Here is a 121896-nt window from a genome sequence, read left to right as displayed (position 1 = left end):
GCTGGCTCCTATCCTACAAATACATTTTCATAAAAAACAAAATAACATTCCCTTTTTGACATCTTTGAAAGGAGCAACAAATCGTAACAAACCTATTATCCTGATTAGGTTTTACCAGTGAAAAAGAAGCCATTACAACATCAGCTCATTAGCGGGAAGAACAATCTCCCCATACAGACAAGCATGTCCCTCGGTCATTGGTTAACAGGACTTCTTCAGAAATGGGAGATGCTGAGAAGGAATTATTGTTTAACATCTTAATCCCAGTTTATTTTTAGCCTTGGGTCTGAATTCCCCAAAGCTGGCTGCTAATGCTTCAGCGCTGCTGCACATGAGCAGCTGGTGCCTGGAAAGTCGCCTGCCTGATGCCCAGCAGTCAGCTCTCACGTTGCACTGCGATGCTTTCCACAAACAAAAAGAGAACAGGATTTGTTTTCAATACTCCAAGGTTCTTCTGAAATGCTGATAAAAAAGGATTTGCACGTACCCGGAAAGGTATGGTAGTGACACCAAAATGAACAACATTGGTCTTCTTTCAAGTTTGTTTCTTCAAGACAAGCAGTCACTCATCACTGGTGCATCCCAGTGGAAAAGCTGCAAAAATCTTGCCCTGCCAAGATTGCACGTTGTTAAGTAAAAAGACATAAAAATATTGTATTTGCTAACGTCTTTTCTTCTCACATTTGTGTCAGAATTTGAACTTTTTTTTTAAAGTGCTGCACAATTAAAAAAAAGAAACAAACCCCAGATGTACATTTTCCACTTCTAAAACTGACTAAGAGCATCCACAAGAAAGTACTAGGTTCAGTCACCTCTCCGAAAATTGCATTATCATCAGGAAAATGCATTGTCAGATGGGCTCAAGTAACTCATTTGGAGGCAGCAGTTGCCCCAGCACATGAAGCTTTGGTATCCACGAACACACTCTGACCGGAGCGCTCACCATCTCCCAGCAGCTCACTGCCGTCAGAGCCACTCTCGGACTAAACACTTTGCAGGGCTCTGTTGCGAACAGCACCAGGGAATCGTTTAAGATAAAAAGGGGGAAAAGGAAAGTTTTACGTGAGACCAAATCCTCACCTCAGTTCACTGCAATTCTGCTCTCAAGTGGGCCAGCACCTAGGAACTCCCCAGCATGGGGGTAGCAAGAAGAGGAGGAGGCACCAGGGAACAGAAATTCCTCCACATCAGTACAGAGACAGGTTCCCCACATCAGCAAACCTGTCTGATCCACCAGTGTGACCTCCCAGGTAGGGTTTCTAGTGTTGGCTTCTGAGGGTCCCTACTAAAGAAATAAAGATTTTGCCAAGGGCAGAAAAATCTCATGTGTGAGCTCTCCAAGGGCAACCACCCATCAACTTTGTGCCTGCATCTCAGAGCATTCACTGAAGGCAGTAAAGAGGCATTTACACACTACTTTGGAAATCTGAGCGTTATAATAAGTAATCTACATTAAAAATGTAACACTGGGATCTACATTTCAAATTTCAAAGTGTGCTTGTCTTAGTAACAAACCCAGGTAGCTGACTACAATTTGGCCCCACTCCCATCAAGGCACTTTGCTATTAACTTCAGCAGGGGCAGAGAAATCCTTGCACAGTTAAGGCCCTGACACAGAACTCTTGCTGCTTCTTTAAACAGTAGCCGCACTGCATCATGTTATCTCCCTAAGTAGCTATCCCACTTTAGCTTCCTCAGAGGTCAGCTATTCACCTCTGCTAAGCACATCCGGTAGAGAAAGAAAATTCCTTAATCCTGTTTTGTGTGCTTGCTTTCATATGCACAGCCACAATTCTCCCACATCCAGCCTACGCCATACAGGAAAAAATCCTTGCTTGCCACTACTGCTGTCTTGGCTGTGCAACAGACAGGTGGGGAACTTTGCTGTAACTGGTTCTTAATTCCTATGTGCTATGGCAGAGGTACATAAAATTAACAGATATCAATATTTAAAATGCAAAGCAAGAAACTGCAGGTATTTGCATGTCTACTGAATTATTTCAGGACTGCAATTACTACCTGAGTTCACGGACTCAGAGAAATACAGGAATGAAGAATGTGATTTAAAAACGCCTAAAATTATGTGCCTGTGCATTTACTCAATGAGCTTATTATTTCACTTTGGTGTATTTACTTAAGCCTCCCAGATGAGAATTCTCTCAAAGCTTATCGCAGGATGGATGTTTTCTTCTTGCCTTTGGGCTGACCTGCCCCTCCACAGAAGAGTCTTCCCACAGTCCTAGCACATGCTTACAAAAACAAACCTCTCTACTTTTAGCTCCTTTTAAATGAGGCTTAGCTTCCTGGAAGCCTTGTCCTAGGACAAGGGGTAATGGGATCAAGCTGGAACACAAGAGGTTCCACTTAAATTTGAGAAGAAACTTCTTCTCAGTAAGGGTGACAGACACTGGAACAGGCTGCCCAGGGGGGTTGTGGAGTCTCCTTCGCTGGAGACATTCAAAACCCGCCTGGACATGTTCCTGTCTGATCTCACCTAGGCGTTCCTGCTCCAGCAGGGGGATTGGACTAGATGATCTTTTGAGGTCCCTTCCAATCCCAAACATACTGTGATACTGTGAAGGAGAAGAAAAAAAGAGGCAGCCCCATGATGCTTCCATGCTGTCCATATGCAACCATTAAGGGGAAAGAAAAACCAACCAAACAGAACCCTACCTGTGGTGTGTGATATGAGACCACGAGTATTCACAACTGCACCACCTGGTTTTGTGCTCCACAAGGCTGTCTGGGTGATCGTGGGGCCAGGCAGGTCCTGGCTCGGCTGCCTGGCAAGTTCACCACTGTTTGCCTTTGGAAAACCTGACCAGCCAGAGAGGCTGTTGTAAATAAGAGGCAGATATTTAGGTCACTCCAGGAAAAATGCATAACCACAGCTCCTACCCCAGCACGTTCACAGGTTCTCACAACTGTCAAGTCGAAGCAAGTTCAACTCCCATTCAGAAATACACTGGTGTTGAAGAGGCTTTGTCTGCACCTCCCTTACACAGGCTTACAGAAGAGTGACTACATTTCTTCCCCAAGGTTAAAGGAGAAAGTTGCCTCTGATAAAAGAGACTTAGTTTGCTACACCTGAAAATGAAGTGCAGCAATCCAATCCAAAGTAATTTATCACAGTGTCAATCTTTTTTTCAATATACAAGAATAGTTCTGGATTGATTTTGTTTCTATACAGAAGAAACCCCCTAGACCTACTTTCTTGAATGACATCCTTTGTTTTTTCTTGGACAGAGTACCGACATATAAAACTTAATACTATATGAACAACTTCAACAGAATATTTAGTAAAAGGGAGTAAAAAGTTTAATACTTTTTTTAAAAAGGCAATATCAGAAAGTGCATTAGGAGTAAAATCCAGGTCTTTCCAGTTGTCCAGTCCGCGATATCGCTTACTCATTTTCTCCCGTAACAAAGAGGTGCACATTTTTCTTGGACTGTAGCATTTGAGCTGTGCGATCAATGCCAACCACTGCAGCCAATTTCTGAGCATCATATTTGGAGTAGAGCACAGTACACGTCCAAGTAGCATCCGCTGCACTGTCTGTGGCCTTCATCATATTACAAATCTCACTGTAGAAGTGGGAGTAGGTTGGTAACTCATAGAAAATGAGGTTCCTAATGCCTTTTATAGTATACCTGCAGCAGAAAAAAAAAACAAAAGTAACTCTGTTGCCGATTTTTACAAAGTGTGAATGTTAAAACATCAATCCTACCTCACTACTTCTAATTTCCATCAACTTCAATGCCCAAGAGCTGTAGCTCAGCTCTATAAACCCTGTGTCACGAAGACAAAACTTAACACAGATGTGGATTAAGGGCAGGGGGGGATGGCGGGTCTAATGCTGCCAGGCACTGTGACTTCCTCTGAAGTACAGAACACCACCAAATTCTGCACTATTCAGCCCCTTGGAGTCAGATTTTAAGACAGTGAAGCTTGATCAGGCTGAGCCTCATGAAACTTTTAATGTTTGCCAAAACATTTTCTGATAATAATAAAAAAATTGTGCCACTAGGAAGTTCTAAACAGCTCCAAGTCAGGATGTAGCAAATTTTCCAGGTGGCCTCAGCTTGCTATACTGTGTTACTGAACCAATTACATACCCTCTTCCAGAATTGTATGTAATTATTGTGGCACTGATGAACACAAATAAAAGGCACAATGAATCCCATTTTGCAAGGCTATATCATCCTGTCCTGACATCAGTGGAACTTGGCAGCCCTCACCTTCTCAAATAAAGCCCTGTGCATATCAAAGTGTCAGAGTCTCTGCAAGAGACTGCTGATAATGCGCAAAAATTTTAAAGCAAACTGAAAAGCTCTTACTTCAGTCAAATAAATCCTCAGAAAGATCCAAGAGATTCAAAAAGCAATATAGCCCATCCACAACTAAGGTCAGACTTCCAGAACAGCACACATGCAACTCAAAGGAAAACTTGGTCCACAATTCACCTTTTGTAAAAGTGGAAGCGCTCAGTGAACAATAAAAACTGCTTCTCTCCTTTGAGAAAGAGCCGTCTTGCTCTGCAGACACCAGCCTTTTTAGTGTACTCACAAATGTGAGTAAAGTTCAGATCCTCTTTCTTGAAGTAATTTCGAAGGCGCACATAGTCGAAATATGACGGAACGTAAATGAGCGTGTGTGACATGATGGCATCGCGGTACTCAGGCAAGACTTTGTCGATGAAAAACTGAAACCTGGGTCAAGAAAAGATATACGTTTTAACCAGAGTTAACATTTAGCTTTCCAATACTGATATGACCTCAAACAGGAATATTATCAGATGCAACAGACTACAGAAGATTTTGACTGCATTTTTCCTTATTTAACTTCATAGGATTTTTACATGTGTAGAAGATAAAAGGCAAAGCCTTGGTGCTAGGCAGTCATGGTAGAGATTGGTATTCCTTTGCCAGACTTCATTCTCCTTTAGCAAGAAGTTCAGTGTTCCCCTCCACTTGTGCAGAGCCCAGCCTGCATCTGAAAACTAAGGAAGGCGAACATCTGTGGCATAATCGTATTGTGCTCTGCAGGAAACAGCCTGCTCAACTAAACCTAAAATCGCAATCATTAGGACAGAGCAAAATAGTCTGAAACGGAGTACCTTGTATCTATTACAGAAGTTGAACTTTCAGCTTCTAGCCTCTGAAAAACATGAGGAAGCTGGACCACGACGTGGCTAATGGAGCCAATGATGGGGACATTGCGGACGGCCACCTGCGAGGAGAGAGCAGGATGTTCAGGGAAGCAGCACATCAAAGCCGTGCTCCAGGAGCTTCAGCTCCTAACTCACATCTTCAAGCAGCGCACAAGGCTGTTTTTAAGAAAGCTCAATACAAAACTACATACACGTATACACACGCCAGATCTGTTAAATCTCTATGACCACTGTGTATGCCCTGACCTCCATGTATTTGAGATTAACAACTAAGGTTTTTACTTTTCCTGTTTCTTTCAAAGTAATAGCCGTTTGTGCTTTTTATACAGTTAAGAGGAAAAAGAAAAAAAAGGAAGCAGGCAAACCCTCCATTTAACAACAAAATAAACAAAGCAAGATAACTTGTGTGTGTCAAATTAAGGAAAAACAGCATCTGTTTTCTGATGTGAACCAGCTACACACGAAAGAAAAGGATCAAATAAGTAGTGCCGCAAGAGGGGCCTTCATGTCTTTGGCACAGCATCAGAAATTGTCATTCAGCATCATGAAGATTTAGACTGAAACACTTGGGCGGTGGAAATTACTGGCACACAGTCTTTCTACAACCGAGCTATGGAATTTTTCGACACGCTGGGTTTTCTGTTCCTCTCCCCTCCCTTATGTCAGCACTTAAAAGGCGGCTTTCAGCTCCTACGTGAACTCACCTGCCCCGCGTAATTGCAGCAGTGTTTGTTGAAGACAGAGTTGATCTGGGGATCCTGCAGAGCGCTGAACAGCAGCGTCTGGCGGTAGAACCTGGACCAGTTATTGAGATTCAGCATTCGCACTCGGGAAAAGTCGACCCCGTGAGAATCCAGAGGCAGCAGGTTAATGTGCTTCATCAGGTGCTACACGGAGAGATGGAAACGCATCGTTACTGACTGACACCCCTGCACCCAGACTGCACGAACCTAACTGCAGTGAGAAAGTGGACGGGGATGAGCAAGACAGCACAGAATATAAAACAGCAGTGATCTCCCAGAACGTGACTGTCTGGAAGTTATTAAGCACAGCAAGAGTAATTTACTTGATTTCCTGCCACAGAACTGAAAGCTACCATCTCTTTAGTCAGCAGTAACCTTTGCTTCCAGACTTCTCCCAAGGGGCAAGTATAATGGATTTGTTTGCATTAGAGCCAATGTGCCCAAGGTTTCTGAGCTAAAAGAAGTTCAAGTGCAGTTCCCATCCATTCTGGGACAGTCCGGGTGCATGTGAAGAAATTCACCTCATTTCAGCCTCACCGACTGATGCTTAGGACTGGCATCCCTGCCGCTGCATGGCAGGCCATCGCACCCAAAGGAAAATATAGCAAAAAGGCTCCAGGACTGATTCCTTGGGTACTGTGTAGGCTGACATGCCATTCCTGGGACTCCTCGGGAAATAAGACACATTCTGGGCTCATTCAAAATGTACAGTAACATCAGTGTCAAAATGCATGGTCCAGGTACCTCAAAAGTGTTTCTATGTGGAAAAAGCCCCAAAATCTTTCAACCCTGAAAACTTTTATTAACTAAAAGCCAACAAGCATGGGTACGACTGCATGCGAGCCACAATCCCAGAGCAGTATTTTCATTACACGTACAGGAAAATCTTCATGCTGTTCAGCTTTGGACATGACTAATGGTTAGTGTCCCCACGGTCAGCGGAGACAGGCACCAAGTCCTATTGCTTTCTGGAGGAACCTGAATTAGGCTGTACGGATTCCTCACACGGCTGCAGTCTGACTGAGACACTGGGCAGCCTGACAGCTGGCATATTTTCTCCCAGATGTGATTAAAGGAATCATCATTATCTCATCCTGCAAGATAATTAAAACTGTCCAAAAAACCTTTGATGAAATTTGCCATTAAGGCACCAAATACTAAGACTTATAGAGAACAAGTGCTGAATTCTACCCAAAAGCTGTAGAAAGAATATCTTCGGTATAAGGAAAATATCAGGGTGGAAGGAAGATAAGGAACAAGCCTACATGTCTGGAATCAAGTCAGTAAAAAAATAGCAATACAAAACTAAGTTATCAGACTAGCAAGACACACCACAACACAACAATGAATACGTTCAGAAAACGCACCAGAACATGTTCCCAATTCTGCATCAGGTAAATATCTGCTTGATCAATTATGAGAATTTCTACTGATGATAGAAAATCAAAATCTCTCTTCTTCTCCCCTTCTGCACCAATAACAGTCCTCATACCCAGGGGAGAGGCAATGATGATATCCGATGAGTAAAACGGTGCGTACAGTCTCATACTCTTTTGAAGAATCGCAACCCCTGTCCAACAAAAACCAACAGCATTTTCTTAGTTAAGGTCAATTATCAACTATATTCTTCCAGCAGGCTCTGTCATAGTAACTCCCCACATCTCCCCGCCCTTCACACATACTAATGATTATAGCTGGACAAAACCAATCTGTCTCAAACTCTTCCTTCCATGAAAAGGGCTTACCTACCCCCAGTTTGACAAGCATTTGGCAGATTTTCATGAAGTCTGGCAAACTCTTTCAGTAGTACTTTCTTCCAGATTTTTCATAGCCTAGACATTTTTTAACTGAAACACATTTTTTTGTTATGTTCTGCTAAAAAGGGGGATGTATTTCTGCAGGCTGAAGAACTTAAGGAAAAAAAAAAAGCAGAAATGATTAACTATTCTCTTCTCCCTAAATCCTAGACTTTGGTCTCTGCCATTAGATACCACAGTAACTGTTACCTTAATCCGTCATGAAAAATTCAGTGAGGACCTCTTGACAATAAAGTGCCTTTATTTACAAGGCCACGACAGTTACTCCGAGAACACAAAGGAAAAGGTTGTGTGATGATGACTAAAAGCATAACCAGCCTTGTGGTGGACATGCCAAACTAGTTTATGCACCACTTCTCATGTTAAAGAAAAAAAATAAGTAAGGAATTGAAGGCATTTGTTACCTATGTCGTAACTATGTGGCAACATTGCCAGGACTCTGTTTTCTGATCTTAAAAATCCTGGTCAAGCCACCTGCTACTATCTGCCCAACAAAGGTGTCTCTTCAACTTCTCTCCCTCGCTGTCTGAATCCAGCTCTCATGGGCACAGACGAAGACACTTGCAAGAATTTCACACAGGTATCAACAGGGACCCCTCCTGCTATCTATTTTAACCCAATGATAAAAATGGAAAGAAAAAGAAAGGCACAACTGGTTGAGTTTCCAGGAAGAAGGTATCACTTATCACAGTGTACACACAGTTTAACACCACCAAGTCTTTTTTCTGTTTAAAAATGTGAAGGGGTGGTTTTAGTAAGGCATAACAAGCGTGTTTTAAATTAGATCTTTGTGCAGAAGTAGCAGGGTGTGAGGCACAGTAAGAAAGAGTAATTATTCTGCTTCTATGATTTGCTTCTGCAAGTAACAGCATTGAAAGTATTTCTTCGCACCTAGTACGTGGGTCAAACAGATTGTGATATGGGAAAGGATAGAAAGGAAAATTATTATGCTACTGAAAGTAAGATGCTCTTAGCCACAGAGATACTGAGGAAGGGAGAAAGACTTGAGGGGAACCTGTTCACATCTTCCACTGTATCATCAAATCTCTTGGGACGCCAATTTATCTTTCAAGGGGCAATAATTTCAAAAGCCTCTGATCTGTCAAGTTAAGTTAGAAAAACTGCTCACTCACCATGGCAGCTGCAGAAACTAAGCCACTAGTTAATTCTCTGCATACTGAGTTAAAAAACCATCATGAGATTACAATGTTACGAAATAGTCTCGAATTTGCTGCTTCTCCAACAGTCCTAGTTGCTGGCTACTCCTTTGCTTTTATAAATACCACAGGCACTGTAGAAAACTGCTTTGATTGGTGCTAAGATTTATTTTTGTTCCAACCACTACTGATTACAAGAAACACCGTGAATAGGCTAATTAAACCAAAGAGACTTCTTTTTTAATAACATGAAAGACTTTCCTGCATAATCAAGGCCATCCTCTTTAAAATGAGGTGTGGGCAGTCCTGCTACAATAAAGCAATAATTGCATTTTAAGTGCTTCTGAACTTGATGTGAAAATCATTACTTTTGCATTTTATCTTCCTTTTTAAGTTCTGACAAGGCAAAAAAGATTTTCAGAAAAATCCAAGTTGCCAGTGCAAAGCCAGCACGAATATCACAGAGCCTAGAGTCTCACCAGAAACTTCCAGCACTGATAGCTCCCAGACACTTAGGAAGAACTTGCTACTTCTCAGTTCTTTACAACCTAAACATCATCCGTTCAGTAGGTCATTACCAATTCTGAAGTGGTCATCAATGTTGCCAGCAAAGACGGCTTCATAATCTTCAGGTCTTTTCAGGTTGGGAGGCTTCTCTTCTGGGTCAGAACCAAATTCCCCTTTGAAACGCTTTTTGTTACTTACATCTATTTTTCTTTTGTCATTCACTTCAAGAAGACTGATCAAAATATGCACAATTCGCAAAGCGCATTCCCTGAAGGGCACTATCATCAGTACCTGTGTAGATCAACAGTTACAACACATAAAATATGAACACTCATAGTTAACTGCATGTTAAGAATTTTTCTTTACTTAGATCTGCCCCCGTGGGGCAGACCAACAATCAGAACAAACCAATTCTGACACAGAGCAAAGAGGGAAGATGCGCTGTGGCACAGTGTGCTCATGAGCAGGCACTGGCCAGCAGCTCAGTTTGGTTCCCCATCTAAACCCAGAGTGTGATGACACGGGAACTGAAAATTAAACATGTTCTGTTCTTCCTACCCCTGCAAGCAAGCAAGAGCTCCCACAATACACAAACAAGGCCAACAGCTGGCTCCTGGGTGGGTGGCAATAGCCTCTGCACAGCACTCTGAAATAACCAGGAAAACAACACCAAATCCCAGCTCTGAAACTCTTCTGGTAGTTGGCACCACCAGAGACAGGATAGCCCTAGTTGAATCCCTCCGATTATCAACTCGAGGATGCTGAGAAGCCTTGGTCTGAGGCCATGCTCACTGACTATGATGGGCGGCCTTGACAATGGGACTGGGATTCCCCGAGGTCTCCCAGGTACAGAAAGATCCTTCCATGCAGGCAAGTCCTTACCAGAGCTTAAGGACAAAAAAAAATTCTGGGACATCCCACACTGGGTGACATCCAACACTACCTGCATTAACACTGCAGATCGATGTGGAGGCACCTTTCTGTACAGGTAGGTTTAGAAATGGAAGCAGAAAAAGGTGACATGTCAGTTTGTGGTGATAGGGGGACAACAAAAAAGAAAAGAGCAGTCAGACTCATGGCTCAGCACAGAACCAGGCTGCATGACAAGCCCCTGCTCACTGCTGCTCCCGGGGGACCTGCCCTGCCCACGGCAGACGACTTCCAGACATGATAAAGCATGTGGGAAGAGTTCAGGGAGGGCTACAAAGATGATGAGGGGTCTGGAGCACCTTTCTTATGAGGAGAGACAGAGAGCTGGGTCTGTTCAGCCTGGAGAAGAGAAGGCTGAGAGGGGATCTTATTTTATGTTTATAAATATCACAAGGGAGGGTGTCAAGACAATGGACTAGACTCTTTTCAGTGGTGCCCAACCATAGGATGAGGGGCAATGGGCACAGGCTGACACAGCGGGTTCCATCTAAACATGAGGAGAAACTACTTTACTTTGAGGGTGCCAGAGCACTGGAACAGGCTGCCCAGAGAGGTTGTGGAGTCTCCTTCTCTGGAGCCATTCCAGACCTGCCTGCACACATTCCTGGGTGATCTGCTCTGGGTGAACCTGCTATAGCAGGTGGGTTGGACTAGATGATCTCCAGGGGTCCCTTCCAACCCCAAACATTCTGTGATTCTATGAAAGACCCAGGAACACGTCACCTGTGGGCAGTGACAGAAATACTTCTGGATAAACTACCAGGAGGTTCACACATCCTGACCAGCCACCCAGCGTGGCGATGTGGGAATCCCACTAAGGAAGCTCTTGTACCTTGGGTCTAGTGAGCCCCTGATCCCTGTAGTCATCGCTGTCAGTCCCCGGCTTTTGGTCTCTCCGCTTGGCATTGTTGCTGAGCACCTGGGCATTTGCCTTCAGAACGTGGTTCAAGGCATGCAAGCAGTAAACCTGCCGGATTTCTTCTCCATTTGTTAAAGCATTTCTTTCTGGATAGAACAAGTCCCGGTATGTATTCATGATGCAGAAGAGCTCTCTTTGTAATGGGGTAAAAAAGGGATCATTTGGTTTGTTTGTGGAGGACAGGAACTGCTTATTCACTTTTGGCCAAGTGGATTCTAAAGGCTTGTGGAGATAAAGCTGTTTCACATCAATTTCTTTGTCTGCTTTCAATGTTTTATGTTTCTCCAAAGTGGAAGAAAAAGTTAGTTGACCCAGCCTTGGCCACTGAAAAAAAAAAAACCAACCCAAAATGAGTCATATGTACCAAGCTTAGTATACTTAAAAGCACATCACCACAGCTGCAGCCTAATCAAGTTAATGAAATTTGAGAGATTATCTTTTCATCGCACAAGTTGAAACCTTCTTTTCAATACGTGATATCTTCCTTAGAGCCTACCAGGGTAAATAAACTTGTGGTCAGTAGATCTGGAGGTATTTTGCAGTGATGTCTCTATAACTGTCCTCATTTTACAGATAAAATTACCGAAGAAGAGGAAGGAAGTCACTGCTGTCTAACCCATTTAGCACGTAAGTGGCACAAACCTGGGACAAGATGAGAATCCTGGACTCTATGCTTATAAATCAGCTGCACTGAGGTATGTACTTTGTTTAAAGATTAAAACAAAACCCCACTAGGGACTAATCCAAGTTGCAAATTAGTTGCTAAATACAATCTTGTTGGAGTCTCTGATTTCAAGGGCAAAAGCTACCAGTGTAGTAGGGAAAAACTCTAAGCCTTCTGCTATGCAAGTTGTCCCTATCTATCTCCGTAAAGTAGCTACACCAAGTTAGGCAAAGATACATCACACACTGTTTCAGGTGGCACCAGTATTTTTGGCCACCATATTAAAAAAAAAATAAAAAATCACAGCTTTCTCTCTGACTAACCATTGGATATCTTCCAATGAATGTCACCCAGCATATGGCTGACCAGAATGCAAGGCAACCCTCCAAAACAAAATCAGCTGTGAAAAAGTTAGGAAGCAAAGGTTTGTCTAAAAATGAATATTTTGAAAAACAATATTCTCTCTCAAGCAATGAAGTGGTTTTCTGCTATTGTAATTCACCTATTATTTCCAGTATTAACAATATGAGTATTAAATTCCCCCTTACCAGCTGTTAACTGCACAGAGACACAGGCATCTCATGGCCACCTCACCACTGAGCTGCAGAGCACAGCCCTGGCATCCTGCTGTACCACTCAGAAACCAGTCCTAGTTCTACCCTGTGTCAAGAGTACTAGACCTGTGGTTTCAGGACTGCAGATCCAACTCTAAAGCTACAGTTTTCAGATGTGTCACCACATGCCTACTTAACAGCGGACTTTGCATTTCAGCTCTTGCTCAGCACTAGGTGAAGAAAACACTTCAGCAACAACATATTGATAAAATAGTGACAATTCTGGTTCAACAGCTAATAATAACAATTATGAAACTACTTCACTTATATTAAAAAAGAGCTATTCCGATCCAGGCATCTTTAGGAAGTCTGGATGGCTACAGAACACTGTTACCTTGCTCTGACTCGAAGTTTTAGGAAGCGTAGATATTTTTTCTACTTCTTTTTCTTGGAGTTCTTTGTCCATGTGTTGTTTAAATGGATCTGTTTATAACAACAACAAAAAAATATCCTGAGAACTATTTTAGCTAATACTGGAATCAAGTTTCAGGTTTGCAAATGAGACAAACAGTTTCCATGCTGGTCAGAATCAGTTAAAAGGAGTTATTTCAAAGCACTTGGAGATGAGAGAAAGGATGTCAAATTCTCTCAAGAACACCGAGAACAGATTTGACAGATTGCTTTTAAAAAAAAGAAGCAGCAGCACTTATGGAAGTACTAGAACTTTCAATCACAAAACAAATGTTGGACAGGAAAGGAATACATAGCAGAAAACACTGTGGCAATTTTCTGCCTTAAGCTCTGACACATCCATCCCTTGCAGGTGAAACCAGCTGTCAACAGTAAAGACTGAAGTGAACTTACTGCCCTTCTTAAATTTATAAGCAGTTCTGCCCAGGGCTTTGCATCTTTGGCCGGTGATATGAATACAGTTTGTCAAAAAGCAGAGAAAGATTAGGTGGGTTTTGGGGAAATGAGGCAAAGGTTGCCTGAAGTGAGAAAAAGTCTCATTTATCTAACCGCCACTTCTTTTAGGAAAGGACAGAGAGGAAATAAACTGTAAAACCATATTATATTCAATGACATTGCCATGCACAAATCACATGCAAAGCTTATTTTGAAAACTAAGCCCTGTACATTGCTTGCAGCACAGCAGCACCCACTGCATAAAGAAAACTAATTAGAGAACACTAGTGCTTGCCAAAGGATATCTATCCTGCATACAAGTTAGTCAGGCAAAAGTTGGGACATTTGCTAATTACGACACTGCGAGAGCATCTTCCCAGCAATGCAAATGAACACGATACCACTGAACTGTAATACAAGTTCTCTCTTGAGTTTTACTTATTCCAATCTTTGTCAAAGTAGATGCAATAATATGAAGCACTGTCAAGATTCTATTGACCCCAGCACCAGAGTAAACATCCATCCCCTTTCTGCTATCTTGTTTTCTTATAAATAGCCTATAAACACTTCTTATAAATAGAGCCTATAAAGCCACTTCCGAGCTACAGGAACCCACTGAAAAGTAGCACATCATTTACAGGTTGAACAAAGCTGTTAGGGTACTTAGCACGCAGTTGGAGAGCTACAGTTCTCATCAGAATGCAACACCAACAGCATCACATTCTCGTGGTAACAAGAATGAGCTGTTTCTTCTATCACATGGCCCTTTGATGCTTCCACGCATTTCATGTGTCAGCTAGGCTGTCTCCCAGATCTAATGTCAGCTGCTGCTCCAAAATGACAAGCCAGGATCACTAGGGATGCTACAAACTTATTTTTCTTTCCCAAACGATGCCATCTGATATTAAAACCACAGAGCACAAAATATGAATAGTTCTGCCAAGTGCCAGCGTGCGGCATATCCCTGGAAGATCACACACTCAGGCACGCAGTTACTTGTACTACACATGGTGGGACGACTCCAGCACTGGGTGCGATCTGAGCTCCATCAGCGCGCTGCGGCATTGAGATCCTGGGCTGCACCCTTCAAAGATACCACACAGATGCTCCACTGGTGCCTCATGCCTTCCTGATCTTGGTGCAGTCAGACCCCTGTGCATAACCTTCAAAATGCAGAGAGCACCGAGCATTTGTCTAAATTACTGCAGCTGCTTCAAGCTTCCCAGAATCTCACCTCTAACTCCACTGAGTTGTGAAGGATGCCCTCACAGGTCAGCTTTGTGATTACCTCTTGTGCTGTCTGTGCCAAGAATATCTTCCACAGTCAAGTGCTGGCATCCAGGGCCCTTCATATTACTTTTTAAACTACTATTAAACCAACAGAACAAGACAGCCCCCTCCATGCGCATTTACGGTTCCTGATATTTCAAGCTTTATTGGTCATAACAGAAATGAGGCACAAATCCCAGCGCACAGGGGCTACAGAGAACAAATGGTTCAGCTACGTGTCTGCATTGGCGTTAAGTGTCCCTTAGGTAACCAGCTCACATGCGGGCAATACAATGAATAATGTAGCGGAAAAATGCAGAAGCTATATAGCATATCATTAGAGTGTTTGACAATTTACACATGTTTACGGGTACTCCTCTAGAGGCAGATCACTACACACAAACATACTGTGTTTTACCTTCTGAAAAGGCTTGTGAAGAATTGCTGTCTCTCTGATCTGCACTGCAATCTCCACTCTCCTCTTCCATGAAATTGGTTTCCAAGCTAAATTCAGATTCGTGTTTCACATCAGTAAACTCCTCACTTACTCCACGACTTGTGTCACAAGAGGTGTCTGCGCCATCAGCCTGCTCCTGACCCAGCGGCTGCTCTGCTGTGTCTGTAGCTGTGACTTGTGAGAGAGAGAAATGGGTTATATTCTCCTGGAAAAGTTACTGTCTGTAGCTAGCTCTTGCTAGCTAAGTGGTTCCCTCTGAGTTACCATTTTTTTTTCTCCCAATTCTCTACACATAAGATAAAAGTGGGCTTTGTATTCTACAGTAAAGACAACTTCTGGCTAGCATGTCAAATGTTACGTAATACAAAACATGTGTTACCCCAGAGCAAATTAGAGAAACAACCTATTTGAGGAATCTAAGTTTTAGTTTCCAAAGACCCCAAATAATGGAAAATAAGAAAAAGTTGCCTCCTCTCTCCCAGAATTTCTTTGCAGACTTCATGAATGAGGATGCCTCGTCATAAGAGAGGAGGTTTCCTTCCGATCTACATATTCTTTCCTCTTGCTGCGAGGCAAACCTTCCCCTCCTCTCGGTGGCAGCAGCCAAGCCAGATGCTGTGTGCGAGAACAGCTTGCGTCTCCCATGAGTGGGTGAGAACCCCTGGTGTGCTGCTCCATGTGGATTTCCTCTGTGCTGCCGCACAAACAACATCTGAGGAAGCAGCAGCAGGCTGTCTGCCGGAAAATGAGCACAGCTACCCTCTCCCCTGCTAAATCCTTCAGCAGCTGCTGCTCCCACCCACACAGAGGCAACAGTCTCCAAGCCAGAAGAGCACCCAGCCAACAAGCCAGTCTGCACCAGGATCCTGGCTAAAAATACAAGTTATTTGAACCTTCTAACTGAAACAACATTTACCAAAGCATGGGAAAAGACAAACTACCTTCTTCCCGACCTGGTACATCATTCTTATCTTCTTCACCTCCATCTCCTTCTCCGGTTTCCTGGGACCCTTCGCTGTCCATTTCTGTCTCACTTTCCTCAGCTTCTTCTGACTCACTTTCATCTTCCTCTTCCTCACTCTCAGACTCAGGAGAGGTCTTCAGGGTAGCCAGGAGCTTATGATACACAGAGACCTGGTCCACTTCAGTCTCTGAATCACTTTCTGCACTCGATTTATCAGAATTCTCAGACTGAAAGTGAAAACATGAGTGTAACAGCAACAACAACAACACTCTATAACAACACTCTATTCAGCAGCAGGTAAATACCCTCATCTCGACTTCCCATGTTATATTTTCCCTCTCCCATCCTACCCTTAAGCAGATGCAATGGAATTTTTAAAAAATCACCATTTTATGCAAATAGTTATGTCTGGCCTCCTTCTTTCAGATTTTAAAAGCACCTTGGCAGACTTAGGGTGAAGTGCCTTGTTCTGCAGTGATCTGACTTAGAGCATCATGAAATTTGGTAGTTTCAGTCTCAGCTGAGTGAGAACATTTGATCTCCACAGACAAGGCATTTATTGAACTGGCACTCGATTTTCCTAAGAAAACCACACACAGAGCAAGAATTGTAGAAGGGCGCACATACAAGGGATAGAGCACACTGAAAATGTTTCTGGCTTTCAAGAAGGTAAATGAAATAGCCATCAGTTGACAAGAGTCCACTGGGGAGTCAGTCAGGTTTGGCTCAGCTGTAAAGCTCAAAGCTTCAAACAAGCCAGACTCGGAGCCAGTTCTGCCCTGGGCTCACACAAACCAACAACAGTGTGACAGGTTATAGCCAGAATTATAGTGAAACCAGGAGTACAAGCACAGCACCATTTCCTTCTTTCTTAGTTCCTTTCAACTCAAAAAGGGAAAATTAGTAAATATTATATTAATGCACAAAATTGCTAATGGAAACAAATGAAGCAGAATAATTAATTTTTCCAGACTGAAACTTTGAAGTCTTTTATTGATCTGACGATAATGGAGGTTACCAAATCCTGACTCGAAGAAAAGCACTGGCAACCTGAAGCAGAAAAATGAACATTAACGTATTTCTTCATTCAATAGAGAATGGAACATCTCTTAACTCGTGCAACACTAAGTTTTATAATTTTTTATAATTTTAATAATTAACATTATTAAAACAGCGTGAAGTGCAATTTACTTTTCACTGTGACTAAGCAATATGCAAAAAACCTCAAGAACAGCTATATTATTTCCTGCTGCTTCTGCCCTCTCATGGTATTATAGTTTTGAGTGAAACGCTGTGGAGAACAACTCAGAGCCACACAAAAATCACATTCATTTTTTTTTCCTCCTGAATGCAGGTTTTCTAAACGGAACAACTGGATCAGCCAGAATAACTTGGTAATGTGAAATGCTAAGTGTTTCACTTCACTGAGCTACACAAAGGTGAAAGTAAGGAAGAAATAAAAGTATATTACCAGTTCACAGATTTGAGTTGCTTCTGGTCTTCCAGAAACCCTGAAAAGAAAGCACTGAAAATTCTTACTCTGTCAATGATGTTATACCAAGGATGAAACAGATGATGGGGAGAAGGAACTGATGAGTCATGTGAGTCTTAGAGAAGTTAAAGGAAAGCTTAAAACCAAAGCATCACATACTTCTTCCTAAGAAAATAGACTTAGCACTTACCTTGTGAGGTAACCCCCTCAGGTGACGCTGTACTCTGTATGCGAAACTGAAGTGCTCAAGCACTATAACTGAGCAAGAAGTTAAATGTTTTAAAGTAAAATCTGGCTTTAGTTAGAATATGAGGTGTTAAAAGGAATCTAACTACAAGGGTTGCTTGTGCAAAGGTAACCAGAGCACGATCCTGCCTCTAGCACTAAATATTAATCTGCGAAGTGGGAAGAAGGACACATAATCCAGGAAAAACAGCATTAATTAACCGCTGTTGGGACTACAATTCTGCAGACAAGACACCGTACGAGCTGGGCTTAAGCTAACCTCAGCTCCTTCAAAGAGATGCAGAGCCTTGAGCAGGTGAGAGCGTCACTGCACAGGGTGAGGCACAGACCAGAGCTCTGCCTTCCACCCCAGCGATACCCGCCAGGAGGGTCCCAGGGTACACACAAATAACAGACCTTAGCACTATTTCCCTGCTATGAAAGGCACGTAATGTTAAACTGAACAAGTGACCTGACGGTGCCTTCCTTGCACGTTTCGAAGAGTTTACAGCAGCCCCAAGTCACAGAGCGTTCGGACTAAGCAGCTCACTCCTCGCGAGTGTACAGGGGCGTCCAGAAGGAGGGTGCCCTTTTTGGCAGAGGGGCACTCCGCACCAACCACGGGTCTCGCCACAGATCTGCAGTGCTGCACTTGCACGGCCTCGGCCAGACCAGAGCGAGCTGTGGAAGGAACAGGAGCTCAGACACGCCGTGGGACGGACCCAGGGCCAGAACAGGAGCCCAGCTGACACCCCCCGGCTCTGCCACTGCTCGAGAAGACTTTACGACATTCGTTACAAGCAAATCTGAGCTCGGATTTTCTGCTTTCCTCGGTTCTTTCGAGATTTCAGGCTCGGGGGCGGCAGCCGCAGCTCCCCTTCGCCCCTCGGGCACTACGAGAGAGCGCACCCCTTGTGCAGGCCGGGCGTCGGGCCTGGAGCCCCGGAGCAGCCGCGGTTCCCCGGCTGCCGCGGGGAAGGCACGGCCTGCCGAGGGGCTCGGGGCTCCCGCCCGCCGCGACACTCACTTGTCGTAGAACGGGTGCTCCTCCCCGAACTCCCGCAGGTGCTTCTTCTGCCGCTTGGTCAGGCTGCGCAGCAGCTCCCGCCCGCCCCGCCGCTTCCCCATGCCGCCGCCACCGCCGCCCGCCCACGTGGGGCGCTCCACGCCGCTTTACGGCACGCTCGTAGCGCCGCTGTCGCGCTGCCGTGCGGCAGGACCGCGCCGGGCCCGGCTCCCAGCGCCCCCGGCGGTGTCCGCACCCGGCGGTGTCCGCATCCCGGCGCTTCCCGGTGATGCCCGGGCAGCGCGTCGCGCCTCCGGCAGGTGGTTTCAGCCGCGTCTGGGGAAGGCGGGGCTGTGGGTCATGGCTGGAAGCTGCAGCCCGCGATGTTCTCGGCAAACCCGAGGTCTGCAGAGCGCCCCGCTCCGCCGCTCCCGTTCCCCGAGCTCCCGGCGCTGCTGCGCCCTCGGGCTCCCCGTAAATCCCCGCAGGACAAAGGGGCTGTGGCCACAGTCCCACGCTGCGGGTGGGTGCCAAGGAAGTACAGATGTGGGGGGTCGCAGAAGGGATTTTGCCTTTCCCTTTGCTCTACATTGACTACAACTGGAAGCTATTTTATATTCTTGGGATAGTATTTTTCTTGCATACATTTGGGGCATCAGCGCAAGCCAGAACTCCACGTAAGGGCTCCGATTTCTGCTCTAGAAAGTCACTAAGAGGAAGCTCTGAGCTTTATTCACATTAATAATTTTTAATTCTCACAGCATTATAGATAAATGCAATGTTCAGATCCAGAAGCAGCAATAACCTAAATGCAATCTAACCTACCCATAGACTGATCCTCTGCATTTGAAGGGGAACTCAGCAAATGGCACAGTCAGGTACTGGCACCAGAGCACCTTCCCAAACTGCCCCCTGATCTGCAGCACTTTGACCAAAAGCTACACATTTTTTCTCGGAAACCCTCTACAATAAGGCTAGAGGAGGAAGAGGAGGCTCAACAGAAGTCACAGAATGGCTGAGGTTGGAAGAAACCTCTGGGGATCATCTAGTCCAGAGGTGTCCCTTCAAAGGGACAACTTTCGTTTCAGGACTGTAAAAATGTAATTTCAGGACTGTATAAATAGTTCTAAAATTACATTCAGCCCTTTGAAGGCAACCACGAGGCTGGTGTGACCCCTGATGAAAATGAGTTTGACACACCTGATCTAGTCCAACCCACCTGCTAAAGCAGGTTCACCCAGAGTAGATTGCACATGAATGCATCCAGGCAGGTTTTGAATGGCTCCAGAGGACACTCCACAACCTCTCGGTGCAACCTGTTCCAGGGCTCTGGCACTGTCAGTGTAAAGAAGTTTCTTCTTGTGTTTAGATGGAACCTGCTGTGTTCCAGCCTGTTTCCGTTGCCCCTCATCCCATCATTGGGCACCACTGAAAAGCGGCTGGTCCATCCTCTTGACACCCTCCCTTGAGATATTTATAAACATTGATGAGATCCCCTCTCAGCTTCTCTTCTCCAGGCTGAACAGACCCAGCTGCCTCAGTCTCTCCTCAGAAGAAAGATGCTCCAGACCCCTCATCATCTTTGCAGCTTCCTGCTGGAGGCTCTCTCCAAAGCTTTTCCACAACTCTGTTCTAAATGAAACACAACCGCTAATCACTCCCTTGACTTCAAAATTTTAAACCAAGTTTCTCACTGAACTAGCATTTGTGATGTTACATCACATGATTTACACTGGAGCTTCTAGTTGCAAGCATGATAACACATCAGTCATAGCAGCAGTATCTTTTTTACAGATTCCCTATGCACCAGCAATAATACTGGAAAGAAAACCAGGGCAAAAAGCCTGAATTATTTGTAATCTGCTCTGCTGACCTAATTCTGTCACCAGCCATGACTAAACCCTGTCAGCAAAAGTCTGCTGCTGCTACCTGTGTATCTTAAGCACTTTCATCTGCATGACATGTTCCAGAGACACACAGTTTATAAAAGCTGCTTCCTTTATTTTAGAGAACTCTGCTCATCTAAACATAATGCATTCCTCATTGTTACCTCACTGCCGCCTTTCTTCTGTCTCATCAGTGCAGCAACTCTCTTTTATGCTCTTCTTCAGCCCTAATTTTCTACATCTACTTTTGCCTTTTCCCTTGTGAGATATCATTTTTTCATTTTAGTGTATGTTTTTAATATGAATGAATGTATTACTCACATTCTTTTCCTATCCAAATGCACAAACTGAGACCTAATCTTGAAATCATTTTACCATATATGACTTGGGCAGTGGAAGTTACACTATGGACTGTAGTGTATAGCTTATGAAGTTGAGTGTGGATTTGTTTACTATATGCTGTTTTGTAGCATATAATAAAAAGATGCATAACTCTCAAGAGAGTGGCTTGAAGCAATGAAAAGGGCAAGAGAGGAGTTAATGTCTTCCTTCATCTCACTCTATCCTTGCTTAATCTTCTCTGTTGCCTGTTTTTATACATCCTTTCCTGGTAACAGCTGGCACCTCTGCAAACGCATAGTACCTTGATGTTGCCTTGATGTGCTATTTGCATAAATGTAGAGAATAACAAAAAAGTAAATAACAGTGCAAATAAAGAAGCAGAGGCAGGACCAAATACAGTGTTTGGCAGCTGCTGACTTAAAATACAAAATGCAATTTTTAACACCAGAAAACCCCAAACTTTCTACTTACAGGCAACTTAACAAAACTGAAAGTTCCCTGCACAAGAACATGAGTACCTTTGGAGCTGGCCATTTCAGCAGGCCAGTTCAGCTGCAGGACTTTCAGGATGTGGCATGACTTTTTTGGTGAAAGAATTATGCTGTTATCTTCTAAAGTGATAATCACCATTCAAAGCTAACTGGAGGTGGTGCGCTGACCTACTGAAAGAGCAGAGCACGGCCATATTTAAGGCGACAGACTTTTAAAACTTCTTTATCCCTCTTTTTCTAACATTAATGATCAACAAAAAGTTATTAAGACAAATATTTTTTACTTACCTATGCAAGTTGTTTGTTTATTCTTAAGCAAAACTAATTAAGCAAAGAACAGAACTAATGGGTACTTTTGTATTAAACATCTGTTCTCAAGTAGCCATATTTCTTCTAATGTTCTTACTCTGCAGATGGAAACTAAGTTTAGAAGCTGCTTTGCCACGGTGTGTGGTTTTTTTGTCTGTTTTTTGCCAGCACAAGCTGTATTTTGAGGGACGGTATTGAAAATCAAGTTGCAATTCTTTTGACAAGAAAATGGCTGGAATGTTTACTGATGCAGTAACTCCTTACACTATAGTTACTATATTGTTAATGTAAAACCCACTAAAATTAACTTAATGTTCTTTAAAGAACTACCAAGCTTATACACTGAAAAAATATGGAATATGGAGAATAAGATGTCATCTTTATTGTAAAGTCTCAAAATTTTAGTATGGCTTGGGAAGCAGGGGGAATAATTTAGGAAGATCCAAGGTACACTAACCACATAAGTTGCCTGAATCCACGTGCTGCCTATAGCACCATTAACTTAAAAAAACCCCAAACCCACAAACATTTACGTAGAAGCACATTAATGCAGTAGATAGCTCAAATGACAATTTGGTATATAAGTGCATTTCAGCTTGTATGCCAGAAATGGAAAACTGAATGTGAAAGAAGGGGAGGAAGATACAGCCAGCCCTAAACCTTCTGTGGGCACCAAGAAAAATGGATACATTCTTTTCAGCACTTCAAACTAGTTCTGCAGTACATTCATGCCCAGCTTGTTGAAAAGAGTTGGGAGGGAGTGTAAGGCAACCCTAGGTACCCTGCACTGGGGACAGGTTATTAAATGTTTGAAAGTGCAGTAGAGGTATAGACTGAATGAGAGGCTAACGAAAGAGGAGAGAAGAGGAGAGAAGAGGAGAGAAGAGGAGAGAAGAGGAGAGAAGAGGAGAGAAGAGGAGAGAAGAGGAGAGAAGAGGAGAGAAGAGGAGAGAAGAGGAGAGAAGAGGAGAGAAGAGGAGAGAAGAGGAGAGAAGAGGAGAGAAGAGGAGAGAAGAGGAGAGAAGAGGAGAGAAGAGGAGAGAAGAGGAGAGAAGAGGAGAGAAGAGGAGAGAAGAGGAGAGAAGAGGAGAGAAGAGGAGAGAAGAGGAGAGAAGAGGAGAGAAGAGGAGAGAAGAGGAGAGAAGAGGAGAGAAGAGGAGAGAAGAGGAGAGAAGAGGAGAGAAGAGGAGAGAAGAGGAGAGAAGAGGAGAGAAGAGGAGAGAAGAGGAGAGAAGAGGAGAGAAGAGGAGAGAAGAGGAGAGAAGAGGAGAGAAGAGGAGAGAAGAGGAGAGAAGAGGAGAGAAGAGGAGAGAAGAGGAGAGAAGAGGAGAGAAGAGGAGAGAAGAGGAGAGAAGAGGAGAGAAGAGGAGAGAAGAGGAGAGAAGAGGAGAGAAGAGGAGAGAAGAGGAGAGAAGAGGAGAGAAGAGGAGAGAAGAGGAGAGAAGAGGAGAGAAGAGGAGAGAAGAAGAGGAGAGAAGAGGAGAGAAGAGGAGAGAAGAGGAGAGAAACCTGCATTATGACTTTCTCTGCTTTTGAGTGGGTGCCAATGTTAGGGAAGAATTGGACAGTTGAAAATTGATCCTGTTTAAAAGACTGGAATTCATTTTTCTGCCAAGGAGTTACTGAACAAATCTATGTACAGGACATTGGTTTTATTTTTTACATTCCCTCTTAGATAATACCAAATGAATGTTTTGGTCTGCAAGTTTCATCACTGCATTTGATTTCTGATGGCAAACTAAACCTTCTGCTCTTTAATTTCCCAGCAGCAGGACCACTCCAGGCTAAAGCAGCCTTAATCAGTTCTGGGTATCAGAAGTTTCTGCAGGTGTTTGGATTCTTGTTAGTGTTACTCAGTTATGATGTCACTGCGTCTCCATTATATAGATATTTTAACTTTCTCTGAGCAAAAAGTGAAACTTTTGTACTCTAATAACGGCTTCAAGAAAAAATCCTATGAATATTTCCATAACTAACATTAAAAAATCCTATTATTTTGAACTGGAAACCTAATACTGAAGCAAAACACAGTTAATATTTACATTGCAGGATGGAATAAAAGATAAGTGATAATAATAAACTGATGTACAAAACACCTTGCATCAGCAGATGTGATACAGATTGTGTGCTTTTTCATACTATCAAGTGGCATTTTATTTAAGTAGAAAGAAGAAGACATATACTGTTTATCAATTATATTTTTTGTAATTCAATAAATAGCATTTTGTGAGAAAGGTACTTTTGTTAAGAAAACCAGGAATTTTTTGATTGAATGGTGGGGTAGTGACTTCTTTTTCAGAAGGAAGCAAAACCCCAAATGTCATAAGGCTGTCCTGTTACCATGCAGATGTAGAAAAACATTATGGAACAGAAACACTACAAGTGTGGTATGCACCTACCTAAACAAATAAATTTCTTGTATTAAAAGGGTTTTTAAAACATTCTTACTGTAAATGACACGCTTCTGATTCCTGTATCTCAAAGAAACCAGGTCAGTTGATGTACTGAGTATATGTGGGCATACAGTGGTACATGCATTCCCTGGTGCACTGATACGCTGTCATATGCTCAGATCCTCCGAGTGCCTTAGTGATTTATCGTGCTTGGTTTATGCACGACTGTCAGAAATGTAACTTCCACTTTTCACCATGCCAATAGCCAAGGGTGAATACTGCTTTTTGTGGAAAAAAAGCCCTGAACTTGAAAAGACCACAGCAAACTAGTAAGAGCAAAACCCGAAGATGAACTGTTTAAACAGGAGCAAGAAACCTCCCCAGCTTCTATGATAGGAAAGATATTTTTAAAAGCCAGTTGTGATATTTTTGTGGCTGAAAAAGTGTGGAAACTAGAGGAAGGGTGGCAAAAACCAGAGGAAGAGTGGCATTTCCTAATGGTGCTTGCTAAGAAAAGCCACCAGCATGTAGGTTGCCTTCCCAAATTTCTACTTCGAAGGGACAAATACTAGACTCTGCCTGGTTTAGTGCAGTTTGATCTACAACAATAGCAGACTTGAAGCAGTTTTACCTGCAGCTTTCTATTACGCAAAGAGCAAAACTTTCTCATGTCACAGCTGCCTGGGTAAATGACTTTTCCTTGGACTGGCTTTATTCCCAGTGCTCCCTGGAATAACAGATAGATAGTAATTAATTTCCTGGCACATGAAATGTGGAGACTGGCAGGAAAGGCTTCTAAAGTAGGAAGGTTGCTGTATAGTCATATTAAAGCTAACAAGACAATTAAGTTGTGGTGGTGGTATGATTAACTGTAGAAACCAAAACTGAAGTAACATTGCAGTAACCCCATGCATTTATAAGAAAAGGAAATACATGCTTTAGGGCACTTTGATGAAATGCTGACAATAAATTCAGAGCACATCTTTAAATACTTTACTAAACAAGACAGAAATAACTGTTTCCAGCTTTTTTTTTTTTTTGTACTGAAAGATGTGTTCATATGGCAAATGAACCCTGGGTATCTTGGAAATGATAATTTAGACTGTTTAAAAGATCTTTTATCCGTAAGTGATAGGGACTCTGCCACAACTGCCTTTGAGCAGAGCCTTCCTGACAATTTTTAAATGGTTAAATGGCTCAAAGAAAAGTAATGTAAGTGAATGTTCTGGATTTAGTTTTAGATTATTCTACAAGCCTGAAAATTTTATAAACAGCTTTTATACATTATTTACATAATATACTGGCCTGTACATTTTTTTACATTTAAAATAGGCTGGCAGCTGCTAGTCACCAAATATTTGTGGAAGGAAATCCACCTCCAGCTTATTGGCAGTCACCAAGGATTTTAAAGATTGAATGGACTTGAAAACTTGTCTGTCTTCAGTGCCAATATTTAGCACAGTTCCTATTTAGATTGAGACAATCTAACCACTGATAGAATGAAGAAGTTCACTGTCATATCTGGCAACTGTTTTCATGATACTTTTCTTATTATTTGCCACCACTCCATGCATTTCTGTAACAGCTATACATGGCATGTATTTTCTATGACCCTTGGGAAAGTATTTTCTCATAGTGGCAGATAATGCTGGACATCTACCCATACAAGCCTGAGGATGGTCATAAAGCAGTCTTCTAATAGTTAGGAACTGTACTCAGAAAAGCACCATTTTGTTTGTGATATGGCAGATAGTTTGGGCTGTCTGCCTTAGCCTTTAAGTAAGGGAAACCTTTATGAAACATTTGCTCAATAGTCAGTCTGTGTTCTTGAGTATTTTCAGTCCTTTCTATTAAAGGTGTTCTCAAGTGCTCAGCTCCAGCAGGCTAGAATACACCCATGTACCACACAGGTGGAAGGAACTTGATTGGATTTCAGACTAGAGGTGTCTATCCTTGAATGCCACACACAGATTACAAGGAAACCTGAACTCAGGGGAGAGAAAGCAAAGGTACTTAGATTGAAGGGTTATTCTTGCCTAAGCTCATAAATAGCAAAATTCCATCTAGAAAGACAGAGCATTAGCTTAATCAAACATTTAAAATCTCCTCTGAATGACTGACTTGGGTTAAACTTGTTTGCTAGTTGGGACTAATGAATTATCGGACAGGCACGGGAGAGCAGCAGGATTAAGACTGCATGTCTGGATTACAGGGTACAACTGCAGGCTACTGGATATTGAAAGTCAGGCTTAGCAACCGAATGCTGTCAAGTCTTCTCATTTCATCTTTCCTTTATTATAAAAGGCAGTGATATTGAACTGATCCTAAGGATTTAGTTTAGTCCTATGTTTGAAAACCTCTCCCTCTCTCTAGTTTGCACATACAGTGATACTGACTGTGGTTTGACTCTTTCAGATTCAAACTGGAGTTCTAGGAAGCTAGGAATGCTTCACTGTGACACACAGAACATCCCATGTGGCATATGATGCCTTTATTTCAGGACATGAAACTGGCAATTTTGCTGTATGAAGGACAAAGTGGGCACTTCAGGCAGATTACAAGTCTGTTTAAGTGTCATTTATGCTTTGGAAGCCTTACTCATAAGAACACAACACAGCATGCTGAAATACTGAGGTTTATAAATAGCATCAAACATGGCATTTCTATTAACTTCCTCTAAAATTCAACTAAAACTTTTCCGATTGAAAATCAGATGAGATGGTCAGTAGGTGGAAAGATGACTTGAGGCAACACCTAAAGCAATGACTGGAATGTTGCTGTTGGCATTGATAAACATGATCCAGCCTCTCTGGTTGTCTTGTCCCACTTGGCTATTCCTTCCGTAAATTCTTTTAATAGCAGTCAAATAAAAGCTATTCCCTTAATACCGAAGCAGATTCATGCAACTCTGCCCTCCCTGTTAACCTAGAAAAAGTAGAAGTGCTTAATGCAATCTGAAGGTAAAGTTGATAATGGCTTTGCACCTAGTATTGTCTCCTTTGATTCACAGTGAACTAATGCTCAAAGGACATTAAAAATCACACAAACATGAAATTGATTTTGCAAGTATTTCAGAATTCAGAAGCCATTTAGTATCAAAAGGAGATTGAAAATTTTTACATATATTTTTATATAAACAAATTATACCTTTCTACAAACTACTGGAGATGACCATAGTTCTTGATCACAGACTACAGTCAAACTTCTTCATTTTATACCTGTTCAGTCTATATGTACTGGAGTTATGATCAAGAATAACTCAATGAAACAAGAGTTTATATAATTACCGTATAAGAGAACTTTTATTTAACAGTAGACTGTCTCTGTAAATTAGGTTGATAGGAGAAACTAATTTCAGCACTAATGCAGCCAAGTACCTGGTGAGTTCATGACTTGACTTCAGTTTCTTCTACTTGAGGTAATGTATCCCAAACTGGTTCCCGAATGTGTTCAGGTATTTTCTCTATCTTAGTCTAAAAAGAAAGCAAAGTAACCATTTATTATACCAACTAGTTAACATCTGACTACTTTGCTTTATTTAGTCTGGTTTGAGATATTGGTCAGATTGAAAATGCCACCTAGTGGCGATTTCAAGTAATACAGCCTCTTTACCGTTTAATACTTCAGAAAATGTTGCTTCCAAACTGCACTCATTTCCTGTGCGGACTTTCTAAAGACTTCAGTAGTTACTGGTAGCTGCATCAGGACTTAATCTCATAACAGTTAATAACGTGAGATGGAAACTTACCTTTTTTACTTCCATGGCGACACCTTCAGGTAAATTTCGTTGAACATACTCCAAGTAAACTGCAGCAGTACTGCTTGTTAGGTGTTTTAACTGAAACAGAAGTAATGTGTTGGTTTGTTGTTGTTTGTTTTGTTTTTAATGAATTATTATTATTAATACTTCAAACAAAATACAAGGAAAAAAAACAAAGAATTTGCCTTCGCTTCTCTAGTTCTTGCTATGGGACCAAACATTTTACTGGAAGGCAGCCTTTCTATATTGAACAGAGGCAGCTGAGCTCTACACAACCCTCACGGAAGTATAAAGTAGTTATTTCACTCCACAGAACTGTGCATACTCTCTGTGATCACATGCCTTGATTATGATGAACAGGTGGATCCTAACACTGCAGGTTATCAGATGAAATTAATTGCAGGTTATGAAAGAATCACCAACTTTTGCATACTTTGGTATAAAGCTCGGTATAAATCCTGGGCAGCATTTATACTGCACTGATGTCTGGGGACTTAAAGCAAAGTCCTATTTTGCTGAGCACCATGCAAACATACAGTAAGACACCCAGAAGCCACAAAATGCTGGCATTAAGCCTTTTTTCTAAGAAAGTCAACCACAGCTGCATTCTAAACTATACAGAAGTCTGTGTCATCAGCCACAAAGCTAGTGGTTTGTATATGCTTCCTTTCTTGTATTCCCCCATGCAGTTCTAGTTTGCCACGATGTTGCACAGGGCAAAAGTATATGCATGTTTAAAAACATCAGACAAACTCACAAAGAACAGAAACGTTAGTGACTGGTAATGACAACAATTTAACTGCATCTTTCCCCCTTCGTGAAAAAACTCCTATCGTGCTGATTCTTGGAAATCAAGAGCATAAAACATATAAAGATAACCCTCAGTTCTACTGTATTTTAAATCATTCATTCAGCTGTTAGGATGATGGTCAAAATCAGCCTTTTAATGAAAAAATTATGTAGACTGTGCATTCAGAATAATTTGTGCTGCATTTAATGTACCTAGGTCAGATGGTTTCTGCTATTCCAACTGCTTTCCTCCCCAGCCCAAGTAAATATGAAGTTCATGTTCACTCCTGAACTAACATCTATTGACACCTTCAAATTGTGCGCCTAGAACATATGTTTCTTTTTTACATCTTTCTTACCTCCAAACACAAGTAATGTGTTCTCATTTCATACTGAACTCTGTGTTTCTTGTAAATGTGTACAGACTTTAAAAGTGTCAATCGTTCTATCGTCTTTGGAGGGTTATATCTGAACAAAGCACAAGAAGAAAATTTAATTTTACCTAAAAAGACACTAATATAAATTATCTGAAAGATGATACAGAAATCTCTGTTCTTATTTGACATCAGCACATCTACAAAGAAGTATTAAACACTTGTATAGTTTGGTATTAACCCACATAAGGCGTGGCTAATACTTGGGTATTAACCAGCATTAGTTCAGGGAAGCTAGAGCACTGACAACTATGCTGTCAATATCCTTCATGCAGTTAAAATGCACTTTTCCTATGGCAGTGCTGAGTGTAGAACTGCTGCTGCTTTCTCATCACTGTGCTGCCATGTAAGAAGTGTTAGATTTATAATCTGAGAAAAAATGTCAGATTACACAGATTTCTTCCGAAAAAGAGAAAATACTTCTAAGCATAGAACCTGATTTACAATAGGCAACATAAGAAGCATCTGACACCACATCACTCTAGAGATCAGTTACTTACACTTTCTCAACAGAGATGCCAAGTTCTTTAGCTGCAAGCACTGCAAAATATTCATAGCTCTCCAACACAGCTTTATCATGAGACTTAACTAAAAGGGACAATCTCTTGTACAGTGTTTCTGGTTCATCTGAAACAGACACCTGCATTTTTAAAGAAAGGACAAGAGTTACCACTCCATGTTCTCCTTAATTAATAAATGCACTGCATATTTTCTTAGCCTGTGTGCCCTCTTTGTAAAGCCTCTTTGTAAAGAGGGGAAAAAAACCACACACTGTTAGCTGTACATTTTAGTTTGTCTGCAAAAGGCTTACAATATTACCTGGACTGACAGTTCTCACTCTTATCAGGGAAGGCAAAAATGTGAAGAGATACCTAACTTTTGAACATTTAGGTAAAATTTCTTCATCAGAAAATGAAAGGGAATGCCAGATAAATCTAAAAAGGACAACACTAGCAAGAATGAAACTCATTGTTAAAGTCTGAAGCAGCAATACTTGTATTTTAAACAGCAGAGTCAGAATCCCTGAAATTCTCAGACTTTGCTAGGGTATAGACGGTAACTAGAACATTGTGGACAGTAACCAAAACTCTCACTTTACTATGTCAGTTATAAGGCTACTTTATACAGTGTAGGCTTCCCCAGGCATATTATCCTTTCTGTTTGCCCAGGTACAAGTTCATAGCTTTCAGTTACAAATTTATGACTTTCAATTAGAGCTTCGACTCCTGATTTCCTGGGTTCACTGCTCATCTGAAAAACCCCCACGTGTCCAGGAAGCACCTATTTACCGACAGGTCTACTCCCAGGCAGTTTAACACAGTAAATTCAGTAGCTACCAGATATGGCAGGATGGCTGGATATGCAGGGTAGATCTAACACTGCCTGTAAGACTTTGGCTTGCTTGCATGTATTATACAGATCAAATATGCATTTCTGAAGCCCTAGTCAAAATCAAAGTCAAAAGGCATCTGGATTCTAAAGGCAAGGTATCATAAAATCATACAATCATTTCAGTTGGAAGAGACCCTCAGGATCATCGAGTCCAACCATAACTGAACTCTAGCACTACACCATGTCCCTAAGAACCTCATCTAAATGCCTTTGAAACACCTCCAGGGATGGTGACTCCATCCCATGCCTTCATGAACTTCCCACCTCAACAGCCCTGGACTCCCAGCTTCCAAGCCAGGGATCAAGGCCTTAGCCTGCCTAAGCTGTTGCAGGCTCTGGACTGAACGTGGCCAAAGAGCTGATGCTTCTTGGAGTTACAGCTGCACAAGGAGGAGGAAAGTGACTAAGAGACAACTATGAGCTATAGAAATCCTATGAAAAAGAGAAAAAAAAAAATCTCAAAGACCAAATATCTAAATAGTTTCTTTCTCTATGGCAATTTTGACATCATTAAGAGAGAATTTAAAAAATCTGCAATACATGAATTCAAGTTTTTCTGTACATTCTCTTTGTTACTAAGACAATATACAAAATACCCTTCTATGAACACTTACCAAAGGATTAGTCTTAGGCTCCTGTGTATCAACATGGGATCCAGACAGCCGTACTCCTATCAAGTTGGAGCTTCTAGAAATGTGGTAGTGGGGAAAGCATAAAATAAGTTTCTAAAGTTTGATTTTAATTTTTAGGGTATGTGGAGAAGAAGTGGAAAGAAGGAGGGCCTTTTATACTTACGGAAGGAAACACTGCTTTTGCATAATTCTGCTCGCATAATTGACAGGAAAAACTGATCCCTGTATAAAACAAACAGGTTACAGGGTTTTCTCCTCCAGACCAGAAAGTAACCAGGAAATACAGGTTTATTAAAGGTTAATTTTTTGTGCACCAGAGCATAACACATTTCTAGGCGTTGAACTGCCTAATTAGAAAATTTGGTCTATTGGAAAACGCAGGAAAACAGAAGCATGGAAAAGTATTTTAACATACAATAGCACCTAAAAAAAAGAGAACACATTAAGAAAACAACAGTACGCACTTATTAACAATAAGGTAACTGAAGAGTAATCATAAAGCGTTTTTAGCAGAAAAATGTGTTTTGTGTGGCATCAGATACCATTTCTGTATAGGATAATATTTTCTCTTTAGTTTCACTCTCATAGTACAACATCTTTTAGTTTTGTCAAGTGACAAGCCTAAATAGGACCTGCAGTTGTAAAAGCAATCAAAAACAGTATCCTATAAATGCCAAAATTCGATTTCTGAATTTAACCAGAAATGCCTCACTTTTTCAGCAAAAAGCTTCTTGTGATTTTGCACACTTGTTCTTTTGGGAAAAAAAAAATTAAATACAAATACTTCTAACAACTAAATGAATCATATTTAAAAGATAGCATGAGTTTTCTGTGTTAAAAAGCGAATTAAACTGTTATACAAGAAGCAACATTACTGTCTTTCACACTAGAATAATCACTCCCTTCTGAACATTATGTGGCTTTTAACTTCCTTCCACCAATTCTCATTTTGGCAAAGTTATAGACTGCTCGAGGGAGGGAAAAAGGAACCAGAACTCTCACTTGCTCAAGAGAAACTGAGGGCTGCAGCAGAATGCTGAACCAAAATTAGCTGCTTATCCAGCATCTCAATTCTCTGTCTCTGAAGTCAGAACACTGCGTCTGTCATTCAATGCCAATATGAAGTACAATGACATCATCACATGACATCACTTCAGGGAGCAGACAGGTCCATGAGCATAAAAGACTCAATTCAGTGCAGGGCTTAAACTGTGTGTGCAAGTATATGGCACAGAATATGACAGAAATGTAAAACTACTGACTGGGCAGTCAGCAGGCAAGTAAAATGCTGCTGTGGTAAGAAAGCAGAAAATTTTGCTATACCTGGCTTGGGGTTTTTTTGTGTGCATGCAGTCTCTGCTACGTATTCTTTTACTTCTAACTGCTTGAGCTTGTAATGTGGATTTATTATTTGCATACAAAGATACATACACTCACAGCATATACTGTTATGTGTTTTGGGGTATAAAAGTTTCAGTCTTTGTGTTATAAAGATGAGCACAACAAAACACGAGAAAACAGTACAGCTGTATCCCACACACTAAGCTCCACAGCCTTTACAATATTCTATGACTGTGCATATTATTCACACAACATGCTTTCTCCTTTTGTTATTAATTATGCAGGTGTGCATCAAGTCGAGATTTTGTAAAATAAAATTAAAGGTGCTCTGTGCAAGTATGGACAAAATAATATGCTCAGTACCCTTGATAACTAAAATGGCATTCAGAAGGTGGTAAAGTACATTCCAACAGCCTCCTTCATTCTCTGATTTAAGTATACTTGATGTGCTGTTGCTAATGGCCATTACAGAAGGTGGAACATCACTCTACAACACAACAGAAATCGGTTTCCTGTGTGAACCAAGGCAATGCACGAAACAAAATCACCTCCCCTCTTAATGAAAAACAGCCTTCATTTTGTTTGGCTGAGATATCCTGAAGTACTCAGAAGACCGATGCCTGGAAGGTGAGCAGGTACAGAACACAGCAGGTAAAAAGAAGAGAAGCTTAGGGCTTCAGAAAACTAATAGGAAACCCTCAACATCAAATTTTCTTAACCTGAAAGAAAGCAATCACTCTTGTGGCCAACAGGACCGGGGCAGTGACCGTCCCCTGTCCTGGGCTCTGGTGAGGCCAAACCTTGAATCCTGGGGTTAGTTTTGGACCCCTCACACCAAGAAAGACCTTGAGGTGCTGGAGCGAGATCAGAGAACAGGGAAGAGAGCTGGGGAAGGGGCTGGACCACAACTGTGATGGGAGCGGCTGACAGAACTGGGGGGTTCAGCTTGGAGAAAAGGAGGCTGAGGGGAGACCTTATCACTGTCTACAACTACCTGAAAGGAGAGTGGAGCCAGGTGGTGTCAGGCTCTGCTCCCAAGGAAGAAACAACAGGACAGAGAAAATGGCCTCGAGTTATGCCAGAGGAGGTTGAGGTTGGATCCTGGGAACAATTTCTTCTCAGGAAGGATTGTCAGGCATTGGAACAGGCTGCCCAGGGAAGTGGTTGAGTCACCATCCCTGGAGGGGTTGAACAGACATGGAGATGAGGTTCTTAGGGACATGGGTTAGTGCCAGGGTTCAGTTAACAGTTGGACTTGATGATCTTGAGGGTCTTTTCCAACCAAAATTATCCTGAACTTCAAGACTACAAATGGGCTTGGCACAAGACCTCCAAATCCAAGTCATGTGCTTCCTCACACTCAGATCAGCCACCACAAACACAGGGCTTCAGGGAATCACAGACTGTTAGGGATTTGAAGGGACCTTGAAGGAGGTAGAGAATAGACAGCAGAATGAACTTAGATCCAGGTCTGGTTTTTTTTGGCCAAGCTTTACAAGAGGCAAAGTGATCAACAGTATAAAGTAACTTTCACATGAGAAAGGCCATGAAATACTTCTTTTTTTTCTCAGTCAGATACAATAGGTATCCTTTCCTTTCTGTTGACTTCTGCTTAGCAGAAGAAAACAGTGAATCACAGAATCACTGCGTGTCAGGGATTGGAAGTGATCTCAAAAGATCATCTAGTCCAAGCCCCCTGCCAGAACAGGAACACCCAGATGAGGTTACACAGGAAGGCATACAGGCGGGTTTTCAATGTCTCCAGAGAAGGAGACTCCACACCCGCCCTGGGCAGCCTGTTCCAGTGTCTGTCACCCTCACTGAGAAGAAGTTTCTTCTCATATTTAAGTGGAACCTCCTGTGTTCCAGTTTGTACCCATTACTCCTTGTCCTATCATTGTTTGTCACCGAGAAGAGCCTGGCTCCATCCTCCTGACACTCACCCTTTGTATATCAGTAAACATCAATGAGGTCACCCCTCAGTCTCCTCCAGGCTAAAGACCCCCAGCTCCCTCAGCCTTTCCTCATACGGGAGATGCTCCACTCCCTTAATCATCTTTGTTGCCCTGTGCTGGACTCTCTCCAGCAGTTCCCTGTCCTTCTGGAACTGAGAGGCCCAGAACTGGACACAACATTCCAGGTGTGGTCTCACCAGGGCAGAGTAGAGGGGCAGGAGAACCTCTCTCAACCTACTAACCACCCCCCTTCTAATACACCCCAGGATGCCATTGGCCTTCCTGGCCACAAGGGCACAGTGCTGGCTCATGGTCATCCTGCTGTCCACCAGGACCCCCAGGTCCCTTTCGCCTGCACTGTTCTCTAATAGCTCATTCCCCAACTTATACTGGAACCTGGGGTTGTTCCTGCCCTGATGCAAGACTCTACACTTACCTTTGTTACATTTCATTAAATTTTCCCCCGCCCATGAAGACCCGCTGCACCGATGAGGCCGGGCAGACTCCCAAACCTTCCCACAACCCCGAGGATGCCGTTTGGGATCTCCCCAGCCCCGCGGGAGCCGCCAGTCCCCCACACTCCTCTTCCCGCCATACACCCCACCTGACAGAGACGCCGGCACAGCCACCCCGCCGCCATGTTGTCTCCGCGGCCCGGAAGGAGAAGAGCGGCTTCATCCGACCCAAGAGCGCCCTCGCCGCTATGGCGGAGCAAGCACCCCCGGCTGAGGCGGGCAGGACGATGCTCGGGGGTGGGGAGGCGAGTCGGGAGCTCGTATGGCGCCGAACGGCGCCATACGAGCTCCCGACTCGCCTCCCCACCCCCGGCTCCGCCTTCCCCGAGCGTTACCTCAGCGAAGGACCCGCCATGTATCGGCTCCTCAGCCTCCAAACGTGCCCACACCGTTTCCCGCCAACGGCCCCTCAGCCCGTTCCCCTCACACACGCTCTCCCCTTTCTGTTCTCATTTTTTAACCACAACTCTTGTAATACCCACGTCCACCTGACTCTACAAAGGTGAACACATTTTTTTTCTTCCAATAGAACGATTCAGGAATCCTTTGTGAAAAAGCAATTACACACGAACTTTTCAACCTCTTCCCCCTCTTAAAAATAAAGGTATACACCCTATTAGCAAAACTCAGCCAATTATATTTCACCCAAGTATAAAAACGACTGGAGATGCCGTATAAACCCCTTACTTTTTACATATATAAATAGCAGGTAATATTATAACACAGTTTCTGATCAGTATCAAATATTTAAGGGGGCGGGAGGAATAAACAAGTACTAATGGATGCCACTAAGCCACCCTAATAAATCCAGGTAGGCATTAACCTGAAATTAAGCTGTGTGCAAGTCAAATGCTAACAGCAGGAACCTGAAACCAGCATAGATCACAAACATATATATATATATATATATTTTATTTTGTTGCTCCCTCTGCCACCTAAAATTACAGTCTGCTTTTTACACTGAGGCACCTAAAATATTTACAACCATCTTCTAATAAAATAACACTTAAATATTGAAAATAAGATTTTTCTCATAAAATATGTTTTCTCTATGTACAAGTTTTATCAAAGAGGACCAAGTTCAATAGTGAACAGTTTTCCATCAACCATCAACAACGAAACAACTTGTCTGAAATAAAACTATGTCCAACTTATGTATAAATAGGCAGAACAACATCTGTTTAACATCAGCCAATGCAACACTTAATGAAGTCAATGTTTGAGGCCTTAGTCATGTACTGTTTAAGAAATATGCCTTTTTTTTTCCTTTATGAACAGCTTCTTTGGTTATCATTGTTCTATTATCTTCTTGGCTGTACAATAAAGCAGCACCCAACTGATGTTACAGAACCAGGCTTATATATGTATATATGTGTTTTATATGTACTAGGTATAGCACAGATGCCTGTCCCGTTGTTTCTAGAACAGTTCCACTATAGATTCTTTAACATAGAGCTGCTCTTCAGAATCAAGCCCACAAATTTCTACTGTATTTTACCCTGTTCTTCAACTAAAACTCTCCCTGACTTAAATTATCACTTTGCTTAAACACTCAATTTTTTTTTTTCCCTACCATTATCAGGGGAATTTGAAAACATGTTTCCATGTTCCAATGTAGCAGCCTTTCTCAGAAAGGTCCTTAAAAAGTTCAAAATGATACAGGTTTGGAAGAGAGTTGACTCCAGCAGGTTTTTCTAACACAGAGTCCTGAAAGCCAGCACAAGTTGCCGCTCACAAAAACCTCCACTTTGCAAACCACCAAGGCTTGTGCAATCTACAACATTTGTTATCAGTGGATGTAGTTGGCAGCACAGAGCTGAGCAGCTGGTCTGTTGAATCCAGGTTGCACAGCCCCTGCAGAAGTGTCACAGCAGGGACAGGAGCTGCTGGGGACTGTGCTGACCGGCAGTTTGGGAAAGGAAAGGCAGCTCACCTGAAACTCGCAGGTACAGTAATTGAGAACATCATCCCTTACGTAGCAAAGGGAGCGAAGTTCCACCTGCTGGTCAAAACCAACTAAAAACCCAAAACCACCTCCCTCCAAAACAAACAAACAAACAACACCAAAATCAAACAAACCAACCCAACCAACCAACCAACCAAAAAACCCCACAAACAACAACCACCAAAATACACCTCTGGAACAACCTCTAAAAAACACTAGAACAAACCACATACACAGGAACTTCACTAACCTGAAACTGAGAAGTAATTTCCATTCTCCTGAAGGGTTGCTCTTTAGTACGAGAACATTCAACCTTAAGTATAAACTTCAGGTCATTTGGCTTCACTTATTTGGCTTTGACAGAGAAGGGGCATCTCTGCCAATGGGTCCCACTGGTTTTGAACTTGTGTGGTCTGGTACTCCTATACAAAAGTGCCATGGTTTACCCTCATTTTGCATAGTTATACAGGGAAGAAAGACAGCAGAAAATACGTACCACCATCTCTCAGATTCTGTTTAAGGGAATGCGGAGGGGAAAGAAAAAAACCCAAAACACGCAACCCATGAAAAAAAAACCAAACCAACCCTGAAATCTGGAAGATCTGAAATCAGTCTTATAAAGTTGCTAACTGCAATGCTCTTCTACTGCGCGAAACTCACAAGAAAATCAGTGCTACTACCTGTGAAAGCTCTAAAAAAAAAAAAAAGTCAGTATTCTTGTTCTGTAGTTAAAGGTCCACTCAACATAAATCCAATTCTTCCTTAATTATTCATTTCTGCAAGGTACAAATCTTTTGAGATTCTATTCACTCACAGAACCAAATCTAAATTTATATAAATTGTGTTAGATATCCAGCATGTAGATCTGAACCTAAGGGAGGACAAACGGTAATTAAACAGCAATGTCAGCTCACCTTTGGAGCATGTTCTACTAAATAAACATTTGAATTTGATGTAATGAGGAGGACTGAAAATGACACAAGAGTAACATTTCATGCCTGTAAGGAACAGCTAACATGTTAACAATCTCTGTTCCAGCGGAAGAACGTCTCCCTGTATTTGCCTGGTGAGACAGCAAGCTCCTGCATTGCTCGAGCGTACGCCCTCCTAAAACCACTGAGATGACTATTCAACAGTGTGATTTATTGTCATAGCAAAATAATTTCCAGTGCAAACTGATCACCAAGGTGGCGTTCCTCGTTCGGCATTCCCATCAGATGATGTGAACCACAGTACAATCATCTTCTTTCTTCAACCCTTGAATTAGGTCATTTTAAAATCAGCAGATCAAAACCTCGCTAAAATGGAAGCTCTAAAATGTACAGTGTAACCAGCTTTTACAAACTGCCTAACATGTATGCATTAAGGCAAGAGAGAACTGAAAAAGCACTGTGATATACAGATGATACAGTCACTCCTGTAATTATTTCACAGTTAAATCAGATTTTTTTTTCCCCTCCACCTCCCTTAAAATGACAGCACGAAGACAAAGAATGTAATCATCTCCTTAACAGAGATGACATTGTGTTTCTAGAAGATGCTAGAAGTGATCCAGTATAGGCAAAAAAAAGTTCCATCAAAAGTGTGTGAAAATCATTCCTCTAATTGGGTTGAAATGAAACCTGGAAGAGTTAAGGATTAAAGAACCTGCATCTGGTAGGAAGTGCCAACAGAACCATGAACTTCTGTAACTAGTGGCCTCGGAAGTTATCAGCAAAATGAGCTCAGATAAAAACACCTTATAAGAATATTTGTACCAATTATTTATTTTTTCCCCTAGAACACAAATTAATAAAAAAAAGGGAAAAAAGCAGATTTTTTTTTTTCTAGACCTGGATAAAAGAATTATCATTTTCAACAAGTAGTTTACAATCAGTGGGGAATAAACGAGCAGTCCAAGTTTCCTGATTGATCCATTCAGGCTGTGCTCAGTAGCTGTCTTTATCAAACAACTTTATTTACAATTCAGCATCATCCTGCAGTAGATCTGCATCTTCATCATCCAGTAAGAGGTCAGCATCCATGACTTCATTCTCCTCCATGACATCACCCAGCTCCTGAACAACATCGTCGTCAATGTCACCAACATTTTCAACATGTTTAACCAAACTCATGTGATCCAGAGGGATCAAACTATGCCCAACTGGCCCAGTAGTTCTCGCAATAGTGGCTGCCATTTCTGCTGCCACAGCAGCTTTTTGAGCCTTCTGCCTTTGCTGTTCTTCTTGCTGTCTGTGAGTCTTCATATGAGCATTGCGGCTTTTGATTTTGAAAAATACCCTAAATTTTAAAGGAAAAAAAAAAAAATCAGATAAAAAGGCATTGCTTTTGATGAAGTGAGCCAAAAAAGTCTCAACAACATATCAGTACATTTGCTTCCTTGTCCTGAAATAGAAGTCAGTGAAGTCTGCAATGCCATGGTGAGAATTTCAGGGACAGACTACCAGATTTATACATCCTGACAGTATCAAAACGGCATACTCTGACTCTGCCGCAGAGGTATTTTGTAGCTCCCACAGTTGCTTCAGTATCTATGCACATCCTAATTGTCCCTGTACTCAGTTTCACAAAAATCTTGCACAACAGGGGAAAGGTGAAGGAATCCCACGTTAGGATGGACAAACTGAAGCACAGAAAGGCAAGAGAAAGTTGCCCACTGTCACATGCAAGCCTGTGATGAAGCAGGAAGCTGGACTGTCAGATGTAGAAATTCTAGTAGGTAAATAGATTCAGGAAAATGGGAATAAATACTGCAGAGGAAGCATCCAAAACATCACGCAAACGAATCTCTGAAGGTTTTGGTAAGAGGATGTGTGATCTAAGGGGCAACTATTATTTTGAGACCATCAGAGCAGAGATTATTCGTGTGGAACATAAATAGGCAAATGGAATGCGATACTGCAGTCAGATTTCACTTACTTGCCACACTCCTTGCAAGGAAAAATTGTTGTTGGGTCGGTCTCACCGCTTGTTGTGCTGTGGGCAGGAGAACTCTTGATGGAGCAGTAGCCGCTCTGTGTACCAGATTTCTGCTTAGTGCCTGGAATGGTGCATCGCGGTTTTGTCACCTGATTCGTACCTCCATGAATGCGAGCGTGGCCATTTAGCGCTTGTCTGGAACTGAACACCTGGTGGGGAGCAGGGGGGAGGGAAGAAAAAAGAAAACAAAACAAAAATTAGGAAATACCACACTGGAACAGGAACTGCAGAAAGCAGTATGCTGAAAGCATATTATGATAGAACAACTGCACACATCTAATATGCACAATCTACTTGGTCAAATGCTGCTTGCTCTCAGCTCCATCCCACTAGAGTTAAGGAAACTTAATTGTAATAAAACAAACCAGTGAGCGATCCTATTATTACAGTTGTATAACAAAAAAGATAATCAGAGCTTTTACCATACTTTATTTCTAATTGATAAAACATTTGCAGATTCAGTTTTACGTAGAGATCAGCATATTGCCTATATTTTGTGAGGTGGGAATTAAAAGCAGGCAAAATGATTTGTCCAAAGATATTCAGGAGATATCACTGGCCAGAAACAGTCTAAACCCCTGATTTCCAAAACCACAATTCACTAGTATGCAACACCCCCCGCCCCCCCCCATTAAAGATACCAAACACACGTACAGCGCCACAGTTTGGCATTTCACAGATGAAGGAGGACGAAGAAAGTGAAAGACTCTGAAGGGCAGGCAGATCTATAGGTCCAACAAGAGGTATAGCTGGTGGGTCAGGAGACTTCTGCATTTCCCCTTCTTCCTTTCTATTTTCTTCAATCTCCTCATCTTCCTCTAACGCTTCCTCTTCTCCACTTGTCTGAAATAGACAGTGCATTTAAGAAATACTAGAAATATGTTCAAAGACAGACAGTACTGTATAGTAGGACATAGTACTGCAACGGTACGCTGCTTACTCACGTTTGCTTCCAGGTTTCAGTATTTTTTCCTTATCCTGAATTATCTCCTGGTCCTGCTGGAACTACCACCCCTTAATGGACGAGCTACTGCTCATGAAGCTTCACTGCAGTGCTCAAAACACCTTCAGCTATATTACAGAGCTGTAGCTTCAAGAATCTACAGAGATGTTAAGGTGCAATACTCTCCCCCAATGAATGAGAATATATGCTATATTCATAGTCAAATTAAAGGACTTATTTTAAAAACAAAACCCACATCTCTGAAAGAGTACTCAAGCTACCAGTAATACAGACCTTGCACACAAAGAATTGCATTGCCAGTCTGTGTAAGTGGTGTTTGTACTAGAATATTAGAGCAGCCTTTAGGAGCAAGAACAGGCACAGGAATAATTTACAAAGGTTCTCCTGCTTCATCAGTAGCAAAACCCCATAATTGCTGGACTAGAGTTAGATAACACACTGGTCAAAACATTTTTATGTCATTACAGTCCAGGAACACAAAATCTTGGTGTAGCTGAGGTCACAGAATGCTGATACAGAACATCATTTAGAATTATGGAATAATTTTGGTTGGAAGAGACATCATCCAGTTCAACCTCCTCCTCAAAACAGGATGAACATAAAAATTATCAAGTATTAAACTCTCTCATATTCTCTTAGACTTACCAGGCATTCTTCTCTTTTTTTCTCTAAGCGTGTTCTGTGTTTCCGTCCCAAATGCAAGATTTTCTTCCAGGTATAGTAGTATTCCACACATTGTGCAACCGTCTTAGACTTAACCTGCAGTTAAGTAATTGCATAAATAGTCTAATCTCAATTTTCTGCTTTAGTTCAACACAATTTTATTAGTCTTTATTTCTCAAACATTCAAATGGAGAAAAAAGAGAGTCTGACTACAACAGGAGTACTCTTGTAGAATAATGGGGTTTAGTTATTGTTTTTCAGTCAAATTTGTGTTGACTGTTTTGGCTTCAGTACAGTTCTCTGTGATTCTCCAGAATCTAGTCAGAAAATGGGAATATACTTTTGTACCTCAAAAGTGTACAATACCACCAAGAAATCTAGGAATTAAGACTTGGCTCCCATAAACCCAAATGTTTATCAGCATTTGAACTAACAAGTCAAGTATTCTACCCTGAGATGTATACACCTTGTCTTTTCTGCTTTGTGGCAGAACATGAAAATTAAGCCCAAACAGATTCTCTCGTTATTAACAGGTTTCAAACCTTTCTGGTGCAAGGCTCAATGCCAGTGACTTGAGTACCTTTAACACCAAGATGATAGCAGAGCACCATACTTGTCCCACACGTGGAATGCCATGACTTGGATTCCAGGTGTGAAAACTTTTACATATAACAACAAGATGAACAGATTTTATTTATTTTTAACTGGTGCTGCGGTTGCACACATAGGTGCACCAAATGGAATACAGCACTTCGGTCAGTGTTCTTGTAACTGCTGCTGGCTCTGTGCCTGCAGTAAGCCAGTCTGGCACTGGAAGGAAAATGAAGGGAACAGAATACAGCAATGCTAAAAACAACTGACAGAACAGAAATAACCTTACCATTTTCTGTACAAATATGAAATCTTTACTGTAAGTGGACAATGCCTCTTTGAACAGCCTTCTTTCTTGATGCGTCCATTTGTCAGAGCCTTAAAAAAAAAAAGAGTGAAGTCATTATAAGCGATAAAACCCCACCGCCTTGGCATTGATGTAGTATCCGAAACAAAAACTGGAAGACCTCAAACACACATTAGTGATTGCTGCTATCCAAGTACAAGTATGGCTGTACTGACTCAGACCTCGAGTCCATCTAAGTGGTATTTGGTCTCCAGCAGCAGTCACAGGCAGTTGCCTGGGAAACAGTAAGATCAGGGCAAGCATATACAATGCTTCTCTCTAGTTTTTCCTAACCTTTGACCACTTTTGGCACAGGGGATTTCCTGAGTCCATTATTAACTATACTTGTAAGCGCTGACTGACTCTTCCTTTCTACCAATTAAACTTCTTGCACCCGAAACATCCTTTGCTGAGGAGTTTCACAGATCAGAAGACCCTCCGTGTGAAGAACCATCTCCTTTTCTTTGTTTCCTGACTCCTAGTAGCCTCACTGGATGACCGTTCATTCTTCAGTGGAAAAGAAAGTGAACCCAATCTCAATTATCATGTCCATGCTGTTCAGGACTGCATGTCCTTTCTGTCACTCCTACACCTTTGGTCATTACTGCCGTCCCACTCTGAACCTTTTCCAGTACTAAAACACCCCTGTAGAGATGAAGAGAACAGAAAGGCACACAATAGTCAACATATAAGCCATCTACAGACTTGCACTGTGGCATCACCATGCTACCTGTCATCTAAACATTTGACTTGGGTTTTTTAGGCTGTTGTAAAATCCAGAGCTTTCATAGAACTAGCATTATAATCCCAAGGTCTCATTCTAATTAAGAAGTATTGCCATGGAGCTCATAATTCTATATGTAAAGCTTGTATTGCTTATTCCCATATATGCCACTTCATATTCAACTACATGGAAGTTCATCTATAATTTTGTTCTCCAGACAGTAACTTTTGTTAAGGTCCTTTTGCAGCAATTCACTTGCACGGCTTGAGGTAAGACACTAAAATCCTCTGTGATAGAGGTCACAAGTAGAGATTGTAGCAACATGCAATACACACAAAGTACTTCGATAATTTAATGGAAGCTGTATACAAACCTTTCAAATATTGTCACTCTGTGTGTGTTTCACCAGCCTAACTGCCCATGAAAATGTGAAATCAACATTTACACTGAAATGAATTTTGTGCGTCTTCAGTATTAGTCCAACAGAAGGAACACAGGACTCCTCTATTGTATCAAAGCAGCATCCTGTTTGTAAGGATGGACAGCATTACATATGTTAAAAGAAGGATACGCAAGAAGCCAAAAAGCGCATGCCCTTGAAATGACTTACACTATGAGAAGATTCTAGTTCAGTCTGAGAGTTTCCAAAACATTAAAAACTTTTATCAAAATAAATCCCTAATATTCCTGCCAATGTTACCATTCTCCATAGAAATGCTTGCGTCCATGCTGAAGTCAATGAACTTGGGCTTGGCACCATGCACGGTATTGACCTCTACAAGTTACTTATGTCTATTAAAAAAATATGGTTTTTTTATTAACTGCAAATGCTTTGCTTTTCAGCAGCAACTCCCAGGCTCACAAGCTTAGAGTAGGTATCTCACCACTCCTTCATATGCTGGAAACTACAAAATTAACTCTTCTGCAACCTGTTTTCTGGAGGTACCGCTTTTCCAGTACTATACTGGATAGAAGCATGCATTAGTTATTTCTGCAGAGATTTACACTAAAGCTCTCTTAAGCATCAGAGAAAGGCACTGGCTTCAAGCCATGAGTTTTATTTATTCTGTTATCAACCAAAGATCTTTTTGCTGACACATTGCCTTGCCATCTTTCCTACCCCTGCACCAGCATCATTACATAACTTGCCAGTCATCTGCATGTACCCTCCCTTTGGGCAGGGATAAGTGCACTGATTCAGTCCAGGAGCCTGCTCTACTATGCCAAAAAGTAACTTTAAAAAGCACAACAACACCAAAGGAAAGTTTTGGCAAAAATCTAGTGATGCTCTCCTGTCTTTACCCTACCCTCCTAAAAAATAATAATAAAAAAAGAATCACTTCTGTGGACTAATTTTATTGTACACCTATGGAGCATTCAGGCCTTACAGACTTTCCCCAATAGCTGTGGTATTAGCAGAGACCCTTACAAGATTATGAGGGTTAATTGGAAGTAACCTAATTAATAGAATAAATCCTGTGTAGGAAAAGAAACAGAAGAAAAGCTGTTTTTAACCTTGGTTGCTGGGAAACCACTTTTGCTCTTGTTAGCTTGAGGGAGATATAGAGAACATGTATAGAGAGATCTGCAATGCAGCAAGAAAGAATTTTGGACTTTGGAATACAGATAGAATTTTAAAGCTGATCTTTATGTTTAGACATTTATTCTACATTTTGTTTTACCTGCCATATTGGTTTTGCACTGGTTAACCAACAATAAATATCTTCTACAAATCTGGGGGCTTTGGGCCCATCCTGTTTGTTTCAAGGGGGCTACACCTACACCCAGGGAGCCCCCTGAGAGGTGGCTCACATCCATCACATACGGAATATGCTGGGTCTGATCCACAGCCTGTGACAGTAAGTGCAAGTAGTTTCCTGACTGCCTGAAGCACATTACTTCAGAGACCACCTCTCCTGCAATTCTCACTGCAGGAGAACTTCCAACCTGAGAAATTCCACTGTTCAAATTAAAACTACTCAAGAGTTTGCAACAGCACTCCTGTTAGATATGTGTTCCTTCTCTCTTCCCTGAAACACCATCCTGACAGACATTGCAGCATTAGGACAGAGAGATTAGGGTGTTCTTCCGAGCAGCCCTGGGTCAGCATGCCCAACTCTCTTGGCACACAACAGAAAAGCCTCAAGTTTTACAACTTGCTTCCCTCACAAGCCAACAAGTTTCAAAGATGAGCTTGTACCCTCATTTGAGGGCAATGTTAAGGATGAGTTTGGATATTTACTGTTTGTGGTATCAGTTAATTCTCATGAGTCAGTGCCATGCTCTGTTTCAGCCTATTCCACCTTTAAATGTGGTAGTGCCTGATAGCTGTGATTTCTGAGTAGAGACCAGAAAGCCCAAAGAGTTAACCCAAACAAATGCCACTGGAAATTACATTAAGCTATTAATGCACTAGATTGTGAGAAATTCCCATATGCCTTGAGTGGCTGATTATCAACCACAATTAAACCATTATTCAAGAGCTGCTGCGTGGTACTAGAGGGTGGCTGTCAATATAAGTTGCAATCACATGTTGCATTCAAGAGCATTAGTAAGTAATCCTTTGTCTTGTTATTTCATGGTACTTAAATCCAGACTGGTGAGATTTTGTTTCATGCTGCGATAAGCAGAACCAAACTTCCTTTCCTGCTTAAGAAACAGGAATACACTGATGTCCATAGGTCTCAGTGCTAGCTAACAAAGATTAGTGTAATCTCATGTGAAAGATTAAACAAAACGGTCCCTCCTGGCTCCCCCCTGCATCACAATAAAATACTTTCTGAAACTACTGTGAAGTTGCTTCAGTAAAGACTGTTCCTCCTCCATCACACAGGCAGCAATTTCTTATCTGCTCTGCTTAATTAGGTCGCTCACTAAGGATAAGACTGCTGGGATATCTCCTCATCTTCCTGTTCTCATCCCCTGGACTGTCTCACACATATGATTTGGTGTCATCTCTTCAGACAAGAGAGCCTGGTCAAAGTTCCTGGCTGATGTCCTCCTTCTCCATCCACTTCCATGTCCACCCTTTGGACTGCAACAGAGTTGTCACCAAAGACACGAGGCATCTCCCCCATCCAAGACTCAAAACCTGATCTTCACATTTATTCACTCTCGTTATCAGCTGCCATCCAACATGTTTCTGTTCTTGCTCTCAAGCCAAGGGGTTAAGGAGTTGCTTTACAAAAGACTCTTTGTTACTTGGAAATCTGTCCAGCGAGCTGCTACAGCCAGGAAGCAGCTCGCTTCTATACTTCTGTCACACCATGACTATTACTGGAAATGAGTATATGACCCTGGACATTGTGACTGACTGACCACCAGAAGATTATTGGCTTGTTTCCTATTGAGCCTAAACTGGAGATAAATTCTCAAGTCTCTTAGGTAAACCTCTGTTCTCTGTGTCCAAGCAGTTGTTAGCCACTACAAAGCACTGAGTAACAACATGGAGGGCTGCAGAGGAGACACATTTGCCACCTATGCGTTTGTGACACAACTCAAGCCCAAAAGCTTAACACCACCTTGTGTACTTCACAAGGCATTTCTGGTTCATCACCAAAATGCAGTTTTTGCTGTGTTAAAGTAGTCACAATCCTGGAACTGTGGTGACTGTGGTGTTTGTTGCTTTGTTTGTGTTTGTTTGTTTGGGTTTTTTGTTTGTGGGGATTTTTGTGGGTTTTTTTTGTTTTTGTGTTTTTGGTGGTTTTGTTTTTTTTGTTTGTTTGTTTGTTTGTTTTTGTTTTTGTTTTTATTTTTTTTTTCCCTAGATCCATGCAAAGAGAGGCTCTGTATTTAGTACTAAGACACTAGGAAGAGTTACAGCACTGCCTCTATGGGAGCATGCTCATGATTATCATATTAATTTATCATGCACCATCACCTCAGAAAAGAAAGGCATGACGATAGACATTTACATATCAGAAAATGAAGACCTTACTGCTAGTAAATTACAATCTATGAAGAACAGCAATTTTAAAAGAGATCAACAAATTAAGTTTAAAAGAAGAAAAAAAATACTCAAAACAGTTTCAGATCTGTAGAACACTACACAGCAACATGGATGCAAAGCTTCTGTACACCCTCAGTCAGGTAAAAAAATGCCTAACTTGTAATAGAAGGCTGTGGAAGCCCCCCTTGGCACTGCCCACATCAGCTCTGTGTTAGAGGCTGCCATCCTTGCAGCAGACAGCAGAGAGTGGAGCGTGATCCCACGCTCCAGCCTGGGACGCCAGCCTTGCACTCTATACCAGCAGATACCGAGATGGCAGGAAAACCAACCTACCGGCGTAGTGGTAATTTGCCAAAGGGTGACACTTCAATCTCACTGGCTTTCTCAACAGCAGCTTCTCAAGTGCAACCTAAATGAAAAACCAGGGAAAAAACAGAATTAGCAAATGCAGTCAGCTGCTGCATACGTAAGACTATTTGATATCAAGATATGAATTAATTTTCTCTCTTTTTTTCCTTTCTGCCATACAAAATCACATCAAACTACTCCAAGGCCCATTAATGCTGTACCTCAGAGAAGAGCACCTAATGCACACCTGTCCTGCCTTAATTAGCACAAATGTGGCTATTACTTAGCAATTTCCAGCTCTTCTCTCTCTTCTGCATGCCACATACAAGTAGGTTTATAGTGTTTGATTTGATAGTGCTAATTAATACTAATATTTAACAGTTGGTTTGATAGCATTAATATTTATAGTGTGAGGTCTTTTAGAATATCTGTTTAGGTCAACATCGGCCATGGATGACAGCTAATCCTCCTTTGGATCAGGGAGACAGATGATTTGTGGATCCCTAAATTTTTTTTCCTGACAATGCAGACCCCACCAATACAGCAAATTTCACGTCCTGACAGTAAGTTCAGTCCCCTGGCTCAGATGCCCCCAGGCATAGCTAACAGAGCCTAAGGAAACTGGGATGCAAGCTGAAATACACTGTATCAGACAATCCTGTGAGATTCATTCCAGCCCTGTGTTGTGTTGCATTTTGTTCTAAATTGGCTTTCCAGGAACTGGTGCAGGGCTCCGTCTTTCCCTAACACTGGGCAAAATGGATGTTTTGCCCTAGTTAATAACATTTCCATCACTAAACTAATGCAAATATTTGAAATGCATTATTTATTTGAGAACTGCGTGCAATTATCTCACACTTCTGAACAAATAAGTAGATGTGATTGCTGCCACAAAAAAAAAGGGTTTTAATAAGGGCCAGAAGAGGACTAAGCTCTCTCTGACCAAATATAAAGCTTGTGAAATATCAGGGCTGGAGCAAGCACTGGGAGACATTCAAAGCCCCAAGGCTATAAACTAAATAATCTTATCTGTATGAAATATACAGTAAGCCTTCAGAGAGGCACTGCTTTGAAATTTAAATTTATTAAAGAATGAAAGGGAAAAGTCATTCCCCAAAAATGTAACAGGATGTTTAAAGCATCGCTGCTAATCAATCAGAAATCTCTTTTTTATATAACCATATCTAAATCCATTTAATAAAGCATGCTAATTTATCTGCAGAAGAGGATCATATCTCCCCTTTCAGCTTCTTATCTTACCATAATATCTCCTTTCGCCTCAAAGAGAGAGTGCAAAGCGTATTCTGAGTTAGTTCCTCCACCAGGTAACACACTGGAACAGCTCATATTTAAAAGGTCTTCCACTGTCAGAAACAAGTCAACATTTTACTGCTAATACAGTAGCTTGTCAGTAAAACATCCAGAGCCAAGGACTGTAATGCCACTCAAAGACAACGCAGTTCAGGGCAGCAGCTTGTGTAGTTTCTCTCCCCAGCACCTCCTCTCTTGGTTTAGGATCATTCACCGGAGGAGGGGATCTGAGGGGATTTGCAGAGCGTATCCCTGGGGTGGGACAGGCACTGCAGAGCTGGAGGCAGCGATGTGGCTGTGAGGCAGTGGCTTGCACAGGCCAGTGATGTTGCTGTGCCAAGGCAGCTCCAGCCAGAGTAGAGGAAGAGATATGAACCACACTGGAAGCAGGAACAAACTCTGCTCAGGATTGGTAGAAGTCACTATCACATTTCTTCTCATTTATGGTCACAGGACAGGCCCAGGAGCCATCAGCTGCCTCTCATCTGTGATATCTGCCCTTACCAGGCAGTACCCAAAAAACCCACTGTATGTTACAGATTCAGGGTGAGAACATTATATAGTGGCAACAATCTTTCCCCCTTGGCTGCCAGAAAACACATAATCCAGGCTTCACTTTAAGTGCCAATATATAATGTTCTTAGACTGAATCTGTAACATACAGTTCTGGTATCATGATCTGCATTTTTGGTAGTTAATACTCTTCAACATTTTGAACAGTATGCACATGATAAATCAATGTGAATTTCTTCAATGGGCACAGGGTGATGTATGAACTTCTAAAAAGGCAAGTCACTGTACCTCTTTGTTGGAAGACTTTGTTCTCCAGTTCTGGCCATGGTTTCCAAACCAAAGTAGCCTTGTGCACATCTTCCTCCATTAGCAACCTGTCCTGCAGCTCAGGAATATCAGCCTGGAACCTGGACCCAATATTGATTCGTCTGTAAAGACAAATAAATTAATATGTATTCAACTACACAACATGCAGAAGTCACATTAGTGTTCACTTTGTTTCCAACAAAACTTGTATTACACTGGAGTGGCAGGAAATTGCATCAGATTGCTTTATGCAAGGCTTTACCCTCAGTGTAACAAGTATTTTGAATGTTAGAGAACTGAGTTCTTCAGGGGAGGAGAACCAAAATGTCAATACACAATTTAAACTATACTGAGACATGATATACCTTATAGACAACCCAAGCTGGCCTACACATCTGCTGACCAGCAAAGAGGCTAGATGATGGAAACAACTTTGTGTTCCATACAGAATGGCACTCTTCAGCAGAGAGCGGAAAAAGACATTACTGCCAAGGGACAGTCCTGTTTGCATTCTGCCCTGGTATGGGGACCTTCCAGGTAACACAAAATCTACATCTCCCACAGCCGCTTCTCTCCCAATGTCCTCAGCCACCATCCAGAGGAAACTCAAATGCATCCAGCCCAACCCAACCTCAGGCAGTTGAACACCACCTGCCAAGTTCAAAACACTTCAGGCTGCACGCTCTAGGCTGGACCTAGTCTATGAAAGCAGAAACAAAAACAATCTTGTTTTTCTTACGGTTCAACTGTCTGTTCTCCAGGCCCAGGCGTCACCGGAATGACACTTCCATCAATACTATCTGAAACAGAGATCGGAGTTTTGGAGTTTAAAAGGGTATTTTGGTAACAACTGTGTCACTGCTGATGCTCCACCTCCTGGACTCCATTGCCACCTCCCTACTATCCAGTCTACTAAGGAAAAATTACCCTTTAACAATATTTAGACATGGAAACAGTCTAAATCGTTACAGGTAACAGAAATTTCCTACCTTGCAGAAGTTTCTACTGCCCTAATCATGTATGATTAGACACCTTTTCTTGTGAAGCACTGAGCAACAAATACTTAAAGTGAACCCCATGTCTGAAACCACGTCTTTTCCCTGCACTTCAGATGCAATGAGAGGCATGCCCGTCCTCTCCTGAGGCAGACCCCACTGCAAGAGCACAGCCTTACTCACTGGTTAGCCTCCTCTATTCACGTTACGCTTTACCACCACACCTCTACAAAACCCAGGGCAAAAACCTCGATAAAGATGGGCTTTTCCTGTGCTGACTTTTACATCAGCGCATATGAAAGTCATCAACATGGTAACACCAGAAGAGAGGACAGTGGTATTTTCTACATACTGCCACTCTGTAAATGTAGTACTTACTGGAGCGACACAGGAGCACCCGTGGAGTAGGTGTCAGTGGAGTAAGTGGCAGCTGGGTATGTGAGGTGCTATGAGATGATGTGATAACACTGCTGAAGAGACCAGACCCTTGCCGAACTGGACTAAGCATTGGTGGCGGAGTGTAGGGGGGCAGCTCGTGCGTCCGATCTAGCAGATGATCTCCGAGGACACGGGGAGAGCGAAGCTGACTCTGGTACAGGGTGGCACCAGAGTGGGACATGCTGAAGTTGAAAGTAGGAGGAGGTATGAAGAGTGGTTCGGGTCTGTGCCGATATTTCTTCTTGTCCTGCAATGGTTTGAAGTTATCTTCCAATTTTACAGCAGTCTGATGAGGTTTTTTGCTAATTTCCTAAATGAAAACACGTAGAACTTGAGTATTTAGGTATGCTTAAATGTGATTTGCACACAGTCCCCTACAGCTTAGGGCAACAGCCACAGAAAAGTTGTTACCACCAGGCAGTTATTCAGGTACCACCATAATAAGCCTGGTCAGTAAAGTTCCTACACAGAAACCTCAGGCAGAGGAGTAAGAAAATGCAGGACAAATTACGCTCAGGCTCCTCAGCAAGCCCTCTTGGTAAAGGCCGAGCTGAGCCTCGGGCAGACATGGAGAGGCTGCTGCCTGTTTTTGGAGGTGAGGGGAAAGGCTCTCCCAGGCCTCGAGTCCCCCACACCCTTCTCCAGCTCCACCCAAACACCCCAGGCACTTCAATTTGCACTGAACACATACAGGCTGTTGGGAGTTATTTCATTACTCAGTCATGGTTTATTGGAAACTTTATACGAGATGTTTTCCAATGCATTTATTTTGTTTGACTAGGAAGGACACATGAGCTCAGTGAAATTACTGCAGTACTCAGCAGCAGGAAAGGAAGAAAAATGTAATAAATTCAAATTCTTTGCCTCTTATCACTGCATTCCCATCAGCCTGAGTACAGTCCAGCTGCAACAAATCTTGAACTTAACTCTCTCCTTCTTCGTTGGAGCAAAAAGTGTAGTAGATGACCATTTGGGAAATTCACACACTGTAACATGCCTAGAATTCTAGAATTTGAATGTTAAAAATAATTTAACAATAAACTCCTAGAATCCAAAGAAGCAGAAGGCACAGAACTTGTGTAAACCTGGAATCTGGATTTGGGGAGGGGGATAGGGGAGCACGTTGGGGAGGGTGAGGTGGGAAGAAACAGGTTGTGCTTTAAGAACACGCAGAATCTTCTTTACGATAAACTTGAAAAGCTTACAAAAATTTTTGACAGATAGGGTTACTGCAGAATGTCTGCATCATCTGGTAAATTCTACTACTACATGAAGTAAATTACTACTACGTATGTTTAGACAACATACATCTTTACACCATGGGTGGTTCTTGAACATCACATTCACCCAATAAAAATCATGTTAAAGGAGTGTTAGCACAGTCATCCTTTATCCTTTATGTTAATACATTCCAGCTTGTGGAAATGTTTTTGATTACAGAGGTCTTGTCCTCTCTGTTAGATCACGGCTGTATCCTCTCCAACAGCTGTTGACATTTTTTCTTTCAAAAAAAATTAAGTTTTGGAAGAGTTTTCCTTTTGCAGGAAAAAAACGCAGCTTTACTGAGCATTTTGTTTATAATGGACATTCAGAACAACGAAAGGTTGAGGGTTACCTGTAAGGACAGACATAGTCCATCATGATGATGAACATTTAGTGTTCAAAAAGGAGAAAGGGGAAAAGACCCTAAACTCAAGGAGAAAATAGAAGAAAAAAGAGGAAAAACAAACTACAGACCAAACAAAAAAATCCACCCCAAACCACCACACTCACAACAAACAAAGAAACCAACCTTAAAAAAAAAAATAGAAGGCCAGATTCACATCTTTGATCAAAGGCTCATTTTGTTCTGCTCTTTAAATGTGAAAGACCTGGTGGTCCTTTCTCACTAGTGTAAAGCAAACTAACCAACCAAGACAACATCTTGGAAGTCCTGGGTAGATCCTGAGGGACCTCACTTGACTGCTCACCGTCCTGTAGCCTTGCTGAGTATTTAGTTTCCTTCTGCTGTTTGATTTTACCAGTTCCATGAGCTTTGTGGGAACTTTTCTGGACAGCCCAAAGCACAGTATAAAAAAATGCAACACAGCTCCAGTTCTTTGGTATTAAGAAAAAAAGAGTCTCCAATGGTACAATCTCTCTACAGAAAAGGAAACTCTAGATCTTTTGATCTTTGAACATATATAATAAATATACAGCTTATATAAAAGATAACTGCACAAGTTTAGTTTGCTTGGGCAATAACAAAGACTGCAAGCATAATTTTGAGTGAATGTACATTTAGCCAGACACTGGCAGATTTATTCACAGTCAGTATACATACGTTGCAGAAATACACAAGCCCAAGCCACCTACTCTGATGTCTCTAGAGAAGATCTCCCACTCAGAGCCCAAGGATGCAGAAAAGACTGTCCCTTTTCTCTCCAGAAATTAGAAACAGGAAACAAAAATTGTGCTGCTGAGTTACAAGCTAAGTATTATGAGATGCTGGCTTCCACAGTAAAGTGGAAGTTTATGTGTAAAACCTCTGTCTGAAAGAAAGAGAGTAAAAGATTGTGTATATATTTAAAATTAGTTTGTATGCCTGAGTGAAAGATCAGGAGGGGAGTGATAAATACACAATTATTATAAAGAGTCACCCATGATGGTACATGCTGTCTCCTCATTTGGCCATCAGCCTCACAAAAATGAGGAAGAAAAAATAATCACGAGAGTATTTCTCTGCATTACACAGATAATACCATACAGTACTTATACTCCCCAGTAATCTCTTATCATGGCGCAGTCTGCAAGCAAGGATTTGAAGGAACGAGCAGCATCTATTCCTACATTGGAGTGTGAAATAAATACTGCTTGCTCCAGGACTCTTTCAGGAAAACAATAAAGAGCATTCTCACATCTCATTCAAGTACGCATCCATTTCAGTTATACAAGTGAAATGAAAGCACTAGGCATAGCTATTTTTCCTGTATCAGAATTCCCCGTGATTAACCCTTAGATCCGATGCATGCAGAGTGAAAGGAAGAAATCACTTCACTGAAAAATTCTGAGTCTGCAAGCTTCATATTGGCTTAGAGCACACACTATAAGCATTGCACAGTACCCTCCTATCTTCAGCTCAAATGACAAGCACATATATCTGACTTTAAAAAACAGGAAGGAAGTAAAATTGCTGAATTTAAGCAACAACGTTAAAACAAAGCAGCCTGAAAAGGAAAAAAAAACAAAAACAGTAAAAAGATACTAAATCCCTTTGTTCTAGTGGGATAAAAGAATATCACGTTCCAATTTCAAATTATTTATTTTCAGCTGAGGTCTTGGTTCCGCAGCAAAGGGAAAATTATTATTTTCACGTGACTGGGGAAGAAGTGCTATGATGCTACAGGCCTTTTTTGTTTATTAGGCATCATGAAGATTCCAGAAAAGATTCTAAAATACAGACATTTTAGAAAGTAGCAGCACTATAAGCAAAGGGATTTAACAGGCACAGCACAGCTAGTGGCAAGAAAGGCAGCACTCACAGCGGATGAGCAGGGGTTGGCCACTTTGGGACTGCACGGTGGAGAGTAAGTCATCTTCACGAGAACGGGCATCTCGTCATCTGACACAGAGCTGGCAGGCTTGTCTGCGGCTGTGGCAGCGCTGGCAGAGGGCTGCGGGCTGGGCTCGGGTGACAGAAGCTTGACAGGGACAGACACTGGCATGACGATGGGTGCGAGGCCATCCACCTCTTTAGGCAGCGGCTGCTGGGGTGGTTTCTCTCCTTCATCCTGTACAGACAATTAAAGGCTTTCAGCCCGAGTGAGGGAGGACTACTTCTGGATCGATAACGCTACGCAATGTAGGCACCAGGGCTGAAAAGAAGTGGCCAGGGTTACAAAACACGCAACAGCATCGCTTCTCGGACTCTTTATTTGCCCCGAGTGAAGCTGGCAGATTACTTATGGCTCCTACATAGGATTCGGCCTCGGTGATAAATAACCACATTAAGTATCTTTACAAGATAACTTGCAGGAGGAGAGATGAACACATGCCCTTTTTATCCCTGTGAAGACAGAATTCCCCATCAGGCACCTAAAAACAAAGACACAGATGGTGTAACTCTGGTAGCTCTCTGCCTTCCTGTGGTATCCCCGGTTAGGACAGAACTTGTAATATACCAGGGCAGAGAAAGACTGACTGATGGGGCAAGTTATTTCTATGCAGAACAATTCAATCAAACCCACATTTTTGGTTTGCTATTTGTTGATACCTATAGAACTAAAACACAGGAGAGGAAAGCTGTCAAAGATTCAACAATCCTGTTCCTTCAATTAAAGCCTGGGAAGGCTTCCAATAAACATCCCTTAGTCATCCAAATAGTCCAAATGAAAATAAGGAAGACTTGATGTTCCTGATATTTCTAATATAATAAACAAACATGAAGGGAAAAAGATTTAGGTGCTCCTGATATGACTTCATAGGGTGTTCTTGTAATGTACAGAGAACCAGAGAGGGACAAGATACTGTTCTGTCCTCCACCACTGCCTCTGACTTTAAAGCCAGACCTCTGACCAAACAACTAGCAGAATTATGTGCGTTTCTACTTACACAGGGTGTGACATAAGAAAACAGCGCTGAGAAGAACAGGTTTTGACATCAAAGCAAAGCATGGCAAAGCAAGCAAACATCCACGTGGAAAGGAGAGCGTCAAATACTGAAGTAAAACGAACAGCTACTGCTACCTGTTTGAAGTTAGGAGATGCTCTTACTCCTCCGTGTGACCTCATGTGACCATTTAGAGCAGGCAAACTCTTAAACTCCTTCAAGCATACTGAACACATTAGCTTGTTCTTCCCATCAACTCTCTCAGGAAGCGCTTCTCTGTTCTGGCCACTATTTTTATTTTCATTTTTTTAGCATGGAACAGAAGAAGAGACATTAGTTTGGCATGTTCCTTTTATTGCAGAGGAAGCTTTTTAGTGAAGGAAGTCAATAAAATTTTACAGTTAGATGGTTATGAAGCCACAAGTGAGCACGGAGTCAGTGCTGTGGAATATGTGGGCAATAACCTAGATCAGCTGCTCCCAAGATGGGGAGAAGCGAAGTTTTGAGTAGGACATGCTTATCAAAATATGGCCCTCTGTATGGAAAAGTCTGAGAACCCACGAGATCTGTCCTGACAGACCTACGTTTATTTCCCCACTCGTGACAGCAGTTAACAAATACTTGGACACAATTCCCCTACCTATGGTAGACAACAGTGCCAGAGTACATCTCCACCCTTCAGAGGGGAGACCTTAAGAAACACTGCAGATCTCTGATCCAAACCACGTATTGCCCCTTTTCTTACATGCAACACTGAGAGCAAACTGAACTCCTGCTTTTGCTTCTTCAGTTCCTTTTTTTTTCCTCTTTCTTTTTTGAAGGACAAAGTACTTATTTGATTTTTTTGTTGGATGAGGTGGGTGGAAATCACACAAACTTAAATTCACAAAGCACAAAACTATAGATGTTTCTAGAAGAACAATAGCTATTACCTACCTAGAGTGCATTCCCCACTCCCTAAGCTACAGCACTCCTTCCTTTTTATCTCTCATATTCAAATTAAAAAGAAAAAAAATAAATCTTTTAAGAATACCTTTGTTCTGGGGACAGCGGCTGTAGTCTGCCATCTGACAGTTGCACCTGCTGTCAAAGGGGAGAAAAGGGGAAAAAATAAAAAAGAATTTTTCAGGAAACACTAATGCATAAATGAAGGTACTCACAGCATTATGTCTGCATTTTTCATATGATTTTACTAATATTAAAAGCCTCTGAGTTGAGAGACTTGCATTTCTCTACTAAATCAGTGCCTCCATGAGCACGGCTAGTGCAAGTCTTCTTACACTCACCGCTGTTCGAAGCCTTCATTCCGACCCAGAAGTATTACCTTTTGAAAACAGGGAGTTGGCTAAACTCTTCCTGCACAATCGGGCCCTCGGGCGTTGAAAAATTAGCAAGAGCACTTTGTTGTAACCAGGTCCCTCCTCCCCAGAAACAGAGGCAGAACTTCCCAAAGCCTCTTGCAGGGGAAGCAGCAGCCCCACGGCTGCAGCTTTGTGCAGCCGCCAGCCTGGCCCCACACCAACTCAGCAATGGAGACAGGACAAGTGTGCTGAGGCAGTTCCCCAAAACCTCCCAGGGACACCCACCACTCACATCCTAATCTCCTGGCTCTCCTGCAATCATTTTGCTTCCACACCTCGCTACTCTTCTTCTAAAACAAGTTTGGCTGAGCAAGGATCTAATATATCACCTACCTGAGGCCACGCGGCACTGGGAGAGTCTTGCTGAGAGCTTTTGTTGTTCAGGTGAACTCCCGAGGGTGGCAAAAGAGTTCGATGAGGGACAGCATTACCTACAGAATTAACCTCCTGCCGTGCAGGATCCTCTGTCGTCTCAGGTGGAGTGAGGCCAACGTGGGAGTTCAGAGACGGCGCCCTGCTCTCACTGGGGTATTGCTTCTGCTGGTCTTGCTGCTGCTGCAGTAAATTCTGCGAGTACAAGTGCCTGTACTGTTCGTGGGGATCTTGGTAGCAATACTGAGGCACTGCTCCCAACTGGATGAGCTGCACAGGGTGACTTGGATCCTGAGGGTACTGGTGTGGCTCATGCATAGTCTTTGGATCGGGTTCCCTGTGATAGGGAGGAAGCGGCAATTGCATCTGTTGCTGCTGTTGCTGTAACTGCTGCATGACAGGTTGCGTTTGGTAATACTGAGCTATTTGCATCGGACACTGCCGCTGCTGCCGGGCTGGCTGCTGCTGCTGCTGCTGGATCTCCTGTATCGAGAGCCGCTGATGTCCCTGCTGCGGCTGAGCGTAGTACTGAGTCTGCTGCAAGTGCTGCATCTGTTGCGGGAGGAGCTGCTGGGACTGCATCTGCTGAACGTGTGTCTGTCCTTGCTGAAATGCAGAATGCATCTGCATTTGCGACAAATGCTGCTGGTAGTCGTAGTACAGCTGTTGGTGCTGCATGACTTGCATTTGTTGCTTTTGCTGTGTGCTTGCAAAATTTGTGTGTGTTTGCTGTGGCACTGGTTGATATCTTTGTATGCTGGAAGTTACGGGCTGTTGCTCAACCGCTGGTTTCTGGGACAGCAGCTGCCGGAGCGCGCTGTCACCAGAATTATCCGCCATCGAAGACTCGGTGTGCAAAATCTGAGCCATGTTGTTGACTTGAATCCTCAGATTTTGGTTAGCAAATACTTGCGTAAAGGAGTCCAATTTATGCAGGACCCCACTGGTAATTTTTTGCGATCGATTTTCACCGGGTTGAGAGTAAGAATATTGGTATCCGTCGTGGGACTCCCCCTGCCCGAGGGGGCTCCACATTGCGCTTTGATTATTCAAGTTGTTCCTCACTGGGACATGGTTTCCTGAGCCAGAATGTGTCCAACTGGTTTGTCTAGATGTATCCATTGACCCAAGACTTTTTGAACCTACAGGCAAAGCTATACTGTCTCTTGAATCTTGGGGAAACTGTGGGGAGAGAGGGGATGCCTGGGGAGCATCCATAACCGATGTCCCATAGCTGTGATTTAGAGATGGAAGGGAGTTCATTTGGTGTTGTTGGTAGTACAAGTTCTCATTGCTGTTGGCAGTATGGTTAGTTTTATACAATTGCTGGTCCCCCATTTTTGGTCACTTCTGTTCCAAACTTACAGGCACACGAACCATTGGAATCTCTATGAACCCTGAGATAGCTGAGTGAAGGGAAGGGAGGGGAGAGAAAAAGAAGTCAGAATTACTTATAATTCAGCATGTCCATGTGCACATTAGGACTAAGATTTCCTCCAGTCTGTCAGTAATTCCAATCTCAGACTTGACGTTGCTTCACATCTTCAATAAATGGACCACAGCGCAAATCCGACACAGATCGATAGGTTCAGCATGCCAGGCACCTGTGGAGTAAGAGAAAGACAAGGTAAGTACTGCTTCTCTGCATAAACTGTTATTATTATTGCCTCGAAGGAAACTGTAAAATCTCCTAGTTTGAAATACATAATCAGATGCAAAATTGCAGCAGCTGTGCTATTCCAGAGCAGTTAGATTACTTCATCTCATCCCATTATCCTGCCTCTTCTCTAGTGCTCTGATAAAATCATTCTGTCGAACCAATAAAGGCCTATTCTTCAAAATTGGTTTTCTCCCCTACAGTACATGAACATTCAAGCAGTTTTAGCCGGCCGCATGTTGCTCTCTCAGGACTAGTTTTAGCCAGACAGTTAACTATCAAGCCAAGTCACCTTCCTAGTGTCACAGCCTTCTTGTCTGAAGCAACACACTCATTTTAAAATACAAAATCAAGTACTGCGGACACCACAGGTGCCTCCACAAAGGCCTCAAAAGGCAGGTAAAAGAAAACCAGGGCTTTGAACAAAGCTGACCATAATCAGATATCAGGGTCTAGGAGGACATACAGAAAAGTTATTTGCAATCTGGGATTTGCACAGAGCCTGCCACAGCTTCTCACAGCTTCCACGGTATGTATAGGAGGTGTCCACCGGTGGTACAAAAATAGAGCATCACAGAAGGATAAGATGCAACATATTGCTGTGACAATTGAAAACAAAATAAAATAAAATCATAAGTATAGTTATCCAACTGCATCTGTGCACATGGATTTGTTTCCTCTGTCTATATGGAATCTGATTAATGCCAGGACCTAAAACACTCCTTGGAAAACTTTTCTGATCACTCACTTTATGTCGGGAGTTCTGAATTCCAACTTCTGTTCAATCCTCTCACCCTTCCTTCTTCACTTTGCATTATTGTAACAGACTAATTTATACCAAATGCAAACTTCTAGCATTTTTACTGTATAAACTATAATTCAAAGTAACACTTTATGGACATCTGTACTGTTTTCAATGAATAAAGCAAAATATATAGGCACCTTATATGGTTGTTTTACTGTTCCACAGTATGAAGCAATCACTGTGTCTATAATCATACACACGCACAGAGGTACAACATGCCTATGTACACATAAATATGTATTAATGTAAAAGTTGTTTCTGAACTTTAGCAGAGCACAAAACCATTAGACCACAACATTAACTCTGACTCCTTCACATTTGCCTTACTAAACATAACGCTTTTCCCCGAAGACTCCCGCGTACTGATGCCCTTACCTTTTAAATTTAGGAGAATCCTTGATCTAGATGGATAAATGTGAAGTCAGTGATAGAGAAAATTTTAACTGTTGCCAGATGCATGTTAAGAAGTTCTGTCCTAGCAACAGCAAATAAGGGTAACACATCGCTGCAGGCAAAAAAACCCTTTTCCGTTCTAGCGCAATGTATGACAGAAAACCATAGCTCCCAGTGAAGAGGGCTTTCAGTCTGTATGCAGTTTTTGTGTAAACCATCTGCAGCCATTAGCATGTAACATTTTCACGTGACAAATAATGGCTGAGAATAATTGCAAGCTTATTTCCCCTTTCCAGAAATATACATTGCTTCATAGCTTCTCTGAAAACACTCCCTTCCAGATTTTAATGGATGCACAGTTAAAAAAAGATAGGAGTCAACAATGAATGGTCAGGCTGCCAACAAGATTTTTCAACCACAACCCAACTTCAAAGACTTCCTATTAAAAATTATGAAGGGAAACTAAACAAAGCCTCCACAAAACATTCCAAGGGCATAAAAATAAACACTGTGTGATATTTCACACTGAAAGGCCATCAACTTTTAGAGGAAAAGAAGGATCCTACACAGGAATATGCTTCTTCTCTTACACCTGCCAAGTTAAGAAAGCTCAGCTGAGATGCTCTGAAAACATCTTCCCAAAAAACCATGGCACTATTGGAACTGCCAGCAAACCTTCTGTATAACAGGTATGTCCCATTTCACCTATTAGCAGTGTTCTAATTTACACCAAGTTGCTTGGTTTTGGCCCTTCTTTTTAAAGTTTCAAGTGACAAGCATTAGTGAAAGGACAAGAAATAGTAGCGATACAAACCAGTGAGCAGGAATTAATGTCTCCAGGAGACAACTAGAAGACTGCAAGAATTTCAGGAGTAAGGACAGTAAAAACACTTGTTCTTAAGGCAGCAAACAACATGACTTTGGTATAAAAAATGAATCAAGCAGCCAGCCAGGCCCGTGACCCCCTCCCTACTCCTCTCACAGGCAGAAGCACCAGGGTGGCAGATGCTGCCACCTGCACCAGCAGCCACGGCTGGTTTTGTGATCACCAGAGAAAGTGCCAGCCCTTGGGCAGGCACCAAACTCCACTTACTGCCCCCTTTCACCTGGTAGTTACCTGTCATATTTCCCAGGGTAAGGGAAAACAGTCAAGAAGGTTTTACATCTGAGGCATTAGCACAAAACTCTCTTTCCCTCCCTCAGAAGAAATAATTTTTAAAAAATGCTCATAGAAATTTCCTTTCCAGCAGCTCCAGCATCCTCAACTCGCCTCCTGGTTGGGACGTGGGACATCCTGCTCTCTGTTAGCTGGATTACCAAGTTATCATTACAGTTACACAGATACATTCGTAAAGATCTGAAAAAAACATAATGGATTATTATATTAAAATACCAATCAAGTCACAAAAGGACTGGAAAGTTCAGTCGCTATGAGAATCACATTTGAAAAAATTTACATTGTTTTCAAACACTTATTCCCCCGCCAAAAAAAAAACCAACAACAACAAAAAAGAAAATATGAAAATATTCCTTTCAAAACCATCACTGAGCTGGAGGAAGAAAAGTGCAAATATTTTAAAAGCTTTGTTTTTCTACCTTCAGGTAACATAGAAGAAGAACAGAGAGGCACACTGATAAAAGCATAATCAGTAATAAGCCAGTCCCTTAGATACTAGCTTTTGTTTTGTTTTAGTACTTGAACCAGCTTAAATTCAAGGATTTGATGCTCTATATGCTGAGTATTTGTGATCAGCTTTAACAAAATGCTCACAGTATATATTTTGTGTGGGATTAAAATCTAACAGAGTGTTTCAGTGCTGTACATAACATCATTAAGGCTTTAGGGACAAAGTCAGTCTCTGGCCAACTGAGAAGCTGCTGGGAGCGTACAGAATGATTTCTGTTTCTTCCAATGAATGATTTCTTTCTTTCAGGAAGAAAAGCGTGTTCTTTCTCTTTTTGGTTTAGCACTTGTCCCTAAACAGCCATCACTGCAATTTATCACAACAGCTTTAACTACTAAAGGGTTAAAGTGAACAACTAAAAGCAGAGGGTATTTAAAGCAACGATGGTTCTGCAGCTCTGTGCTTCTTGTCTTCCTAACAGTCATTTGTGCTATTCAATCTATCACATTTCTGACATTAGAGATACATCCTAATTATGCAACCATTACAAAGAAATATGAAAACAAATGCAAAAGCACAGAAACATCTCTGTAGGACCGCCTAGAAAGAGAAACACCCTATTTAAGTTTATGGATGGAATCTGGACTCAAACTAATGGGAGTTCGATTGATTTCAGAGACAAGGTTTCACTCCAGCTCTTTCATTTCCATCATTTCAGTGTGGTCCTCTGCAACTCGCACAGCTCCCTTCTCCAGACTGAGCGCCAGGGACACGCCAAGCTGCTGAGATGCCCTGACACACTCCAACTGTCTCCCTCTTCAAACACGAGCAACTGTAAGGCAATATAAATAACAGCCTCTACTGGAAGGGTGCCATAACTTGATTCCAGCAAACACAAAAAGGAAGAATATACCAATGTTATCAGTCTTCAGTGTAGGTGATCTGCTTTTCCACAAAACTAACACTGGAGAGTCAGATCTTAGAGAAGGTGGCGGGCAGTAACATACCAAGGAGATGGTGATTATAAAAAACACAAAACCACCCTCAGCTCTGTCACACACCTGCAGAATTTTTCAACCCTAGTAAAGGCCACAGTCACGCTACTAAACTGCCCGAATCCACATGAATTTCAGAGCAAGACGTTCACTCCAAATAAGTCAGGGCTTGGAAGCTGGGCTGGGTGTGGGCTGCAAAACCAGGCCTGAGCGCCAGCCAGTTACAGTTTCAGAATGAAGTTAATGGAGAGGGATGACAAAAGGCTGTAGGAGAGCAGATGCCGAAGGAAGCAGGCTCATGAATAGGCTGTAAAGTTATTATAGCACTGATCTAAGCCATCTCTGTAGGTTGCACAGCTGTGTATGAAGAGGGAACTGGACCCCGTGGTTTGTCCAACTTATTTCCAGTTTTTCAGCTGTCACTTTAAGCAAAAATCTACATGCTTTTATAGATGAATTAGTAGTTAGCCTGAACTAACAGGACAGAGCACCTGCAGCTACTCACGAGCAACAGTACCAGCAGATGCTTGTTTGCTAGGGCACCAATCCTCCGCATGTCCCTCCCTTTGGGGCAGTAACACGTCAGTTAAAGCACGTTTAACCACCACTTCTAGCAACTCTTAACTCAAGGCATGCCTGCTTATAGAAATGTGTTATTGCTATGTGTTCTCCCAACATTGGAGACATGTTTTAACCATGCCTTCCTGCCTGCCAGTTGCACAGCCTGAGACAGGGTTTTCTCAAGTGGCTGCCTTTTGCTATTAGAATGTAAGCTTCATTTTCAACAGCAGGTATGATGAAATCCAAAACCAGAAGATATCTGTTCCCTTCCTTCCTTTCTTTCAATTTTTCCCCACACTTTGTTTCAGTAGAAACAAAACAGGATTTATCTTATTCAATTTTTAGCCTTTTCCAAAGAGAATGTTTTTATTGGCCTGTTTTGTTATTCTATTCAGAGCTGTGAGATCTTCTGCAAAGCTATTCCTAAATCTAGACAACTACTGTTCACATCATCTCACTCTCTGAGTTTCCTTCAGGACAGACACAGGAATACACAGCAGTTCCTGCCCTGATAGCCTCTGTTCTAATACTGATGCTGCCAGCAGCCCCTGCTGCACAGGCCAACTATAATCCAGCCTTTAACTAAGAGACAGGCATGATTTTCAGCTGGGCACTACTGAAGTACAACTACCACTAAGAACCCACCAAGAAGAGCGGCTTTAAAAACCAAGAGAAAGCTACCCAGTAAGGGACACAGCTGGATTACCCAAACCCAGCTCTCAGGAGTGGAGCTGGCGCTACTCCCGTATCTTCAGATGTGGCAATGGTGGCAATGCTGGAAGACTGAGCAGCATTGAGAATGGCGTATTTCAGAGACCCCCGTGCTCTTGCAGGCTGCTCAGATGCCAGGTTTGCTCCTATAACTCTTTCTGTAGCCACTGTTCAAGCGCCAGCTCCAGTTGGTTTCGGCACAAGAAAGAAGCACGTGAAAAAAAAGCACCGCAGCACTGAAATGGGATGAACTTGGCATTTCTAATGCCAAAGCAAGGTGGCTGGGTGAACTAGCAGAGAGAGAAGGGGAAAGAGGTGAGAAGACAACAACTCAAAGATTATTATTTTTTTTTAAATTTTCTTCTTAAAAAATTCTCTAGAAACCCTGAAGACATCTGATATAGCAATAAAGAGAGGCACAGACTGAAAACAAGGGTGAAAAGGTATCAGGTTCATGGATATTTTGGTTAGAATAGACAACAAAACAGTAATATGGATTTCAAGGACCAAAAGTAATTTTATAGAGGATACATTTTATATATATATATATCTCAAGGACAAATGCTTATAGGGCTGAAGACCTTTTCATCCCCATTCTGGACACAACTGCTCACATGTTTTCTACCACACTTGCATTTCAGCTTTCTTTGAAGGCAGAGGGCTCAGATCCAGGCCTATATCCACACACAAGCCTAAAGACTGGAGGACTTGGGCAAAACCACCACCAACAAAAAAGCCCACTTCAGTATACAAGAACATAAGCAAATAAAGTCATTTCAAGAGTGAAAAGAGGATGGAAAGGAAGCAAAATATTTAGTACACTGATTTTATAGCAAGAATAGTAAGAAGGGTATACACTCTTAAAATGGACGGGGAAAACAGATTAGCTGCTTTTTAATATTAATACTTGTAATTCTTCAACAGTTGAACAAATCCTTCAAAAATTATCATTCTCTTTGCAGCTGAGCTCCTTCTGCAGTGCAGTTGGAAAGGCTGCTGAGTCTCATGTGGCTGCTCATTTAAGCTGTTCCCATTTCCACTCTTACCAGAGACTAGAATGTCCTAATTCGGTTTAATAAAGAACACATTGGACTGGGGGGAGGGGAGAGCAACAACAGCACTGAGAGGGGAACTGAGCAATTTCTCTACTTCAATGAAGTTTAAAAGAAAAGGCAACAAAAAAATAACAGCAAAAACAACAGCTGATCATCTCAGGAAAATCTCTAGAAAAGGGGGAGGAGAAAGGAAGACAAACAAGCAGAAATATTTTCCTCTCCTTTTGATCTAAGTTATAAGTAGAAAACTCATTCTGAGGCACTGGTAATTTAATGAATTTTTTTTTCTCAAAACTGACAGAATTCTGGTTATTCAAGAAGAGGAGGCTGATTTCTAAATAAAGCCTTTAACTCAATTTACTTTAAGGGAGATACAGTTCCATGAGTCCCAAACAAACAAAGAAGGTTGCTTCAACAAATCTGATTATCTCTGCTGTCAGTTAAGTGGCATTACGGTTTCGAGGTACTTTGAAGGGTTCTGTGAACTGCGGCTGATGCAGGTATCACATTACTTCATAAAAATGGCAAATACAAAATGATGTGATCTCCTCACAATACTGATTAAAAATAAAAATAAAATCTGCAAACCTTGACTAAAGCCAGAAGGGCACTTGAATTGCATATTCCATGACTAAGTGACTAAAAAGGTTACAGAAAGGAACATTAATTAAAGGGGCTCTTCACCTGTGATCAATGCATTTTTTTTCCATATTCACCAGTACATTACTGCATATTTGACCAAGGCTGAAGCTGCCTACGAAACTTGATTTGAAATCTCTTCAGCCAATCTGGCTTTACTGAGTGTACATCAAAGGCAATACTCTCAAATGCTTCCTGGAAAACAGACACGTCCCATTATCAAAATTGCCCTCCATTTCACGTTTTAGTTTACTTCTATTACTAAACTGAGTGACCTGTTTATCCCCAGCAAGATCCTAGCTCCACAGACACAACCCCAGCATGAGGACACAGATGTTAGATCTTGCCCACTCTGGTCACTGCTGTTGATTTGGGGGAGGAGGGGAAATTTTTATGCCTTTCCACTCAAATACCATTCCATTAGCTCTTGCTGTGACCACAGCTGTGATAAGTACACAATTTCAGTATAGGGTGAGCATCCTTATAATGACTTAACTAGTTCCTTCCTGACCTCTACAGTGTTTATGCTCTAAAGTTTGTGATGTGATCGCCTTTTTCTGTAACTGTAGATGCCATGAAATAGTTAGAGAACATATGCTGGGATTTTCAAAAACAGGCAAGAAGGAAACATCCTGAGACAGATAAACAATTAAGAAAAAAAAAAGACAGAACTAACAGTATGTGGAAAAAACCATATGGCTAAGCTTTCTGTAGGGAGGGAACAGCTATTTTGAGCCCAGTGTCTCCCCCAAAAATACATCATGTGGGTACCTAGCCATGTAGCCAAGCAAAGTCCGACAGCTATGCAGAACTGACCACCATGGCTGGCCTTTTTTTTTTTTTTAAGAGAAAAAAAAAAAGATGACGAAGAGGTAATGTTGATTTTGCTTGTATGGGACAACAAGGCCAAGGTAGACCTTTAAGAAAGACTTAAATGTGTGGGGATCTCCTGCATCATACATACTGCAGTACATAAACTAATGTTTTACAGGACACAAAACCACCACACTAGCCATATTTGAGAATAAAGCCAGAATAAAGCCACAGAGACCCAAGACCAAATTTTGGAAGTGGACACATGATGCTGCAACATTACCTGATTTTTGAGGATTTGTGAGACTCCTGTATCTTGCTGTGCTGTCTTTGCCATAACATTTCATGCTGGTTTCATTCTGTGATCTCAAAGTGATGTATCTAAACATGAAGCAAAAGAATGAAAATTAATTTTTTCCTCCACGTGATTATCTTATAAAATACCACCAGCTTGCCCCAAACCATGAGTAGACCTGCAAGAATGAGCTTCCTATTGTAACATAACAAAATACTAAATTCTAATCAATACAGTATCTCCATGCTGCTCTATTCTTCAAGTCTCTATTGCCAAAGACACCTATCAGCACTGTAAACTCCCTCAAAGAAAAACAAAGAACAACAAAGAGCCTCCTTCCCATAGAGATAGGGAGAGACTGCTTCGTTGTCAAATCTCTGGGATGGATACATCCACGGTCCCTCAAATTACAGACTGAAATACAAGTAAATTCATATTTTCTTCTTACTCGGTTTGGCATCTACTACAAAACAAGGAACAGGTTATGTTGATGCAATAAATTACACAAGATTGTGTGTCTCCTACAGAGACCATGAAGACCTCACAGCATCTTACGCTGCTTTGACAGAACCCAAAGATGTGCTGGATGCTTTCACGGAGAAGAGGTTTGCTGGCCCAGAGCTTGCAACCTACGTGATGATCGTCAGACAAACAAGAGAAGGTACAACAATCAGGAAGGGAGGGAATAATGAAAGTCAAAGGTGCAGGAGATACAATCGGGTTGTCACCCAGTGCAGAAGAGATATCTAGACAAGGCATCTTAAATTATTTAAATGAAAACAACACATTTGTTTTTGTAGGTGCTGTTGCCAAGATGGCTTTTAGGGAAGGCCCTGAACAAAACAAGCCTGAAAGATTCAGGTGCATTTCACAGCTGACTGATGTCAATGAGAAACTCGCTGTTCACACTGAGCCCTGCCAGGATTTGGAAAGTTATTCCAGCCATAAGAAGAAACTGTATAATAAACAACCGCTTGAGGGAGAAATGCACAGACAAACCCAGTGACCTCGATTAGCATTTTCCTTCTCTCACCTTCATGCTGAGATTCACTTGTTAAAACAATTCTTTAAAAATCTCTGATAATAGGTCCCAAGTGCTCTGACACTACACCATGCAGCAATAAGAAGCCCTCAAATCCAGCAGATCCTCCCACAGAACCAGTGCCCTCCCTTAGCCCACCACCAAGGCAGGGGAGACGAACCCAAGCAGCTCCCTTGTCTTGCCCAACACCAGCCTCTGCTCCCCTCTTCTCTTTTCCCCAAGCCCACAGCAAACACACGGGTCCACAGCACAATCCAGACACCAACCCGCTCCATCAACACACACGCCACGGGAGACAGCAGAGCTCCTCACAAAGCCTAACGTGCCCAAAATGTCTGTCTTCGACAGGACACTTCAGCTGATGGTAAATGCTGGTAGCATTGCACAAGGACATGTGGATTTTTCTTGGGTCCTAGGGAGTTTTTTTGCTTACAATGTTATTGTGCCGAGTCCCAATAACTAAAATCAGTGCACGTCCATGTCCTGCTACAAATGTGAGCTGAAATGCTACAAACATCCTCAAAAGTAAACCTTTCATTACCTGCTTGCATCCTATCTGCTGATGGCTTTTCTCAGCAAATCCCATGAATTTGCCTCTTAGTTGAAATAAGGCAGGTTTTAATAAACCCACATGTACTTAATGCTTTAGCTAAGTTGGCTTTTATACTGGTTTGTAATGGGCATATTGAATCTTCTAGATCACTGACACGTGTATGTATGCCTTCACTTTGTGTTTGTAACAAGAAATATTCAGTGACACTGGGCAAATCCGAGGTTAACAGCAGCAGAGCCAAAAGAGAAAGCTTTTCTTTCCGTACTTTAACACAGCTGTTTAGAACTTGCCAAGAAGTTTAAAATTCATTTTAAAAAATATCTGCTATATCATGACCAAAGTTACAGTATATAGTTTTGCTTTCTTTTTTTTTTAATCCTTCTGCTCTGGAACAATGAACACTAGTATTAAACCTAAAAAATCACAGTATTCTGCAAACCATCCCTGGCAGCTTCCTATAGAGACCGGGCCAATGGACAATGGGAAAAGCAACAACTAGAATGCCCAGGAAAAGTTTTTCCTGTTTTTCTTATTTGTTTTGGCTGCTTTTCCCACTCTACCACCTTCAAAGCTACAATACCACCCATATGCAGGTGTATGTAAATTAGCAGATACATGCACAGCTCTCATATATAATACCACAGCTAAAGAATGAAACTTAAGGTATTTTAGGGCCAGAGGTAGTTAACTGATGGCTGATAAATACTGAAAACAGTCCCGATGTAATTAACGCAGGACCAAACACTGCAAAGTACATAAAATTCACAGATGAGGTTTTAATTCCTTTCATTAAATTTTAATCAGCATCTCATTTTTTGAGGTTTAGATTATAAGGTCATTTAACCAGCCCCTAGATTTTGCATATAACTGAAGCACAGTAAGGAGAAGCTAAGAAGTGAAGCCTACAGCAACATTTACAAATTAAGAGCTAAGTCAGAGATCAGCTATCCCATACACACAAAATAAATTTTTGTTCTTCTCTCTTCATTAGGATTGATGACACTGCTGGAAAATAAGGAGCACATAATACCTTTTATGGGAACGTAAAGCACAGACGAATTAGCAGCGAGAGAACACAGCTAAATCAATTTCTCATCTCAAGATAGTAATGGAGGCAATTTCTTGAACTTTACTATGCTTGTAACGTATTGATCAGCAAAGCTTCACACTCAAAGTTAAATCAGGTATTTTTCCAGGGATAAAATGGAGGATAGCAGTAAAACTCTAGGCAACATACCAAGGAACCGGGATTTCCTCCAGCCACGTTACAGTTTAAAAACTCAAAGTTTCCACCTATATACAAGTTACTGCAACACAAGAGGAAGGTTTCTAGATGGAGGCTGAATTAGTCCTGCAGGAGCCTTCGTGGAGCAGATTTAGGGATAAGCAGGAAGACAGGGCTGCTCTGGGAGTGCTGGCACAAATACCAGTATGAGCTCCCCTTGGCTGCCACCATAAAGAGCCACAACCCAGAGGTCTTTCGGCCTTGGCTGCGACTGCATCGTGCTCAGAGATGCTGATCCCCTTCCCGAAGTTTTGCTACTGCTTTGAGGCCTAACTGCAGGTTAGGACAGGGAGAGCCTTTGTCTGGATGGTGAAGATGTCCCACTCAACCGCCATGAGGAGCGGTGATGCCAAGGAAGGCGACACACATGCTCCATGGGCTAGATGAGTGTGCCTGGCACAGGCCACGTGCTTCCAAGGACAACGCTATAGGTTTAAATATGAAAAGAACAATACCAATCAAAGATAAGGATATGCATATTCTCTACTGAAGCGAAATGTTGGACATACATCCTTCTAGAATAGCTATATTTACTTTAACAGGATGGACTTTTGTGTCATTTGATATTAAGAACTTAACTGAAGTATCAAAATTGGGAACTCGGACTTTCTACAGATCAACTTCATTGCATCCAAAATGTGATTCTGAATGAATAATAATAATTTTTGAAAAAAAGTAATTTGGCATTTTTGTTCTGCTGCCCAGTGGCCACCTGTCTACCCAACCACACACAAACACCTGCTGACAACCTTCCCATGGTATGAATAAACCTGACCTATGTTAGAGCAATGAAACACAAGAGTTTTCTCTACTGTGTTTATCACTACTTCTATTACAATAAGGGTGACCGAGAGCATCCTGTTGTCTAAATTGGTTGGTTGTAATTAAACAGTATTTAATTATTTTTGGAGCAGAAAAGGGGAAAGCAAGCCACCTTCAGATAAGAAGCATCAGAACAATAACCAAGTACATGTATTAAACAAGCAATACCAACAAAGCCTGTAATATCAACCGGCAAAACCAGCAAGAAAAAAGTTGAAAGTAACAGAACTATCATCAGGAATCATGTATCATTAATTTGGTTCACTTAACACAACTACATCAGAGCACAGTCTCTCCCCACTTGCTGGAAATCCTCTCTTAACCATCAACTTTGTGATTTTGTTGCCCATCTCAGGTCCATGTTCAGCATTCTGCTTGCACCTTTTTTCTTAGAGAAACTCTAAAAATTGAATTTGTCTTCTTAAGACAGGATTCTTAATGCATGCAAGCTTGCTTTTATTTATTCATTTCTGCATCTTTTAAATGCTTCAGAAATATTGTATTACATTTATTTCCACTGCAAATCTCTTTAGATAAATGACACACCTTAGAAATGAGATGCTATGGCACATACAGATTAAAAATTCCAAAAATCTATTAGTTTTCAACTTGTAGAGTCCAATGCTTCACACAATCTAACACAATACCGTATCTGTTGTGTTTAAAGCAGTTTTGACTCGAGCTGCTGGTCAGATGGCCACCAGTCACGCAAAGCAAATGGGTGCTCACAGCAGAAGAGACCACAGCTGTAACTGGAGAGCACCCAGGAGATGCTGCTTGGAGAAGCTGCATCAAGAGGCTGCTCTGCCGCACTGGCCAGAACATAACCCAGTTCCCTCAGGCAGGGCTCTGCTTATCCCATCCAGGAGAAAAATACTCTTTCTTGCAATTCTTTCCATATTTCATTACATAACTTCAAACAACATAGCAAATTAATTGGGAATCCCACACAGCCTCCACCTAGAAGAGTTTCATTTATCTTCACAGCAAATCCATCATATGCACCATGCTGGCCAGCAGTGTTGTTGCAGGGGAAAAAAAAATAAACGCAGCTTACAGTTTTCTCATGAAGTCCACCTGGGTAAAACGCAGCAAAAATGAAGTTATGAAAGCATACTTTCATTCTGAAAGATGTTGGCTTAATATCTTACCTGTGTGGTGTAATTTAAAAAGGACATTCCATTACATGGTATTGTCTAAAAGCCGGATGGTTCTTCCATCAGTCTAATACAGCCTCTATACAGAGCAGTCAGGTTGAATAAAGTAGAATTATGGCAGTGGCAGGCTGTCACCCACCGGGGGAAGGCGCACTAGCAGGACACTCATCCGAGTTGGTATTTGTCAACAACAGAACCTCAGATTCACCCAGAGAATCCTGTCTCTATCCCCACCTTGTGAGCAAGTGGTTTTGGGTAGGCAAAGGTTTGCCTGTCCATTCCTTCAACTCCTGTGGTTGTCTGCTTCCTCCCTTCCTCTTCTTTCCCCTAAGACAGTCCCTTCTCCAAAACTGACTCCCTTTCCAAGATGCACTTTCTTCTCTGTCAAGCCAGGCCTCACTCCTCTGGTACCTGGCCAGTGTCCTCTACTCAGCTCTCTTCCCTCGGGTCCATGACCTATACCTCCTGCCACACAACTATTTCTTGTCCTCGCCTTATTGAAATTGAGATTCGTTCTTGTTGGCAGTGCAAGCTTGGCAGCCCCACAGCTGTCCAAGAAACCATCATCTTCCCCTGCACATGGAATTGAAGACACAGGAGGCACCACACACTTAAGCAGCAGCACATGTACGCTTTCTGTTTTGTTTTCTGTTCCTTCACTGATGCATACTGACACTTGTTTTACAGATTGATCATCACACTGCCATTTTTACAGGACAACCACAAAGTTTCCTTCCAGAGCAGTAACACCTGGTGCAGCACCCATTCACCAGAGGGTACATCACGCTGTGACCCCCCTTTATCCCCGCACACATTGCTTTTCTTTATCTACAAGCGATTTCCTCTGGCATTTTATCATCCAGTCATTCAGTACAAGTTCTCCTGCAACATATTTCAGCCAGCCCTTCTTTTCACTATTCTTAATACCCTAAGCATACACTCCTGCAAAATTTTACTTCCTTACTTTAAACTACGAAGACAACTGAAAGTGCTCAAACAAAATCATTGCCAAAAGTGATGTCAATAAACAACCTGCCTCCTTGAAAGTCAGTCAGACTATTCTTTCCCTTCACAAAATTACTGGTAAACAGCCACTCTCCTAAATGAAATTCCCCAATCACTCAAAAAAACGCCAACCCAACCCAACACCAACCAACCAACGCCACAAACAAACAAAAACCACACAAACAAAAATCCCACTCCACCAACATCAAGTATGCACTCTCCATAACAAGCTTTAGCTTTAACTGTCCCAGTTTGGCAGAGTTAAGAAAACTTCATGGCAAGATCTACTGTCAAGAGCTCAACAACCTAAAACTTGGACTTCTCGTGCCATGCTACACATGCCGTCCCTGGCCCAAGATGATGGAGCAGGAGATCCACAGCTCAGGAAGCAGCACTGCCAGGCCAAAAAAAAACAAACCAGAAACTAAAAACAACCTCACACAAACAAGAAACAAAACTAAACAAAAAAACCCCACCAACTCCAAACAAATAAGCATATAAACCTAAAAGTCTAACAGCTACTGCTTGGCTTCAGATCGTCCGTGCAGAAGGTAGGAGGAAAAATCTCAAAAAACACCATCCCACCCCTCTGCAGACAGACTCCTATGCAGTGCCAAGAATATTTTGATGTATAATAACTTTTCAACTGAATATTCATTTCTGAATTGAAGGGAAACATCTTAAGGGCGAGTGGGCGTAAGAAACGATACCTCCTCAGCACCGCCGCGCTATTTATTAAAGGCTGTGAATACCCACGAGAATTCAGCTTTGGCCTTCGCACCATACACTAACAAGCTTCATTTACTGACATTCACAGAGCATATGCAGCTCAGCTTCAAATGATCCCTTTGAAATGGACAATTAAATCAGACAACTGGAAACTGAACGACCAACAGAGCTAATTAAATTCTCAAGTCCTGTTTGTATATTTATCCAAATCTTTCTCACCATTCTTGCTGGGAAGGGGAATGGGTCGATTTGGGAGGCTGAGGGAAAAAATGTGTGCCTGCTTTTTCCCCCCGCTTCCTTCCGTAGTTACAGATCTGTTTGGAACAAAACCTGAGACATTAAATCAATGCAGCCAGCAGTGGAATTCATCTTATTGTGGCAGAAATACTCCATTTTCCCTAGCTTATATTGTAAATTGCTTTCTGATATACCAGGTTATTATTTTTTTAGCCCCTTTGGTTCCTTACATAATTAAATGCCATGCCATTCAGCTTTTACAATTACTTTTACCATTTTCAGAGGAACACTGACACTCAGCAGCTTTCTCAACTTTCTATGAAGAATTTATTCCCCACAAGTATTAGCTCTGCTGAGTATTTTCTTTCTTCATAACATTCAAAGCTCTTAGCCATCCCTATAGAAATCTTTCCTCATGTACAGGCTTTTCTGTAGAGTAGGTAGTATTTGCCGATCCTCGGTTTCCTTTCCTAGTGTTCCACATAACCAGAAGTAGCACAGAAAAGAGTAAAGGACGATGGTTTTTAATATGGTGCCTTCAGCTTGCAGGCAAGGGACGATGGCTGAGCGCAACATATGGATGCATTTTAGTAACACATTCAGAGCTTGCTTGCAGTACTCACAAAAATGACAACAGTGCTCCCACAAGATCTCCTAGCTAAGTGCTGAACATTTTGCCCAGTTACCCTACAGGTACAGACACACAGCCTCTCAAATTTGAGACCTGGCTTCTCTGACTTCTCTTACAAGACGGCCCAAATTTTGGAGCATGCATGTTCCCAGCCCCTCTAACTTCGCTTTCAGGGTATTACCCACACTGATTGCATGCCCAGCAGCACAATGCCCTCTCCAATTTTGCCAACTCATGACAAAGCACATACACCTTACTAAAGTATGTTTCTGATACAGAAGTGACGAACTAAACACTACGTTCTGCAAGGAGCAAGTTCACTCTGCTTTCTTGAGAGAAATATAAACAGAGAAACACAAGTTAAGGTAATGTCTTCCTTTCCAGGCAGGCTAAAGAGAATTATTTTGCTAGTGGGTAGTTTGTGGTTTTTGTTTTGTTTTTCTCCTTAGCTTTGTTCTGTTTTTTAATTTTGTGAACAACTAAGGGGGAAAAGAGCACCTTAAGGAAAGGCTCTTTTAAATAAATTAATGGCTAAAGCTTTATATCTGAAAAAATTGCCAGCTTGTTTTCCAGCAGAACAACAGGAAGGAGTTTCCAGAAAGTAACGTAACAAACACCAGGAATCTCTATAGGAGGCACAGTACAACATCATAGGATCTTCTCTTGGGAATGAATTATAAGGAGGAAACACTTTGAAGAAGGTGATGAAGTTGCTTGTCATCTGTGGCTCTACCTTGAGTCCCAGTTGACCAAGTCATCCTTCAGAAACGCTACCAAGCATCACACTGCCAACTGAAAGCAATGTATGCCTGACCATTTCCAGCTCTATCACAGATAGAGCTTGAGTTATTGCCACAGACAATTCAAGAACCAAAAGGCTCTGCTTGTGTTTCCCCATGACCCAAGTGGCGTCCTGGCGCGGTCCTTCGCATGAAAGTGAAGGAACTGGGGGCTCTGCAGCAGGAAGCCCAAAGATCATCTCTCATTGCAAGTCCCAATTTTGTCTGAGGTCACAGCGACCTGAATCTAGCATGAATTATGCATCATTGCCCTCCAAACAAGTGGATCTGAGCCAACTGAACCTCATAAAAGTTTTGGTTGCTAGGATGTAGCAGTGGACATATTCTAAAGTCCTGTTTATGCAAACTGTCGAGGTTCCCCTCTGGAATCACCTTCCACAGCCTGCTCACTGGTTTCTCCTCTTTTTGACACAGACTTTTGCTAAAACCTACAATTTCCAATCTGCTGTCATCTAGAGAAGCCTCGATGAATTATTTTTCCAAACAGTCTGCAAAAGATCTCCAACATCTTTAAAACAAGCTCATATATTTAAACAAGCTAGATAACACACTTAGCATAAATTTTGCTCAGATAAGTCTTGCATTCAGACATGGTGTTGTACAGATGCCCACGTATCAAGTTCCGAGTCTCAGACTCCACAAGTCAGCACCAGCAAAAAGAACCTCAGTACCACTTTATACAGCCTGTCACAGCTTTTCAGCCTCCTCTCTCTCTCTCTCTCTCTCTAAAAGACTTATCTCAAATGGGTACACGATGTTTTTACATCAACATTTTTCATAAATTGTTTTATGTGGATATTAAGTTTCAGAGTGTGCTATCTGGAAATCTAGGCTGCTCCAGATCATGCTTTTAAAGACTTACTCTGTAATTCTCCTACCAGTTTGTAGAAGATGCTTTTTTATCCTCTGATTTAGAAATGCATAAAAGGATTTTCCATGGTTATCTTCACTAAGGTTGGACTTATCAGCATACTTATTTATTGCATTGTTTACATGTACTGTGAGCCACCCAATGAGGAAATGGAGAAATAAAAATAAAAACTATCTCCTCTTTTAGACCACACCGTTTCTGACACCATTTCTACTTGGAGATCAGCTCAGTTTTGTTTATTTTATGTAGGAAGAGATTAAGTAAACACAGACTTAAGTTTTTCATCATTTACTGAACCTACGCCATACATTTATCATCAGGCCATAGACTCAAGCTGAAGTGCTAATTACAGACACAAAGAAAAGGTAATGCTATTTCAATAATTAGTAAGCAAGCAATTCTCAGAACAGTGTTATCTGATCTATCACAGGATTCTGGAAAGAAGATGGTGGTGCTGACACACTCGTGGTTTCCCTTCTGTTCACTTCTCACTTAGAGCAGATTCAAGTCTCTCTGGAGGATCTACTCAAGACATCTGCCTGGAAAAGTAACTTCTAACTCGGAGCAGGACGGATGCTAACCTCCCCACTGATGCATCCTTGGGAACTACCCAAGGAACAGTGGCTACAAGCAACGTGACCAGAGGATTGGAAAGTATCAGGTATTTTTAGCTCTGACTGTGGACTTCATGACCGAAATATGCAACCGATAAAACCATTTTTAACAGCCCTCATCACCACAAATACCAGCAAACATAACTTGGGGCTGTAAAAGGAGAATGAGGTGGGATTCTGAGTTGATTTTAAAAACACAATTAAAACAGGACGTAAAATCTAGGCCAATTAAGATGATGAGGGGCCTAGAGCACTTTTCTTCTGAGGAGAGACTGAGAGAGCTGGGTCTGTTCAGCCTGGAGAAGAGAAGCTGAGAGGGGATCTCATCAATGCTTATAAATATCTCAAGGGAGGGTGTCAAGAGGATGGACCAGACTCCTTTCAGTGGTGCCCAACCAAAGGATGAGGCACAATGGACACACACTGCAGCATAGAAGGTTCGACCTGAATATAAGGAGAAACTTCTTTACTTTGAGGGTGCCAGAGCACTGGCACAGGCTGCCCAGAGAGGCTGTGGAGTCTCCTTCTCTGGAGACATTCAAAACCTGCCTGGATGCATTCCTGTGTGATCTGCTCTGGGTGAACCTGCTTTAGCATGTGGGTTGGACTGGATGATGTCCAGAGGCCCCTTCCAACCCCAACCATTCTGTGATTCTGTAAAAAGAAATGCAACAGAAATGAAAGGTGAAAGACATCGCAGTCGTGCTGAGCAAGCCAGAAGCAAAAGCAGCTCATGCCACAGCATCCAAACCTGAGCAGGCCATTCTTCAGCCTCACTCACCCAGAGCCAGCAGCTAAACATCTCACCAAAGCTCCAATGCAGCCAGACACCAGGGAAGGCAGCTGGCAGACCAGCAGAGGCACAAGTCTCCGGACACCCCTCCTGTGATGAAAAATATTCCCGCTCAGAAAGCAGAGTGGCACATCTCTAAGTGAAGGCTGGTGTCACCTCTCTGTGACCTGAAGAGATGCTCAGTGCTAAGCCTTGCCCTCATGTCCCTGCACTTAGCTCTCCTGGCACAACACTGACAGTCGTGTTCAGGAAACACCATTACTCCTCTTGGGCAAACCTCATGGTCCCTAACTTGGGTTCGAATCTGTGAAATCTTCTCTTCGGAGCAGGAGGGGGGTGGACTGGGGGCAGAAGGGGATGCATTTCTTGTTTGGCTGTGGTTTAGTTGAGGGGGGTTTTTTTTAGAAGTCATAGAATCATTTCAGTTGGAAGACACTCCCAGGATCATTGAGTCCAACCATAACCTAACTCTAGCACTAAACCATGTCCCTAAGAATCTCGTGTGAATGCCTTTTAAACCCCTCCAGGGATGGTGACTCCACCACTTCCCTGGGCAGCCTGTTCCAACGCCTGACAACCCTTTCTGTGAAGAACTTTTTCCTAATATCAAATCTGAACCTCTCTTGATGCAAATTGAGGCCATTTCCTTTTGTCCTAATTAGCACCGATGCAAGCTGCACAAGAAAGGCATGTCTTAGAAATTATTTGAATAATGAGTTGAATAGTTTTATAAAAATGATACATTGCTGAGAAGAAAAATAAAAGATGGAAAGTATTCTCTTTTAAAAGGTTCAGAGGTGGCACGCACTGCACCGCGCTGCCTGGGAGCCAGGCCTGACCGCAGGCGCATGGTGACCGAACCCAGCCCTGGGACATTCCCGAACAGCCCTTCCCCAAGGCTACATCCAAAGCATCAGCCTGCCTGAGCCCAAGGTGTTCAAATAACAGCCTCATCTGACAAAGATCTCAAGCAGAGACCTGATGGGGAGGGCTACTATGTTATTAAAGGATTTTCTCCAATGTATGCACCACCTTACATTTGTTCTTTTATATTGCACTGGAGAATTCTTATTACCATGCTTCAGTTAAACACTAAGGACAGATAATAAATTATGAAGGTACTGCGTATATGATTTAAAGTTGCCTCCAAATACCTAATGTACAAACATTTGTTTTCTTTCAGATGCCAAGAATCAGGCCAGAACAACAGTAATATGATTTTGGCTTGTGCAAAACAATGCTTTCTTTTTTAATAAGTGATGAACCTACTTTAAAAAAAACCCCTTTTTTAAATGTTTTTTAAATCAAATTGTCATTACGGAAGATTCAGAAACAAGGCTTCTGGATAAGAAGTAAATGCATGAGACAAAAGATAATCGAAAGCGTTCCGTTTTCTACCACGTTCTTAGCATTCCTGGACTGAAAATTCAAGCTACAGAAATGTGTATCAGATGCTGTACCAGATAATATAACAACATGAATGTCTAAAGCTGATCTTTGAAAAGCAAAGAGTTGCAGTGACCCTGAATCTTTTAGTTTTATTTTTAAAATACTGAGATCCCTGCTATAGATTTGATTTTCATTTTAGCATTCCTACAGGGCACTGACCTGAAAGAAGCCCTTGTTACAGAAAAACCTTAAGGCATTCTTTACCTCATCTTCCCCTGCGTTAATGTCTCTGGTAATACGGGACTCAGATAAGTCAATGTGGCTCCATACTATCCTGCTGGTATGTTTCCCCATAATCCCCAGCTATCTCAAAAGCTGCATCACTCTTCTCATCTTCTGCATACGAGTTTTACCCAGGTTTAAATTCAAGAGTGGACTGAAATTCCTTTGCACACTGAAAGTTTCGGTTGACATTTCATTTACTCCAGGCACTGAGCTTTGCAAAGTTGAAATGGTCTGAACAGACTATCCGTAATACCCCATTCCTTTGAGATGTCCTGCTCTTGCCAGAAAGAGGGACGGTATAAAGCAGTCTTCCATCACAGGGAGACCTACAATTGAACTACCAAACTTTTTGACACTTTCTGAAGCCTTGTGAGTCTGAGCCATCATTCTCCAGAGACCTTCTCTTGAGCCAGCCCACTGACACACAGATAAGGGCCTTCTGTCACGTATTACTGTGGTTTTTCACAATGCAATCAACTGTTGAAAACTCGGGAGTGCCACTCTGGTGTGCTTTGAAATTCTAGCCAGCTCTGGCCTTCTCTTTTTGTCCCTGGTGGGCCAGCAGAAGCCACAATCCAGAGCCTACTCCTCCGTTCAGAGGCACAATTACAGACAACAGTCCTGGAGATCCATCTGATAAATTATTATATCCTTATTTTCAATAAATATGCCCATTCCTGTCAGGAGAACCCTGAAAACGAGATTCTGACGATTTACTCTCTGGTCTGAACTATGGAAGTCCTGAACTGAAAAACATTTCTTAATAGTTAAAAATACACTCCCAGTAATTTTCTCTAGACACATAGGACTACTTAAGACATGAAATCCTGAGATGGACAGACCTCAGACCTCTCTAATTTGAGGTTTCTGATGAGTTTGTTGAGGAAGATGAGATTTGGGAAAGCTCATGGGTTTTCATCCTTTTCCAAGCACAAAGAATAGTGAGTGCAGTCTGCACAGCTTCTCCCCTGGTGACAGACATACAGCTTCACTCTACAATCTGTGGTTGATCACTATTTTTACTTCTTTAGAGTTACATAGTCCTTTTTAACCTGGGAAAAAAATGGTAGCAAAATGCTGTGGATGTGACCTCACTGATCTGCTGTCCAAGCTATACATCTTTCACACGAGCACGTACTGCCACATTTTATATGCCCCCAAGCACAGGACACTGAGTCAGCAATAGGCTTCTGGTTCTTATTACCTGAACATTTTCAGATACTTTAAATCATCATCGCCTACTTCTTCCAGACCTCACTTCTATTTCTCAGCTTCTTATAGGCTCTTAACAACAAAACGATGCTCAAAAAACCCAAAATCTTTAGAAAGATAGTAGGCTCATTTATATTTTCATTGTAGCCATAACCTCAAATGGACCAACTGTCTCCTGAGTATCGGTTTAGTATGGGAAGAAACTTGCTCTGGACTTCAGAATGTCACAATTTCCAGTGGGTTCAAGTCTTTTGGAAAGTTCTAAACTGAAAGAACTTAGATAAGATGGAAAATCCTGACACAATTCAGGCTTTTGATTCCATTCCCATGCCTAAAGGACCATCATAGATGGGCAGTTGTGGCCTCACAGGGCTGTTAGCATCTGCTGTGTTTCTAATAAGCAGAGGGAAGGAAAGATCCTCATAGCTCCTACTCCGAATCTGGAGAAGTGGTAAGAAAATAATTCTCCCCCTCCTCCCTGTCTGCTTAAAAAAATGGTGAAAAATCATCCATGTGAATCAAATAGCTTGCCGAATGATTCATGACTGTCATATCTGAACAAAAAAGTACCATGTCAATAAACAGAATCAGAAAATTAAAAATTATAACTGCAGATGATTAGAACGAGGCACATGAGTATTATGAATTCTAAACCTTCACAATGGATGACATAATCGCTACATCTCCTTAACACTGGGAGAAAAAGAAAAAAACAAAACCAAAATCTATTTAGTGGCATAGCACCAGGCTTTGCAAAAGGGGTAAAAATAACATTCTTCACAAGAGGCAGAAATCCAGCAGATTAGATAGTCTGTGATGAGAACTCTATGAATAAAGCAGATAATATTGAATTAGTTATCCAAAAAACCAACAAAACAGCCATTTAGAGATAAGAATACTTGGCCTACGTTTCCAAATTAACAACCAACTGGAATTACCCGTATTTGCTGTTTTAAAATAAGCAAAGAACCAGACACACAAAAATATCTGGATTTGCCCACCCTCTCAAACACACTGGGTTTTAACATTTATGGCACACTGAAGAAAACACCCCACCTATTTTCTCTTGATTTGATGTTACATTTGGCACAAAACTTTCACATTGGGAGAGGTGGCTAGACAGCAGATGGAGCATGCCATTAAAACACGAGCGGCAAAACGTGCCCACCCTCCCAGTCAAAACCAACAAACCACTTCTCAGCAGCACCTGCCTGCAACTCACAAGATGCACACAGGGATGCTTTCCCACAAAATACCTTTTCCTATTTAAAAGTGTTCTTCTCCATAAGTGAATTCTGTAATAAATAAATTAACAGAAAGGAGAAAAAACAAAAGCAGCCTCACGTGTTCTTCCTAGCACTGTCCACTTACCCAGGGAAGTGGACAGAAACACTAACAGCATCAGAGGTGGGCACACCTGCAGAAGGATGTAAATGTCAGAGATCTGGAGTGCTTCGTTCAGCAAGAAGTGACCACTTCAAGTTAAGTATAAGTAGGAGGAAGAGTAACTTCGTTCACTTTATTAAAAAATAAAAAAAAAGTGGTAATATCAAAAAAAAAAGGAGAAAAAACAGAGGTTACATTAATAATAATGGTTCTGTGGTTCTCCTGTATTACAATAAGAAACCACTTTATTTACAGCTCTTGGCTTCGCGGCAGGCAACCTTACAAGAACATTTTTCATGATGCAGTTTCCAAGGAAAAAAAAAGTAAAGGTAACCCTAGAGTGGTTTGCTAACTTCTATAATGAGACAGGTAACAAATGGTACAAGTGAATAACGATCACATCAAATGCATTCAGAAAGACCACACAACTCAAACGATAAATTCTTTGACAAGTACATTTACCTCAAAGAACTATCTAAAATAGCTCTTTGTTCCATAAATATAGAAACACTTTCCCCGAGACATCAATTTAATAGTAATTTAGATATGTATTGCATCAAAATATAAAGTAAACCCATCATCTCTGCCCTCAAAACCAAGAATTGACCACTAGAGATAGAAATCTGTCTTTTCTGCTCAGCAAGTCCACAGTTATTGGTTTCGGAGCAAGTGAAGTAGAGCCCTAAGAGGCAGCGCTGGGGTTTGCCCGGGCAGCCCCACCTTTGCATGACTTGCAGCTACAGTAGCACACGGGAGGTGAACAGGAGGAGCAGAGAAGACAAATGGACAAATACACATGTGGGAGAAACCAGTGCACACCAGTAGGTGACATGCAATTCAGGTCTCCCAGCAATGGCTGAAATACCTCACTGAAACCAGGGCAGGTTCCCCAAAGACTGGCCATGCACATTGGAGCAGGAAACCCCCCAAATTTGCCACCAAATTCAGTTGGGTGAGGGGGTTAAGGTGCAGCCTCCCGCAGACGGCGCCACACGTTCCTCAGATGACAACAGCACAGGTTGGAGTTACACCACCCGCACACTCCTCCCGCTCCGTTTATACTTTACAGACATAAACAACCAACTCCAGTAATAAAGAGCAGACCACCTGCTTGTTCAGTGAAAGGGGTCACATAGACTTGCACCCAGTTATTTCTCCCAACCTTTCCCTACAAGGACGGCCTCATACAGACTGAGTTCCCACCAGCTGTTAGCCCTGTCCAAGTCGTTACGCTTTTACTCAAAAATGTAATATCAGAGGGGAAAAAACCTCCTACAGCAATTTTTCATTTCATTTTTAAAATGGAAACAAAATAAATTTTGTCTGGTGTAACAGCAATTTTCCAAATCATGCCAGATACAAATTTTTCCATCATTTCAAATTCAGGAGGTTGTGTCAAACACTCACATGCTCTCTCAAATGCTCTTCTCCTCCTTGGCTTGTCAGTTCACTTAGGGAAGAAATACCTACAAGAACATTTTGGGCTTCTGTTTGGCAGAATGTTTTCAAGCCGTTTCTAATATCATAGAAAATGCCTATCAACAAGTGTTGGCGGCACAGGAGGGACCTGTCTGTATACAGATGCTCATACGCTAGTGAGCATTTCACTGAACGGACTAAGTGATGCCTGTTACTTTCTGCAACCTATTTGTCTACTGGTAGTTTTAATTTGTATTTTGCTTTTAACAGTGAAGATGTTCAGGAGCTGATCTTGTATCTTTATCAATTCACAAAGGCCTAGGGCATTTACAAAAGCAAGAAATGCTGGTATATGTATTTAAGATGTAAGCACTCCTTCAAGGCTGTAAAAAGTATTTTGCACTAGGCAAACTATTTAAACTTTAGACCAATGTCCTCATTACACCCTCCAAAGATGTCCCACTTGACAACTGTGGGTGCAACTGATATCACCACTAACTTGGCTGGCTCATCTCTCCAGGTTACTTATACAACCAATTAAAAAAAAAAAGAAAAAAAAACCACAACCAAACAAAACACAGTTTCCACAGAAGAAGGTGACCCAGAGCACTGGAATTCAGTTCCTGCTCTGAGCTGCCCTAAAGGAAAGACCCTCTGTCCCTACTGATTGCAAAGTGGCCTAATTAAGTCAAAAGCCTAATGAAATGAGCTGATCCAGTCAGAAGCCTGAACCTGGGACAACTCAAAACATCCCATTATTGATACTGCTGTCTTTTGCTGTTTATATCATAAATTGGAACAGCAATAAGCTCAGTTAAACCTTTTTCATAACTACCTAGTATCAGCTTTTTAGGGACCAGACATCATTTGGTTTGTAGACAGGGTACAATGGATTGCTAAGGAAAATGTTACAAGAAATCAGGCTGTGACAAAGCAGGTGCAATGGTACAGAACACAGAGGAGGGAAAACTTTCTGCAAGGCAAACATCAAAGATCCAATACTTTTCTGCTGCTACGCTGAAGAACCACAAGACAGCCACCTCTGGGATTGTATTTAATGCTAAAACACAGCAAACCCACCCACCCAGCTGAAAACCCCCCAAAGAGATTGAGCTGCCCACTCACACCAAACCACCCTTAAGAACCACCTAAACCCGAACGGCCGCTGAACATACCAAAGCGCCGCGAGTGCTGTTAGATCATCCTGGCAGCAAAAGCCGAACAGCAAACGCCTGAGCTGCACCTCCCGCACCATACACAAGCCACTGAGCATCTGGCCTTTTCCACTGGACGGTACCATAAAGGAGAAATTTTGCGAGAATCTCAGAAGCCCGTAAAGCTGCTGTCGTTGTGTTTGGGGAAAAAAAAAATCCTAACATGCAGTACCACTCCCACAAAAAAAGGATAGAGCTTGTTCTTATATAAGTATGTATATTATTTAACACTCAAAACCAACAGTTCCACCACATCTATGCAAAACCAGAAGTGGTGAAGAGCTGAGAGAGATTAAAAAAATATGAATTCATACTCTATTGTATCTATCCAATTTTTTTATTTGCCACAGGGCAAGTCAAGGGCCCTCAACACACTGCAGAACAAGGACCGCTATCCATTTTCTTTCTCTTTCTCTGTTGTAGCACAAGGTGACTGATGCAAGTATAGTTCACGCAGTATTTGCATCTATTAACTATTATCTCCTAGGAAATTATCTTTTGGATCTGGGAAAAAGCAATTACAAAACACCTTAAAGGTGAGATAAACAAATGTACGCCATCATCTTCTCAGGCAAACAACTGTTCCTGCTTTTGCAGCCATCTGAACGAGTTCTGCTCTTCCTTAGATTAAACAAGTGCATGCCGCCGAGGTGCATGCACTGCTTCTGAGGCAGATGTGAAGGAGAAGGCCTAGGTGACAAAAATAACTTTCAAATAGATGTTAGTATATTCACATCGCACAGAACATAAAAGAAGGCAGGAAGCAGGGGAGGGAAGTGTCTCTCTCTCATATCATCTAAGTGACAGTACAAGTAGCACTGACTTTTTCCCTCAGCTGCTCAGAGATGTGGGACCATTGTGTAATCTTGCAATAATCTTGTAAATTCTATTCAGCTTTTTCTGAACATTGCAGGAATTCACAGAATCAAGAGCAAAAATCACGTGTTTGTTTTTTTCACTCATTGCTCAAAAGAAACATGCCAAACAGAGCAAGTTTCATGTAAAGACAGCTTTGTCCTACTTTATGAGCTAGTTATTCCTAACTGTAACCACCTCCCCTCACACAGAATATTATGTAGTGCTAAGAAGCTCCTTCAGTCTCTACAAATCAGCTATGATAAACAAGTTCTTCTCTGGCAAACAGAAATCCATACACACACCTAGGAGCAAAACAGCTGGCTGATGGAAGCAGATGTGCCCATGTATCCCAAGCCTACATTCAGCTGTGCAAGCAGCACCAGGAAAAGGCACCCAAAGGAAGGGAGAAGAAGCACGAATTGGCATAGAACTGAAAAAAAATAAGGTGAAGGGAATGAATGCATGTATTTTTGAGATGTTGCCCTGGTAGAATCTTGGACTAAGATAAATTTCACTGACATTTCTGCAAAAACCAGGGATAAAAATCAATGCGAAAAGTTATTTAAAACATGCACAAATGTAATTTGATAGTCAGCTTTTCAGTCAATCTATTTTCCACATTTCAGTCAGGGCAATGGGGGAAAAAAATATTTAAATATTATAAAATAATATGGAGAAATGCATTTTCCATTTCAGAATGTATTATTTTTAGGACCACATGGAAAATGTCCTTCAAGGATGCTGTCCCTTGGTGGCATCTTAGATGGCCTGCGTGACAAGCACTTATTCAATAAGCAGGTAACTCAGTGTCAACAATATAAAGACAAAAGCGAGTCAAATTCAATTTTACTTGAAGATGGGGCTTACTAAAATACCACAGAGGAACAAAGACATTTCTGCAGTAAAAAGACAGCTGGGGCTTTGCATGGCTTACTTCAAGAGCAGCAACATACAGCCTTTGTTATATTGAAAACCAAAAGCATTTTGCTTGAAGCTTTTCTAGACCATCCTTGTTCTCTGGCAGTTTTGTTCTACCTGGTGTCTTTTCCATTTTTTTTCATTCACATTCCTGCTCGTTCTTGACAGTTTCACAACATCATCCTGGAGGACTTCTTAAAAATAAACTCAGAATTTGAATCAATGTATTCCTTAGTCCATCTCCAGGCTGCTCTGCTACTTGTGATGCTGGTACTGCCTCGTACATGTACCCTATTTCTCCATCCAGCTGCATCACTGAGTTTGTACTCCTGTGAGGGTCCATGCCAAGAAAAACAATGATTTTCACTTTAACTTCCTCAAAAGCTCCTAGTGTGTCTTTCATAATCAGTTTTCCGTACCTGGCCTATGCTAATCTACTTCACAAATTTATGAACCTACCTTTAAGAGATCTGCAAGGCCATTAAATGCACAGATCACAGCAATATGTTTTCCAAACTCAAGACAACATACAGGAACAAAATGCCCAGAACTGCTCTAGTTAACCATGCTGTGGTCTGGAAGAAACTGTCTTATAATTTTGTAGGAAAGCATGCTCTGCCTTTCCTGCACAAGGGATTTGTAATTTAGCAATAATATGCACTGGAAAAAATTTCTTCTTAATGTGTCCGAGAATGCTTTTGAACACATAAAATAAGCACATCACAGAAACACGGTACTTCATGACTTCTGAAGTTAAATGCAGTGTTAAGTCTCCAAACACACTGGTGTGATGTCCTTCCTCCACATCCTTACCCCCTCACCACCCCAGCCTTTCCAAGTTGAGCTCGGTGCTGTTTGGGTGGGTGTGCACACATGTGTGTGCATCCCTGTGTGTCTGCCTAGCATCATCCTCAAAGTGCCTCTCAGGGGGCATATTCACTTTTTCTCAGGGAAAATGATGGACTGGAAAGAATAAGTTCTTGCAGTATTAAGTTATTTAATACTTCAATACTGTAACAAATTTAAAAAAAAAAAAAACAAAGAACAAAACAAAACCACAACCCACAGCCAAACAAACAAAAAACAGATCTTATACAAAGACCTTTTCCCACAGCGGTTTTGAGACATAAACAAAATTAGTTTACATCAGTGAAGCCATCTACATAACTGGGTCAGAAATTGTGTATTGGGAAGAAAAGTTGCTATTACTTAACTCTTCAGCTTCAAAAAAAACTTTAAGAGAGTTTCCTTGTAATGTTTCCTTCAACATGTCTCAAGTCATCCTCAGATATAGCCTTCTTACACTAACCCAAACAGAACTGGATGCAATGCAGGGGAATCAAACCCCTCCAAACAACCACAGATGTTGGAAGGTCACTGATACAAGTTACAGGGGCTCCCTACCACCTGCCTGGGTAGTATTTGCTTGAAAAAGATAAACGGGAATTATTCAGTAAACTTAATTGTAGTCAAAGGCCTGGTAAACCCCATTTCACAGGCAGGAAAGAAACGCACACTTCCAAGCTTGGGCAAAACAGCATCTATGTAAAACACCAGAAGGGCTGAAGTCTCTCTCTTGACAACAGAGTGACAGCACTCAGCGGGCTGACAGCAGGACGAGAGAAGTATGACATTTCTTCTAGGGCTCCAATATTGCCATAAGCGGTCTAAAACATATATAGATCTTCTGGCTTCAAGTGACATGGCACAGAAAGGGACTCTTCTCAGCAGAAGGCAGGGCTGGAAACACTGAGGGACCTGCCACTAGAACCAAAATCCCCTCAATAAACCCAAACCACAACACCCCTTCAGGTAGACAAATAATAAGGCACGGCAACTACTGTCACTGGCAATATTTTGAAAGAGAAAAACAGTTCTCTGCATTCCAAATGGACTGATCTTAAATGAAGGATTAGGATATAACAATGTGCCATGCAAACAAAGGCTGGAGCCACAACGTCCTAAAGGTGGAAGAGCTATAGACTTTGTCCATGTAATTAAAGTATTTCTGGCAGAATATAGTTTTCCAAGGTTAGCCTCTCCAACAGATACACACTTCCATACTTTTGCTGTTCATGAGTAGTTTTGGCTCATCAACCTAATGAGAATTGGACTTGAAAACAGTATTTGACAAAATCCTTTTATGCTACCAAGAAAATTTAGGTTTATTAGGGAGAGCATTTATGTAGATCAAAAAGCAGCAGAGACACAGAAAATACATGAGAACAAAAGAAACAGCTTTTGATAAGGAAAAAAAAAAAATCAAGGGAGAGATGCTCTCAGCTCTATACTGGGGATGGCAATGTTTCATGTATTCTTGAACAAACTGGAAAGATTTCAAGGCAACACCACCTCTCCTCTCACCTCCCCCCAAAAACCCGAACAGCTAAAATCCACAGATAACAAACTTATTTACAGTTGGTCAAAATCAGAGAAGAAAATTATTAACAGTTGGTCAAAACCAGAGAAGACTGGAAAGAATTCCAAGTGAACCATGCAAGGCCAGGCCAAGGGGCAAATTAAATCCACTGCAGATCAATAAAAAGCAAAGTGCATTTTAATGAAAAATGTGAAGCACTCAAGTCTCATTGTTGGGTTTAACAGTTTGGGAATAACTCAATGTTTGAGTCAAGTCTTCAGCAAATAATTGAGAAAAAAACTGCTAGATATGCAAAGGTACAACTTTAAAATGGAAAAAAAAGGAATATTTCAAAGATGAAAGCACTCACATTATTATCTAAAGGAAAAGACCGACAGTGTTGTGCCACAGCATAAATCAGAAGTGCATTCTCCTTTAGAGTGCTGTGTTCAGCTCTTGCCATCTGATCTCTTCTTGAGACAGCAGATGTAGTAAAAGATTCAGAAAATGGGGACAAGAATAATTTGGGACAAAGATATTTCTGTACAGAAATAGATGGAGAAGTTTGAAGCAACCGCACTAAAAGAAGATGGATAAGTTATCAAGGATATAAAAACCAGAACTGTGAAAGACTGCAGTACTCCTGTACACTTCCCTCATGCAGACACAAGGGCAGCTTTGAATCAGCAATACCCTTAAAGCTGCTAAAAGGAAATGTGTGTTTGTTTAGTTGGTTTGGTTCTGTGGTGGTGCTCTGCTGTTCTTTTAGTATTTTATTTTTATTCGGTGCTTAGTTTGCACAATATTTTGCCACAAAGCTATGACAAAGACCTCAGGAAGATTCAGAGAAAAGACTACAGTTTTATACAGCTTGTGACAACAAGTAAGTTACTTTACGTAAGGGGAAAATCAGGAACACCTGCCTGTCCTCTCTGTATTTGCCAGATGTATATTTTCATGGCACAGCACCAAACACTAAGGCTCAGAATTTCCTCTTTGGGACCTTAGGGCAAAGGTACTGCCCTCGCAAACAGTCAGCAAAGGACATGGACACAGGTTGCAGAACTGGTCCATTAAGATACCTAATCCTCTGCAGAAGTGTGGAGCAGTATGTCTACACAATAGGGCAGAGGACCCCAGGAACAAGGGAACATATAAAGCTTTGTTATGAGGCTTCAGCTTAAGAATGCCAGACAGAAGGTAGGTGCCCTCTCTGTTCAGAAGTGGTCGTTGCAATGTTTGGAACAAGAAACTGCACCAATTTCTCAGGAGAAGGCTGACACACTGAAGAAGCTGCGGGGTTGCATCAGGGCAGTGCCACGGCAGTGGTCCGGCACAAACCACATCCTGCAGACACCATCCCTTTGAAATGTTCACAAAAGTACTCACATGCAAGTATTTATAACAGAAGCAAGGTATTTTTGCCATTAGTACTACAGTGTACACTCGTCACCAACTTCTGGAGTATATGAGCCCTGTGTTATGCATGACAGCACAAGAGATTTCTTGTATCTAGAAAGCACCCCAGAACTAGGTTAGCCTGGCAGGCTTGCAGCACTTCATTTACATATGAGTCAATCCTTCTGCAATACAAACATTAGTGATGCGTTCCCCACTGTCCTTCTATTTATACTCACTATTTAACCTGCAGGCATCCCAAGTTAATTAAACAAATCAATCCCATTGAGATAATTGTGTCTCAGGCAAATTAACACAATTAGCCTTTTCAAATGAAAAACCGAGCACTACCCAATATATTTCTTCATATAAATCATGTGCTCATTCCTCCGACTCGAGGTTCATGGCTATCTAGGAATCTGCCTTAAAATGAAAAGCACAATGACACATGAAACTGGCTGACGTGTGACTGTTACAGCCAGCAGCTTTCCTGTTTGCATCATTCACTTCCAGTGAAATCAGAGGTGCCCATCAGAAAAAAATGTCCTTAGAGAAGAAAGAAGCAAGGAGAGATCTCCCTGCATTGGACACTTCACAGCTGTATCACTTTGAGGACAGTTCCTGCTCACAAACAGAACATGACACTGGCACTAAGAAACACAGTGAGATAAGCAATGTGCTTATGTCTAGTTAATGCAATGTCTAGTTTAAGCAATGTCTAGTTAATTAGACATACCAGGGGTTACAGGCATTCTTAATCCTTTCTTCTCCAGCTCAAGTTTACAGAAAGCTCTCTAGAACAAAGTTCTACATATGACATCTTGGTACCCATCCTCTTTTAGAGACCTGTGCCTCCTTCCCTCATCTGCATCAAAACCCTTGCGGCAGTTTAACAGACACCATCATCCTTGACCACCCACTGTGTTTTTGGGGTACTTTTGTTCCCTAGGGCAGCCTCAGAGTAACTCAGCACAACTCAGCCTCCCGCAGTCACAGCCCAGCCTCCATCCAAGGTCTCAACCACCCTGCACCAGCTTGGCCAAGGCAGGAGCAGGCATCCTTTTCTACCAGTTCTGGTAACACAAGAGGCCACAACTTTTGGCTGAGAGCTGGAGACATCTCCAGCTATTGTGGGAAGACTGAGCAGAGCTACTCCGTCAGGGCCCATGAGGAAAAGTGGCGGGAAGTGCTGAGCACCGTGCAACTAAAAATGGAAAACTTAAGTAAGAGGCCACTGTGAGAAACCACGACCTCGTCAGCTGAAGCGTCTAACCAACCCCGCTCTTTCAAGAGACGGTAAAACATCTATGCGGTGTTAGCGACACTGCGGACTAAGACCTCACGCTCGCTCGCGATGGTTCTTGCGTTATTTCACATGAGCCTGTGAGCAGCGAGGGCTGCCAGAATGCCTGAGACTCCATTTCACAACTCATGAGAAACTAGTAAGCAGAAGCAAGTAAGAGAGAGAGTGTGTGTGTATGTGTGTGTGTGTGTGCAGGAGAGACAGAAAATCACAAAGATGTTAACGAACTTAACCAGTAATAACTGTCTTCTCATCTCTCTTAGCAGATGATTCAAGGAGGGATGAGCTGCTCCTCCCGGTGCCTCTCACCGGCTGCTAGGCAACTGCGGCAGCCGCGCAGCGGCAAGAGGGCATCCAGCATTAACTTCTTTCTCTTTTTGAGGGAATTAAAAAGGCTCACTAGTACATCAGCTGCAAAATCGAGTGACTGGCAACTGGGAACTGGTACTAAGTTCCTGGGAGTAATTACAGGGAGAGAAAAAGGGAAGAGAAGAGATGGGTGGGAGAGGGGAGGACAGTAGGGACCAGGCTGGCACGCTGCTACCTGGGCACCACGCTCCGCTTGGTTAGGAAGGGTATTTGCAGAAGGTAATTAAATGGAAGACTCCTCATCCTCTTTGCAAAAAGAAAATACAGCGTTTCTTTAGGGTTTTTTTAGCATACTGAAACGAAAGCATTTTTCCCTCTTCGCACGTTTCTCATCTGTGTGGCACAGTAACCAACACATCACATCAGCTCAGCAAACGTGGCTAAGATGGTAATGGTGCTTCTCCCTAAGTTGCTCCAAACATGCCTCTGGACCATGCTGGCCAGCAACCAGGCCAGCCTGCCCCACACCTTGCACGGGGCTCCACTGCCAACCTGCCCTGCAGAGCTCCCAGTCCTGACCCTAGCCAGCTGCCCCCTCACTGAGTGAGCACGATCCAGCCATGGACCACATGGGAAAACAGGTTACTGAAGCAGGCTGGGCGACAAACTAGCCTTTTCTTCACAGAAGATTAACTTTCTGACTTGGAGCTTCCCAGTGGCTTGGTTCACCGGACAGCTGTGCAAGGGTGGGTCAGCACAGGCAAGGTCAACCCTTCAGCCACTCACTGGTGGGCAGCTTCTGTGCCACCAAAACGCTCCCCACGCTCATGAAGGTGACCACAGGCAGGAGCAGGTAAAGCAGCCTCTTTTTTCACAACCCCAGGGCAAGAAGTAACTAAGCAGGATGCTTAAAGGGAGTTATTAACATTTTTCAAAGGGTGCACAGTTTACATTCAGTGTTGCCACTGACTATCCTGAAGAGCTGGGAAAGCTTCGGGCTACAAAGATGATGAGGGGCCTAGAGCACTTTTCTTATGAGGAGAGACTGAGGGAGCGGGTCTGTTCAGCCTGGAGAAGAGAAGCTGAGAGGGGATCTCATCAATGTTTATAAATATCTCAAGGGTGGATGTCAAGAGGATGGATCAGACTCCTTTCAGTGGTGCCCAACCACAGTATGAGGGACAATGGGCACAGACTGAAGCACAGAAGGTTCCACCTGAATATGAGGAGAAACTTCTTTACTTTGAGGGTGCCAGAGCACTGGCACAGGCTGCCCAGAGAGGCTGTGGAGTCTCCTTCTCTGGAGACATTCAAAACCCACCTGGACCCATTCCTGTGTGATCTGCTCTCGGTGAACCTGCTTTAGCAGGTGAGTTGGACTGGATGATGTCCAGAGGCCCCTTCCAACCCAAACTGTTCTGTGATTCTGTGTCTTGCTAGGAAACACGCTGTAGAAGAGTCCTACACAAATCAAGCCTTCAAAGGAGTCCTACTCAAACTGCACAGACAAGCAAGGCATGAGGTTAGTCCCAAAGTCACATACTGGGCCTAACAGGCAATCATCTCCCCACCTCTTATACAGCTGTTCTGAATTGCGCACTGCACCTGGCATTTTCATTACCTCCACAAACAAGTGTCATAACCAGAAATTAGTTATTATTATTAAAAAAAAATACTGTCTTATAAAAATATGTACTCTTCACAAAAGCCAGAAGAAGCAAACTTAATTTATACGGCACCTAAGTCTTCCACTAACCTGATCTTACACAGCGCAAAAATCAAAACGCTTACATGTAATACCGGTATCTACTTCTCATTATAAAATGAACTTAACACCACATCAGCTCACAATGAATAACGCACATTTTTGCATATGTATCTATCTATATATCATTTATGAGTCAGAGTCAAAATGGATAACAGATACAGTAGGAATACAAAAGTACTTCACTACAGGACAGTCGGGGAAAAGGGATAGATATCTTATCATGAAGTGTATTTAGAAAACCACAGACAGATGTCCTGTCATAAAGAATTCATTATTTACAAATATACTACAGAACACTCCATTTGCAATGACGTACCATAAATAATTCAAGCTCAACATGTGTCAGAAGTGAAGACAGTGGCATTTACTCTGCCATCCTCACAGAGCTTTCCATACTCATTGAAACAGAGCTCTGCTATAACATTGCAAATGCAACAAGTACACTGAATTTTCATTGAAGCACACCACTTCATTCCCCACAGAAGGTCTTGCCACCAAGACAATCTAGATGGAGACTTCTACATGAGCATTGCCACTGTGGGGACAAGAGGTGCAACTCATTTGTTTTGAAGACATTAAATTCCTCATATGAATTTTCTTTTCACCCTTGTAACTAATATCCAAACGCCAGCTCGGGCGCGCTGCCCAGGTGCAGCAGTGTTGCACTTCTCTGCCTCGTGTCCTCTGCTCTGACCCAAATCCAGAGGAAGGCGAGAAACACAACCGGTGTCACCTCCGTCTTGCTGTGGAAACACGGGACAGCACTTATTGCACAAAGCGTGCCACAAGTTTGACACAGCGATGGAAACATGCCTCTGCTTGAAACTACATCAAGATGAACTTTATTTTATGTGGGTAAACAGTCATCGGGAAAAAAAAAAATCTAGTTGCTACTTATGTGGAATGAATCTGGAAAATTCACATAATGGTGGAGGGTCACTAGCTTTTCATTTTCCATGACTCCTGCAAATTTACCTATTTCCCAAAAGATCAAGCAAAAATTGCATAAAACCCTGGATCATAAGTTCATTTTCTTCTGTATTCTACCTGGACTATTCTTTACTCCAACAGGACACGTGCACAGACGGAAAACTTACTTTGTCTGACACCTTTAATCTTTCTAAAAAACACAAACAAAACCCCAAACCAAACAAAAAATCCCAACTACTGAAAACACAAACAAAACAAAGGAAAACAATTACCAAAAAAAAAACCAAGCCCCCCGAACCCTCCCTGCTCTAACTACAGATTTCCCTCTCCACGAAGACAGGTGGAGGCAGGACTTAGTCTATTTTCTCCCTTTTGAGTCATAAACCAAAAAAGAAGATTTCTCAAAGAAAGAAAAGAAACAACACAAACCCTGACCAGCCTAGTAGAGCTGGTATTGGGAATAAATATAAGCACAAACACGAGACTTAGGTGGCACAGCATCAGGTGGTCTCTGTCCACCTCCCACAGACCTGCAAAGCAGAAGAGACCATCGCTGTCACCTCTCTGACCTTCCACCCACATGCAAATAGATTACTTGCTAAAGTTCAGAACATATATATGCCAGCTATAATTTCCCTTACTAAAAGCATTTAGTTCCAACTCACAAACAAGGGATCGAGAATCCCATCACATCCAGATGGAGTTGTTTCAGTCAGTAATTTAACATACTTAATAATTTGTGTGCTACAAGTAGTCCAGATTCATCTGGTTTCAACTTTCAGCTATTCAATCTCATTACACCTCCTCCTACTGAACTGCGGAGCTTTGTATTTTCTGTCCTCTATAGATATTTGCAAAAGACAACTCAAGCATTTAACTTAAAGTCAGCATGCTAGGCTTTTTACTGAAGAAAAAATTCTAACAGTAAAACAGGTTTTCCAACTGTAATTGATCCCTCAACACTCCAAAACCGTTGTTCTTTTTTCTTTTTTTTTTTTTCTTTTTCATTGGGTATTTTTTCTAAAGCAAGCACACAAGAACTGGACTCTCTATTCCAATAGCGATTCTGTGCCACCATACACCGGTAATACTATATACTCCTGCAGGACACATTTGGTTTTTGCATGCAAAGAAGGCTGTATCCATTATTTTAGTAGTGCTACAAGGATGCGGTGTTTTGTCAGCTCTTACCATCTCTCCAACTGCTTTTCAATGCAAACTGCTATCCAGAACGCACAGCGTACAGAGGTGGCCTGGTCTGTGCTAACATTCATACTACTCAAGTAATCCAAAACAAAAATAAATTAATCTCCTGTGTGACAAAGGACATGTCATTATTTGCCATGCTCCTCTTTTTGTGTGGCACTTTCAAATTTAAAAAGAAATAACTTTGTTCAGTATAATTATAAATTATCTTGAAATGAAATTATCTCAGTTCTATCAACTAAAGGCTTTTAGTTACTTCTCTGTTCCCATTCTGAATAATTACATTGCCTCATCACTCATTTATACTCATTGCTGTTATTCCTCTATTTGCTTCATACACATAGACATACATAAATGTGACAGAAGTCCCGGTACAAAATGTGTTCCCCTTTGCCGAAAAGTGCTGAAGAGCACTGGGTGTGTATCTGATGTCCTCACAAACAACAGCATGGCATACTGTTGTATACTGGTCCATTTTGAACAGCAGATTTTTAAACAGCAATCTCCACTTCCCCCTCACAGAAAAGCTTCATGAGTTAAAATATTTCTTGGTTAAATGAATGCAGGATTGCTTTTTTTTTTTTTTCCATGCAGTATCTAATAAAGCATCAGCAACATTAACATTATAGTTATTAGTTTATTTAATATGATGATGTTCCATTAGACAAAATATAATACAATTGTAGGCTGGAAATTAACTATGGAAACATGTTGATATGGTTATATGGAGTCATGAAACTTTTTCAAATGCAGGAGCACTGTGTCTACAATACAGTTTAAACAAGTTAACTTATTCAGCTATTTATGTGTAATAAACTTTTGCTCTCTGCTGTCATATCAGATACTCATTCTTCCAATTAAAAAATGTTTTTGTTTTGTTTTTCATATACAGTAAAGCATTTAATGACTATTAAAAACTACAGTTGAAGTTGGGTCAGAACAACTTGTGAGAACGTGTTGCTTCTTGTGCTTTCAGTTCAAAAAGGACAATTCCCATGATTATTAAATAGCAGTAATATTTATAGACAAAAGTACCAATTCAGTTGTTGTACTACTTTTGCTTTTCTAAAGTAGGAGAAGTTTATCTTTTAGACCAATGGCATCAGCATTGCCATGGTGTGCTGGAAAAGCAGCATGCATGAAGAAGAGCAGAGGCAGAAGAGTCTGAACCCACCATCATAACTGAGCTGGACATCAGTTGATGTTACAGCCTGCACGAGAGGACTCCCTTGAAAAGCAAGAGTCCACACACCAGACCCAAATATCCAGTGCTGCTTTGCCCATACGGATTTATTTAAGGCACAGAAACACCATAATGTAGACGTAAAGAAGTTATTTTCCTAGGCTAAAGTTTAATAGAGCTTAAACTTTTTAATAAAGGTCAAAGAAGTTTCAACACATCTCCTCAGGTTAGCATTGCTTAAGTAAAAACAGTGCAGCCACTTGTTGAACCCTAGTTCAGCAGCAGAATAAATTAGTGGAACTAATTACTAGCCACAAAGCCTTCCCTGGGATATTTAACTGATTAGCTAAGAAGGTATCTACCAGAGCTCATTTAAAAATAAAACTAAAAAAGGACAGCCAACTTGTCCATCAGAAGAACGCCCTGACCACATAGCTCTTCTTAAATAGCCAAGCTGAGGACTTGCTTCTCTGAATAAGAGGAGTTTGGGGTTTTTTTGTGCGTTTTGACCTCCATCACAAAGTTAAAGGGTATCACTTGCCTCATTTCTGAGTGTGCTGGTATCCCAAGCAAGGGGGAGGCAGGGCTTTCACTGCTCACAGGAAGGTCACACCTTAGAGGTATCAACTAAAATAACCAAAATACAGCAAGCAGCTCCAGCCACCTGAGACGATGTGAATCTTTCCCATTCTCTGCGAGCTGGCTTTTAGCAAACCAAGTGATTTTTGTCAGCTCGTATCAAGCCTTTGGCAGAGGAGAAGCAGAGCCTGGGCAAGGCAGCCAGAGACACCGCAAAGCTGGGGACAGCTCAGACAGGACAGCAAAGGTCCCCAAGCACTATGAAAAGAACCTGCATCTCAGTGACACTGAGCGGAGCAGATGAAGGCATCACGGGAAAGAACAACCCCACTGTGGACATGCAGCTTAAAATGACACTGTTATTCTGCTGGTGGGTTGCATGTTGGCCCTTTTTTCAGCTTTTGAAGTATGATCCAAACAGCAAAGTAGGCCAAGAGACCATTTACTTTAACTGCAGAATTCTAATACAGGTCCCAGCCAGTTACTTAGCTCTGCACTTGTCTTTTGTGGTTGCATGTATTTCCTATTTAAGAAAAGGACTACAGCAGTTCCTGGTTTGTCACATTTTCTTCAAATAAAGAGTCTGAGCAGCAGTTTCCTCTGCCTTGTGTTACTCTGCATTGGTGAACACTCTCTTCCCTCTCACCCTGCTCAGAAACACTCAGCCACCTACAAAGCTGAACGACAGACACGAGGCAACAAGATGAAGGATTTCAAAACAACATCTATGATGACAGTCCATGGGATTTTTTTCCTCCATGTCTAGATTTCTATCCTCCCTTCTCCATCTGCACTTTCCAGCTCTTTCAAAATAATGAGCAAACATTTCTCGAGCTTCACAAATCTGGCACATTTCATTTTCCTTGTCGTTTAGGAGAGACACACAAACTATTTGGTATTAATAGTAAGAACGTTGTGCACTTTGTAAAGCTTTATTCAAAGCATCCTGTGATCTTCCACTGAAAGCACTAATTTAGCACCTTCACAGTACTTCTGAGACATATATTATAATTCATCTCACACAGGTGGAAACTCATAGGCACGCTCAGGCTAAAATGGCTTGCTGTTGGGCTAACCTCTAGAAGAACTCATGTCCCACCTCCCCAAATTCATTCTGTATTTCAACTTCTCTGGCCAATGCTTGCTCCAGCGCTTCCTGCCCCACACCTAACTTAGAAGAGGTTATCCCTTCCCTCCTCTCGTACCACACCTATACAAGTCTCTGGCAGAACCTCCCATAAATCTTTTTTTTCCCCCAAGTATTTCCTGAGAGTATGTAATTAAATCATTAAGGAAGAAGTTTATCACCTGCTAAGAAAACTACTTATGCAAGCAACATTCTCACCAACAGCAACCTGCATGGCTGCGTCTCTATGTCCCTGATACCAGTCACGTTGGCTGAACGTGAAAAGCCGATGGTAACCCCTTCCAAATGAAAAGAACACTCACAGGGTCTGGTCTTTAAATATCATTTCCCCAGATAAGCGAGAGACTGCTAGTAAAACATCACATAAGTCTCGATTTATTTTCAACAGGAGAACAACACCACAGAAGGTCAGTCTCTCCCACTATTCTTCAGATAGACTATTATACAATTACATGAAAGTGTTTCTTTAATAAGAAGTAAATATAAACATATACAAAGAGGACAAGCAACCAGAAAAGGACTAACGCTTTAATAGTATGGCAACATCTGAAAACATAAGGAAATAACTTCAAATTTAATCAGTAGTGAAAACCAAAATCAGGTATGAAAAAAAGTCAGTCTAAGCAAATGTGAACTTGTCTTGCATGACAGACAGCACAGGCACTAACTGTACATGACTCACTAGTGCTTAAAGTGCATTACTTGTTTGGATCCTTGCGCTAGAATATATCAACATGACATGCAGCGCTTTTTCTTATTTTAATAATGCAAGAGAACACTTTGTCATTAACCACTGCCAGCTATGGTTTTGCTGAACAGTGGCCACTGCTACATTTACTCAAACAATAACAGGTCTCATTAAAACCCAATGACAGAACTTCAGATTATCCTACAGATGACCCTTAAGTACCTGCTGAAATCCAAATTAAACAACAGTTTTCATTTCCTTTTGTGTCTCAAGTAGTCAGAGCCACAAAGCATCTCAAGACTCCACTCTTCACCAGGGTATTCAGAGGATCCATCTCATCCCTTTTGTTCCCTCGCATTATGTCTGGTAACTGGAGAAACAAGAACACACCCTCACATCTGGCTCCAGCCCTCAAACCAGAACTGAGGTACACCACCTGGTCTCTCCAAGGGAGTGGAGCACATATCATTTGCCAGAGAGAGAACACAGGCAACCCTCAGTGGCTCTCCAATGGCCTCTCTTGGGAGAAATGGGACATTTTCTAGGCAGCATGGTCCATCCAAAAGATCAAAGCAAAAAACTTACACAGCAAATTGCACAGGTACATCCCAAGTACCTTCTTTTTTTCCCAGATTTTTCTATCAGTAAAAGCTTGTTGGATATCTTCCTAGCATTGTGTCAAAAATCTCCACTTCAGTTGAGTTTTGTTAGCAGGATTGATGGTGTAACTAGTTTAACTTCAGAGAACATTCCCAGTGAAGACTCATCTTCACCCAGCCCCTCTTAATGCTACAAAAGGGGATGATACTTAAAGCTGCAAGTCAGCAGAGGAAAAGGACAGGAGATAATTTGTTCTTCCAAGTTGTCTATTCAAGAAATTCAGAGGAAGCTTATAAGTGGGACACAGTCAAGTCTACTCAATTGTCTGTTTTTAATAGCACAGAGTAGGACAAGGGCCAGAGAGTGTACACTTTTATAAGACAAAGCATGCAATTGTCAGAATAACACTCAAGTTTTCGAACTGGCAGTGCACAGGATCAAAGTGACTCCACTGGTATTTTAGAGGAAAAATTCATCTGAGCCTACGACAGACCAGAAATACATCATTCTCTGGGCATCAGAAGATGGCTCTGGTGGGAGGGTACCATCACCCCGGTCCCCACGGGCTTCCCACGCTGCCCTGAGCAGGTTACACAAGTCACTTCAGAAACGGGCAGTGAGATCCATAAAACCAGGCTGTGTACAACATCGCTGCAGAATGAAAGGTCTTGACCTTTTTAATCTCTAAGAGGTGTGTTCAAATACTATACTCACAGGCAACTGTTATAATAAATCATGAAAGCAGTATACTGTTAAGGCTCAGCATTTGAAAGCAAAAGGCTAATAAAATACTAAAGCAACAAGCTTTTTTGCCTCCTGATAAAATGGAGGAGGAAAAATAGACCCAACCCTGTGGGCACACTTTGTAGACAAATTCCTTTTGACAATTTATGAACTTTTTTCCTCCTCTTGTTTAACAAAATCACTTCAACAGTGTAAAAGTTAGCAATGCGGCTATCTCAGAAGAGGAAAGTTGCTCTATTCCTTATGGGTAAGGAATGTGCAAACACACACACACAAAACCAAACACCCACAGGAAATTGAGAACTATTCATTTAGTTTTAGTCAAGTCTTTGCAAGACTGTACCTTTTGACTATCAGTTGATGGTAAATGTGCAGATGTCTGGTACTTAATCTCATATAAGAACTAGACCAAAAAAAGAAGTATCAACATCAAATTTTACCTTCAAAAAAAAGCACACAAGTGGTACGAATACAATTCTCTAGAAAAATGCTACTTAGCAAAAACAAAACAACTACTCCCCCACATATATGCAATATTTAAAAGAAAGAATTCAAATCTGTAACTATGTTCACACAATCCTGAACTGTAAAGTACAAGAAGTTCAATTTAGGGATTAAAAAAAATCCTCTAAGTGTTATCTCTAACGACACCATGTAACCCTCCTCCTGCCATATTTTTTCTTTGGTATTTTGGGGCCTGATGGGATGCTGTTCATCGCCACTACTGGGGATTCTGAAAGAAAATCTGAAATCACTTCTTGTCATCTGCACAGAACATGAAACCTGGAGCAACGGTAAGCAAAAAAATGAATCAGGTTACTTAACCAGAAAGTGTATTTTTTGCTGGGTATAGTTTATCTGAACAACAGCTCATTTTAATACAGCAATAACACAAAGTTACAAATGCCTAGGAATCAAAACAAAACAAAATAAACAAAAAAACAAACAAAAAACAAACAAACAAAAACAAAACAAAAGACCCACAAGAGTTACCGTTGTGGAATTGCATTAGGGAAGGCAACGATCCTGTAAAAAAAGACGAGGGGTCATGGCAGATACAATCTAAACACGAACTTTCCTGCACAAATCTGCAACTAAGCAAGGAAACGTAGCCTCTGGATGGATAAGAACATTACTTTGTGTAAGGCAATGCAGGGAGGGAGGGTATTATCTAAAGAATAATAACAGAAAGGGCAACATGCATTTCTGGTCTATTCACTTCAGAAAAGAAAATACCACAAGAACAGCTAAAGATCCCAAACCATCTTACATTGATAGTTTTTAAAGTCTGCATATTTGGCTTACCAAATAGGATAATGTTTATCAGTGACTTACCAACAAAATGGCTAAATGCCCCTACCAAAATTTACTCAGACGATAAAGAATATGTTAGCCAAAACCGGGCCCCAAAAAGGCGCAGCTAAGCAGAGGAAGAAGTTTTGAAGAGTTCAGAATTACTCTCCTCTGCCTGACTGTACATCATTACAGTCGACTGATGTGATGTGCGGTATGCACAGAAACTCATGGACAGCAAACTCACAAAATGCAGTATCCACAGGAACGACGCTGTATCTTATCCGCTGGTTAAAATCCTGTACAATTCCCCTGGTGTTTACATCTTCCCCACTTGGCAGCAACGCTGTCCATTCAAAAAATACAGACCTCTGCATTTCGGTAACTCCAACCAGTATGGCTCCTGGAGCACGTCTCTTCAGAAGCACCAGCTACTCCCTACACACCATTAGAATACTAAAAATCAAAGTTCATTTGTCTTCAAAGTGCTCCACAGCCTCAGCTTAGGGTACTCCTGGCTTTTCCCAGAGCCCCAGGACAGACTATGATCCACCATCCTGATGCTAATGTTATTGTTAATTGGTGCCAGAGACCAAATTTTTGTGTGGCTAAACAAGGGACATTAACTCTGAGAAGAATCACTCATGGCAGATCTGAGCATCAAAGCTGACAATAGCCAGATGTTCCTCTCCCCACTTTTTAACTCATGGCAACTTGCATGCTACAAGAACACCTGGGCAATGTGCTGCATCCCTCCATGGATAAAGAGAGACAAAAAGTTTGTCTTACTGTTGCACTCTTGTCAAAACACTCTACCAACTGCAATTATAAACAAAATACCTAAGAATTTAGGTAGCACAAAACAGAATTGTCTAGAGTTCATCCACAGGGAAATTACTTTAATTTTCAACTGGGATATGTCTCCTTCTGTCATTTATAGTCAAGAGTGGGCATCTGTGTAAAGTAACAACAGAAGTCATGGACTCACTTATAGAAATAGTTACTGAGTGAGAGTTCATGATCTGCACTAATAAAACAGGACAAACAGACACCAACGGCTCATTCTGGGGACAGAAGTCTGTGAATGTATTTCGCAGAATACACTTTCTAAAACTAAAGCCCATTCCTTGGAGTTTATGAAGTCCGCAAGTCATGGCTATCCCCTGTAATTTCAAAGTGCGCTGGCTGAGCATCACAAGTGCAACCAGAGAGTAGAGTCCCAGCTGGCTTTGCCCCTGGGGCTGCAGACAGGCACCCCCCCCAGCAGCAACACCCACACCTGCCTGCCCCACAGAACCCCAATGTCCAAACCGGGGGGCTGGGGAGAGCCCTCAGCTCCTTTCCACATCAGCAATTCCAACAGGATGGAAGTTGCCACCTGCAGCTAGGGGTTCAGCCATGAACCAAGAGAGCACATTTTTTGTGGGAGATTAACAGCAAACAAGCTCTGTCTGGGTACCATAACTAATATCTTCCTTTCATTTAAATATCTAGGTGGTTTGAAGTTGTTTAATTGCATATGTGAACTTCTCAACCTATAACGTTGGGTTTCCCCAACATTATTTTTAGATTTTTTTTTAATTTTTATTTTTCAAAGCAGCAAGTTACTGGCACATCTCAGGTTAGCAACCAAGACATAGCCTAGAAACTGCACAGCCTCTACATGGAACAGGTTTCAAAATAAAAGAAAAGCAGAACATTACTCTATCTCGCTACACCAGTGGCAAAGCCCTTAGCCGCACTCCTAGGCTTTCACCTTCGGGCTCAATTAGAATTCCCCTTTTAACTCCATCTGGCACACTGTCTTTAATTCATTTAGGAAAGGTTTGATATGAAGACTGGGCAGCCAAGAAGGGAGTAGCAGAGAAGAAGGAAAAGGAGAGGAGAGACGGGCAACATCCAAATGGTCGGTAGTGAGGGTTAGCACCTTGGTACGGAAAAATCAATCTGATCTGTTTCATAAGTTAACAGTAAAAAAACAAAACAAAAGCCAGAATAGTCCCCACAACCTGTTGTGTTCTTGGAGCCAAGGCTTCTTAAAAAAAGCCGAGGGGCCTCTCCATACCCATGGTAACAATACATGGCAGGACCTCAACATCTGAAGCACACTAACTAGTCATTTCAACAGTAAGTTACAAAGGAGTATCATCCCCTTTTTACTGACAGGGGAGCTGACTCAAAGACAACCAAGGGAGTTGCCCAAAACCACACCACCAGTCATTAGCAGAGCTGCAGTTAGAAGTTTCTGGCTGCCAGCACGACTTTCAAGCACCGACGTTGGCGGCCGCCCCGCAGCCACGGAGCTGGAACCCTGCGCGTTCCCCCGGCAGAGGTTCCTCTGCCCCCCACGCCATCCCTCCGAGCTCCGCTGGCACCACCACCACCAGAGAAGGAAGCAAGCGGGGTGCATCCAGCCAGGGTGGCGGCTCAGCGACAAGGAGCAGCAGCGATGCCCATGTCACCCTGCAGACCTGCTCCAGCGGGAACCCACCCCAAAGGGGCGGCTGCAACCCCCCAGGTCTGCCCTGACGCTCCCCTTGTCAGGAGCCCAGGGAACCCAGCTCAGAAAAAACACCCTAAAGCTAAGTTGGAGCCAGCGGTTTTGTGAGGTTTAGCAGCCCGCACTGGCTTACTGAGTGGGGTGGGGTGACAGATAGGCAACACACATCCCAGAGACTGCAACTCTAAGCTACACCCCATCTTGTCTGTGCTTTATGTACTCTGAGGTGAACTTTGGAACAGTTTAATTCACAAGCAAAAGCTGAAATGGCTCTTTCCATCTTAACCCTATAGTATTAATGTGTATTTTACAGTACCGATTCCAATTTTTCTTAATTGCTTGGTCAAGAGTGCAAAGTTACTGACATCCTACAGAATCAACCAGCTCACAGTGAGGATATTCTACAACAAAAGGTTATCTTTTTTGTAAGAGTAGTTCGAAGAGTATTAAATAAGTTAATTTTCCATCTCAGTTTTTATAGAAGCAGCACAACTCTCACAACAAACAGCTTGGGAAACCCAGTATGACAGACATGGGGAGGGGGAAGTGAGCACTCCACTTCTGAATTAAAAGCAGAACCACAGAAATTCACTTTTCATACATGATTAGTCCTAATTTATATATAAACTTACATCTAGGTCTCTATTATATTAGTCAAATGTATTCCCTTGCTTTTTATATTCCACCTGGTATTTGCCTGAGTTTTCCAGACATTCCTTCCAACTCACTTGATCCTTTGAAGCTGACAGTTACCTACTCATTCAGGAACTGAAGTAATTTATTCTTTTAGAAGTGTTAAACGTTTACAACTTGCAACATCAGATTGTGCAAATATTCAAATCTTCTGGAAGAAAAAGAAAAGGAAAAAGCATTTACCTTGATGTCTACATTTATGTAGATAATCTCTACCCCTCCTAAACTTTGTTATCTAGATGCTTACGCATGAGAGATTTCCCATTTTTTTCCCTGTGCTTTCCAGGTACTTTCCACATACTGTGACAAAAGAGCTACATAACACAAGAAAAGGAACTCAAATTACCTGTTCCTGTTTTATTCAAATTAGCTTTCTTATTTTGAAATTTTTTCTGAGATGGCTTCTGTGGAGACAAAAATATTCATAGGCAATGTCAACAGAAGTTATCAAAACTCATCTAGCAGTGATGCAAGAGTTTTGCACCAATGTGCACTAAGAAACCACAATGTATCTATCGGCTTAGACAGAAATCATTCCTGGACTTTGCCTCAATTTGGTCTCACCAAAATCAAGTGTTACTCCCCATATAAGACAATAACAGAACCACACACAAAATGAAAAAAGGCAAACAAACAAAAAAACCCCAACCATAACAAGTTACTGTAGTTCTGCTGGTGTTAAATCATGGTTTTCACTGCCAACACTCATTAAAAAAGAACAATCAGAAAATGTTTGTGAAACAGATTGCTATTATGAAGTACATTAACAGCTACTAAGAATATACATCAACTTACTGCTTTTCAGATAATCAATATTAACTGGCAACCTAATTTGGAACTGTTAAGGCAAGCAACCTTGGAGCTGCAATTCGTCAGGTCTAAGCTAACGGCAGGTGAAAACATGCCTGATAACTGTTACTTCCTTGTCATTTCCTTCCAAAAATGACACAATGTCGTTTCAGCAACCAAAGTAATTTTTATCTCATAAACGTACCTCTGAAAATAGATTAGGCCATATAGAACAATTTTATATTTAGGATCCGAGCTACCAGGCAGACTCATGTGAAAGGGCCCTGGGTTCCTTGGAAGGAAGCAAGATAAAGGCACAAGGAAATACAGGGGAAGGAAAAGAAAATATTGGGGGAAAGGTCTGGCACCTATCAACATTGCTGCAAGCTTGCCAAGTCTCACAATTTCATCATTAGCCTTCAGGCATATTAAAAGAGCTATTATTCATTTTTTTTTTTTATTCGATTCTGTCATGTAATAAATAGGATGGACACCAAAAGCCAGCCATTACATACATGGAAGTTACCATGGCTAGGATTAAAATAAGATTATTCTCTGCACAAACTGGACCACTTCTCATCGTTTTGAACAGGACTAAAAGACAGCAACCCCTTTAATTGCAAGAGCAGCAAGAAACATGTGCTTCAGAAATACTCCCCCAGAAGAAACACCAGAGAATGGGCCAGGAAATATCCACGAAAACTGCAAGCAACCAAGATAAAACACGGACAAGAGGCACAGACAGAATCTGAGAGCAGGTCCTGATGAGACAGGATCCAGATGCCTGTCTGGAAGGCTGGAAACCTGAATGTAAATGGGGAGAGGGAATGCAGAAAAGGAGCAGAAGGTTAAAAATCAATCAATAAATAAACGAACAAACGTTGATGCCATAGTAGTAAGGGACAGTTGAAAGGAGGGACACCTGATATCTGCAGTCTTGAGAAGGAACATGACCAGGACATCAGCTTCTTGTGACACTGTAGGAGCAGGAGTGGGACAGTGGCATTTCTCCAGCCCATGTTGCTGGGGAAGGGATAAACTAAGCCTTCTCATATAAAGTAGAACTAGAGACACACATTCATAGCTCAGGATTAACTTCAACCATGAGAAGGTATCACACAAAACGAGGACAGAATATTTTCTTCTAGAGGCAAGAGACAAGAGCCAGTGGAAAGTACTCACTCCTCCCAGAATCTCATTTTAAAGTCAGTCCTGCGATTGCCAGGGATCTGGCTGACGATTCCTATGTGCCTGGGGCTGGCAATAAAGCTGTGGCAAGAGAAGGTGTCGTGGCCTCAAGCTGCAGAACTTGCTAGAAATAGAGGCTCCTTGGAGGTTGTTTTATGAGGAAAGGGGAGAGTAAGGTCATCCCAGGAGACATGGCACAACAGCAGACTGCTGCTGGGCCACAAGAGCTGCCCATGCTACGGCACACAGATTTATTAACATCCGCTTCACAGAAAAGAACAATACTTAAACTATACAATATATATACACTATATAATACACATATGAGAAGTAATATCTTAGGCAAACACCAGCAGCTGAATGAGTACAAGTGAAGTGCTGTCCCACACACATGCCAGAGAAGCCCATAGCACTGCATCAACACCAAATAAACACGCTTCTTGGTCAACTAAATCTGCTAGAACAAAGCAGCCTGAGGACAAGCATTTCCACCTATCCTGTTCCTGGCCACGCTGCTTCTCGAGGAAGGCGTACACCAGCAGGGATGCCACAGCGGGCGCTGCGCAGCCCCCAGCCACAGCCATGCTGCACGATGGGACGGCAGCCGAACCGCTCGTCTGCGGAGGGGTGCTGGTGCAGGTTGGGCTGAACATGCTCTAAGAAGTCCTGAAAGCAATTTTAATTACCCCTTCTTGGAGCACAGGTAGACTGGTTTGAACATGTGCAAGTGAAAAAGCTCGTTTAGATAACAAATGAGGTATGCATGTGGGGTGCTTTGTGTAACAGCTCTGCAGACTGCAAGACCTCTCACCTGAAGAGCTGTATTTTACCAACTATACACGTACAAGACCACCTTCAGGTAGAGAGTAAGCCACTACATAAAACTATTCATAACACAATTCAAGAGTGGCATGACAGAGGGTAGTTTGAATGGATTAAACACCCATCACTTGCAAAAAAAACCCAAAAACCTGAGCGGCAAGGAAGTCTTTGCTTCTTGCATACTCCACACAGTGCCAAGAGCCACTCAAGTTTTCAGTTCTTGCTTGGGCATCCACCCTCCAAAGGGTAACTCTACTTTGCAAACAAAATCTAAAAGGAATAAAAACCACACCAAAATGCACACCTAAAACCTTACGTGTCTACAAGAGCTGAATCTCTGACTCCAAGAAAAAGGTAATTTAGTCCTGGTCCTCATACAATTACATCATGCATTTAGCCGTTTCCACTATATTTTCCAACCAACAGTCAAAAGGAACAAAAGGGATTTTTGAGGCCTGTAAATGGCACAGAGCACAGGAAGACAGAGGAGACAAAACGAAAGACAGAAGTGACAGAGCTGAATAGTCGCAGAGTAGATCGTAGGTTGAAAGGCAGTGGCAATCCCTGTGTAATACTGCTACTGTGTTTGGTTAGCTGTTGTTTGAACGTGGTTATTCCAATACCTAATAGTTTTAAAGACATCTACTCCTCTCTGCCAGTGGAAGCCTCTGAACCAGAAACCAAAAGAATAAAAAGGTATCTATCTAAACACTGCCTTTTAAAAAACACTGCACTTAAAAAATGATAACTTAATTTTTTTTTTAAATAATAATTTTTAAAATCTGCAAACCTACAGCTTCCTTCACCAAATTAGTGACAGCAAGTACTAATTTCAAACTCAAACCTAGACGTTTCCTACTCATATACACTCTGTCCTAACAAACAGTCCAAATTCAAAAATACTGCAACAAGAAAAACAAGTTTTAAAGCATAGAAGTTAAAACAGCTCAAAGATCTTTTTGCCTTTCAAATGTCTGTGGGTGAGGGGGGAGAGCAATTTCTCAAAACTGAACAAAAACTCTTCTACCTCATCCATTCCTTTATAAAAAGCTCTAAAATAGTAGGATAAGCATGACCTATCCCTCTAATCCCCATGCCTGGAAAGACATTTTTGTCTTCAGAACTCGGTACATAGGTTTACCAGGAGAAATGCCTGGGACAGAAGCTGTACAGAACAGAGATGGTCTCTGCTCAAAGGGTGAGAGGTAGATGTAACTTAAAAATAAATATCTCCATTATCTGCAGGGTTCTGCCAGGGAAAGAAATGTTTGTCTTCAACCCAGACAACAAACCCATGAGACTTTTTTGTGTAGGAACATGTTTATCTTACCCTCTCTCTTACCTTATCAGACACATCTCCTCGTCCTATTCAGAATCCAGCAAGGCATAAAATTCCATCTGTAACAAAAGGAAAAGTCAGTTAATACCTCCTGATAACCTTACTAACAAAAGGCTAATAGGCAGTTCCACCAAAAAAAAAATTAAACTTCTGCTGCCATTCCAGTATAATCTACACCCCAGGCAAGTTGCCCTCCTGTCTGCAACAACCTGGGAAACCTGGGTATAAAGGTATTAAAGATGTTGTAACATGTTCTGTAAGAAACACGCTCTTCCTCCTTCGGCAAGGATAACAGAGGTGGCCAAAACGTACAGGTTGCCCAGCCGAGTCATAAATAAGTCTGCAGCATCCTCTCATTAAGTTAAATGAGTATCAAATTACATAATGTGAACGGTTGTAAAATGAGACCAGTGGTAATGGCTAGAAATAATCACAGTGGCATTATACATCACCGAGACAGTTTTCCATCAGTGTATCAAACCTGGGCAGGCAGAAATTTTTATCTCCAGGCCAAGAAACTGTCAGCGTGCAGCCCTTCTTAAACATGGGAAAGCATGCAAGAAATGGATGAAACAAAGCTCTCAAGCATGAGCTTAAATTAAGCCTACCCTGAACAAGTACATTTAATTTCTTAACACCTTTACAAACCAGACTTTCAATGCAAAGATGTTTTTATAACATAGGTAAACATGACGCAGCCTGGCATACCTGGGATCAGAGGAACGAGTACCACACACCTGACCAACAAAACTGTAACCTTGGAATTGTCAATAAAATTTACAATCACGACCAACTCCGGCTTGAACAAACACTTTTCCGTGGCGCTATTAAGAAAAGGAGACATGACCTGCAATCCAGCCAGTCCGTGAGTCACTAGGGCAGAAGAGAAACCTCCCATCTGGCAACTCCGAAAAGCATATGAGTCTGCCTAGAGTGAGAAATGTGAATCGAGGATCTCAAAAACCAAATAAACCAACCCCTCCACACACCCTTTTCGCCTTTTCCGCATCTTGCCCGTAAGCTCTAGAAGCCTGTTACTCCAGTGCCATGCTGGAAAAGGCCAGGAACGCGTGAGAGTAAAACAGCACACTGTGTGAGAGAATACTACTTAAAAACAAACAAACACCATGAAAAACACCTTCATATTTCAATCCATTTATCTCTGAGAAGATATGGCAGGAATGGAAGGATTTGACGCAAACAGTTTTCATGTTTGCTTACTTTTCCTGCAGGGATGCTACTAAGAGTATCCCTGCACCTAAAGCACAAAACTAGATGCAAAGAAAAGATCGTGTTTTAGTGGTCTTACACACCCAGCTTCCAGCCTCACTTGGTTTTTCTTGAACACCGAGCAGCCGCGATGCCAGCAGAGCCCAACGGGAACCATGGGTGTTTGGTGCCACAGAAAGGTGACATCCTTCACCGCCTGCGCTGCCATCTCCCCGCCACCAAAATCGGGATGGCGACAGGTGGGTCCCCAGCCAGGAGGGCCCAAACTGCCTGCTCTGGGATGCTTCTCTTTTTCCCCTTCCTTAAAGTGTGTGTTAGTGTACACTTCAAATGCTAAAAATAAAACCTTCATGCAGCAAATACCATTTTCACATCTTCTACTCATGATATTTATTTTTTTGGCATTCCCAGAATAATACAACAGCATACTTCCACCACTATAGGCTTTTTCTGTATTTTGTTTTATTTTTCTCTTCTATGAAGAAGAGAAATCTTGTCCATTTGACAGAAAGATTTGCACAAAAGAGAGCCATTGACCAAGAGCCCACTTGAGTATCCCTACCCTCCTATTCCTCTGCCAACCCAGAAAAATTCCTCAGAGCACAACCTCTTCCTGGCTATTTTCAGAGAAACTGCAGCAATCATACAAGAACAATGGGGGAGTTTGTTTTACTCAAAGAGTAAATGTTTTGTGGCTTCCAATGTAAATATTTTAATTAATGGATTTTTTTTTTAACTCTCTACTGCCATACTTGTGTTCACATTCACACAGAGCTATCAGGACAGAAGCTGCACTCAACTTCTATAGCACAGGAAGAACAACACAGATTAATAACACCTTGACTTCAGAAAAAGCACCTTCATAAGCAAATCAAACCTCATCAGGCATTCGCTGGGGGAGATGTAGGACAAAAAGAAATAAAGAAAAATGAGTCTGCTCATTTCCTGCGTCCGGCTGACGGCTCACATTAGTTTCCATTGAGATAGTGGCCCTATTTTAATAGCCAACTTGTAGAAAACCACAACTTAAACTGTTTCCAAAACAACATTATGCCCAGTGACCAGGCCACAAGGAGAAAGCGATGACTATCTTTTTGCCTCAGCCATCAACACATGGCTCCCAACCATCCTATCAGTCTGCATCCACTTCACAGCAATGCTCAAATCTCCTCTTAATGATCCGTAAACCAAGTGTCATGGACTCTTGCCAGCTGGATGAGACTCAGATTCCCTCTCTGGGCAGGACAGTTTTGGTGCTACGGAAGGTGGCTGGACAGAGCTGCCAAGCCATCCTGCACATGCTCCTCTGGTGGTTTCTGGATCCAGCAGCAGCCCCAGGGACAGGCAGCTCTTCCACTCGGAACGGTGCCTCTCCCCACAGAAACCATCTCCCTCCTCTGCCCCCAGATACCGGGATAGAGTCCAGATGCAGTATCAGCATATGGCTGGCATTCGGGATTTTTAAAAAATTGTCTTTTTCAAATGAAGTGGGACACAGATGATGCCTTTTCTCCTTTCCCAAGCCTAATTGGAGCATGAACGTGGACCTGTGTGAGCTAGGAAGCTCAACACCACAGCATGTTTCTGAACAGCTGCAGAAACTACTGGACAGACCAATTTAGCCTGAACCAGTCCCACACGTGGCAGTGTTTCCCTTTCCCTGGTTTTATTTGAATGGAAGGTTTTGTTCTTCTTGTAGTGACCTCACCACACTTGATGCCTCTTAGCAACATCCTTCCAGAAGTTCAACAAGCAGTTCCATAGAAATTCCCTGCACTGTCAGTAATACGCATGCTACCCCGGGTAAAATCCTCACCATATCTTTCAAATATACTGCATTTGTACTCTTCCGCTGCCTCATGCAAGATGTCGTTTGTGCGCTCATAAGACTTCCCAGATTCCGTGATTCTCGCAACCACCATCCACACCAGCAGCTCCATCACCTCCAGGCCACCACGGTGGCGGCACTTGGCTTGTCCATCCCACTAGGCAGCAGCTAGTGCTGGCAATGGGGGGAGCATGGAAAGAGGCGCGCCGCCCTTTTCCCTGCAGGGACTACAAACTGAAGGAGGAGTGAGACCTCCTGATTGCAGCTCATTAAGAGCAAAGCTTCCACAGTTCTAAATGAGTAAATGCTATCAACCACTCCCCATTAGGATGGGGGAGGCAGGGAGAGAGGACTCCTGGTTGTTAATTGTGAGAGATCCTCTAATTTGGTGGCAGTGCTCAAGACAACGAGGCAATGGCTGTTTCTGCACGGGCAGCTTGAGGCTGGTGCTCACACAGAAGGCAGCAAACATGAGCAGATACATCACCCCTCACGGTGTGCGCCCACCTCAGCACCCGTCTGCTGCCAAGGGCAGACAGAGACCAGAAGGCAACACCGGCTGAGAGCTCCCCCCGCAGCAGGGCAATTTGGAAAGACCTGTTTGCAAGACCTTTCCCTGCCAATGCCACAAAGTGAAACTAAATCTCCTGACCCTGCGTTTGAGCGTTATCAACCACCGCAATGACTGTACATCCATGTACAATATCAGTGTTAGCTTCCACAACAGCAAACACTTAAAAAAAACCCAACCAAATGCAAAAAAAACCAACAACCAACACATTTGTTTCCCCATATTCCCCATCAGATTTCCTGGCTATACACGTAACATTAAAACACATAGTGAGAATGAAAGAAGTAAATACCTCTGCTCTTGCAAAATATATTTGTACCACTTTTCACAAAAGACCACAGTGAGGAGCCCTCAATAGGCATGGACTCTGGAAAAGGAGATCTCTTAGCAAGTGAGCGACCTAAGGCTTTTGCTGGTCCTTCCATCCTCCTCTCTGACCTCTTCCAGGCACTTGGCTTTTTTGTGTGCCTATTTAAACATTAATGAGAAATTCACACCACCTCACTGGTATCTCTGTGGCCTTCTCATCAAGGCAATGAGTAGAAACATAAGTCCTCCATGCCCACAGGATAGAAAAGAGAGCAAGGAGAGAACAGATGAATGTTCATCTCTCCTTGCCTCCAGCAGCAGTCTGTACTCTCCCACGCAGAGAAAAGGGAGGCTGTACAATTTGTGGAGGCTAAACTGCTTCGAAAAAATGTAGAGAGAATGATGGCAAATTCTCTTCTCTATCTGTTCTCTTACTGTAAGGAAAGTGAAAGTCATTCATTGAGCTGCTGGTGGAAGATGAGACCACAGGGTCTTTACCAGGCTGCCTGCATGCAAACTGCAAAGCTCAGGAGTGTATCCGTTCTACACACCCACCACCTAAAATATTCTGCTCACAGACTGCTTGTAGTGTATGACTCCTTGCGGAGATTACTTTTATTGGCAGATTACATTTTTTGTCTGATCCCAGGAACACACAAAAAGGACCCAAGGCCACTCTGTTCTGGATGTTAATTCCCAAAGGCAGGATACCTCTGTAGTCTACCTGACTCCACACAGCTACTCCCTAACCATGGAGTAGGTAGCCAACAAGCACATGAAATATCGAGGTTGGAGCAGTCACCACTATACACACACACTTCTTTAACTGATTTGTCCCTCAAAGGTGTCTGTCAGCACCCAGTACTGTACATGTGCCAAAGGAGAGCACAGGGGGAGGCTCTAAGCAGGAAACAGAAGCTCATCTCAGATTAGCACAGCTCACACAAGTGCAGTGCTGTGCCCAGATTTCATTTTGATTTGCAAACCTGGCTGCCATTGGCTAAGAGGAGGTTTAAAGTTTTATTAAAAAAAAAAAAAAAGCCAAAAAAAAAAAAAGGGAGGGGAAGCTAGAAAACTAAAACAAACACACAAATGAAGCTGCCCTGGCAGCAGTCGGTACCTTTCATAGAGTCACAGAATGTCCTGAGTTGAAAGGGACCCACGAGGATCATCGAGTCCAATTCCTGTCCCTGCATAGACAACCCCACAGTTCACACCATGTGTCCAGCCTCTTCTTCAACACTGTCAGGCTTGGGGCCATGACACCTCCCTGGGGAGCCTGTTCCAGTGTCCACCACCCTCTGGGTGAAGAACCTCTTCCTAATGTCCAACCTAAACCTCCCTTGGCACATCTTCTTGCCATTCCCTGAGGTTCTGTCATCAGTCCCTAAAAAGAAGGGTTCAGCACCTGCCCCTCCTCCTTCCCTTGTAAGGAAGCTGTAGGCCACGATAAGGTCTCCCCTAAAAACTTTAAAACCTATGTAAGAGGCATGTTTCTCAGCCCCTGTTTTACAGCATTTTGCTTCTTGCTTTCCCACCTCCCCTTCCTGCTGAAGGCAGCCACTCCAATAGGCACCTCCCAGGTCTCCAGTGTATCATGTGCAAAAAGATGCAGCAGAGAGAGCAAAACTGAGTGTCTCCCTGCTGCAGGGGCCTGAGGCAACACCAGCCACCTCTCATCTCAAGAGTCCCTCCCCACCGCCCCCAAATCCCTACTACAAGAGGAGGACTTCGTTGCCTGTTGAGACATCTTACAAGTAAGCAGCAAAGTCCAATACCAACTCAGCTCCAAGGAAATATTAAACGGCACCTCAGTGGGCTGATAGCAGGCTTCCAGCTCTCACCATTAATTCCAAAATTAACAGACCTGAAGTCATCACGTTGCCTGAAGACAGCAGATCCTACCCTCAAACACACGCGCCAGCTATTGCCGCCACGGTTTCGATTACACTAATACCTGCCCAGTAGGAACCACTCTGAAAGGGTTCACTTGCTTATCCTAACTCATGATAAATCACTGTAGCAGAGACATACTGCAACTAGTAACTTGATCAAGGGCAAGGTGAAAGTTTTTCTCCAGGTAATCTAGAGAAGAAATCTGAGCCTTAAAGGGAAAACTTAAATGAAGACTGAGGGGGGCAAAAAGCCCCACTATTTAACATTAGTATTTATTAATATTTGGGCTTCAACTATGCATAAACAGACAAGAATCTCTCTGCCTGTGCACAAATCTAAGACTGTTTACAAATGAAATCCAAAAGGATGTCCTCATTTTATAAATAATTTGATCTGATGACTAAATCAGAAAAAAGTGCAACTTGAGTCTACATATAGAGGCAAAACACTTGGCTACCGATGTCTAAACAGGGGGGCAAAGACTAAACATCAGACTCACTCAAACGCAGCAAATGGTTTATGATTGAAGCTAAGCACATAACATAGTGCACATTTAACACACACCAAACCGCAACTTTTTTTAAACTCTAAAAGCAGTCCTTACCAGTAAGTCATTTTAAGTATTCAGTATAAGAGTCTCCTAAATGTAAACACTCCATCTGTTCCTTGTACCTGACCACATAAGCCACCCGGCAATGCCTCACTCCTCCGACGTGTCAGGCACAACACATGGGAAAGCGCTTGTGGAGCCATGGGGCCAGGTAATGCATAGGCGGCATTGGGAGAAGCCAAGGAACAAGGAGAAAAGGTTCCTGAAAAATTTACCAGCTAAGCTTAAACTCTGCGGTTTTGTTCTCTTCTGTCACATGCTCCCCTACGTGCACATACATGGTTGTAGTTACAAACGTATGTAATTTGCTTAAGATCAATCACTTTGCATGCCAGGACAGTGGAGAAAACAAAGTCTGCACACAAGAAACTCACCATCCTGTAAAGAAATATTATTCCCAGGTAGAATTTGATCTTCAGTTTAGTCAAATGCACAAACTTAGTTTGCTCACAGATTTGTTTCTCAACTGAGAACCTGTGAACAGCAACAGGTTGAGTGAACTGGGGCTGTTCAGCCTGGAGAAAAGGAGGCTGAGGGGAGACCTTATCGCTGTCTACAACTACCTGAAAGGAGGTTGGAGCATGGAGGGGGTTGGTCTCTCCTCCCAAGTAACAGGACAAGAGGAAATGGCCTCAAGTTGTGCCAGGGGAAGTTCAGATTTGATATGAGGAAAAAATTCTTCACAGAAGGGGTTGTCAGGCATTGGAACAGACTGCCCAGGGAAGTGGTGGAGTCACCATTCCTGGAGGTGTTTAAAGGATGAGGTTCTTAGGGACATGATTTAGTTCTAGAGTTAGGTTAGGCTATGGCTGGACTCAATCCTGACGGTCTCTTCCAACTGAAATGATTCTGTGATTCTACCATAAGAACACCACAAGCAGTCTCATAAGATGGTCAAAGATGTATTTGCTACTCAAAACTTGAGGAAGACTTCCTAAATTGAGAAATTTTTTTTTTGCGATGTTCCCTATTGTCTGCTGCAACCCATAATGCTGGGTTTTACTCCAAATAATTTGCACAAGGGCACGCTCTGAGTTAAAAGCGAGACACAACCAAGAGGTCTGTATGCAGAAGGAAGGAATAGAGGTTTTTACAAAAAAAAAAAAAAGCAGTATACATGAAATTTTGGTGTTCAATTTTGTATAGCTACTGATACTGTATATCAGATACTGTATATGCAGTATCAGTAGGCAATATCTGATATACACTATCAGTAAGGAATATCTGTCAATAAAGTAGAAGTCTGTGCTTTTAAGAGGACCTACATTTCTGACCCAGAGGAGTAATGAGGACTGCAAGAATTTAACTAGAAATTAGCGACTACATGAGGTAAGAAAGGCTTGCCAGGATGTGATCCTTAATTATGACTTCATCCTGCACAGCTCCCTTGAAAAAGGATCAGCTGAGACATCTTGCCCAAAGCAGCTCCTACAGAGCACAACCCAACCAAAGAGGAGACCAGGGTGCCAAAAATAACAATTTAAAAAGTTTTCCTCTCAAATAACGAGGTATCCCTTATAATTCAGCCCTATAAAACCAGATTTGTCAAGTTCTAAATTGGGTTGCAGCAATATTTCATTACAGCATAAATCTTCCTTACACTCTGGTAGAGATGCCTAATACTTTAATATGCTTTCTCTCTCTTTTTATATATATATTTATTTATTTTTAATCTGGAAATCATCAAAAATAGCCTGAAATAGGCAGCTCTTTAACACTCCATCTTCCATATAGGTATAGATTCCAAAATGTAACTGGTTCATATTCTTTGCATAGAAAACCATTTGCAAAGTGCATTTAAATGTAGATTAAGAAAGGTTGTAATTATCTCTCCTGGGTTTCCTAGGTAGGTCAGTGCACATCCTACAAAGGCTTCTGTATCATCCCATGATATTCACTAAGCATCATTTTTTTTCTGAAAAAAGCAGAACCTCTTGAAAATAATTACACCAACAAGTAAAAATTTCAGAAGAAAAAAGTGGGATTCCAGAGCCAGAACTTTTAGAACTTTCTTTTTTCTTATCTTTTCATTAGAAGTTTCACAGCCCTTTTTTTTAAAATCAATTACTACACAAAATGCTGAATTATAACTGTCTCATATACTACTTTTTAAGTGGATAACATGCACAGACTTCACAAAAAGAAAAAAAGAAAGGAGAAGATATTTAAATGGACAAGGAAAAAAAAAATAAAAAAGAAAGAAAGAAAATATATTGCCAAGTAGTTGTTGTTGTTACAACTTGTATTTTCCTTTCCCTCCCAGTTAATCAGGTTTGGAATAAAACAAACACCATTTGAAAGTAGTTACGATGTCTATATAAGCCACCACTGTCAAAAGTTAAGAATATGACATATGACATCAAGCACTATGGAATATATACATTCTTCTTCATGAAATAGATTTGATGAAAATCAAATTTGATAAATTAAAGATTGCTCGAAGTTTGGAAACCCAATGATGTCATTATTTTCCTGCTGCTGCCAAGAAGTAAGCACAGTTTACATCCTCCCTTCCTGCTGTCCCGCTTCACTTTTCTTAACCCAGGAAACACAGGATGGGCATCGCAGCACTTCAGTGCTGGAGTAAGTCCATTTTGCATCTCACCAAACCTCTTTTAACAGCAATTCAATAAAACCTGCACTGCCAGGAGTTAAAATAAAAGCTGAACTGCCCTCTTATTTGCCACGTCTCTACCAACACACATGCTATTTTTTTTCTTTACCCTGTTCAGATGGGGGTCACTGCCAGTGTATGGAGAAGCTAATTCATGGTCGTGATCCTGCAAAACCCTGCTAGGAGAAGGCCCCAGAAAGCGTCTAAATCGAGTACGCAGCAATTAAGACGTGTTTGACTAGCAGCGCTTATCGCACGATTGCACTCCCGAGAGTGGAATCTTGATACAGGCTTAAGTCAAGATAGTGAGTGTCACAACCATTTCACAGCTCGCCGTCAGATCTTTGAGGCAATTTCAAAGAAGGGGGAAGAAAAAAAAAAAAAAAGAGAAGGTTAAAAAAGAACCAAAACACACACTTCAAATATTTTGCACTGGGGCAAGGCTTTCATAAAAATGTTATTTTAATTAGCTGACTGACTCACTTTTCCCTAAGATTCAATAATATCAACCAATTCCTAAAAAGTCAGGCAATCTAAAAGCAGCTCCCTGCAAAAAAGCCGGGTTCGTGCCATCCAAGGAAGTTCCTAACCCTATTCTTAGACTAACGTATGGCCCACGCTGTTGCTTCTCTCTCGGTTCCTATATGGAAACAGTGGGAACTTGATTTTCCCCCTTTCTTTGTTCACCAAACTTCTAAACTTTCTGTGCTCCAGCCCCCCCAGGGGTGCCCAGACTGTGGTGGCCACAGGAGAGCAGAATTTCCCTCCTAGGCTGGGGGGCTTCTGGGAGCCTAGGGGGACACAGGGGACTGTATTTTGCTGTTTTGGAGTTAAACACTGGGCCTAAGACTGGTAACAGGAAGCTCCTTAGTTAACCATATCTCCCAGCATTCCTAGGAAACAATCTGGGTTGTTTTTTTTTTTTTAAAAAAAATTGTTTTTATTAAAAAAAAAAAAATACACACCACACAAACAAAAAGAACCCAGTTATGTAAGATTAATGCCCAGCCGGTCCCCTCGTCAGGTTTTAAATACTGGGTTGGCTTTTCCAGCAGAGGAGGAAGTGAGGCCAGAGTCCAAGGGCTGCTGGGCTCATGCCGATCTACAGAAACTCTGTGGAGCTCACTAAAATTATTCTAAATTCATTTATAGCTCCAACAAAAAATGGAAAATCTGCTAAAAACGTTTTTCATATTTTGAAACTGTACTAGGCTTAAAAATGTAGTTCTAGCTGAGTCCCGACTTCTGAATTCCTCAGATAAAGGGGGGACCTGTCTTAATTCCTATCTTTCTAAATTTGCTTCCTCAGGCATCTCTGTTAATTCAGTGCATCTGATACCATAGAAGCTTATTTTTTGTTCTACTCTGTACTTTGTATTTTACACCACCTGCAGTTGTATATATACACAAAATGCATATTAGGATTTGTTTGTTTTCAAACAAAAGGCACACCATAAATTTAAGTAATATAAATATCTGACCTTACATTACCAAATCACCAATACTTCAAGCAAGGATGTTTATTCAGTTAGCATTCTTCTTTAAAACACACACATTTCCCAAAGAAAGAAGACACACCACAAGAAAACACAAAATCTTCTCCCTACAGTAGCACTTACTTGCAGAGAAAAGTTAATACTTTCCTTAACCGGAGCATTTTTATAGCTGGGAAAACAATGCATAAAGGATTATCTAAATTCACATGCTCGTACGTCTATTAGTTAAAATATTTCTTCAAGGAAGTTTAACCAACAGAGTTATGTTTAACACACACAGTCACATAAGTAGTATGGCCCACAAAATACTACCAACAAAAATATTTGTCTAAATGGCAGAGGAAAGACATAGACAGAATCACAGAATGGCTGGGGTTGGAAGGCAGTGTTTATTACACAGGTGGATCATCTCATTAGACTCAGAGCTTTTATGGCATTATAATTAACAGTATAAGTTTTTAACAATTACAGCCTTGGTTAGTCTTTGTACCTGGCAGAGTTTGCATCTACTACTTCCACTGCATGTAGTCTCGACTAAAATTGAAATCAAGGCACGACATTAAATCAAGGTAACTTGAAATCATGGTACACCAATTCAATTATTAACATCCTCAACATTCACCACGGCCCTCCCTTTCTTCAAATCACAATATAAAAAAAACAAAACAAACAAACAACACCAAAAACCACAAGAAACCAAACCAAACAAACAAAAACAAAACAAAAAACCAACACACAACCCTCAGACAACAGCACACCAACCTATCTCCAACACCTCTTCCCAGAAGCATGCCTTTCTAGGTTTTTATATGCAAGAGGCTAGAACCTGCCCCAGCTCATCTGCGCAACTTTGATGACTGCGTTTTCAAAATAAAAGCTAGGAAATTAGTTATGCTAGAGTAGCATCTCTAGGGGACAGTTTGGGTGGCCCCCACCAAGATACGTGTGGAAGGATGCGTGAGAGAGGAAGACTGGTATCTACCACTTCCTCCCTTCCATCAAAAAAGAAATAAAATTCAGAAGAGGTGAGAGAGTTCTTCCTCACGTACTGTGGGCTCAACCCCAGGCACAGGGTGCAGAACTCGGCGTTCATGCACAACCCGGAGAAGGAGCAAGGCCAACAGATTTGGTGGGGAAATTCCTCAAAGCCAAAGACATACGGTTTCACGAGTTTGGGTAAATGGTGATTTCTTGGAAAGGCCTCAGAGAACAGTTGCTCCAAACATAAAACCTGTCAGGGATCAGACCTCCAGAAGGACAGTGCTTTCCATGGCACTTATTTAGCTTAGGAAGGTCACCAGAACCCATAAAAAACACAGAACAGCCTAAACCACACCACCTCTTCCCTATGGCAAATCCACAAAAAATGTTCTTTTTTTTTACTCCCCTCCCGCATAAAGGGACATCATGCCCCAAACCACCATAATAGGAAAAACGGTCTGGGTAGACCAGGCGATTACTTTAGCAGCTGGCCCATACCCCAACCCTGGCACAGTGAAATGCAAATGTCCAACAGCACTCACCCCACAGGGAGCTGGCAAAAGGCAGCCCTCTTCCCCTCAAAATTGTACAAGCTAAAGCTATCAGCAACTACTCCTTTGAGAAACCTTAGCAGCTTATTTTGGGGATGACCCAGAGCTACGTCAGAGCTGTTCAGCTGTAATCCAACAGATTTACCCACTACACAAAGTACGTTACAGCTGTTGGCGGTGCCACCTGGGCACACCTTGCAAGCCTGCTGTCCTCAAGGACACCACCAAAAACAGTCAATGCTCAACCACAACAAAAATTACACTGCCTACAAAAGGTCAAAGTCAGAGGCAAGGAGATAAGAGGCTGCTTCACTTGTCCTAGTACTCTGCCAGACCTGTCCAGCTTTCCAACATGACCGCACTTCACAGATAGTGGGTTTTTGGGTCTCGGAGACTCTCTGCAGCCAACAGGCCCCACATGTCCCACCAACAAGAGCAGAGACACTACCAAGGCAGGCATGGAGAGAAATGAAGGAGTGATAGTAACCCAGGATCTAACGCTGCCTGCTGAGAGATGAGGAGCAACTCTTGCTGAGAGATCCCCCAGAGGATCGCACCACACGCTGCCATACATAGGGCCCGGCAGACATACGCTAGTAGAAGCTTTTCATAAAAATCACACACTTCCACATCTCTCATGCGGGACAACGAAAGAACACAAAAGACCCCCGGTGACATACAGAAAGGCCTCCTCCTAGACCAAGATGCCTACCTCAGAGAGTAGGACGGGAAACAGAAGCGAGCGAACTGAATCACAGAGCTGAGCACAGAGCTGCTCCGCCAACGGAGAC

At 42.1% G+C, this 121896-nt stretch overlaps 3 protein-coding genes across 4 annotated transcripts; all 3 read right to left on the bottom strand.

Annotated features, from left to right (window-relative positions):
• Window positions 1–3312: 3312 nt before the first annotated feature.
• UTP25 (UTP25 small subunit processome component) lies at window positions 3313–18911 on the bottom strand. 2 transcript variants are annotated; one of them, XM_080342558.1, is made up of 12 exons: window positions 18803–18911; window positions 17530–17569; window positions 16036–16285; window positions 15056–15268; window positions 12857–12945; window positions 11158–11568; window positions 9467–9686; window positions 7282–7484; window positions 5876–6058; window positions 5118–5230; window positions 4465–4710; window positions 3313–3651 (listed from the first exon to the last, which is right to left on the bottom strand). In XM_080342558.1, the coding sequence occupies exons 1-12, from the start codon at window positions 18901–18903 to the stop codon at window positions 3405–3407; spliced, it is 2316 nt and encodes a 771-aa protein (XP_080198684.1). In that variant the 5' UTR covers window positions 18904–18911; the 3' UTR covers window positions 3313–3404. The 2 variants fall into 2 exon arrangements, with proteins under 2 accessions (XP_080198684.1, XP_080198685.1); XM_080342559.1 differs by having other exon boundaries at window positions 16075–16285.
• An 8677-nt stretch (window positions 18912–27588) lies between these two features.
• MRPS10 (mitochondrial ribosomal protein S10) lies at window positions 27589–35149 on the bottom strand (the record flags this gene model as incomplete). Its single annotated transcript, XM_080342764.1, has 7 exons — window positions 35110–35149; window positions 31373–31431; window positions 31192–31264; window positions 29686–29825; window positions 29111–29219; window positions 27951–28040; window positions 27589–27675 (listed from the first exon to the last, which is right to left on the bottom strand). The coding sequence occupies exons 1-7, from the start codon at window positions 35143–35145 to the stop codon at window positions 27589–27591; spliced, it is 594 nt and encodes a 197-aa protein (XP_080198890.1). The 5' UTR covers window positions 35146–35149.
• Window positions 35150–38886: 3737 nt separating this feature from the next.
• On the bottom strand, window positions 38887–58750 carry TRERF1 (transcriptional regulating factor 1; the record flags this gene model as incomplete). Its single annotated transcript, XM_080341954.1, has 14 exons — window positions 38887–39245; window positions 39885–40093; window positions 40599–40787; window positions 41554–41667; window positions 42452–42540; window positions 47515–47590; window positions 48790–48893; window positions 49642–49781; window positions 50399–50459; window positions 51033–51402; window positions 54614–54862; window positions 55817–55967; window positions 56713–56762; window positions 57374–58750. 14 exons carry the CDS (start codon window positions 58748–58750, stop codon window positions 38924–38926), a joined length of 3501 nt encoding a protein of 1166 aa, XP_080198080.1. The 3' UTR covers window positions 38887–38923.
• Window positions 58751–121896: the final 63146 nt, after the last annotated feature.

Source organism: Nesoenas mayeri (assembly GCF_963082525.1).
Source record: "Nesoenas mayeri genome assembly, chromosome: 3".
NCBI classification, from domain to species: domain Eukaryota; kingdom Metazoa; phylum Chordata; class Aves; order Columbiformes; family Columbidae; genus Nesoenas; species Nesoenas mayeri.
This window is presented reverse-complemented; position numbering and strand designations above follow the sequence as displayed.

Bases quoted from the DNA above. Each gene is read 5' to 3' on its own strand.
- UTP25 (XM_080342558.1), bottom strand. From the start codon at position 18,903: ATGGGGAAGCGGCGGGGCGGGCGGGAGCTGCTGCGCAGCCTGACCAAG. The intron at 17,570-18,802 runs GTGAGTGTCGCG...CTTTCTTTTCAG, and splicing joins GAGCACCCGTTCTACGACAA to GGTTTCTGGAAGACCAGAAG. The intron at 4,711-5,117 runs GTACTCCGTTTC...TTCTTGACCCAG, and splicing joins ACTTCTGTAATAGATACAAG to GTTTCAGTTTTTCATCGACA.